The 144179-nt window shown below is 36.6% G+C and overlaps 1 protein-coding gene across 3 annotated transcripts; it reads right to left on the bottom strand.

Annotated features, from left to right (window-relative positions):
* Positions 1-44643: 44643 nt before the first annotated feature.
* LOC117332408 (cartilage matrix protein-like) lies at positions 44644-127950 on the bottom strand. Of its 3 annotated transcripts, XM_033891293.1 has the most exons (14): positions 127829-127950; positions 127480-127612; positions 103239-103254; positions 101111-101158; positions 99072-99677; positions 98325-98342; positions 91428-91451; positions 63164-63356; positions 60910-61154; positions 58569-58703; positions 50178-50225; positions 49382-49816; positions 47152-47334; positions 44644-46865 (listed from the first exon to the last, which is right to left on the bottom strand). In XM_033891293.1, the coding sequence occupies exons 2-13, from the start codon at positions 127516-127518 to the stop codon at positions 47153-47155; spliced, it is 1989 nt and encodes a 662-aa protein (XP_033747184.1). In that variant the 5' UTR covers positions 127519-127612; positions 127829-127950; the 3' UTR covers positions 44644-46865; position 47152. The 3 variants fall into 3 exon arrangements, with proteins under 3 accessions (XP_033747184.1, XP_033747183.1, XP_033747185.1); XM_033891292.1 differs by having other exon boundaries at positions 127480-127930; XM_033891294.1 differs by lacking the exon at positions 98325-98342 and having other exon boundaries at positions 127480-127929.
* Positions 127951-144179: the final 16229 nt, after the last annotated feature.

The following is a 144179-nucleotide window of genomic DNA, read 5'->3' as shown; positions in this document are numbered from 1 at the left end:
TGTTGTCCAGGTCAATACATTGGAGTATAGTATATATTTATCGTCCAGACTTTGAGATGTCACGTGTCTCTTTGTGTCTGTGTTTGTGTTAATTGATTGACATATTTAAGGAAGGAAAGTGACGTTAAACATTTGACAAACCATTGACAATGATCCACTGTCGCTTTTAACACCTCCGGAGCTCAAACAAAGAAAAATAATCTGTAAACAAAAAATATTAACTGGACTTTATTTTGTTGTTCACAGAACGTAATGTAATTTGTATTTCTTTTATTTGATTTCGGAAAACGTTATTTCAGAAAAGAAGGATTGAAATGTACATTTATAACACATCAATTCCTGACTCTACAGAAAGTAATTCAAAGAAATGGACGCCTCTACATGCTTTAATTAACTAGCACGAATCCTTATCAATCCAACGATATCTTTATCCAATTGTATATCTAACTAACATTACGACAATCGTGTGTGATTCACGCGACAACTCCACCTCGGCCAGATTGGATTATATGACGCGAGAGTTTCCGGACATGACAATATCCGAGACTCAAAATCCGCTTGATGAACTAATCATAGTAAACTTAAACTGCGTTTCTTTTTGTTTACTGTTTTAACATCGACCTTCAACGTTACTTTCTCGCCAATTTAATTCTATTTTATTTTCATTTGTTGTTTTGTGGGTCAGTTGTTGTCACGTGATCATGTCACTTAGAATTCACGTCGCTGAACTATTGTTAGGCTGTTACCCCGCTAATAAAAAAAATCGAATTTATGTTATGTTTGTAAGATTATCAATTTGTCGTTATTTGTGAATTTCTTTTACATGTTGTTGTATTTCTCATTCATTTTTAAATAAGATTCAATGCTTTAAAACCGTTTCATCAGATTTGAACTTCAATGTTTGTCCTCAAGCTAACCAGATGTAAATGCGCCTCTTTAGTAAATCAGCTTTATTTAGATGAAATCGACCGGGATATTTTCTATAATTCTTTGTTCTTTGTTCTTATTTGTTTTTATATGTTTTTAAATCGCTTGCAAACCCCGTAATGGAACGGTATACATCGATTTTGATAAAAACAGCATTGTTTGTTCTATTTTACAGGCCCGGGTGACTAGCTAGGGAGATATAAACGGATATGGCCGTAAACATTGGTAGGAATCAGCACAGTGGCCATAAACAGGTCCTCAACTCGGGGTGTTAAAGAGAAGAAAAAAAAACAATATTGTAAATATCCGGACGTTTGTGTCACATAGGTTACTGTTCCCTAGAAGCTTTTCTGGAATTTGCTTTTTACTTGAAATAAATAGAAGACTTGGTTAAATGTATTGTTTAGTAAAGTTTCATCTTCAAACCAAGGTCGATAGAAATCGATTTAAATCTTAATCGTATATTGGTATACCTTTCCAATGTGACTATGGTTGAGTCCATTGGAGTAAAGGGTGTCGGTATATTGGTATACTCCGTCCAATGTGACTATGGTTGAGTCCATTGGAGTATAGGATGTCGGTTTATTTAATTGGTTTGTGTTGATAACCTCGGTTAAAATAAACATCACATACGTCGTTGTTGTTTTTCCTCTCATATTTCTCCTATTTCAGGTGATTTAGGATTTTTTTAATCTTCTTTTACACACAAGCTCCCAAAGTGTGACCAATCAGCGACATATCCTATCTGGATATTACGCCCTATCAATTTACAATAGAATTACCGCGTGTAGCGAAAACAGTCATTTCCGGTCTCGAGGCATGTGCTAATTAAAATCCTCACACTAACGTTATCTCCTGATTGCGGCTCCATCGCCATTTTATACCTAACCTGTGGTTAGTAGTCATGTTGCTATTAAATTGCGATATCAAACGAAAATACAAATTACGGGTCAGACCCGCCTGTGAGATTATAATGATATCAGGATGTCGGAGGGGTGACTATAAAATCCGGAACCGAGGTAACATCCGGACGTTATATTCCGGCTTATCGAAAGGTTTCTTATCATGGACGTGACAGTAAATTAATTCTTATCGATGTTTTGACAGCCACAATTAAAAATCAATGTTAATTATTATGTCACATATAAGTGATGTGCTGTATTTGTGTAATAAACCACTTTTATTAGACTCCCGACTTGTGTGAGCTTGCTGTTATTAAAAACTGAAGAGATAACAGTACACAGTGATGTCGTCTTCCTCGATACAACAACACGACTTAATCAAAGAAATAAGTGTCACCACAAACATGTCCATAGAATATCGCAGGAGGTGAGGATATGAGAAGATGTTTCTCGGCCGAGTATTGATAAGTACTTCAAGACAATCTATGGCAGACAGATGGCGTCATGGCACACAAATGTCACATGATTTTCTTATCAAATAAAGTGTAAGTCACAACATAATTTTTGTCCACCATTTATTCGGAAAATTAGCTATTGAGCATTATTGACATGACTTTTATGATCTACACTAACTTTAAAAAATGGCCATACCTATTTATAAGTCATAATGCATCAATGGTGGAAGTATTCACATCAAAATGTATGTGTTCTCATATCCATCAACCTGCCTGGTTTGTGTGTAGTTAACTAGTTGTCTGGTCTCTATCCACTAACCTGACTGGTTTGTGTGTAGTTAACTAGTTGTCTGGTCTCTATCCACTTACCTGACTGGTATGTGTGTAGTTAACTAGTTGTCTGGTCTCTATCCATTTACCTGCCTGATTTGTGTGTAGTTAACTAGTTGTCGGGTCTCTATCCACTAACCTGCCTGGTTTGTGTGTAGTTAACTAGTTGTCTGGTCTCTATCCATTTACCTGCCTGATTTGTGTGTAGTTAACTAGTTGTCTGGTTTCTATCCACTAACCTGCCTGGTATGTGTGTAGTTAACTAGTTGTCTGGTCTCTATCCATTTACCTGCCTGATTTGTGAGTAGTTAACTAGTTGTCTGGTCTCTATTCACTAACCTGACTGGTATGTGTGTAGTTAACTAGTTGTCTGGTCTCTATCCATTTACCTGCCTGGTTTGTGTGTAGTTAACTAGTTGCCTGGTCTCTATCCACTAACCTGCTTGGTTTGTGTGTAGTTAACTAGTTGTCTGGTCTCTATCCACTAACCTGCCTGGTTTGTGTGTAGTTAACTAGTTGTCTGGTCTCTATCCACTAACCTGCCTGGTTTGTGTGTAGTTAACTAGTTGTCTGGTCTCTATCCACTAACCTGCTTGGTTTGTGTGTAGTTAACTAGTTGTCTGGTCTCTATCCACTAACCTGCCTGGTTTGTGTGTAGTTAACTAGTTGTCTGGTCTCTATCCACTAACCTGCCTGGTTTGTGTGTAGTTAACTAGTTGTCTGGTATCTATTCATTAACCTGCCTGGTTTTGGGAGGAGACTGTGATACATTTCTAACAAGATATCTATATATATATATATACGTAGAGTTTTGGGTTGCGCAGTCTCCAACAACTTAAAGTTCTATCTACATGTATTGGTAGAGTGTTCATTCCCTTCTATCCCGAGACGTCATAACTCTATTGTTATACGTCTGCTGGGTGATGTACAGTGCACTTTATTTCAAATGAAATAAACATGTTACAATAATAAATGTACGTACACAGTGTAGGATTAGTTTCCAATGACACAGACTCGGTTACAGTGTCTTGTGTTTGTCATGCAGCTTCAATTGAACACAGCTTTGTTGAACTACATTGCCTGTGGACGCATATATCATAGAAAGAGACGTGACCAGGATAGTACAGGTGTCAGATAGTACAGGTGTCAGATAGTACAGGTGTCGGATAGTGCATGTGTCAGATAGTACAGGTGTCAGATAGTACACGTGTTAGATAATACAGGTGTCAGATAGTACAGGTGTCAGATAGTACATGTGTCAGATAGTACAGGTGTCAGATAGTACAGGTGTCAGTACAGGTGTTAGATAGTACAGGTGTCAGAGTGTCAGATAGTACAGGTGTCAGATAGTTCAGGTGTCAGATAGTACAGGTGTCAGATAGTACAGGTGTCAGATAATACAGGTGTTAGATGGTACATCAGTCAACAGGACACCAAAGTTTTGATTTTCACGACAGAGAGTCAGGGTCGCAGGGCGAAAAAGTGAAGAAAGTTACCAGGTCACATACTGCAAACATAATTAACATCCCTGTAGGAGGATACACCAAACAACAAAATAACCACAGAGGGATCTGGGCATTCAAGGGTTCATCATATTCCAGTCCCTCTGGGTGATTCGGACATGTTGATAACTCTCTGACACTAACTGGTCGTGGCTTCCTCCCATAGTGTTTAAAACATTTCGTAACATATGACTGCATCGTTACTTATTGATTGGTCTGTACGTCCTCTGACTGCAGAGACCTAATCATGGTTAACAAGCATTCGGAAGACCTTTGATTTTTTAGCATCCTTTTCACGGAATAGGACCCTGATCCAATACAAGCCATGTTTCTGCGATGTTATAATAGTTCTGTATAAAATCTGTTATATGAATTGCGTTTTCATAACACGAGGTGACTATGGTGTAAACTATACCTAAAATATATAGTATATTAACAGTCAGGTGTTCTATAATCTAGACTTACTACACATATCAAATATATTGTGACGACATGGGGATGGGGGCCCTTTCGGCCGTTATTCGTTTAATAATACATGTACAACCAAAACAATGAGGAATGACATTATTTTTTTGTATTTTTTTTTTTTTTTTTTTGTATTTTTTTTTTATTGTTTTGTTTTGTTTGGTTTTTTGTTTGGTTTTATTTTACAAGTTGTTCAACGAAGTCCGATATAGTTATAATTAGACCTTAGTAAACAACAATTAATAACCATTTGGCTATGGACTAGCAAAATAGAGGCATTAGCTTATTGAAGGTTAATACATGTACATTGTTTTGCTGAACTTGGTGATGTGATGGATTCTCCTACTGTGTGTGACTGTAAAACATATATTTTGTAAAGTCATTTATAATAAATCTGAGTGTGTGTAGTTTCTGTAGTAAATCTGAGCGTATGTAGTCTGTAGTAAATCTGAGCGTGTGTAGTCTGTAGTAAATCTGAGTGTGTGTAGTCTCTGTAGTAAATCTGAGCGTGTGTAGACTGTAGTAAATCTAAGCGTGTGTAGTTTCTGTAGTAAATCTGAGCGTATGTAGTCTGTAGTAAATCTGAGCGTGTGTAGACTGTAGTAAATCTAAGCGTGTGTAGTTTCTGTAGTAAATCTGAGCGTGTGTAGTCTGTAGTAAATCTGAGCGAGTGTGGTCTGTAGTAAATCTGAGCGAGTGTAGTCTGTAGTAAATCTGAGCGTGTGTAGTCTGTAGTAAATCTGAGTGTGTGTAGTCTGTAGTAAATCTGAGTGTGTGTAGTCTGTAGTAAATCTGAGTGTGTGTAGTCTCTGTAGTAAATCTGAGTGTGTGTAGTCTCTGTAGTAAATCTGAGTGTGTGTAGTCTGTAGTAAATCTGAGCGAGTGTAGTCTGTAGTAAATCTGAGCGTGTGTAGTCTGTAGTAAATCTGAGCGAGTGTAGTCTGTAGTAAATCTGAGCGAGTGTAGTCTGTAGTAAATCTGAGCGAGTGTAGTCTGTAGTAAATCTGAGCGTGTGTAGTCTGTAGTAAATCTGAGCGAGTGTAGTCTGTAGTAAATCTGAGCGAGTGTAGTCTGTAGTAAATCTGAGCGAGTGTAGTCTCTGTAGTAAATCTGAGCGTGTGTAGTCTCTGTAGTAAATCTGAGCGAGTGTAATCTGTAGTAAATCTGAGCGAGTGTAGTCTGTAGTAAATCTGAGCGAGTGTAGTCTCTGTAGTAAATCTGAGTGTGTGTAGTCTCTGTAGTAAATCTGAGTGTGTGTAGTCTCTGTAGTAAATCTGAGCGTGTGTAGTCTGTAGTAAATCTGAGTGTGTGTAGTCTGTAGTAAATCTGAGCGTGTGTTGTCTGTAGTAAATCTGAGCGTGTGTAGTCTCTGTAGTAAATCTGAGCGTGTGTAGTCTGTAGTAAATCTGAGCGTGTGTAGTCTGTAGTAAATCTGAGCGTGTGTAGTCTCTGTAGTAAATCTGAGCGAGTGTAATCTGTAGTAAATCTGAGCGAGTGTAGTCTGTAGTAAATCTGAGCGTGTGTAGTCTCTGTAGTAAATCTGAGTGTGTGTAGTCTCTGTAGTAAATCTGAGTGTGTGTAGTCTCTGTAGTAAATCTGAGCGAGTGTAGTCTGTAGTAAATCTGAGTGTGTGAAGTCTCTGTAGTAAATCTGAGCGTGTGTAGTCTGTAGTAAATCTGAGCGTGTGTTGTCTGTAGTAAATCTGAGCGTGTGTAGTCTCTGTAGTAAATCTGAGCGAGTGTAATCTGTAGTAAATCTGAGCGAGTGTAGTCTGTAGTAAATCTGAGCGTGTGTAGTCTCTGTAGTAAATCTGAGCGTGTGTAGTCTCTGTAGTAAATCTGAGCGAGTGTAGTCTGTAGTAAATCTGAGTGTGTGTAGTCTCTGTAGTAAATCTGAGCGAGTGTAGTCTGTAGTAAATCTGAGCGAGTGTAGACTCTGTAGTAAATCTGAGCGAGTGTAGTCTCTGTAGTAAATCTGAGCGAGTGTAGTCTGTAGTAAATCTGAGCGAGTGTAGTCTGTAGTAAATCTGAGCGAGTGTAGTCTGTAGTAAATCTAAGCGAGTGTAGTCTGTAGTAAATCTGAGCGAGTGTGGTCTGTAGTAAATCTGAGCGAGTGTAGTCTGTAGTAAATCTGAGCGAGTGTAGACTCTGACGTTGGAAACCTGCAGAAGGTTCAGCCATCAGCAATGCTGTGTACTTGAGATGGTATCACAGTAGCGATCTGGGCTATCAGGCAATCATCAAACCTATCTAGGGTTGATCTGTACTCTGTCGTCAGATGATACTGAGAATGTTTGTATCACCCCAGTCCTGACAAAAAGGATTACGGCCTTTTCTGACCGGCAGTTATTAAGCTTCAGGTCCAGTTCGAGTAAGCGCTGTTAGGATTTAAAGGGAGCAGTATTTTTATCCAATTAATTGATATACTTTATTACATTTTTGTCAATGAAATATCGAAATTCATTCATTCTAGAAAAGTGATAATTAAAAAAAAAAAATCACATTTTTGTCCTAATTTGACCAATTAACACTCTGCTAAAAAAACGATAATGCGAAATTTGTTTAGCTGCCTTGTTAGAATTTGCTATAAAAATGTAATAAACAGAATATTCCCAATCACCTACTCTCTGAGCTATTAATTATGCTATATAAATGTGTAATTATAACAGATATTTATTCAAATAAAAAGTTTTTATACTCAATCTATCACTCTTTTTAATTCTAGTTAAAGTTTGTAAAGGTCAGTGAGTTTGGTAGGTAGGGGACACCTAAAGTATGTAGAGGCCAGTGAGTTTGGTAGGTAGGGGATTCCTAAAGTATGTAGAGGCCAGTGAGTTTGGTAGGTAGGGGATACCTAAAGTATGTAAAGGCTAGTGAGTTTGGTAGGTAGGGGATGCCTAAAGTATGTAGAGGCCAGTGAGTTTGGTAGGTAGGGGATACCTAAAGTATGTAGAGGCCAGTGAGTTTGGTAGGTAGGGGATAACTAAAGTATGTAGAGGTCAGTGAGTTTGGTAGGTAGGGGATACCTAAAGTATGTAGAGGCCAGTGAGTTTGGTAGGTAGGGGATACCTAAAGTATGTAGAGGCCAGTGAGTTTGGTAGGTAGGGGATACCTAAAGTATGTAGAGGCCAGTGAGTTTGGTAGGTAGGGGATACCTAAAGTATGTAGAGGCCAGTGAGTTTGGTAGGTAGGGGATTCCTAAAGTATGTAGAGGCCAGTGAACACTTACCCGACTTACCTTACATCAACACATACCCGACTTACCTTACATCAACACATACCCGACTTATCTTACATCAACACATACCTGACTTATCTTACATCAACACTTACCTTACATCAACACTTACCCGACTTACCTTACATCAACACTTACCTTACACCAACACTTATCCGACCTATCTTACATCAACACTTGCCCGACTTACCTTACATCAACACTTACCCGACTTACCTTAGATCAACACTTACCTTACATCAACACTTACCCGACTTATCTTACATCAACACTTACCCGACTTACCTTACATCAACACTTACCCGACTTACCTTACATCAACACTTACCCGACTTACCTTATATCAACACTTACCCGACTTATCTTACATCAACACTTGCCCGACTTAACTTACATCAACACTTACCCGACTTACCTTACATCAACACTTACCCGACTTATCTTACATCAACACTTACCTGACTTATCTTACATCAACACTTACCCGACTTATCTTACATCAACACTTACCCGACTTACCTTACATCAACACTTACCCGACTTACCTTACATCAACACTTACCTGACTTACCTTACATCAACACTTACCCGACTTACCTTACACCAACACTTACCCGACTTACCTTACATCAACACTTACCCGACTTATCTTACATCAACACTTACCCGACTTGCCTTACATCAACACTTACCCGACTTATATTACATCAACACTTGCCTTACATCAACACTTACCCGACTTACCTTACATCAATACTTACCTGACTTACCTTACATCAACAGTTACCAGACTTACCTTACATCAACACTTACCCGACTTACCTTACATCAACACTTGCCCGACTTACCTTACATCAACACTTGCCCGACTTATCTTACATCAACACTTACCTTACATCAACACTTACCCGACTTACCTTACACCAACACTTATCCGACTTACCTTAAATCAACACTTACCCGACTTACCTAACATCAACACTTACCGGACTTATCTTACATCAACACTTACCTTACATCAACACTTACCCACCTTACCTAACAGCAACACTTACCTGATTTATCTTACATCAACACTTACACGACTTACCTTACATCAACACTTACCCGACTTACCTTACATCAACACTTACCTGATTTATCTTACATCAACACTTACCCGACTTACCTTACATCAACACTTACCCGACTTACCTTACATCAACACTTACCTGATTTACCTTACATCAACACTTGCCCGACTTACCTTACATCAACACTTACCCGATTTATCTTACATCAACACTTACCTTACATCAACACTTACCCGACTTAACTTACATCAACAGTTACCAGACTTACCTTACATCAACACTTACCCGACTTATCTTACATCAACACTGACCCGACTTACCTTACATCAACACTTACCCGACTTACCTTACAGCAACACTTACCCGACATACCTTACATCAACACTTACCCGACTTACCTTACACCAACACATACCCGACATATTTTACATCAACACTTACCCGACTTACCTTACATCAACACTTACCCGACTTACCTTACATCAACACTTACCCGACATACCTTACATCAACACTTACCCGCCTTACCTAACAGCAACACTTACCTGATTTATCTTACATCAACACTTACACGACTTACATTACATCAACACTTACCCGACTTACCTTACATCAACACTTACCTGATTTATCTTACATCAACACTTACCCGACTTACCTTACATCAACACTTACCCGACTTATCTTACATCAACACTTACATTACATCAACACTTACCTGACTTACCTTACATCAACAGTTACCAGACTTACCTTACATCAACACTTACCCGACTTACCTTACATCAACACTTGCCCGACTTACCTTACATCAACACTTGCCCGACTTATCTTACATCAACACTTACCTTACATCAACACTTACCCGACTTACCTTACACCAACACTTACCCGACTTATCTTACATCAACACTTACCTTACATCAACACTTACCCGACTTACCTTACATCAACAGTTACCAGACTTACCTTACATCAACACTTACCTGACTTACCTTACATCAACACTTACCCGACATACCTTACATCAACACTTACCCGACTTACCTTACACCAACACTTACCCGACTTACCTTACGTCAACACATACCCGACATATTTTACATCAACATTTACCCGACTTACCTTACATCAACACTTACCTGACTTACCTTACATCAACACTTATCTTACATCAACACTAACCTGACTTACCTTACATCAACACTTACCTGACTTACCTTACATCAACACTTATCTTACATCAACACTTACTTGACTTACCTTGCATCAACACTTACCAGACTTACCTTACATCAACACTTACCCGACTTATCTTACATCAACACTTACCCGACTTATCTTACATCAACACTTACCCGACTTACCTTACATCAACACTTACCCGACTTACCTTACATCAACACTTACCTGACTTACCTTACATCAACACTTACCCGACTTACCTTACATCAACACTTACCCGACTTACCTTACATCAACACATACCCGACATATTTTACATCAACACTTACCCGACTTACCTTACATCAACACTTACCCGACATACCTTACATCAACACTTACCTGACTTACCTTACATCAACACTTACCTTACATCAACACTTACCCGACTTACCTTACATCAACACTTATCCGACTTATCTTACATCAACACTTACCCGACTTACCTTACATCAACACTTACCTTACATCAACACTTACACGACTTACCTTACATCAACACTTATCTGACTTACCTTACACCAACACTTACCCGACATACCTTACATCAACACTTACCTGACTTATCTTACATCAACACTTACCCGACTTATCTTACATCAACACTTACCCGACTTATCTTACATCAACACTTACCCGACTTATCTTACATCAACACTTACCCGACTTATCTTAAATCAACACTTACCCGACTTACCTTACATCAACACTTACCTTACATCAACACTTACCCGACTTATCTTACATCAACACTTACCTGACTTATCTTACATCAACACTTATCCGACTTATCTTACATCAACACTGACCCGACTTACCTTACATCAACACTTACCCGACTTACCTTACATCAACACTTACCTGACTTATCTTACATCAACACTTACCCGACTTACCCTACATCAACACTTACCCGACTTACCTTACATCAACACCTACCCGACTTATCTTACATCAACACTTACCCGACTTACCTTACATCAACACTTACCTGACTTACCTTACATCAACACTTATCTTACATCAACACTTACCTGACTTACCTTACATCAACACTTACCTGACTTACCTTACCTCAACACTTATCTTACATCAACACTTACCTGACTTACCTTGCATCAACACTTACCAGACTTACCTTGCATCAACACTTACCCGACTTACCTTACATCAACACTTACCCGACTTATCTTACATCAACACTTACATTACATCAACACTTACCTGACTTACCTTACATCAACAGTTACCAGACTTACCTTACATCAACACTTACCCGACTTACCTTACATCAACACTTGCCCGACTTACCTTACATCAACACTTGCCCGACTTATCTTACATCAACACTTACCTTACATCAACACTTACCCGACTTACCTTACACCAACACTTACCCGACTTATCTTACATCAACACTTACCTTACATCAACACTTACCCGACTTACCTTACATCAACAGTTACCAGACTTACCTTACATCAACACTTACCTGACTTACCTTACATCAACACTTACCCGACATACCTTACATCAACACTTACCCGACTTACCTTACACCAACACTTACCCGACTTACCTTACGTCAACACATACCCGACATATTTTACATCAACATTTACCCGACTTACCTTACATCAACACTTACCTGACTTACCTTACATCAACACTTATCTTACATCAACACTAACCTGACTTACCTTACATCAACACTTACCTGACTTACCTTACATCAACACTTATCTTACATCAACACTTACTTGACTTACCTTGCATCAACACTTACCAGACTTACCTTACATCAACACTTACCCGACTTATCTTACATCAACACTTACCCGACTTATCTTACATCAACACTTACCCGACTTACCTTACATCAACACTTACCCGACTTACCTTACATCAACACTTACCTGACTTACCTTACATCAACACTTACCCGACTTACCTTACATCAACACTTACCCGACTTACCTTACATCAACACATACCCGACATATTTTACATCAACACTTACCCGACTTACCTTACATCAACACTTACCCGACATACCTTACATCAACACTTACCTGACTTACCTTACATCAACACTTACCTTACATCAACACTTACCCGACTTACCTTACATCAACACTTATCCGACTTATCTTACATCAACACTTACCCGACTTACCTTACATCAACACTTACCTTACATCAACACTTACACGACTTACCTTACATCAACACTTATCTGACTTACCTTACACCAACACTTACCCGACATACCTTACATCAACACTTACCTGACTTATCTTACATCAACACTTACCCGACTTATCTTACACCAACACTTACCCGACTTATCTTACATCAACACTTACCCGACTTATCTTACATCAACACTTACCCGACTTATCTTAAATCAACACTTACCCGACTTACCTTACATCAACACTTACCTTACACCAACACTTACCCGACTTATCTTACATCAACACTTACCTGACTTATCTTACATCAACACTTATCCGACTTATCTTACATCAACACTGACCCGACTTACCTTACATCAACACTTACCCGACTTACCTTACATCAACACTTACCTGACTTATCTTACATCAACACTTACCCGACTTACCCTACATCAACACTTACCCGACTTACCTTACATCAACACCTACCCGACTTATCTTACATCAACACTTACCCGACTTACCTTACATCAACACTTACCTGACTTACCTTACATCAACACTTATCTTACATCAACACTTACCTGACTTACCTTACATCAACACTTACCTGACTTACCTTACCTCAACACTTATCTTACATCAACACTTACCTGACTTACCTTGCATCAACACTTACCAGACTTACCTTGCATCAACACTTACCCGACTTATCTTAAATCAACACTTACCCGACTTACCTTACATCAACACTTACCCGACTTACCGTACATCAACACTTACCCGACTTATCTTACATCAACACTTACCCGACTTATCTTACATCAACACTTACCCGACTTACCTTACATCAACACTTACCCGACTTACCTTACATCAACACTACCCGACTTACCTTACATCAACACTTACCCGACTTACCTTACATCAACACTTACCCGACTTACCTTACATCAACACTTACCTGACTTACCTTACATCAACACTTATCTTACATCAACACTTACCTGACTTACCTTGCATCAACACTTACCAGACTTACCTTGCATCAACACTTACCCGACTTACCTTGCATCAACACTTACCCGACTTACCTTAAATCAACACTTATCTTACATCAACACTTACCTGACTTACCTTGCATCAACACTTACCAGACTTACCTTGCATCAACACTTACCCGACTTACCTTAAATCAACACTTACCCGACTTACCTTACATCAACACTTACCCGACTTACCTTACATCAACACTTACTCGACTTATCTTACATCAACACTTACCCGACTTATCTTACATCAACACTTACCCGACTTACCTTACATCAACACTTACCCGACTTACCTTACATCAACACTTACCCGACTTACCTTACATCAACACTTACCCGACTTACCTTACATCAACACTTACCCGACTTACCTTACATCAACACTTAATCGACTTACCTTACATCAACACTTACCCGACTTACCTTACATCAACACTTACCCGACTTACCTTACATCAACACTTACCTGACTTACCTTACATCAACACTTACCCGACTTACCTTACATCAACACTTACCCGACTTATCTTACATCAACACTTACCCGACTGATCTTACACCAACACTTACCCGACTTACCTTACATCAACACTTACCTTACAGCAACACTTACCCGACTTACCTAACTTAAATATCTAACCGACTTATCGTATGTAAACCTACTGTACTAAAAAGATAAACCTTCTTATATTACAAATGTATATCAATATTATCAATAACATAATAACAGTTTTCATTTTTCTACCTTACGTATATAGTGAAATGGTGTCAAGTTGACTATACATTGATTCCTTTGGGAGCCACACGAATCTTTATGTCAAATAAAGTTTCTAATGAACGAGATGAGCCGCCATTTTGTTTGGCCTTTAGGACATGTAACACGCATCTATCCTGCTGACTGTCCAACTGACTGACCCAAAATGGCTTTTACGACCCGCTGACATTTATTTACGATGAGAAGAATCTGGATATATGCAAGGAAAATAGATTCATTAAGATTGGAAGCCCAAAATCATCATGTACTTAAAATAAACCAATCTATTTTTGTTCTTTTGACATCGCTTCTTGAAAATTAATTTAATTATCTCTGGTTGATGAATATTGTTTTTATTGAATATTGTGTAATACTAGAGTAAAGTCTCATCGCTCTGATTAACTGTTTAGATTACATCAGACGCGAATCGTTGATATTGAAGTCGGGAGTTCTAACGCAAATATCCAACATTTACAAGTAATATTCAAATTGAAATATATATACACACATATTATGTATAAGGTAGATATGGGGGATACATACTATATATCAGGTAGATATGGGGGATACATACTATATATAAGGTAGATATGGGGATACATACTATATATAAGGTAGATATGGGGATACATACTATATATAAGGTAGATATGGGGGATACATACTATATATAAGGTAGATATGGGGGATACATACTATATATAAGGTAGATATGGGGGATACATACTATATATCAGGTAGATATGGGGATACATACTATATATAAGGTAGATATGGGGGATACATACTATATATAAGGTAGATATGGGGGATACATACTATATATAAGGTAGATATGGTGATACATAATATATATAAGGTAGATATGGGGATACATACTATATATAAGGTAGATATGGGGATACATAATATATATAAGGTAGATATGGGGGATACATACTATATATAAGGTAGATATGGGGGATACATACTATATATAAGGTAGATATGGGGGATACATAATATATATAAGGTAGATATGGGGGATACATACTATATATAAGGTAGATATGGGGGATACATAATATATATAAGGTAGATATGGGGGATACATACTATATATAAGGTAGATATGGGGGATACATACTATATATAAGGTAGATATGGGGATACATACTATATATAAGGTAGATATGGGGATACATACTATATATAAGGTAGATATGGGGGATACATACTATATATAAGGTAGATATGGGGGATACATACTATATATCAGGTAGATATGGGGATACATACTATATATAAGGTAGATATGGGGATACATACTATATATAAGGTAGATATGGGGGATACATACTATATATCAGGTAGATATGGGGATACATACTATATATAAGGTAGATATGGGGATACATGCTATATATAAGGTAGATATGGGGATACATACTATATATAAGGTAGATATGGGGGATACATAATATATATAAGGTAGATATGGGGGATACATACTATATATAAGGTAGATATGGGGATACATACTATATATAAGGTAGATATGGGGATACATACTATATATAAGGTAGATATGGGGGATACATACTATATATAAGGTAGATATGGGGATACATAATATATATAAGGTAGATATGGGGGATACATACTATATATAAGGTAGATATGGGGATACATACTATATATAAGGTAGATATGGGGATACATACTATATATAAGGTAGATATGGGGGATACATACTATATATAAGGTAGATATGGGGGTTACATAATATATATAAGGTAGATATGGGGGATACATACTATATATAAGGTAGATATGGGGATACATACTATATATAAGGTAGATATGGGGATACATACTATATATAAGGTAGATATGGGGGATACATACTATATATAAGGTAGATATGGGGGATACATACTATATATAAGGTAGATATGGGGGTTACATACTATATATAAGGTAGATATGGGGGATACATAATATATATAAGGTAGATATGGGGATACATACTATATATAAGGTAGATATGGGGATACATACTATATATAAGGTAGATATGGGGATACATACTATATATAAGGTAGATATGGGGGATACATACTATATATAAGGTAGATATGGGGGATACATACTATATATAAGGTAGATATGGGGGATACATACTATATATAAGGTAGATATGGGGATACATACTATATATAAGGTAGATATGGGGATACATACTATATATAAGGTAGATATGGGGGATACATACTATATATCAGGTAGATATGGGGGATACATACTATATATAAGGTAGATATGGGGATACATACTATATATAAGGTAGATATGGGGATACATACTATATATAAGGTAGATATGGGGGATACATACTATATATAAGGTAGATATGGGGGTTACATACTATATATAAGGTAGATATGGGGATACATACTATATATAAGGTAGATATGGTGATACATACTATATATAAGGTAGATATGGGGATACATACTATATATAAGGTAGATATGGGGATACATAATATATATAAGGTAGATATGGGGATACATACTATATATAAGGTAGATATGGGGATACATGCTATATATAAGGTAGATATGGGGGATACATACTATATATAAGGTAGATATGGGGATACATACTATATATAAGGTAGATATGGGGGATACATACTATATATAAGGTAGATATGGGAATACAACTATATATAAGGTAGATATGGGGATACATACTATATATAAGGTAGATATGGGGGATACATAATATATATAAGGTAGATATGGGGGATACATACTATATATAAGGTAGATATGAGGATACATACTATATATAAGGTAGATATGGGGATACATACTATATATAAGGTAGATATGGGGATACATACTATATATAAGGTAGATATGGGGATACATAATATATATAAGGTAGATATGGGGGATACATACTATATATAAGGTAGATATGGGGGATACATAATATATATAAGGTAGATATGGGGGATACATACTATATATAAGGTAGATATGGGGATACATACTATATATCAGGTAGATATGGGGGATACATACTATATATAAGGTAGATATGGGGATACATACTATATATAAGGTAGATATGGGGATACATACTATATATAAGGTAGATATGGGGATACATAATATATATAAGGTAGATATGGGGGATACATACTATATATAAGGTAGATATGGGGGATACATAATATATATAAGGTAGATATGGGGATACATGCTATATATAAGGTAGATATGGGGATACATACTATATATAAGGTAGATATGGGGGATACATACTATATATAAGGTAGATATGGGGATACATACTATATATAAGGTAGATATGGGGATACATACTATATATAAGGTAGATATGGGGGATACATACTATATATAAGGTAGATATGGGGATACATAATATATATAAGGTAGATATGGGGATACATACTATATATAAGGTAGATATGGGGATACATACTATATATAAGGTAGATATGGGGATACATACTATATATAAGGTAGATATGGGGATACATACTATATATAAGGTAGATATGGGGATACATACTATATATCAGGTAGATATGGGGGATACATACTATATATAAGGTAGATATGGGGATTACATACTATATATAAGGTAGATATGGGGATACATACTATATATAAGGTAGATATGGGGGATACATACTATATATAAGGTAGATATGGGGATACATACTATATATAAGGTAGATATGGGGGATACATACTATATATAAGGTAGATATGGGGGATACATAATATATATAAGGTAGATATGGGGATACATACTATATATAAGGTAGATATGGGGATACATAATATATATAAGGTAGATATGGGGGATACATACTATATATAAGGTAGATATGGGGGATACATACTATATATAAGGTAGATATGGGGATACATACTATATATAAGGTAGATATGGGGATACATACTATATATAAGGTAGATATGGGGATACATACTATATATAAGGTAGATATGGGGATACATACTATATATAAGGTAGATATGGGGATACATACTATATATAAGGTAGATATGGGGATACATACTATATATAAGGTAGATATGGGGATACATACTATATATCAGGTAGATATGGGGATACATACTATATATAAGGTAGATATGGGGATACATACTATATATAAGGTAGATATGGGGGATACATACTATATATAAGGTAGATATGGGGGATACATACTATATATAAGGTAGATATGGGGGTTACATACTATATATAAGGTAGATATGGGGATACATACTATATATCAGGTAGATATGGGGATACATACTATATATAAGGTAGATATGGGGATACATACTATATATAAGGTAGATATGGGGGATACATAATATATATAAGGTAGATATGGGGATACATACTATATATAAGGTAGATATGGGGGATACATACTATATATAAGGTAGATATGGGGATACATACTATATATGAGGTAGATATGGGGATACATAATATATATAAGGTAGATATGGGGGTTACATAATATATATAAGGTAGATATGGGGGATACATACTATATATAAGGTAGATATGGGGGATACATACTATATATAAGGTAGATATGGGGATACATACTATATATAGGTAGATATGGGGATACATAATATATATAAGGTAGATATGGGGGATACATAATCTATATAAGGTAGATATGGGGGATACATACTATATATAAGGTAGATATGGGGGATACATACTGTATATAAGGTAGATATGGGGATACATACTATATATAAGGTAGATATGGGGGATACCTACTATATATAAGGTAGATATGGGGGATACATACTATATATAAGGTAGATATGGGAATACATACTATATATAAGGTAGATATGGGGATACATACTATATATAAGGTAGATATGGGGATACATACTATATATAAGGTAGATATGGTGATACGTAATACATATAAGGTAGATATGGGGGATACATACTATATATAAGGTAGATATGGGGGATACGAACATATAAATGTTTCATTAAAACAAAATTTCAAAACTATATATACAGGGACTAGTCCATGTATATTGTGTGTGTTCATGATGGTGTGTACATTTTACTTTTATTTCAGATATGTTTATTACATGTATATAAGTATAATACATGTCACGTATTGGTTAATAGAATATACACAAAAACTGACAAAATACAGGTATCATATTACATTAATTCCACCCATTAATTCCACCCATTACATCGATGCATTTACACTAAATTAAGATTAATTATAATTAAGGAAGCATGGAAAATACCAGTTTTGAAATTAAAATTAAATCGATCAACATCAAGCAATACTGATTCTGCCTTCATTGAAACATATATTGTACATGCAACATAAAAGTTATAGTTTGTATACCGTCAGGTATATAGTCTTTCCAGACCAGGTAAATCACACAAAATGTGATTATGACTATTACATGTATTTTGTTGAAAGGTGTGAAAACACAGCTGAGGAATCTGGCACAAGGAGTCCAGCTGTTCTGGGCATGGCCAAAGGGCATTGAGCTTAATTAAGGGTTTACCTGTACAGGTACTGTACTAGTCATGCATGGCTACCCCTCCCCTAAACACTCATGTAATTATATATAATCAGTCCCCAATCTAATTTTTATCGTTTGTACCTAATAAGTGTATAAATTAGTTTCCCCGTTAAAATTATTGATTATTATTGGGAAATAAAAATACTGGTTTGCAAGTTTATATAATTTTATAATAAGACTTTCGAGATACATGTAATATTATAAAGGTTTTTAAAATCCAAACAAAAACTTTTGAGTTTACCTGTCGTTTTGATAAGTGTCACCAAGCTGTGTGTATTAGAGTATGGGTCAAATCCAAGTGTCAAAAATTAAAGTTACAGTCATGCTAGACCGAATGTCTGCATCGACTAGATCTTAAAAATAATAGGTAAAACAAATATGTTTATAATTTGATTACTTTTTTCATTACTTATAACATTATTATATTTAAAAGATTATAAACAAATGGACTTTTTTTCAAATGTCTATAGGGAGGTTAATTACTTATCATTATTATTTTGCTGAAATGATTGATTACAAAATGTTGCATTTGACTGACCACTTTTACATGGAATTTACCTGGTGGTCACTCAGGTATGACCATACAAGACCAAGGTGTGGAAATTGATCTGTTGGTTAGACCTTACCTGTAATTATCCCCTATTGTTCTACTCTCACACCTGTAGTCTCACCTGACCAAGAAAATACTTTACCTGTATCGTAGTTCAGAATGTCTTACCTGGTAAACGCTGGGTGTCGTATATTGATCAATAAGAATGCAAATTTATTAATACTTACATTTAAAGTAGGATTATTCACTTTGACTTTCTTTTTTTAGTGGGGGAGATGGGCACAACAAGGTACAACCGAGAAGCCACAGGGAGATTAACTTGTTCCTCAGTTTGAACTGTTTTCATAATTATGTAACGCGACTCAACTTAATACAGTTCTGCCAACAGTATACAATAGTAAACAGTGCTTGGTCAATTGTTTCATATTTTGTATCTGCCGTAAACAAAATTGTTTTTGTTTTCACTGAATTTTCAGTTTCATTATTTAAATGACAATCAAAATGCAGTATTGCTAATTAGTATATGGATGAAATCTAAAATGATTTCTCATTTTATAACAAACATGGCTTTCAATGGAGATTACTTATATATATTTAATTAGGTACTCCTTAATTAATTAATAATTTATATTTCATGAATATAACTATAATTATAACATTGTATGTGAAGCTTTCAGGAAAATAAATAAATTTGTTTGTTTATCTAATATCGAACAAGTAATTAATGGCTTTCAATGGAGATTACTTAATATGTATACATAATTATAGGTATACTCCCTAAGCAATTAATCATTTATATATCATGAACATAACTATAATTATAACATTGTATGTAAAGCTTTCAGGAAAATATATAAATTTGTTTGCTTATTCAATATAAAACAAATAATTAACATAAGTTGAGGGGAAGCTACATACTTTTACACACAATGAATTATATAGTGCCACTAAATCCTAATAAAATCTTAACTGCAAGAGACTGATACAAGTCCAGTGCCCTTGGGGCCCCTAGACCACTGCCATTCATACTTGTTACATATTAATTACCCTGTGTGGTGTGGGTCACACCTGATCAGGCCGGTTTCCCCAATTAACTCCAAGGGGGTCCATTTATAGCAGGCATTATACCGATACCTTATCTAACTATAGGTATCCTCTCATAATATGTAAGTTTATAATTGACAAGATGAATGTACCTGCAGTCAGGTTTCATTAGTTCATCATTTACAAACATGAAATAAATATAAAATGAAACCACTAGAATGTCTGAAGATGGAACTTAAATATTTCATATTGTTTTAGCATAGTATTAAAAATACACATTTCCTGCATCTGGCATGGATTGAATTCCTCTGGCCTTTATACGTTAAGACTGACATTTTGACAGAATATATTATATTTAAGTCTAAATAAGAAATCTCTCTGTCAGCAAGTCTAAATTATTACGGAGTCAGCAGGTTTAATTGTGCTACATACACGAACATGGGTAGCTATACTTTCAAAATAGCTCATATAGCTCATAACAACATTTACCCAAGAACTGAAGTGCACATCATAGTGCACTTGGGTTAACATTGTAGTGCACTGGAGTTAACATCGTAGTGCACTGGAGTTAACATCGTAGTGAACTCAAGTGCACTACGATGTTTAGTCTAGTGCACTACGTTGTTCACTACGTGTGCACTACGAAGTGCACTTGGTACCAAGTTTAGTTTGCTCCCAACTGTATATATCAGGTAGATATGGTGATACATAATATATATAAGGTAGATATGGGGATACATACTATATATAAGGTAGATATGGGGATACATACTATATATCAGGTAGATATGGGGGATACATAATATATATAAGGTAGATATGGGGGATACATACTATATATAAGGTAGATATGGGGATACATGCTATATATCAGGTAGATATGGGGGATACATAATATATATAAGGTAGATATGGGGGATACATACTATATATAAGGTAGATATGGGGATACATACTATATATAAGGTAGATATGGGGATACATACTATATATCAGGTAGATATGGGGATACATACTATATATCAGGTAGATATGGGGAAACATACTATATATCAGGTAGATATGGGGGATACATAATATATATAAGGTAGATATGGGGATACATAATATATATAAGGTAGATATGGGGATACATACTATATATAAGGTAGATATGGGGATACATACTATATATAAGGTAGATATGGGGGATACATACTATATATAAGGTAGATATGGGGGATACATACTATATATAAGGTAGATATGGGGATACATACTATATATAAGGTAGATATGGGGATACATACTATATATAAGGTAGATATGGGGATACATACTATATATAAGGTAGATATGGGGGATACATACTATATATAAGGTAGATATGGGGGATACATACTATATATAAGGTAGATATGGGGATACATACTATATATAAGGTAGATATGGGGATACATACTATATATAAGGTAGATATGGGGATACATACTATATATAAGGTAGATATGGGGATACATACTATATATAAGGTAGATATGGGGATACATACTATATATAAGGTAGATATGGGGATACATACTATATATAAGGTAGATATGGGGATACATACTATATATAGGTAGATATGGGGGATACATACTATATATAAGGTAGATATGGGGATACATACTATATATAAGGTAGATATGGGGATACATACTATATATAAGGTAGATATGGGGATACATACTATATATAAGGTAGATATGGGGATACATACTATATATAAGGTAGATATGGGGATACATACTATATATAAGGTAGATATGGGGATACATACTATATATAAGGTAGATATGGGGGATACATACTATATATAAGGTAGATATGGGGATACATACTATATATAAGGTAGATATGGGGGATACATACTATATATAAGGTAGATATGGGGATACATACTATATATAAGGTAGATATGGGGATACATACTATATATAAGGTAGATATGGGGATACATACTATATATAAGGTAGATATGGGGGATACATACTATATATAAGGTAGATATGGGGGATACATAATATATATAAGGTAGATATGGGGATACATACTATATATAAGGTAGATATGGGGATACATACTATATATCAGGTAGATATGGGGATACATAATATATATAAGGTAGATATGGGGATACATACTATATGTAAGGTAGATATGGGGGATACATACTATATATAAGGTAGATATGGGGATACATACTATATATCAGGTAGATATGGGGATACATAATATATATAAGGTAGATATGGGGATACATACTATATGTAAGGTAGATATGGGGGATACATACTATATATAAGGTAGATATGGGGATACATACTATATATAAGGTAGATATGGGGATACATACTATATATAAGGTAGATATGGGGATACATACTATATATAAGGTAGATATGGGGGATACATACTATATATAAGGTAGATATGGGGATACATAATATATATAAGGTAGATATGGGGATACATACTATATATAAGGTAGATATGGGGGATACATACTATATATAAGGTAGATATGGGGATACATACTATATATAAGGTAGATATGGGGATACATACTATATATAAGGTAGATATGGGGGATACATAATATATATAAGGTAGATATGGGGGATACATACTATATATAAGGTAGATATGGGGGTTACATAATATATATAAGGTAGATATGGGGGATACATACTATATATAAGGTAGATATGGGGGATACATACTATATATAAGGTAGATATGGGGATACATACTATATATAAGGTAGATATGGGGGTTACATAATATATATAAGGTAGATATGGGGATACATACTATATATAAGGTAGATATGGTGATACATACTATATATAAGGTAGATATGGGGGATACATAATATATATAAGGTAGATATGGGGATACATACTATATATAAGGTAGATATGGGGGATACATAATATATATAAGGTAGATATGGGGATACATACTATATATAAGGTAGATATGGGGATACATACTATATATAAGGTAGATATGGGGGATACATACTATATATTATGTAGATATGGGGGTTACATACTATATATAAGGTAGATATGGGAATACAACTATATATAAGGTAGATATGAGGGATTTAAAAAAAAAACTTTACGCGGTTTACTTGATAAATAGCTTGATATTATTGCTTACATATATTCCCCACTGCTTGTAACCGATCTGCAGTAATTGAATCATCGCTTTCGGAATAGTTGAGGGTTTTGACGTCATTGACAAAAATAAAATGCTGGCAACAGAGATCATCCACAGATAAAATAAAGTGATGTTTACCAGTTTTAATACCTTATTATAAAATATATAAAAAGACCATTACTATATCTATTATCCAAGTGGTGCACTACCAGTTGATACTAGTTAAATACACCGCTTTACCTTCCAGTCGCTCTAATATGGATTGACTGTCTCTTATAAGGTGTGAATATAGCGGACAACAGATTCCCTATCTAAAGAAGAATCCCCGAGTCGTCTGCCACATTAAAGAGACACAAGCCTGATAGAAAGGATGACGGTCGAGCCCTGATAAGGCTTCCGTTAATTTGTTAATTAAGTTTGACGTCATTGCTAGACATTTGAGGTGTGTATCTATGGCTGGTGTAGCTGTATGGAGGCCTTAAAGGGCAAACAGAATATGACGTCACGATTCAAATGCAGATTTAAAAGAAAAGAAAAAAAAAACACTATTTACCAAGTGAGTTCTGTTTTTGTGACTCTGTGAATATGACAAATTTATAACACATTTCGACAGCTCTATTGCTAAAATCACACACTAAGGCAAGTTGTCCTTATTTATCCTATTTTGCTCCTCGCGTTCGAAATGGACTTCTTCGTCATCTGTTATAATTATCAACACCCGGACTTGACATACAGACAGACTCAGCGATGTAAGTAGTCAGGCGTATTACTGTTTAAAGGCCATCACATCCGTTTTGTCGCCGGAAAATCACATTTCAATCGGACTGAAATTTAATGTAAGAACTAGCGATATAAATCATATAGATTCTTGAATATTGACATTTATTTCTTAAAGAGGAAACAATAACATTCTGACGGCAGATAATACAACTAGACAAGATACAGAGAAAGGAGGATAGGTAAATAAAACATCCCCACACACAATCACACACACAATCACATAAAGGAAAGTAGCTAACGTAAAAAAAACAAAGGAAGGTAGATAACGTAAAAAAAAAACTAAGGAAGGTAGATAACGTAAAAAAACCCAAAGGAAGGTAGATAACGTACAGAACAAAGGAAGGTAGATAACGTACAGAACAAAGGAAGGTAGATAACGTACAGAACAAAGGAAGGTAGATAACGTAAAGAACAAAGGAAGGTAGATAACGTACAGAACAAAGGGAGGTAGATAACGTACAGAACAAAGGAAGGTAGATAACGTACAGAACAAAAGAAGGTAGATAACGTACAGAACAAAGGAAGGTAGATAACGTAAAGAACAAAGGAAGGTAGATAACGTACAGAACAAAGGGAGGTAGATAACGTACAGAACAAAGGAAGGTAGATAACGTACAGAACAAAGGAAGGTAGATAACGTACAGAACAAAGGAAGGTAGATAACGTAAAGAACAAAGGAAGAAAGATAACGTACAGAACAAAGGGAGGTAGATAACGTAAAGAACAAAGGAAGGTAGATAACGTACAGAACAAAGGAAGGTAGATAACGTACAGAACAAAGGAAGGTAGATAACGTAAAGAACAAAGGAAGGTAGATAACGTACAAAACAATGGAAGGTAGATAACGTACAAAACAATGGAAGGTAGATAACGTACAGAACAAAGGAAGGTAGATAACGTACAGAACAAAGGGAGGTAGATAACGTAAAGAACAAAGGAAGGTAGATAACGTACAGAACAAAGGAAGGTAGATAACGTACAGAACAAAGGAAGGTAGATAACGTAAAGAACAAAGGAAGGTAGATAACGTAAAGAACAAAGGAAGGTAGATAACGTACAGAACAAAGGATGGTAGATAACGTACAGAACAAAGAAAGGTATATAACGTACAGAACAAAGGAAGGTAGATAACGTACAGAACAAAGGAAGGTAGATAACGTACAAAAACAATGGAAGGTAGATAACGTACAAAACAATGGAAGGTAGATAACGTACAGAACAATGGAAGATAGATAACGTAAAGAACAAAGGAAGGTAGATAACGTACAGAACAAAGGAAGGTAGATAACGTACAGAACGAAGGAAGGTAGATAACGTAAAGAACAAAGGAAGGTAGATAACGTACAAAACAAAGGAAGGTAGATAACGTACAGAACAAAGGAAGGTAGATAACGTACAGAACAAAGGAAGGTAGATAACGTACAGAACAAAGGAAGGTAGATAACGTAAAGAACAAAGGATGTTAGATAACGTACAGAACAAAGGAAGGTAGATAACGTACAGAACAAAGGAAGGTAGATAACGTAGAGAACAAAGGAAGGTAGATAACGTAAAGAACAAAGGATGTTAGATAACGTACAGAACAAAGGAAGGTAGATAACGTACAGAACAAAGGAAGGTAGATAACGTACAGAACAAAGGAAGGTAGATAACGTAAAGAACAAAGGAAGGTAGATAACGTACAGAAGAAAGGAAGGTAGATAACGTACAGAACAAAGGAAGGTAGATAACGTACAGAACAAAGGAAGGTAGATAACGTACAGAACAAAGGAAGGTAGATAACGTACAGAACAAAGGAAGGTAGATAACGTACAGAACAAAGGGAGATAGATAACGTACAGAACAAAGGAAGGTAGATAACGTACAGAACAAAGGAAGGTAGATAACGTAAAAAAACAAAGGAAGGTAGATAACGTACAGAACAAAGGAAGGTAGATAACGTACAGAACAAAGGAAGGTAGATAACGTACAGAACGAAGGAAGGTAGATAACGTACAGAACAAAGGAAGGTAGATAACGTAAAGAACAAAGGAAGGTAGATAACGTACAGAAACAATGGAAGGTAGATAACGTACAAAACAATGGAAGGTAGATAACGTACAGAACAAAGGAAGGTAGATAACGTACAGAACAAAGGAAGGTAGATAACGTACAGAACAAAGGAAGGTAGATAACGTACAGAACAAAGGAAGGTAGATAACGTACAGAACAAAGGGAGGTAGATAACGTAAAGAACAAAGGAAGGTAGATAACGTACAGAACAAAGGGAGGTAGATAACGTACAGAACAAAGGAAGGTAGATAACGTACAGAACAAAGGAAGGTAGATAACGTACAGAACAAAGGAAGGTAGATAACGTAAAGAACAAAGGAAGGTAGATAACGTACAGAACAAAGGGAGGTAGATAACGTAAAGAACAAAGGAAGGTAGATAACGTACAGAACAAAGGAAGGTAGATAACGTACAGAACAAAGGAAGGTAGATAACGTAAAGAACAAAGGAAGGTAGATAACGTACAAAAACAATGGAAGGTAGATAACGTACAAAACAAAGGGAGGTAGATAACGTAAAGAACAAAGGAAGGTAGATAACGTACAGAACAAAGGAAGGTAGATAACGTACAGAACAAAGGAAGGTAGATAACGTAAAGAACAAAGGAAGGTAGATAACGTACAGAACAAAGGAAGGTATATAACGTACAGAACAAAGGAAGGTAGATAACGTAAAGAACAAAGGAAGGTAGATAACGTACAAAAACAATGGAAGGTAGATAACGTACAAAACAATGGAAGGTAGATAACGTACAGAACAATGGAAGATAGATAACGTAAAGAACAAAGGAAGGTAGATAACGTACAGAACAAAGGAAGGTAGATAACGTACAGAACAAAGGAAAGTAGATAACGTAAAGAACAAAGGAAGGTAGATAACGTAAAGAACAAAGGAAGGTAGATAACGTACAAAACAAAGGAAGATAGATAACGTACAGAACAAAGGAAGGTAGATAACGTACAGAACAAAGGAAAGTAGATAACGTACAGAACAAAGGAAGGTAGATAACGTACAGAACAAAGGAAGGTAGATAACGTAAAAAAACAAAGGAAGGTAGATAACGTACAGAACAAAGGAAGATAGATAACGTACAGAACAAAGGAAGGTAGATAACGTACAGAACAAGGGAAGGTAGAAAACGTACAAAACAAAGGATGGTAGATAACGTACAGAACAAAGAATGGTAGATAACGTACAGAACAAAGGAAGGTAGATAACGTACAGAACAAAGGAAGGTAGATAACGTACAGAACAAAGGAAGGTAGATAACGTACAGAACAAAGGAAGGTAGATAACGTAAAGAACGAAGGAAGGTAGATAACGTACAGAACAAAGGAAGGTAGATAACGTACAGAACAAAGGAAGGTAGATAACGTACAGAACAAAGGAAGGTAGATAACGTACAGAACAAAGGAAGGTAGATAACCTACAGAACAAAGGAAGGTAGATAACGTACAGAACAAAAAAAGGTAGATAACGTACAGAACAAAGGAAGGTAGATAACGTACAGAACAAAGGAAGGTAGATAACGTACAGAACAAAGGAAGGTAGATAACGTACAGAACAAAGGAAGGTAGATAACGTACAGAACAAAGGGTGGTAGATAACGTAAAGAACAAAGGGAGGTAGATAACGTACAGAACAAAGGAAAGTAGATAACGTACAGAACAAAGGAAGGTAGATAACGTACAGAACAAAGGGAGGTAGATAACGTACAGAACAAAGGAAGGTAGATAACGTAAAAAAAACAAAGGAAGGTAGATAACGTACAGAACAAAGGATGGTAGATAACGTACAGAACAAAGAATGGTAGATAACGTACAGAACAAAGGAAGGTAGATAACGTACAGAACGAAGGAAGGTAGATAACGTACAGAACAAAGGAAGGTAGATAACGTACAGAACAAAGGAAGGTAGATAACGTAAAACAACAAAGGAAGGTAGATAACGTAAAACAACAAAGGAAGGTAGATAACGTACAGAACAAAGAATGGTAGATAACGTACAGAACAAAGAATGGTAGATAACGTACAGAACAAAGGAAGGTAGATAACGTACAGAACAAAGGAAGGTAGATAACGTAAAAAAACAAAGGAAGGTAGATAACGTACAGAACAAAGGAAGGTAGATAACGTACAGAACAAAGGAAAGTAGATAACGTACAGAACGAAGGAAGGTAGATAACGTACAGAACAAAGGAAGGTAGATAACGTAAAACAACAAAGGAAGGTAGATAACGTACAGAACAAAGGAAGGTAGATAACGTACAGAACAAAGGAAGGTAGATAACGTACAGAACAAAGGAAGGTAGATAACGTACAGAACAAAGAATGGTAGATAACGTACAGAACAAAGGAAGGTAGATAACGTAAAACAACAAAGGAAGGTAGATAACGTAAAACAACAAAGGAAGGTAGATAACGTACAGAACAAAGAATGGTAGATAACGTACAGAACAAAGAATGGTAGATAACGTACAGAACAAAGGAAGGTAGATAACGTACAGAACAAAGGAAGGTAGATAACGTAAAAAACAAAGGAAGGTAGATAACGTACAGAACAAAGGAAGGTAGATAACGTACAGAACAAAGGAAAGTAGATAACGTACAGAACGAAGGAAGGTAGATAACGTACAGAACAAAGGAAGGTAGATAACGTACAGAACAAAGGAAGGTAGATAACGTACAGAACAAAGGAAGGTAGATAACGTACAGAACAAAGGAAGGTAGATAACGTACACACATTTAATATCAGACATGTAAATAAGGGAATATTGTGACAAAGTACTACTCTAAGCTGAGGAATAAGTTTCACAGATATTTAGAAAATCAAGCTGAGAAATAAGGTACACATATGTTAATATTCTGTTGTTGCAATACAAGCGACGACACTGCTGCGATCACGTTCCATATCTCATCTCGCGCAGCACGAGAGTTCGTGACATTAAACCTGACGATCGTAATGTGAGCAAAATATATCTCAAAATGCTGAACAGAGCGAGTTGTGTTGAGGTCTAGACCGATATTTTAACACACTGACACCTGATGAGATTCAGCCCCAGCATGCGGGAAATTACTTCCTTGATAATTTACAATGGTCGTTTCATCATTCTATTGGCAAGTGATGGTCTGATATCTGTGACATTTTTAATGCGCCGTACACCAATCGCTTATCATTAATCCTGTCAATAATACTGACAAAATGTCACAGGAAACTGGAATCTCGTCTGATGTAAAACGCTGGTATTTCAATAATGTTTTAATAGATGTAAACATCTTTAATGAACATGGACTTAATTTCATCAACCAAAATGCTAGAATAATTACGAATCCGAAAGAGATTGATAAAGATAGATGCTGGATGGAAATAAGATGAGACGGCTCGGAAATAATAAAGAGAATGGTGATGAATGGTAGCGCCGGATATGTCTACACACCTCTCACTTACGTCCTTAATCCAATGTAATAAAACAGTCGTTCTCCTGTTCATTAAATTCATTCAAGCAGCTGAATTACCCGTGACGTCAGATTAAACAGATCTTGGTTTGCTGTATGAGTATCGACATTTCTTTGGCGTCATCGATGTAGACGTGTACTATATATTATAAGTTTTCTCATTAAAAACGGATATACGATACGTAACACTGCTAAAGTTTCTAATAAATCTTTGTAGAGAACACGCTTTGAGCGTGCACTAGCAGTTCGTTCTAACAGGATAGCTCTAATTGTGTATTCTCAAGCATGACCAAACACGTGCTTGATCAGTGCAGCCGGTCCATCAGTTGAACACTATCACACATGCTTACATAACTATATCATATCGACAGTTCCATAATGGTAATCTTTATTGAGTGATAAAGTCCTCCAGCCCACAGTACACGTATAATTCCTATCAATTTGTTCCAAAATACACTGGATTTATCATGTATACACTGGATTTATCATGTATACACAAGTACAAAAGTTTGTCTTATACTGAAAGTTTAGTTTAAAATAGTTAACTTATATATCCAAGTACAGTTTCCATGTATATTAATTATATTAAATTTCCTGATAAATTATCTCGACAGTTTCCGGATTTATAACCTTGATAATTTCCGGATTATCTCAATAATTTCCGGATTTATCACCTCGATAAGTTCCGGATATATCACCTCGATAATTTCCGGATTTATAGCCTCGATAATTCCGGATTATCTCGATAGTTTCCGGATATATCACCTCGATAATTCCCTGATATTCTATCTCGATATGCGATCCCGATAACGTTACGTTGAAGGGGAAGTAACTCCAACTATAAAGTTAACTATTTCCAGATTTCCAGATGATTGGTTGTTGGTTTCCCGTAGTCATAGCCGTACTTATCGGATAAAGGTGTCAACAATTCACCTACTGTTCCATACCTAACTTTGTTATAATTACATACGCCAAGGCGAGATAACAATGATTCATTACTGTTATAGACACACAACATATTCCAACGAGGTACAGTTGTCAAAATATAAGTTTAGCTAAAATACATCGTAACTGATTCATTATAATTACAAATATGTCACCAGTACTGAAGTTAATGAAATCTATTCGACATGAATGGATAGTCCAATCAGTTACATGTAGCTGTCCAATAAGTTACCTGTAGCCGTCCAATAAGTTACCTGTAGCCGTCCAATAAGTTACCTGTAGTCGTCAAATAAGTTACCTTTAGCTGTCCAATAAGCTATATTTAGCTGTCCAATAAGTTACATTTAGCTGTCCAATAAGTTACATTTAGCTGTCCAATAAGTTACCTTTAGCTGTCCAATAAGCTATATTTAGCTGTCCAATAAGCTATATTTAGCTGTCCAATAAGTTACATTTAGCTGTCCAATAAGTTACATGTAGCCGTCCAATAAGTTACATTTAGTCGTCCAATAAGTTACCTTTAGCTGTCCAATAAGCTATATTTAGCTGTCCAATAAGTTACCTGTAGTCGTCCAATAAGTTACCTGTAGCCGTCCAATAAGTTACATGTAGTCGTCCAATAAGTTACCTGTAGTCGTCCAATAAGTTACCTGTAGCTGTCCAATTAGTTACCTGTAGTCGTCCAATAAGTTACATTTAGCTGTCCAATAAGTTACCTGTAGTCGTCCAATAAGTTACCTGTAGCTGTCCAATTAGTTACCTGTAGTCGTCCAATAAGTTACCTGTAGCTGTCCAATAAGTTACATGTAGCTGTCCAATAAGTTACATTTAGCTGTCCAATTAGTTACCTGTAGTCGTCCAATAAGCTATATTTAGCTGTCCAATAAGTTACATTTAGCTGTCCAATAAGTTACATGTAGCCGTCCAATAAGTTACATTTAGCTGTCCAATAAGTTACCTGTAGTCGTCCAATAAGCTATATTTAGCTGTCCAATAAGTTACATTTAGCTGTCCAATAAGTTACATGTAGCTGTCCAATAAGCTATATTTAGCTGTCCAATAAGTTACCTGTAGCCGTCCAATAAGTTACCTTTAGCCGTCCAATAAGTTACCTGTAGCCGTCCAATAAGTTACATGTAGATGTCCAATAAGTTACCTGTAGCTGTCCAATAACTTACATTTAGCTGTCCAATAAGTTACCTGTAGCTGTCCAATAAGTTATCTGTAGCTGTCCAATAAGTTACCTGTAGCCGTCCAATAAGTTACCTGTAGTCGTCCAATAAGTTACCTGTAGTCGTCCAATAAGTTACCTTTAGCTGTCCAATAAGTTACCTGTAGCTGTCCAATAACTTACATTTAGCTGTCCAATAAGTTTCCTGTAGCTGTCCAATAAGTTACCTGTAGCTGTCCAATAAGTTACCTGGAGCCGTCCAATAAGTTACCTGTAGCCGTCCAATAAGTTACCTGTAGCTGTCCAATAAGTTACATTTAGCTGTCCAATAAGTTACATGTAGCTGTCCAATAAGTTACATGTAGCCGTCCAATAAGTTACCTGTAGCTGTCCAATAAGTTACATGTAGCTGTCCAATAAGTTACCTGTAGCTGTCCAATAAGTTTCCTGTAGCCGTCCAATAAGCTACCTGTAGCCGTCCAAAAAGTTACCTGTAGCCGTCCAAAAAGTTACCTCTAGCCGTCCAAAAAGTTACCTGTAGCCGTCCAATAAGTTACCTGTAGCCGTCCAAAAAGTTACCTCTAGCTGTCCAATAAGTTACCTGTAGTCGTCCAAAAAGTTACCTGTAGCCGTCCAATAAGCTATATTTAGCTGTCCAATAAGTTACCTGTAGCCGTCCAATAAGTTACCTGTAGCCGTCCAATAAGTTACCTGTAGCCGTCCAAAAAGTTACCTCTAGCTGTCTAATAAGTTACCTGTAGCCGTCCAAAAAGTTACCTGTAGCCGTCCAAAAAGTTACCTCTAGCCGTCCAATAAGTTACCTCTAGCCGTCCAATAAGTTACCTGTAGCTGTCCAATAAGTTACCTGTAGCTGTCCAATAAGTTACCTGTAGCCGTCCAATAAGTTACCTTTAGCCGTCCAATAAGTTACCTGTAGCCGTCCAATAAGTTACCTGTAGCCGTCCAAAAAGTTACCTGTAGCTGTCCAATAAGTTACCTGTAGCCGTCCAATAAGTTACCTTTAGCCGTCCAATAAGTTACCTGTAGCCGTCCAAAAAGTTACCTCTAGCTGTCCAATAAGTTACCTGTAGCTGTCCAATAAGTTACCTGTAGCCGTCCAATAAGTTACCTTTAGCCGTCCAATAAGTTACCTGTAGCCGTCGAATAAGTTACCTTTAGCCGTCCAATAAGTTACCTGTAGCTGTCCAATAAGTTACCTTTAGCTGTCCAATAAGTTACATGTAGCTGTCCAATAAGTTACCTGTAGCTGTCCAATAAGTTACCTTTAGCTGTCCAATAAGTTACATGTAGCTGTCCAATAAGTTACCTCTAGCCGTCCAATAAGTTACCTGTAGCTGTCCAATAAGTTACCTGTAGCCGTCCAATAAGTTACCTTTAGCCGTCCAATAAGTTACCTGTAGCCGTCCAATAAGTTACCTGTAGCCGTCCAATAAGTTACCTGTAGCCGTCCAATAAGTTACCTGTAGCTGTCCAATAAGTTACCTGTAACTGTCCAATAAGTTACCTGTAGCCGTCCAATAAGTTACATTTAGCCGTCCAATAAGTTACCTGTAGCCGTCCAATAAGTTACCTGTAGCCGTCCAAAAAGTTACCTGTAGCCGTCCAATAAGCTATATTTAGCTGTCCAATAAGTTACCTGTAGCCGTCCAATAAGCTACCTGTAGCAGTCCAAAAAGTTACCTGTAGCCGTCCAATAAGTTACCTGTAGCCGTCCAAAAAGTTACATTTAGCCGTCCAATAAGTTACCTGTAGCCGTCCAAAAAGTTACCTCTAGCCGTCCAATAAGTTACCTGTAGCCGTCCAATAAGTTACCTGTAGCCGTCCAAAAAGTTACCTGTAGCTGTCCAATAAGTTACCTGTAGCCGTCCAATAAGTTACCTTTAGCCGTCCAATAAGTTACCTGTAGCCGTCCAAAAAGTTACCTCTAGCTGTCCAATAAGTTACCTGTAGCTGTCCAATAAGTTACCTGTAGCCGTCCAATAAGTTACCTTTAGCCGTCCAATAAGTTACCTGTAGCCGTCCAATAAGTTACCTTTAGCCGTCCAATAAGTTACCTGTAGCTGTCCAATAAGTTACCTTTAGCTGTCCAATAAGTTACATGTAGCTGTCCAATAAGTTACCTGTAGCTGTCCAATAAGTTACCTTTAGCTGTCCAATAAGTTACATGTAGCTGTCCAATAAGTTACCTCTAGCCGTCCAATAAGTTACCTGTAGCTGTCCAATAAGTTACCTGTAGCCGTCCAATAAGTTACCTGTAGCCGTCCAATAAGTTACCTGTAGCCGTCCAATAAGTTACCTGTAGCCGTCCAATAAGTTACCTGTAGCCGTCCAATAAGTTACCTGTAGCTGTCCAATAAGTTACCTGTAACTGTCCAATAAGTTACCTGTAGCCGTCCAATAAGTTACATTTAGCCGTCCAATAAGTTACCTGTAGCCGTCCAATAAGTTACCTGTAGCCGTCCAAAAAGTTACCTGTAGCCGTCCAATAAGCTATATTTAGCTGTCCAATAAGTTACCTGTAGCCGTCCAATAAGCTACCTGTAGCAGTCCAAAAAGTTACCTGTAGCCGTCCAATAAGTTACCTGTAGCCGTCCAAAAAGTTACATTTAGCCGTCCAATAAGTTACCTGTAGCCGTCCAAAAAGTTACATTTAGCCGTCCAATAAGTTACCTGTAGATGTCCAAAAAGTTACCTGGAGCCGTCCTATAACTTACATGTAGATGTCCAAAAAGTTACATTTAGCCGTCCAATAAGCTATATTTAGCTGTCCAATAAGTTACCTGTAGCCGTCCAATAAGCTATATTTAGCTGTCCAATAAGTTACATGTAGCCGTCCAATAAGCTATATTTAGCCGTTCAATAAGTTACCTGTAGCCGTCCAATAAGTTACATGTAGCCTTCCAATAAGTTACCTGTAGCCGTCCAATACGTTACCTCTAGTCGTCCAATAAGTTACCTGTAGCAGTCCAATACGTTACTTCTAGTCGTCCAATAAGTTACCTATAGCCGTCCAATACGTTACCTGTAGCCGTCCAATAAGTTACCTGTAACCGTCCAATAAGTTACATGTAGCCGTCCAATAAGTTACCTGTAACCGTCCAATAAGTTACATGTAGCTGTCCAATAAGTTACATGTAGCCGTCCAATAAGTTACATGTAGATGTCCAAAAAGTTACATTTAGCCGTCCAATAAGTTAGCTGTAGCCGTCCAATAAGTTACCTGTAGCTGTCCAATAAGTTACCTGTAGCCGTCCAATAAGTTACCTGTAGCCGTCCAATAAGTTACCTGTAGCCGTCCAATAAGTTACCTCTAGCTGTCCAATAAGTTACCTCTAGCTGTCCAATAAGTTACATGTAGTCGTCCAATAAGTTACCTCTAGCCGTCCAATAAGTTACCTGTAGCCGTCCAATAAGTTACCTCTAGCTGTCTAATAAGTTACCTCTAGCTGTCCAATAAGTTACCTGTAGCTGTCCAATAAGTTACCTGTAGCCGTCCAATAAGTTAGCTGTAGCCGTCCAATAAGTTACCTGTAGTCGTCCAATAAGTTACCTGTAGCTGTCCAATAAGTTACCTGTAGCCGTCCAATAAGTTACCTCTAGCTGTCCAATAAGTTACCTTTAGCCGTCCAATAAGTTACCTGTAGCCGTCCAATAAGTTACCTATAACTATCCAATAAGTTACCTGTAGCCGTCCAATAAGTTACCTTTAGCCGTCCAATAAGTTACCTGTAGCCGTCCAATAAGTTACCTATAACTATCCAATAAGTTACCTGTAGCCGTCCAATAAGTTACCTGTAGCCGTCCAATAAGTTACCTGTAGCCGTCCAATAAGTTACCTATAACTATCCAATAAGTTACCTGTAGCCGTCCAATAAGTTACCTTTAGCCGTCCAATAAGTTACCTGTAGCCGTCCAATAAGTTACCTATAACTATCCAATAAGTTACCTCTAGCTGTCCAATAAGTTACCTTTAGCCGTCCAATAAGTTACCTGTAGCCGTCCAATAAGTTACCTATAACTATCCAATAAGTTACCTGTAGCCGTCCAATAAGTTACCTGTAGCCGTCCAATAAGTTACCTGTAGATGTCCAATAAGTTACCTCTAGCTGTCCAAAAAGTTACCTGTAGCTGTCCAATAAGTTACCTGTAGCTGTCCAATAAGTTACCTGTAGCTGTCCAATAAGTTACCTGTAGCCGTCCAATAAGTTACCTCTAGCTGTCCAATAAGTTACCTCTAGCTGTCCAAAAAGTTACCTGTAGCTGTCCAATAAGTTACCTGTAGCCGTCCAATAAGTTACCTGTAGCCGTCCAATAAGTTACCTGTAGCTGTCCAATAAGTTACCTGTAGCCGTCCAATAAGTTACATGTAGCTGTCCAATAAGTTACCTGTAGTCGTCCAATAAGTTACATGTAGCCGTCCAATAAGTTACCTGTAGTCGTCCAATAAGTTACCTGTAGCCGTCCAATAAGTTACCTGTAGCCGTCCAATAAGTTACCTGTAGCTGTCCAATAAGTTACCTGTAGTCATCCAATACGTTACCTCTAGCCGTCCAATAAGTTACCTCTAGCTGTCCAATAAGTTACCTGTAGCCGTCCAATAAGTTACCTGTAGCTGTCCAATAAGTTACCTCTAGCTGTCCAATAAGTTACCTGTAGCCGTCCAATAAGTTACCTGTAGCTGTCCAATAAGTTACCTCTAGCTGTCCAATAAGTTACCTGTAGCCGTCCAATAAGTTACCTGTAGCTGTCCAATAAGTTACCTGTAGCAGTCCAATAAGTTACCTCTAGCTGTCCAATAAGTTACCTGTAGCCGTCCAATAAGTTACCTGTAGCTGTCCAATAAGTTACATGTAGCCGTCCAATACGTTACCTGTAGCCGTCCAATAAGTTACCTGTAACCGTCCAATAAGTTACCTGTAGCTGTCCAATAAGTTACCTGTAGCCGTCCAATAAGTTACCTGTAGCTGTCCAATAAGTTACCTCTAGCTGTCCAATAAGTTACCTGTAGCCGTCCAATAAGTTACCTGTAGCTGTCCAATAAGTTACCTGTAGCTGTCCAATAAGTTACCTGTAGCTGTCCAATAAGTTACCTGTAGCTGTCCAATAAGTTACCTGTAGCCGTCCAATAAGTTACCTGTAACTGTCCAATAAGTTACCTGTAGCCGTCCAATAAGTTACCTGTAGCTGTCCAATAAGTTACCTGTAGCCGTCCAATAAGTTACCTGTAGTCATCCAATAAGTTACCTCTAGCCGTCCAATAAGTTACCTCTAGCTGTCCAATAAGTTACCTGTAACCGTCCAATAAGTTACCTGTAGCCGTCCAATAAGTTACCTGTAACCGTCCAATAAGTTACCTCTAGCTGTCCAATAAGTTACCTGTGGCCGTCCAATAAGTTACCTGTAGCTGTCCAATAAGTTACATGTAGCCGTCCAATACGTTACCTGTAGCCGTCCAATAAGTTACCTGTAACCGTCCAATAAGTTACCTGTAGCTGTCCAATAAGTAACCTGTAGCCGTCCAATAAGTTACCTGTAGCTGTCCAATAAGTTACCTCTAGCTGTCCAATAAGTTACCTGTAGCCGTCCAATAAGTTACCTGTAGCTGTCCAATAAGTTACCTCTAGCTGTCCAAAAAGTTACCTGTAGCTGTCCAATAAGTTACCTGTAGCCGTCCAATAAGTTACCTGTAGCCGTCCAATAAGTTACCTGTAGCTGTCCAATAAGTTACCTGTAGCCGTCCAATAAGTTACCTGTAACCGTCCAATAAGTTACCTGTAGCCGTCCAATAAGTTACCTGTAGCCGTCCAATAAGTTACCTGTAGCCGTCCAATAAGTTAACTGTAACCGTCCAATAAGTTACCTCTAGCTGTCCAATAAGTTACCTGTAGCCGTCCAATAAGTTACCTCTAGCTGTCCAATAAGTTACCTGTAGCCGTCCAATAAGTTACCTGTAACCGTCCAATAAGTTACCTGTAGCTGTCCAATAAGTTACCTGTAGCCGTCCAATAAGTTACCTGTAGCTGTCCAATAAGTTACCTGTAGCTGTCCAATAAGTTACCTGTAGCCGTCCAATAAGTTACCTGTAGCCGTCCAATAAGTTACCTCTAGCTGTCCAATAAGTTACCTGTAGCCGTCCAATAAGTTACCTGTAGCCGTCCAATAAGTTACCTGTAGCCGTCCAATAAGTTACCTGTAGCCGTCCAATAAGTTACCTGTAACCGTCCAATAAGTTACCTGTAACCGTCCAATAAGTTACCTGTAGCTGTCCAATAAGTTACCTCTAGCTGTCCAATAAGTTACCTCTAGCTGTCCAATAAGTTACCTGTAGCCGTCCAATAAGTTACCTCTAGCTGTCCAATAAGTTACCTCTAGCTGTCCAATAAGTTACCTTTAGCTGTCCAATAAGTTACCTGTAGCCGTCCAATAAGTTACCTGTAGCCGTCCAATAAGTTACCTGTAGCCGTCAGATAAGTTACCTCTAGCTGTCCAATAAGTTACCTCTAGCCGTCCAATAAGTTACATGTAGCCGTCCAATAAGTTACCTGTAGCCGTCCAATAAGTTACCTGTAGCCGTCAGATAAGTTACCTCTAGCTGTCCAATAAGTTACCTCTAGCTGTCCAATAAGTTACATGTAGCCGTCCAATAAGTTACCTCTAGCTGTCCAATAAGTTACCTGTAGCTGTCCAATAAGTTACCTCTAGCTGTCCAATAAGTTACCTGTAGCCGTCCAATAAGTTACCTCTAGCTGTCCAATAAGTTACCTGTAGCTGTCCAATAAGTTACCTCTAGCTGTCCAATAAGTTACATGTAGCCGTCCAATAAGTTACCTCTAGCTGTCCAATAAGTTACCTGTAGCTGTCCAATAAGTTACCTCTAGCTGTCCAATAAGTTACCTCTAGCTGTCCAATAAGTTACCTGTAGCCGTCCAATAAGTTACCTCTAGCTGTCCAATAAGTTACCTGTAGCCGTCAGATAAGTTACCTCTAGCTGTCCAATAAGTTACCTCTAGCCGTCCAATAAGTTACATGTAGCCGTCCAATAAGTTACCTGTAGCTGTCCAATAAGTTACCTGTAGCCGTCCAATAAGTTACCTGTAGCTGTCCAATAAGTTACCTGTAGCCGTCCAATAAGTTACATGTAGCTGTCCAATAAGTTACCTGTAGCCGTCCAATAAGTTACCTGTAGCCGTCCAATAAGTTACCTCTAGCCGTCCAATAAGTTACATTTAGCTGTCCAATAAGCTATATTTAGCTGTCCAATAAGTTACCTGTAGCTGTCCAATAAGTTACCTGTAGCCGTCCAATAAGTTACCTGTAGCCGTCCAATAAGTTACCTGTGGTTGTCCAATAAGTTACCTGTAGCTGTCCAATAAGTTACCTGTAGCCGTCCAATAAGTTACCTGTGGTTGTCCAATAAGTTACCTGTAGCTGTCCAATAAGTTACCTGTAGCTGTCCAATAAGTTACCTGTAGCCGTCCAATAAGTTACCTGTAGCTGTCCAATAAGTTACCTGTAGCCGTCCGATAAGTTACCTGTAGCCGTCCAATAAGTTACCTGTAGTCGTCCAATAAGTTACCTTTAGCTGTCCAATAAGTTACCTCTAGCCTTCCAATAAGTTACCTGTAGCCGTCCAATAAGTTACCTCTAGCCTTCCAATAAGTTACCTGTAGTCGTCCAAAAAGTTACCTCTAGCCTTCCAATAAGTTACATGTAGTCGTCCAATAAGTTACCTGTAGCCGTCCAATAAGTTACCTGTAGTCGTCCAAAAAGTTACCTGTAGTCGTCCAATAAGTTACCTGTAGCCGTCCAATAAGTTACCTGTAGTCGTCCAATAAGTTACCTGTAGCCGTCCAATAAGTTACCTGTAGCCGTCCAATAAGTTACCTGTAGTCTTCCAATAAGTTACCTGTAGTCGTCCAATAAGTTACCTGTAGTCGTCCAATAAGTTTACTGTAGCCTTCCAAAAAGCTGTTTTGAAGTTATGTTGTAATACTTGTCTGTCTAGGACGATGTTTCATTTGTATTGTTCAGTTTATGGTGAAAGGGAGATAACTCTCATCAACTGAAATTAAGTTCAGAAGTTATCAAGGGATGTAGAACGAGAGAAATACACAGGAGTAATTTTGTTTAATATCTTCTACGCAGAATGATTCAATCATCATTTAAATATCATATCCGTAGATATTTCTACAAGCCAACTCGAGTATTAATCACAAGTCTGGTGAAATTTAAGGGAGGTAACAATTTGTTAGTTTGTAAAAGGCTATACCGGGCCCTTGGTTTTGTTAGTTTGTAACAAGGCTATACCGGGCCCTTGGTTTTGTTAGTTTGTAACAAGGCTATACCGGGCCCTTGGTTTTGTTAGTTTGTAAAAGGCTATACCGGGCCCTTGGTTTTGTTAGTTTGTAACAAGGCTATACCGGGCCCTTGGTTTTGTTAGTTTGTAACAAGGCTATACCGGGCCCTTGGTTTTGTTAGTTTGTAACAAGGCTATACCGGGCCCTTGGTTTTGTTAGTTTGTAACAAGGCTATACCGGGCCCTTGGTTTTGTTAGTTTGTAACAAGGCTATACCGGGCCCTTGGTTTTGTTAGTTTGTAAAAGGCTATACCGGGCCCTTGGTTTTGTTAGTTTGTAACAAGGCTATACCGGGCCCTTGGTTTTGTTAGTTTGTAACAAGGCTATACCGGGCCCTTGGTTTTGTTAGTTTGTAACAAGGCTATACCGGGCCCTTGGTTTTGTTAGTTTGTAACAAGGCTATACCGGGCCCTTGGTTTTGTTAGTTTGTAACAAGGCTATACCGGGCCCTTGGTTTTGTTAGTTTGTAACAAGGCTATACCGGGCCCTTGGTTTTGTTAGTTTGTAACAAGGCTATACCGGGCCCTTGGTTTTGTTAGTTTGTAACAAGGCTATACCGGGCCCTTGGTTTTGTTAGTTTGTAACAAGGCTATACCGGGCCCTTGGTTTTGTTAGTTTGTAACAAGGCTATACCGGGCCCTTGGTTTTGTTAGTTTGTAACAAGGCTATACCGGGCCCTTGGTTTTGTTAGTTTGTAACAAGGCTATACCGGGCCCTTGGTTTTGACATGTAGCCTGTTAAAATATTAAATTTAAAATAACATGCGAAAAAATGCATGTTTCAGGAGAACGCGATAAGCTCATGCGGATCACATATGTTGCACACGATAGTCATGTCGTTCTGCTCACAAGCGTCTACATCACACAATAGGATCATTAGGTTGACAGGATATGTTCCATAAAAGTGTACAAATCGATTCTGTTTTTACTTTGAAATGCAAATGGCGGTTTTGAATGAATTCACTTAAATTATTGAGAGACATTTCAATCATCAAGTATGCTAGGCACTATTAAGACTTTTGAACAGTGAAGTTTTGTTTTTGTTTTTTGTTATTTGTTTTTCTCACAAATCTGCATATTTTACCTCAGCTAAACAGTTTTTTTCCTCGGAGTGATATCTCAACTCTTAACTCGGGTTAGACGGTCAGGAAAATACCAGAATTCTCTGTCACTCAAGGTATGGCGGGATTCTATTAATAGCTTAATTTTGGCCATAACATCACAAACAGAAGATATTTCTTTTGACCAGAATGTTTAAATCAGGTATTTTTTTTATGTTTCACTAGTCACTACTTTGTTGTAAAAGTCGATTAGGGATTATAACGGGGGGTGTTCTGACAGGGTTAAGCTTAACGCTAACTATATGCTATGCCTATATGCTGTGTCTGTACTATGTGTACCTGTGTCACCTTGACCTTTGCTAGTCCTCTGTGCACGTGTGCTGTCTCTGGTCGATGTTTTTTTCGTGCATTGTTCGTAGTTGCTTGCTTTTTCGTCAGTGTCTGTCGTGCCTGTGTATCCTCTGTCGTGATTGGTCCTTATAGTTTTGTATTGTTAAAAAGTGGGATAAATTCAGGGTGGTGTATCGCATACTGGGCAGTCTGATGGATTAGTTTCGTGTGTGCTGCCACGTCTTCCTCGCCAGTACTAATGTAGCGTTAGGGTATGTAGGGTCTTGGTTGGGTAGTATTGGTCGGGATGTTGGGTTTAGTTTGGTCGTACAGGTATGGGGATTGGTTTTAGGTTAGGATGTTAGATATAGCTAGGCCTATGCTGTTGTTTGTTTATATGTAATTTCATGTTGTAAATGTTTATATCGTCATTAATAAATGGTTAATTGTAGTTCAAGACGTTTGTTTTCTCTCTATACGACAGATACAAGTTACCCATCGAACCTGGGTTGTTGGTCCACAAGGGCGAGTCGGGTGCGGTTTGACGTACGCAGACTGGGCCCGACACGCTCCAGTTACATAACGAATAGCGTGGTATGAACTATTACCAATACGATGTTTTCGTGTTAAAAGTCGGGAAGTAATATTTGTTGTACGACAAAAAAATCTATTTAAATTCGGGGTTGTTTGATAGAGTAAACCCGTGACCATGACCGATGATGGAGGAAGTCAGAGATTAGTTATATTGTAAACATGTTCGGGGAGGTCTTCGTCTTGTTAATACTATTGAAGTGTGTATGATTAGTTGTTACTGGTCTAAGACTTTCCGGTCAAAATAGCAAATGTATGTATATACTGTACAACATTTAACATGGTTTTAACAGTCCATGACTGACATATATTAATATAACCTGATGTAAGACTGTGAAAGGGTTCGTTGTGTTGACGATTTAGCTGTTCGGGTGACCTTGTTCATTTATAACCTTTTATTTCAACCTTGGTAACTCGATTGATAATGTTCAACCTCGTAACTCGATCGTTAATGTTCGACCTTGATAATTCGATCGTTAATGTTCGACCTTGATAGCTCGATCGTTACTGTCCGACCTTGGAAAATCGGTCATTTATGTTCGACGTCAGTAACTCGATCATTAATCTTAACCTAGGTAACTCGATCGGTGATGTTTGACCTTGGTAACTTGATCGGTGATGTTTGACCTTGGTAGCTTGATCGGCGATGTTTGACCTTGGTAACTTGATCGGTGATGTTTGACCTTGGTAACTTGATCGGCGATGTTTGACCTTGGTAACTTGATCGGCGATGTTTGACCTTGGTAATTCGATCGTTAATGTTCGACCTTGATAGCTCGATCGTTACTGTCCGACCTTGGAAAATCGGTCATTTATGTTCGACGTCAGTAACTCGATCATTAATTTTAACCTTGGTAACTTGATCGGTGATGTTTGACCTTGGTAACTTGATCGGTGATGTTTGACCTTGGTAACTTGATCGGCGATGTTTGACCTTGGTAACTTGATCGGCGATGTTTGACCTTGGTAACTTGATCGTAACTGTTTATTCGCATACATGATTTTGAACAGAATACATCTTACTTTTGAAACATTTCAGACGATATTAGTGGATTAAATGTTTCACGGTTACTTTGGTTTGGTACTTTACTATTGCGGAACTAAAGAAAGGAATGTTTGTCCACTAACAATTAACAACATCAGGTCACAGAGCCTTAACACTTCCTTTGCTACTCCTTCAACATCTGTCTGGTTATAGACGATACTTTAAATCTAACTAAACATCGAAAAACGGAGGATAAAGTACCTGCAACATTTATAAAGAAACTCCCGTTAAAGACCAGGAATTTCGGAATAGCCATGGTGTTCTGCTTCAATGACTACACACCTCATTGAACTCAGAAACAGATTCTATAAAATAAAACAAAATAGGTATGCTACAGAATGCTGCTGCATTTTATTAAATGACATTTACAAAATATAATGATACTCATTTAACGACATGTTAAGTAAACGATGAATTAATAAGTAATATATATAATACACATTGTTAGCAAATGTCTTTGATCACCAATCAGGCATTGTCCAAAAAAAATACTAATTTAAAACAATAGTCTATTTTTAGCCGTTCATGCTACATAAATAAAAAATACCTTTTCTTGAAATTGATATTAATTTTTATGATTTTTTATTATTTTGTTTTTAAATAATGTCCATTTTAACCAGATTTCTCAATGGAAACTTGAATATATTTTCTGACAATTGCTATTGAATCTAAATGCATGGTTGAAAAACAAAGACTTCATACAAACGATATATACATGTACAATTATACAATCATTTATAATGTATGGCTATATACTATACAATGATTGTATATCTATCAACGGGACTGTGTTTTCATCATACTGAACACAACTAACATATTGAAAGGCATTGTTGATCATTTACTTCTATCAATTTTATGGAATGTTTTCATTAAAATTATAAAAAATAACAATGTTTAATTTTTTGAGTCATTGAAAATATAAATCAGATACCATCTGAACCAGTAACCGGTTAGCACATCGTGGTTATGTGTTTCTACAGACCGTGTAAATACGGACAATAAGCGCTTGTTTACATTCTTGTGTTGACAATGAAAATTTATCACACAAAAGCAATAAGAGAAACAGTATTCTTTGTTATTACTTGTCAACTATACCGGATACTTATATTGAAAACAATTCCTTTTGTCATAACTAAGGATGTTATGTGGTACACTGGATTCAACGCCGAAATTAATGAATATTACATAAAATGTAAATCTTAAAGAAAATGCGTAAAGTTATGTATATATCAGTATCCTTAAAGACGTCAAATATCTCCGTGTCTTCCAGGCCACTTTAGCAGTAACGTATTATAAATAATGTACCTGCGAAACAAAGATAGGTTACAGTAATTTGTTCCCTTAACGTGTAGATATATCGGACCTACAGATTGTATATTGTGTCCATCATAAAGAGAAAGTATTAAATGTCGATATTTAAAAAAAAAAGGCTAGTTTTGTGGTAATCTGACGATGCAAACTATATCTAATAAGCTATTAACTTTCTTGAATTATATTTTTTTTCTTGGTCAAGTCTACATGCGAGTCGTTTATTAGAATATTACTGTATTTCGTTGTGGACACCCTGGACATCCTAACTTGATATTTCTCACACCAAAAATCCTATTCATTTTCCCCTTAAGAAATAACCTTGGCTGAAAGGTAAGTAAAATCGCTTTACAGTTTCCTTAGATAGGCCATATTTTGATATATTTAATCATTGTTTAGTACTGAGCAGTCAAACGTGATGTTGAACAAACACTTGATTTATTTTCGATCAAAAACTAATCTATTGCTTTATTTAAAATTTCGTTTGTGTCCCAACGATTGCCCTCTCACTATTGGTTAATTTAACAGGTTTCCATAGCTACTTTTGTAAAAACGCTAAATAACAAGCGAAATAGCATTCAATAAGAGGTAGAGTATTGGATCTGAGCTAGACTGATGTCATTTTTTGAAACACAAATTGTTTTGCTGATTACCCGACAGGAATACGTGTCAGCGGCAAACTGGATTCAGGAAACACAGATGTAACACAGACATCAAAAACATCCATACAACCAAAAAAAAAAAAAAAAAAAAAAACGTTAAATGACAATTTCTTACTGAGTCAAAGTGGTACAAAGCTAAGTCTAATATACAAACGATTTCTTACGCTTCATAAACATATGTTTATTAATATAGTCTATACTGGAATGTAACCGATGTGTGGAATGTACTATGCTGATACATAAGATAAATACAAAATAATACAATTTTAAAAACCTATATCTCTAGATATTATCCATCTCCATAGCTCAAATCATTTCCTAAGTATTTAATATTATACAGACGCCGAAATTTAAAAACAAAATGATTTTTTTTATCTAAACACTTCGCGTTAAGTCCATTTACATGTGTTTGTTACTCATTACAAAACATTTTTATGTTTTTTGTGCAAAATGGTTTATCAATCTGGCCATTAAATATGACTGCTTAAAATATTTGCATTGCTTTGGTTCATATATTTTACTAGTACAATCAGTTGTCCCGCCTACTTGCGCTGGTCAAACTGCTATCTGCCGTTTTACTGTGAAATGAAAAATGAATTCAAATTAGTTATTTTGATAATAGATAAAAACAATAATGACATAAGTGGTACATCAAACATCCAAGCAACCAATTTGTAATTTGGACGCATTCAGACGTCATCAAGTCTATGGATAAACACTTCAATCAATGCTTTATTTCATCATTAGCTGATAATGTCAAGCGTGTTAAAATGGAGAACAGGGAATTATATTTTGACGGAGGGAATCCCTGACTTTAATCCTATAACTACTGTTTTACAGACTACCTAGGTCATTACGTCATACCTTAGACTCGTGGCCCTAACCGGAAGCGGTCCAGAGGGATACTGTTTCGGTCGTTTCCACACACACGAGACGCCAGCTGTATGCGGATGTTCTGAAGTGCGTTGAGATCGTCCACCATGAACACGTTATCTGATTCGGACGCCATCATTCGTAATTCGGACTGATCAATAGCTTCACCGACACCTGCGAGGATTAATTAACACATTAATTAGTCACATGTCAATGTAATTAGTGTCAATAACGTAAGATATGATGTAGATAAGGATTACCGTAAATACCAATGTAGATTAGGATTACTATAGATACCAATGTAGATTAGGATTACCGTGAATACTAATGTAGATTAGGATTACCGTAAATACCAATGTAGATTAGGATTACCATCAATACCAACGTAGATTAGGATTACTATAGATACCAATGTAGATTAGGATTACCATAAATACCAATGTAGATTAGGATTACCATAAATACCAATGTAGATTAGGATTACCGTAAATACCAATGTAGATTAGGATTACCATCAATACCAACGTAGATTAGGATTACTATAGATACCAATGTAGATTAGGATTACCATAAATACCAATGTAGATTAGGATTACCATAAATACCAATGTAGATTAGGATTACCGTAAATACTAATGTAGATTAGGATTACCGTAAATACCAATGTAGATTAGGATTACCATCAATACCAACGTAGATAAGGATTACCGTAAATACCAATGTAGATTAGGATTACCGTGAATACCAATGTAGATTAGGATTACCGTAAATACCAATGTAGATTAGGATTACCGTAAATACCAATGTAGATAAGGATTACCATAAATACCAATGTAGATTAGGATTACCATAAATACCAATGTAGATTGGGATTATCATCAATACCAATGTAGATAAGGATTACCGTAAATACCAATGTAGATTAGGATTATCGTAAATACCAATGTAGATTAGGATTACCGTAAATACCAATGTAGATAAGGATTACCATAAATACCAATGTAGATTAGGATTACTATAAATACCAATGTAGATTGGGATTATCATCAATACCAATGTAGATAAGGATTACTATAGATACCAATGTAGATTAGGATTACCATAAATACCAATGTAGATTAGGATTACCATAAATACCAATGTAGATTAGGATTACCGTAAATACCAATGTAGATTAGGATTACCGTAAATACCAATGTAGATTAGGATTACCATCAATACCAACGTAGATTAGGATTACTATAGATACCAATGTAGATTAGGATTACCATAAATACCAATGTAGATTAGGATTACCATAAATACCAATGTAGATTAGGATTACCATAAATACCAATGTAGATTAGGATTACCGTAAATACCAATGTAGATTAGGATTACCGTAAATACCAATGTAGATTAGGATTACCATAGATACCAATGTAGATTAGGATTACCATAGATACCAATGTAGATTAGGATTACCATCAATACCAATGTAGATTAGGATTACTATAGATACCAATGTAGATTAGGATTACCGTAAATACCAATGTAGATTAGGATTACTATAGATACTTTAGCGTGATGATTCCAGTGCGAAAAGCGTTGAATTAAGATTGTCGCTAAAATATGTACATCTACAGTATTCAAGACGTCTGTGGCATAATAAATATAAGGCTTTGTGAACATCTGAAAAGTTAACGTTGTGTTCATAGTTTAACTGGGCATGTTTCATAAAACGATTCAATTCATCTAACAATAACTTCGTGTTACCTCTACACTGGCTCTCTGTCTCTAGAATATTAAAATATAAAACTGACCTTTATGTTTTGGTCACTTGGATATGTAAACTAGGTGTGTGTGTGTGTGTGTGTGTGTGGGGGGGGGGGGGGGGGGGGGGGGGGGGGGTAATGTAGTATTAAAATTTAGTGGAGCAGTTCTAACAAAAAAAACTTAGGGGCTGGTGGCCCAGTCTATGTTACCCCTAGCTATGACTTATGACTTACCTTCGCGACCTGACAAGTCGACATATTTGTAATAAGCATGTCTATAACATATACACGTGATAAAAAAGAACTGAGAAGATGGCAGTGAAATGATAGTGAGAAACAGATGGATCTGTCGTACTAACACTATAATCCCATTTCTATCCTACATCTGAGGGACGCAAAAGTCTGTACCTCCAACTCACACCTTATCAACATAACAATCAACTTCACGTAACATTTTCTAAGCTTACCAATGGCGAAGACAGTAGCAGACATCCTGTGTAGCCTAGCAGTCTGATCGGCGAGAGAATATGGATCAGTTGATTTACCATCCGTTACAATGATGACAACCTTCATGACCCCCGGGCGAGCCCCGCTCTGGATTCTTAGGACGTCGTCTACCAGAGTCTTGATGGCTCTGTCGGTGTACGTGTTACCATAGGTGTATTTAACACCGAGTAGACCCTGCTCGACACCAAATCTGGAATTGTACCGGTTAAGGGGGAACTCGACCTTCGGATCGTCACTAAATGTCATCACAGCAACTTGGGCGGAGCCGGAATCGATGTCAATTTCATCGAGGAAGTCGTTAACGAAAACCAGCTCCTTGTTGAAATTTGTTTGAGTTTGAAGACTGGTGGACTTGTCCAGGAGGAAGACCACGTCAAGGTCTCGGTATCGGCAATCTATAAACACCAACAATCAGACACGCTTTGTAAGGAAGATAAAAACTTACAGATTTATATCACCAGACAAAAACAAAAACAAAAACAAAAAACAAAAACAAAAACTTCTCCGTAACAAGATAATAAGATCTTTAGATGTCACTAAAATACATTTAACGATTGATTAGATAATTATTAAACATTTGATTCAAAATCACAGTTCTATAAACACTATTTTCTTATATCGCGTTTTAATATTTTTGTCCCAAAACCAAGAGCTTATTTGGCAGAGTTGTCCTTTCTTTTGATATCACCGTTACATTGTTTTGTAATATGATAATATGTGTATATATATATATATGTAGTAAACATTTAACTCTACCTTTGATTGGAGCTGGCGTAGGTCGCGGGGTTGGTCTAGGAGTGACGGCTGGAATGATAAAGGTAACGAATAAAAATATTATCAACTGCATTACTAAGTTTTATTACAGTTATAAACTAAATCAATATTGAATATTTAACATATACTCACATGTATCAACAAACAAATATGTTTATTGATCGCCTTAAAAAGCTGTTATATCAAAATGCGTGGCCTACCTTATCTTATCAAAATCATAGTAGATAGACTTCTATCTTAGCAATATGGTGACAGAACCTTTATTGACATTTCGGAATATTTTCGGATGGACGCGCGCAGTGGTTTTTATATGTGGGAGAAAATGGATGGAACCGACACAGACATCAATGTGACTCCTGATCATACCTGATCATACCTAATCATACCTAATCATACCTGATCATACCTAATCATACCTGATCGTACCTGATCATACCTGATCATACCTGCCTGGGTCATTGAAGAGCTAAATCTTCATTTTCAAATAAAGTCAGATTTATATGATGATAGAGTCAACATGCATTCAAGAAAATGTGATGTGTTGACATAACAAAAATGGAATCGAAATTAGAGGAAGAATTATTTTACCATTAGATACATATTGGTATGATCTCGCTCACAGTGGTAGACACATATTGGTATGTTCTCACTCACAGCGGTAGACACATATTAGTATGTTCTCACAGCGGTAGACACATATTGGTATGTTCTCACAGCGGTAGATACATATTGGTATGTTCTCACTCACAGCGGTAGATACATATTGGTATGTTCTCACTCACAGCGGTAGATACATATTGGTATGTTCTCACTCACAGTGGTAGACACATATTGGTATGTTCTCACAGCGGTAGACACATATTAGTATGTTCTCACAGTGGTAGATACATATTGGTATGTTCTCACAGCGGTAGACACATATTGGTATGTTCTCACTCACAGTGGTAGATACATATTGGTATGTTCTCACAGCGGTAGACACATATTGGTATGTTCTCACTCACAGTGGTAGATACATATTGGTATGTTCTCACAGCGGTAGATACATATTGGTATGTTCTCACAGCGGTAGACACATATTGGTATGTTCTCACAGAGGTAGATACATATTGGTATGTTCTCACAGCGGTAGATACATATTGGTATGTTCTCGCTCACAGCGGTAGACACATATTGGTATGTTCTCACTCACAGTGGTAGACACATATTGGTATGTTCTCACAGCGGTAGACACATATTGGTATGTTCTCACAGCGGTAGACACATATTGGTATGTTCTCACTCACAGTGGTAGACACATATTGGTATGTTCTCACAGTGGTAGATACATATTGGTATGTTCTCACAGCGGTAGACACATATTGGTATGATCTCGCTCACAGCGGTAGATACATATTGGTATGTTCTCACAGCGGTAGACACATATTGGTATGTTCTCACAGCGGTAGACACATATTGGTATGTTCTCACTCACAGTGGTAGACACATATTGGTATGTTCTCACAGAGGTAGATACATATTGGTATGATCTCGCTCACAGCGGTAGACACATATTGGTATCGCTCACAGCGGTAGATACATATTGGTATGTTCTCACAGCGGTAGATACATCTTGGTATGTTCTCACAGCGGTAGACACATATTGGTATGTTCTCGCTCACAGCGGTAGATACACATTGGTATGTTCTCACAGCGGTAGATACATATTGGTATGATCTCACAGCGGTAGATACATATTGGTATGTTCTCACAGCGGTAGATACATATTGGTATGTTCTCACAGCGGTAGACACATATTGGTATGTTCTCACTCACAGCGGTAGATACATATTGGTATGTTCTCACAGTGGTAGACACATATTGGTATGATCTCGCTCACAGCGGTAGATACATATTGGTATGTTCTCGCTCACAGTGGTAGATACATATTGGTATGTTCTCGCTCACAGTGGTAGACACATATTGGTATGATCTCGCTCACAGCGGTAGATACATATTGGTATGTTCTCACTCACAGCGGTAGATACATATTGGTATGTTCTCACAGTGGTAGACACATATTGGTATGTTCTCACAGCGGTAGATACATATTGGTATGTTCTCACAGCGGTAGATACATATTGGTATGTTCTCACAGCGGTAGATACATATTGGTATGTTCTCGCTCACAGCGGTAGATACATATTGGTATGTTCTCACAGTGGTAGATACATATTGGTATGTTCTCACAGTGGTAGATGCATATTGGTATGTTCTCGCTCACAGCGGTAGACACATATTGGTATGTTATCGCTCACAGTGGTAGATACATATTGGTATGATCTCACTCACAGCGGTAAACACATATTGGTATGTTCTCACAGTGGTAGACACATATTGGTATGTTCTCGCTCACAGCGGTAGATACATATTGGTATGATCTCACAGTGGTAGATACATATTGGTATGTTCTCACAGCGGTAGATACATATTGGTATGATCTCACAGCGGTAGATACATATTGGTATGTTCTCGCTCACAGTGGTAGATACATATTGGTATGATCTCACAGTGGTAGATACATATTGGTATGTTCTCACAGCGGTAGATACATATTAGTATGTTCTCACAGCGGTAGATACATATTGGTATGTTCTCACAGCGGTAGATACATATTGGTATGTTCTCACAGTGGTAGATACATATTGGTATGTTCTCACAGCGGTAGACACATATTGGTATGTTCTCACAGTGGTAGACACATATTGGTATGTTCTCACAGTGGTAGATACATATTGGTATGTTCTCACAGTGGTAGATACATATTGGTATGTTCTCACAGCGGTAGACACATATTGGTATGTTCTCACAGCGGTAGATACATATTGGTATGTTCTCACTCACAGCGGTAGATACATAATGGTATGTTCTGACAGTGGTAGATACATATTGGTATGTTCTCACTCATAGTGGTAGATACATATTGGTATGTTCTCACAGCGGTAGATACATATTGGTATGTTCTCACAGCGGTAGATACATATTGGTATGTTCTCACTCACAGCGGTAGACACATATTGGTATGTTCTCACAGCGGTAGATACATATTGGTATGTTCTCACAGCGGTAGATACATATTGGTATGTTCTCGCTCACAGTGGTAGATACATATTGGTATGTTCTCACAGTGGTAGACACATATTGGTATGATCTCACAGTGGTAGATACATATTGGTATGTTCTCACAGCGGTAGACACATATTGGTATGTTCTCGCTCACAGTGGTAGATACATATTGGTATGTTCTCACAGCGGTAGATACATATTGGTATGTTCTCACAGCGGTAGATACGTATTGGTATGTTCTCACAGCGGTAGACACATATTGGTATGTTCTCACAGCGGTAGACACATATTGGTATGTTCTCGCTCACAGCGGTAGATACATATTGGTATGTTCTCGCTCACAGCGGTAGATACATATTGGTATGTTCTCGCTCACAGCGGTAGATACATATTGGTATGTTCTCGCTCACAGCGGTAGATACATATTGGTATGTTCTCGCTCACAGCGGTAGATACATATTGGTATGTTCTCACAGTGGTAGATACATATTGGTATGTTCTCACAGTGGTAGATGCATATTGGTATGTTCTCGCTCACAGCGGTAGACACATATTGGTATGTTATCGCTCACAGTGGTAGATACATATTGGTATGATCTCACTCACAGCGGTAGACACATATTGGTATGTTCCACAGTGGTAGACACATATTGGTATGTTCTCGCTCACAGCGGTAGACACATATTGGTATGTTCTCACAGCGGTAGATACATATTGGTATGTTCTCGCTCACAGTGGTAGATACATATTGGTATGATCTCACAGTGGTAGATACATATTGGTATGTTCTCACAGCGGTAGATACATATTGGTATGATCTCACAGTGGTAGACACATATTGGTATGTTCTCACAGTGGTAGACACATATTGGTATGTTCTCACAGCGGTAGATACATATTGGTATGTTCTCACAGTGGTAGATACATATTGGTATGTTCTCACAGCGGTAGACACATATTGGTATGTTCTCACAGTGGTAGATACATATTGGTATGTTCTCACAGTGGTAGATACATATTGGTATGTTCTCACAGTGGTAGATACATATTGGTATGATCTCACAGCGGTAGATACATATTGGTATGTTCTCGCTCACAGCGGTTGATACATATTGGTATGTTCTCACAGCGGTAGATACATATTGGTATGTTCTCACAGCGGTAGATACATATTGGTATGATTTCACAGCGGTAGATACATATTGGTATGATCTCACAGCGGTAGACACATATTGGTATGTTCTCACTCACAGTGGTAGACACATATTGGTATGTTCTCACAGTGGTAGATACATATTGGTATGTTCTCACAGTGGTAGATACATATTGGTATGATCTCACTCACAGCGGTAGACACATATTGGTATGTTCTCACAGTGGTAGATACATATTGGTATGCCCTCTCTCACAGCGGTAGACACATATTGGTATCACTCACAGTGGTAGATACATATTGGTATGTTCTCACAGCGGTAGATACATATTGGTATGTTCTCACAGCGGTAGACACATATTGGTATGTTCTCACAGCGGTAGATACATATTGGTATGTTCTCGCTCATAGCGGTAGACACATATTGGTATCACTCACAGTGGTAGATACATATTGGTATGTTCTCACAGCGGTAGATACATATTGGTATGTTCTCACAGCGGTAGACACATATTGGTATCACTCACAGTGGTAGATACATATTGGTATGCCCTCTCTCACAGCGGTAGACACATATTGGTATGTTCTCACAGCGGTAGATACATATTGGTATGTTCTCGCTCATAGCGGTAGACACATATTGGTATCACTCACAGTGGTAGATACATATTGGTATGTTCTCACAGCGGTAGATACATATTGGTATGTTCTCACAGCGGTAGACACATATTGGTATGTTCTCACAGCGGTAGATACATATTGGTATGTTCTCGCTCATAGCGGTAGACACATATTGGTATCACTCACAGTGGTAGATACATATTGGTATGTTCTCACAGCGGTAGATACATATTGGTATGTTCTCGCTCATAGCGGTAGACACATATTGGTATCGCTCACAGTGGTAGACACATATTGGTATGTTCTCACAGTGGTAGATACATATTGGTATGATCTCACAGTGGTAGACACATATTGGTATGATCTCACAGCGGTAGATACATATTGGTATGTTCTCACAGCGGTAGATACATATTGGTATGATCTCACAGTGGTAGATACATATTGGTATGTTCTCACAGCGGTAGACACATATTGGTATGTTCTCACAGCGGTAGATACATATTGGTATGATCTCGCTCACAGTGGTAGATACATATTGGTATGTTCTCACAGCGGTAGATACATATTGGTATGATCTCACAGCGGTAGACACATATTGGTATGTTCTCACAGTGGTAGATACATATTGGTATGTTCTCGCTCACAGCGGTAGATACATATTGGTATGATCTCACAGCGGTAGACACAAATTGGTATGTTCTCGCTCACAGTGGTAGACACATATTGGTATGTTCTCACAGCGGTAGACACATATTGGTATGATTTCACAGCGGTAGATACATATTGGTATGATCTCACAGCGGTAGATACATAGTGGTATATTCTCGCTCACAGCGGTAGACACATATTGGTATGTTCTCACAGCGGTAGATACATATTGGTATGTTCTCACAGCGGTAGACACATATTGGTATCACTCACAGTGGTAGACACATATTGGTATGATCTCGCTCACAGTGGTAGATACTATAAGACTCTATCATATGTGGTCATGTAGGATAGGGATATTCCACCCGAGGGGTTACAAAATGTGGTAAATCCCGAGGCTCCGCCGAGGGTTTTACCACATTTTGTGACCCAGAGGGTGAAATATCCCTATCCTACATGAACCACATATGATTGAGTATTTTTCTCTCATTCCCCAACCTAAAATATGCAAAAATAGGCACTTTCTGTCGATAGCTTTCTCAGATAGACGCCATTTTTTCTCAATCCAAACTTTTTTTCTACTGCATATAATAAAATAATATCAAATAAAGCTTAAAGAAACCAGAATATTGTTCTTACGTCACATTACCTTTAAAAACAAACGGAAATGGAAACCAAATTCGGCAAAATCACCCACCTCTTAATTTTTACCAATCATTTCACTACTATGGCAAGTGGGAACCAACCTATTCGAAACTGTTACCATAATACACGTACTTACATACATGTACACAGCCTGCTACAGGAACAACGGACTTTCGCCAAATTACCAATTCTACCCAATCCAGATGCTATTTATAGCAATCTTAGAGACAGCCTATATGGTACAATTGTATGTCTAAAAGTCTAAACAATAAGAAGAAACGGATGAAAACAAAACGTCCCCAATGTCGTTTTGGAGAAAATATTCACTAACATTTCTTTCAGGTATTAACAGTGAAACCTGGTTTTACCGACGACTGACTTTACTGACCACTGACTTTACCGACGACTGACTTTACCGACCACTGACTCTACCGACCACTGATTTACCGACGACTGACTTTACCGGTCAGTGACGTTACCGAGCACTGACTTTACCGACCACTGACTCTACCGACCACTGACTCTACCGACCACTGACTTTACCGATCAGTCTTTACCGACCACTGACTTTACCGACCACTGACTTTACCGGTCACTGACTTTACCGAGCACTGACTTTATACCGAGCACTGACTTTACCGACCACTGACTTTACCGACCACTGACTTTACCGACCACTGACTTTACCGGTCACTGACTTTACCGACCACTGACTTTATACCGACCACTGACTCTACCGACCACTGACTTTACCGGTCACTGACTTTACCGGTCACTGACTTTACCGGTCACTGACTTTACCGTCCACTGACTTTACCGACCACTGACTTTATAGACCACTGACTTTACCGGTCACTGACTTTACCGGTCACTGACTTTACCGACCACTGACTTTATAGACCACTGACTCTACCCACCACTGACCTTACCGACCACTGACTCAACCGACCACTGACTTTACCGACCACTGACTTTACCGACCACTGACTTTATAGACCACTGACTCTACCGACCACTGACTTTACCGGTCACTGACTTTACCGGTCACTGACTTTACCGACCACTGACTTTACCGTCCACTGACTTTACCGACCACTAACTTTACTGACCACTTACTTTACCGACCACTGACTTTACCGACCACTAACTTTACTGACCTCTGACTTTACCGACCACTACTTTACTGACCTCTGACTTTACTGACCACTACTTTACCGACCACTGACGTTACTGACCACTGACTTTACCGTCCACTGACTTTACCGACCACTAACTTTACTGACCACTGACTTTACCGTCCACTGACTTTACCGACCACTAACTTTACTGACCTCTGACTTTACCGACCACTACTTTACTGACCTCTGACTTTACTGACCACTACTTTACCGACCACTGACGTTACTGACCACTGATTTTACCGACCACTGACTTTACCGACCACTGACTATACCGGTAACTGACTTTACCGACCACTGACTTTACCGGTCACTGACTTTACCGGTCACTGTCTTTATAGACCACTGACTTTATACCGACCACTGACTTTACCGACCACTGACTTTATACCGACCACTGACTTTACCGACCACTGACTTTAACGACCACTGACTTTACCGACCACTGACTTTACCGACCACTGACTTTACCGGTCACTGACTTTACCGGTCACTGTCTTTATCGACCACTGACTGTACCGACCACTGACTTTACCGGTCACTGAATTTACCGACCACTGACTTTACCGGTCACTGCCTTTACCGACCACTGACTTTACCGACCACTGACTTTACCGACCACTGACTTTACCGACCACTGACTTTACCGGTCACTGACTTTACCGGTCACTGTCTTTACCGACCACTGACTTTACCGAACACTGACTTTACCGAACACTGTCTTTACCGAACACTGTATTTACCGAACACTGTTATACCCGACACATTGAATTGGTCCCATAGAGTGTCGGTAAAGTCCGTTTTCGGTGCATATACATTAAATCCTGCATGTTATTGATATTAGGATGTTTTGAAATAAGATTGGACATAGGCATGTAACCATATATATGTAGATGTGTATCTGTGATATCGAATTGCTACGCTCACTCACTCATCATTTGTAAGTAATTAAAGTGGACAACGCAAAAATGTTTTACCAAATTACTAATCTGACGCAAAACATTTTACTGTGGTACTTACGTCGGCAGAAACGTCCCGTGAAGAGTCCGGTGATTGAAGAAAGAGCTTGGACATCTTTGACCTCAAACACGTGTTTGGACGCTGGTTCGGATGCAATCATAGCTAGCTCGTCCTTGTTGAACGCGTCCCCAACACCTGGTATTGATATAATGTCAAACTATGTAAAATAACATCATTTCACAGTATTGTTTTTTATAATAAACAGTAGATATATCTTTGTTTATAATAAACAGTAGATATATCTTTTTATAATAAATAGTAGATATATCTTTTTTTATAATAAACAGTAGATATATCTTTTTTATAATAAACAGTAGATATATCTTTTTATAATAAACAGTAGATATATCTTTGTTTATAATAAACAGTAGATATATCTTTTTTATAATAAACAGTAGATATATCTTTTTTTATAATAAACAGTAAATATATCTTTTTTATAATAAACAGTAGATATATCTTTTTTTATAATAAACAGTAGATATATCGTTTTTTTTATAATAAACAGTAGATATATCTTTTTTTATAATAAACAGTAGATATATCTTTTTTATATAAACAGTAGATATATCTTTTTTATAATAAACAGTAGATATATCTTTTTTTATAATAAACAGTAGATATATCTTTTTTTATAATAAACAGTAGATATATCGTTTTTTTTTATAATAAACAGTAGATATATCTTTTTTTATAATAAACAGTAGATATATCTTTTTTTATAATAAACAGTAGATATATCTTTTTTATAATAAACAGTAGATATATCTTTTTGTATAATAAACTTATAATAAACAGTAGATATATCTTTTTTTATAATAAACAGTAGATATATCTTTGTTTATAATAAACAGTAGATATATCTTTTTTATAATAAACAGTAGATATATCTTTTTTATAATAAACAGTAGATATATCTTTTTTTTATAATAAACAGTAGATATATCTTTTTTATATAAACAGTAGATATATCTTTTTTATAATAAACAGTAGATATCTCTTTTTTATAATAAACAGTAGATATATCTTTTTTTATAATAAAGGGTAGATATATCTTTTTTATAATAAACAGTAGATATATCTTTTTTATATAAACAGTAGATATATCTTTTTTATAATAAACAGTAGATATATCTTTTTTTATAATAAACAGTAGATATATCTTTTTTTATAATAAACAGTAGATATATCGTTTTTTTTATAATAAACAGTAGATATATCTTTTTTATAATAAACAGTAGATATATCTTTTTATAATAAACAGTAGATATATCTTTTTATAATAAATAGTAGATATATCTTTTTTTATAATAAACAGTAGATATATCTTTTTTATAATAAACAGTAGATATATCTTTTTTTTATAATAAACAGTAGATATATCTTTTTTATAATAAACAGTAGATATATCTTTTTTTATAATAAACAGTAGATATATCTTTTTTTATAATAAACAGTAGATATATCTTTTTTATATAATAAACAGTAGATATATCTTTTTTATAATAAACAGTAGATATATCTTTTTTTATGATAAACAGTAGATATATCTTTTTTATAATAAACAGTAGATATATCTTTTTTATAATAAACAGTAGATATATCTTTTTTATATAAACAGTAGATATATCTTTTTTATAATAAACAGTAGATATATCTTTTTTATAATAAACAGTAGATATATCTTTTTTATATAAACAGTAGATATATCTTTTTTATAATAAACAGTAGATATATCTTTTTTATATAAACAGTAGATATATCTTTTTTTATAATAAACAGTAGATATATCTTTTTTATAATAAATAGTAGATATATCTTTTTTATATAAACAGTAGATATATCTTTTTTATAATAAACAGTAGATATATCTTTTTTATAATAAACAGTAGGTATATCTTTTTTTCTAATAAACAGTAGATATATCTTTTTTTATAATAAACAGTAGATATATCTTTTTTTTATAATAAACAGTAGATATATCTTTTTTATATAAACAGTAGATATATCTTTTTTATAATAAACAGTAGATATATCTTTTTTATATAAACAGTAGATATATCTTTTTTTATAATAAACAGTAGATATATCTTTTTATAATAAATAGTAGATATATCTTTTTTATAATAAACAGTAGATATATCTTTTTTATAATAAACAGTAGATATATCTTTTTTATATAAACAGTAGATATATCTTTTTTATAATAAACAGTAGATATATCTTTTTTATAATAAACAGTAGATATATCTTTTTTATATAAACAGTAGATATATCTTTTTTATAATAAACAGTAGATATATCTTTTTTTGACAAAGAGATTAGCTGATCTATTACTGACCGATAGCGAACATGTTGATATTTCTGATTCTGTGGATCCTTTCGGCCATTTCCTCGGTCTTGTAAGGATTAGTCGAAGCGCCATCAGTGACGATGACACCAATCTTAGCCACTCCAGTCCTTGCACCACTTTTGGGGGCAAATGCAAGATCCAGCATATCTTTCAAGGCCAGGTTCGTGTAAGTATCGCCCTTACTCCATGGAAGCCGCATAACAGCTCGTTTCAAACTTTCCTTGTCCTGGTATCTGAAGTTAGAGGATTTCAGATTTATACGAAAAATTGATACGACGGTTCTTTAACATGCTATGGAAAATAAAATTGCCTTTTTAATGCTCAAAATGATTTCGTTTAATTTTTTAAACTCTTATTGCAAGGAAAAGAGTACAAGATATTAATACTTCACATAACCTGCAAATTGATGTTACTATTTGCATAGGTTCTATAAATGGAAAGGAGAGGCCCAGGAAACATCACTGGATATCGCAGTGACCACGGGAAGAGAGTCTCGTTGAAATTATTTCACAAAATGTTTCCTGTTTTCCCGTGCAATTAACTTAACGTTTTCCTTCAAATAAAATGTTGCTGTTTTTGTTCTACCAATTTTCCTGGGTGCTTCAGACCAAATCTGAGTAATATTCTATCATTACTACAGAGGAAGAAAAGAATTCGCTAAATTACCCCTATTTGGTCCCAGCCCTCGTGCACTAGAGGAAATGTCACTCTAATAGTGCAGTATATCTTCCACCAATAATGATCCATACTAAATTTGATCGAAACTCATCAAGTCGATAAGAATCTACATCGAGTGTTTTACAATTGTTTCCCCTATTTGGTCCCGCTTCTTTGGCCCTGCGGTAGATTTGATTTTTTTTATACAAATTGGTTGGCATTCCTTCTATTATGTTCCAGGCCAAATTTGGTCAAAATCCATTTTGATGTTAAAGCGCAGCAGCGACTTAAAGGAAATGTTGATGGAGGACGAAGGGCGGGGCGAGCCTGTGATCCCGAGGAAAGAGGAGGGAGATTGAATAATTTTCTGATATTCTATCCATAAGGGTCCTTACTATCATCTTTGCAAAGACGAGTCCCTTACATCGAAGAAAGCTCTAAATGTGTTTCAAAGCTAATTATCTGTCCCTATTGGGCCCAAACCCCCTGCCCCCGTGGGGATCAAACTCACCGTTTATTCGAAATCAAACTCTCTTCTTCCAAGAATTTGGACATAATCTTATCAGGTCTAAAGAAGGATTTTAAAGAATTTTCTAATAGACCCTGTCGTCTAGGCCTCGTGGGTAAACTTCGTCGTTTATACAAACTTTGTTACCTTTTCCCAAGGATGTTTCGAATAAATTTAGTCAAAATATGGTCAGTCATTCATGACTTGTAGCATTTTTTAGAAAAAAAGTTTATCAGACATTTGAGCTGAAATGACATCCTTATTAAACATCCTTTTTTGAGGTATTCCTCTCATTATTATAATTAAATCCCCTTGTGTGATGGCAATTAATCAATCAACTTGATTTAACAAAAACGTTACGTCAGCCTTGACATTAGAACGTAACTGAGACATTCTCTAAAACCGCATCTCTTACTTAGCTCATGAGTTGTGTCACTGATTTGAGAGAGGACGCAGATAGATAAACTATACGGGGGCAGATAGATAAACTATACGGGGCGGATAGATAAACTATACGGGAGCGGATAGATAAACTATACGGGGGCGGATAGATAAACTATACGGGGGCAGATAGATAACCTATACGGGGGCGGATAGATAACCTATACGGGGGCAGATAGATAAACTATACGAGGGCGGATAGATAAACTATACGGGGGCGGATTGATAAACTATACGGGGCGGATAGATAAACTATACGGGGGCAGATAGATAAACTATACGGGGGCGGATAGATAACCTATACGGGGTAGATAGATAAACTATACGGGGGCAGATAGATAAACTATACGGGGGCGGATAGATAAACTATAGGGGGCAGATAGATAAACTATACGGAGGCGGATAGATAAACTATACGGGGGCAGATAGATAAACTATACGGGGGTAGATAGATAAACTATACGGGGGCAGATAGATAAAATATAGGGTGCGGATAGATAACTATACGGGGGCGGATAGATAAACTATACGGGGGCAGATAGATAAACTATACGGGGGCAGATAGAAAAAATTATCGTCTTAACCTTAATATATATGTTTGATATTCAATTACAAACGACGTCTTCAGCTAGTTACCTTTTGAACGGAAACTCAAATTTGGATTCAGTGCTGAAGGTAATCACAGATACCTGGCTATGGTCAGGACCAATAGCGAGGTTGTCGATGACTCCTTTGACGAAATTGAGCTCTTCCATGTAGTTTGTCATGGTCCTGAGGCTGGTCGACTTGTCCAGAATAAACACAATATCGGTGGGACTGGCCTCGCATACTGAAAAATATCATCAGTTATATAAACCATTTATCAATAATTATAAAACACATTTTTGTAGGTCAAGGTCACCAAATATTAATGCGAATTACAACAAGTTCAAGACTCTACCTCTGAAACATCTCGATTTCCAGTTAATCATGATGTCTTCGCGGTTAACATAACGAGAGCTTTGTGACCTCTAAGTGATAATAATATGCCAACGTTTTTATTTGCATCAATACATATAAGCTTGTCCGCAAATCCATTGTCTGGGTATTGATTAACTTGATAATATATTGAATGACTCATATCACTTTTTTTCTTCATTTTAATATATTTCATTGCGCAAGATTTTAGCACAAAAAGAGAATTTGACAACAGGTTTAGCCTGTACCAGACTTTCTCTAATACCATCATATCAACAATCTGTGTTTAAACTTTTATCTTTACACCACTTTATAATATGACAACAAACGTGGGAAAAATTAATATAGTTCACCCATGTATTGGTATTTATCTATACAGAATATCTAACACTTTTAATTTATGTTTTACGAGAAACGTATGATTGATAGGTCATTAAATCGATATACCTCGCTAGACCATTAACCTTTATCCATACTAAATATTAAAAATGTACCACTGTGACGAGAATACTATCAAAGGGGATCACCTAGCCAACTAATTATAACACCATGACGTCATTATAGCACCATGACGTCTTTATAACCCAATGACGTCATTTTAACACTATGACGTCGTATTAAATGATAAACCTGTGTCCCATAATAATAAGTATGCTGCTTCAGCCAGAGACTGCTACAATAATATAATAAGGTAATATAATAAGGTAATATAATGAGGTAATATAATGAGGTAATATAATGAGGTAACATAATAAGGTAATATAATACATGTAATATAATAAGGTAATATAATGAGGTAATATAATGAGGTAATATAATACATGTAATATAATAAGGTAATATAATAAGGTAATATAATGAGGTAATATAATGAGGTAATATAATAAGGTAATATTATAAGGTAATATAATAAGGTAATATAATCACAAAACACAACACGAATGGGAACCTGATCTACAGTGGTGGTGGTTAGAGAGTATGTGTTAATATTGACTCATCGACCAGGGATTTTTGTGTTTCTTAAGCATTAGATAACGTGGTATTTATTATCATTATTAGACGAACAGGAAAGTAGAACATTTATAATAGACAAACCGGACATACAAAACACACTATAATAAACTAGAACTGTCGCCAGGAGGGCTGACTAATACCCCCCAATCTGCACGAGTCAGTGGTGAATTGGAACTGTTAAATAGAGGCTAACTAAGATAATCCAGTAATATAGTGATATAGTGACCAGTTGCCATAGCAACCATAATTTTGAGGGGAAAAAATGAGATGCACATCTACACATGGTCCTCTATATTTGTGTGAAGTTTCATTGAAATCGGCCCTTTTGGTTTAGGAGGAGTTGTCCGGACAAAATGCGTCTACAGTCAGACGGACGGACGGACAGACAACCTGATTCCAGTATACCCCCTAACTTCGTTGCGGGGGTATAACAAGCATGCTGAGTTTTTGCTAAAGCGATTCATGTCCCCTACCGGCCCCCTCTACAATAGTAACAGTAACTGTGACCCCGAAACCCTGAAACTCAGATCTGTATCTACTCATGCTGAAGTCACATACAAACTTTCACCAACATATCTTGACGTATTAGTCCCCAGTTTCCCCGGTAGGTGACTGATAAAATCATATCAGCAATACCCGGAGTCAAAATTGTACGATGTTTCGAAATAGTAATTGATATCAATTCGAAAAGAAGACAATGACCGATTGTGTCTAAGTGAATGATAATACAAGAAAGTGTCAAATCATGTAATTCTAGAGTAAGGTCGGCTAAGTCGGATGTACTTTTACAAACCCAATCACCTGCTGAGTTCGACTGACGGCTAAAGCATTGTCATTTTATTGTACATCTTTATAAACCATCTACACAAGGTACGCTGTTAAATTCACTCGGATAAACATTATACCGTATTGGTCCTAGCACAGCTGGACTATATCGCCTCTAACACCTACCTACCTATAGATGTATATATATATATATATATATTGATACGGACTATTCGGTTGTAGCCAATAGTGATCCGAGGTCTCGGTGAACGTTTTCAGACATCAGAGTCACTGCCACAGCGTGAAAAACAGTTTAAAGGCTATTTATGTGTCATTCGCTGGGCGGAAGACACACGTCCAAAGTATTTCAACATTACCCAGCATGACTGTCTATACATGTCAAACATCCAAAGGACAATCTTGGGAAATGGTATTAAAATTCTCCACGTAGAATATGTCAATCCCCAAACAGAAACATATTGGGGAATGGAATTAAGATTCTCTTCATAGAATATGACAAACACATTTTGGAAAATTCTGGGAAAGGTTACAAAGCTGAATTGAAATTCTCTACACAGAATATGTCAAACATCCACTAGAAGATGTTGGGAAATGGGATTAAGATTCTCCACATGGAATATATCAAACATCACCAGAAAAATGTTGGGAAGTGGTATTAAAATTCTCTACATAGAATTTGTAAAAAAAAAAATCACTGAAAATTGTTGGAAAATGGCATCAAAATTACCTACATAGAATATGTCAAACATCGACTGGGAAATGTTGGAAAATCAAGAGGATTTAAATTTAGATAAAATTTACGAAGGAACAAGGTGAAAATAAAACAAATGGTAAAATGGACTTTGTGGTGAACTCTCTATTTATTACTTTTTAGTACCATAGTCCCTTAAATATACTGAATATTCAGAAATTGAGAAGCACTAGTAGGAGTTTATGAACTACTTCTTGCAGCAGAATCTCTATAGTACATAGCCTATCTGATGGCGTCAGAGTTTAACGTAGGTACATCAATGATATGTCTAGCCGAGGGCAAAGAGGTGGGTTACACTTTTACTTATGACAGGTATACAAATGTGTCCCCTGAAACCAGACATCTACAATGGTACATCATAATGCCATCAGTTTATCATTACAATATCGTTATGATATATATCATAACACCATCAGTATGTTATAAATCATAACACCATTAGTATGTGTTATATCATAACACCATTGGTATGTGTTATATATCATAACAATATTGGTATGTGTTATATATCATAACACCATTAGTATGTGATATATCATAACGCCATTAGTATGATATATATCATAACACCATTAGTATGTGTTATATATCATAACACCATTAGTATGTGTTATATCTCATAACACCATTAGTATGTGATATATCATAACACCATTGGTATGTTATATATCATAACACCATCAGTATGTGTTATATATCATAACACCATCAGTATGTGTTATATATCATAACACCATCAGTATGTGTTATATCTCATAACACCATTAGTATGTGTTATATCATAACACCATTGGTATGTGTTATATATCATTACACCATCAGTATGTGTTATATCATAACACCATTAGTATGTGTTATATATCATTACACCATTAGTATGTGTTATATCATAACACCATCAGTATGTGTTATATCATAACACCATTAGTATGTGATATATCATAACACCATCAGTATGTGATATATCATAACACCATCAGTATGTGTTATATCATAACATCATCAGCATTTTATATATCATAACACCATTAGTATGTGTTATATCATAACACCATTGGTATGTGTTATATCATAACACCATTAGTATGTGTTATATCATAACACCATTAGTATGTTATATATCATAACACCATCAGTATGTTATATATCATAACACCATTAGTATGTTATATATCATAACACCATTAGTATGTGTTATATATCATTACACCATTAGTATGTGTTATATCATAACACCATCAGTATGTGTTATCTTTCATAACACCATTGGTATGTGATATATCATAACATCATCAGTATGTGATATATCATAACACCATTGGTATGTGTTATATATCATAACACCATCAGTATGTGTTATATATCATAACACCATCAGTATGTGATATATCATAACACCATTGGTATGTGTTATATATCATAACACCATCAGTATGTTATATATCATAACACCATCAGTATGTGTTATATATCATAACACCATCAGTATGTGTTATATATCATAACACCATCAGTATGTGATATATCATAACACCATCAGTATGTGTTATCTTTCATAACACACTAACATACACACACTGGGTTGATGACTTCGAGAAGATAATGATTATCTTTGCCCTACTGTATCATGTTCCTTTAAGATTACCACCAACACGCAGTTGACTGTTTTGATGAATTAGACAAAATTGTATTAGCCCTATTCCATTACGGTTCCATTAAATCCGCCATTAACATACACACTCCTTACTTAGTTGATGACTTAGAGAAGATAATGATTATCTTTGTCTTACTTAATTAAGATGAAATACTGTAACGGAATCCTCATTTATCAAAGCCTAGGAATAATCCATTATACAAGTACCGGCGTTTGATTGAAAACTCATACGACAACACAAGCATATATTATCACCATTAATTAATTAATAGCACCGTATAAATGTTTTTGACAAATGATTAATATCATCTGAAATCTATAGTAAGCACAGTGTTTTTAAACATCTTATCAAACTGAATTGATGAATTGTCCCCTCAGAATATGGTTTTGGATATATGATTTTGTATAGGGCAAACTTAATGCTTCCTGCGACCACTACACCCCTATTTCGCGTATGCCGGAATGCTGCACATATTTAAAGATGGTGTCACAAGTGGTACAAATCACCTCGGCTAGATCGAGGTATTCTGTAGTTTTACCGATATCTGATGTTTGATAAAAATGTTCCTATATATATATGTACAATCCATAGAGGAGGACAGGTTTCCGTCTATGGACGTACGTCATCTGTATTGCAATGGAACCTCTAACTGTGTGATACATAGCTATACTTAACAAAACATACGTTCGTTATTGTAATAGATTGTGTTAAATGCACGGAGGAAATTAACACCTTATGTTACTAATTGAGAGTAAGAAACAATAATGTCGAAATGAATTAAATCGCATCACTCGTCGGTCTGTGGTTCATTGCTGATGTTAAGACGACATGTAAATGACATACCGATGTGTTTATGGAGTAATGAACACACTATAAAATACGTCTTGTTATCGTTATGCAAGACGGGCTACAGAGCTCTGTTGGTAAGCACAGTCGAATTTATCAGTGGCCACCATCAATATTAAGGGGATATTTAACCGGTAACAATCTTTATTACATGTACTTAACTTTCTAATACTCTCTGCTCCTGTTGGAGAGGGTGTTAGTCAGGATAGAGGACGGAACAGGTAGACTATTAGACACCCACATGTCTGTATCTTAAACGTGGTTGACAAAACGTAAGATTGCAGTGAAATGATCAACGCCAATGACAAAACTTAAAGTTAATATATCGCCCCGGATTTAGTTTATCTATGAAATGAAGACAGTTTTATGATGTTCCTTATAACATAATTTATTTATTTCGACTATTTAAAAGCCAATCTTTTTTTTTAAATGCTTGTGTTACCAGTATTGGTATTGGTACTATATGCATATCATGGCGAATAATATTTTCCTCTTATAGTACATCAAATATTTCGTAATCAGTGAGCACAACAGATACTACATACAGGATGGTTACAATCCCTGCAAAGGTGACATGATAGTCATATGCATGTGTCGTGTATAGATATATACCTGGCAGTAATCTAGATTAAACTTAGGGCTACGCAGATACATTTACTAGTATGATAGAGGAATACATTGCTTCACTGTACACAGACCATGGCTTGTGTTCACGTCGGCTACCTAACACACTATATATAACAATAACGACTGACCATAATCCTGACCACCTGACAGGTAATCTGGAATTAAGGTCATCAGTAGTCCCCAGATGTGTAATTAGCTCTATATACTAAAACCATCTATTACATCCTGTGTACTTAGTCTAATGTACAAGATAGGATCTTTAACACTTAAATCGCTGTAAGCGTTATTTGTAGCCGTGAGAAATTGACGATAGAACTGGTCCTGTAACAAAGCGAAGAAGACTGCACTTATGAGTTGTTTTCGTGAATTTAATTTCCATTTGCGGATCAATACTGACAATTTCAGTGAAGACTTCACTTAAACCTGTCTAATTAGTCTGATAGTGAATGACAGATCAAGCTACATTACTTAATTTGTTATTAACCTTACAAAATAATTGATTTCTGTAGTTTATAAAATGTATATCACATTTTAATGTTTTGATTCATACAATGTGTATCACATTTTGATATGTTGATTTATTCAATGTATATTGCATTTCAATACGTTGATTTATACAATATATATCATATTTCAATGCTATGAATTATACACTGTATATCATATTTTAGTGATTTGATTGATACAATGTTTATCATATTTAAATATTTTGATTTATACAATGTATATCACATACTAATGTTTTGATTTATACAATGTATATCACATTCTAATGTGTTGATTTATACAATGTATATCACATATTAATGTTTTAATTGATACAATGTATATCACATATAAATGTTTTAATTGATACAATGTATATCACATATTAATGTTTTAATTGATACAATGTATATCACATATTAATGTTTTAATTGATACAATGTATATCACATATAAATGTTTTAATTGATACAATGTATATCACATATTAATGTTTTAATTGATACAATGTATATCACATATTAATGTTTTGATTTATATAATGTTGATGACATTTTAATGTTTTGATTTCTACAATGTTTATCATATTTAAATATTTTGATTTATACAATGTATATCACATATTAATGTGTTGAGTTATACAATGTTTATAAAATCATATCAATGTGTTGGTTTATTTGATTTGTTAAATAACGGAAAGCCGTAAACTACTGCTGCCAACAATGCTTCGTATTGTCTATTACAAGCTACCAACTCTAATAATTTTGTTATAAATTGCTGTCGACTTTCCGATGTAATCCTATCTGGACCCGATCGAGTTAAATGGTGACTGTCATTGTGTGTCAATCTTCACATTTGAACGATTGATTGGTTTACCGTTGTACGTAGACCACCTGTTAAGACGTAATATGATAGCGGATGCTATCTAAAGCTTTAAACATCTTAAAGGTTACAAATAAAATTACAACTACAATACATGTACAATGATGCTATCGTACATAAGGGCATTTTAAACTGGAAACCTGTTAAAATCTCTTTTTTCAAATTTCAACAAAAATGTTATTTCATAGCAGGAAACTGTAAACAGCGACAGCCTCGCGTGCTGCCTGATGAGATGTGTGATACCAATACTTTGACACGTCTTACAACATGTTAAATAGGTACACATAATTCTCTTTTTGATATCAATTTGTGACACTGTAAAACGGCTTTATTTGTGTCTGTTCTTCCATAAATAAAAGGTTAACATGGTCAGAACGTGGTGGGATTGATCAATAGTGATGATATTTTGATAGCACCGACATCTTGATTTATTCGACAGGCGCACAGCCTTGTTGCCTTGTTCCATTCACAGATACGCATTTGATAACGTCAATGGTGCACGCACATTAAGTTTAATAAACAAAAAAACAAATAGCTCGTGCCAAAGTCATCCACAAAACATAGCCACATAGCAATATCAACTTGTACCTTTTTTAGAAAAAAAAATCCTGAATTTAACCCCAACGTGACCTTTAACCTTGGGTAACTGGTATAGTTCGAACACACAGTTTTGAGGACTCAACTGCATGTGTAACATATTTGGTTACATTAAATTGTCCCCTAAAAACCGGGGGATCATGTGATCAAAAAGTGTATCATCGCCTAATCAGAGTAAATGCCGTGAAATAATTTGAATTTAAATTTGAAATTCACACCAGTAGTAAATATATAAACTACTGTTTTATGAGGGATAGAGTCATGTCACCAGAAAACGTTTGTTTTGTGTGACTTGGTTTATTACCGTATGTCATGTTTCTGTCTATCTATAGTACAGACTAGGAGCTATGTCATGTTTCTGTCTACCTATACGTACAGACTAGGGGCTATGTCATGTTTCTGTCTACCTACAGTACAGACTAGGGGCTATGTCATGTTTCTTTCTACCTATAGTACAGACTAGGGGCTATGTCATGTTTCTGTCTACCTATACGTACAGACTAGGGGTTATGTCATGTTTCTGTCTACCTATACGTACAGACTAGGGGTTATGTCATGTTTCTGTCTACCTATACGTACAGACTAGGGGCTATGTCATGTTTCTGTCTACCTATACGTACAGACTAGGGGTTATGTCATGTTTCTGTCTACCTATACGTACAGACTAGGGACTATGTCATGTTTCTGTCTACCTATAGTACAGACTAGGGGCTATGTCATGTTTCTGTCTACCTACAGTACAGACTAGGGGCTATGTCATGTTTCTGTCTACCTATAGTACAGACTAGGGGCTATGTCATGTTTCTATCTATCTATAGTACAGACTAGGGGCTATGTCATGTTTCTGTCTACCTAGGGTACAGACTAGGGGCTATGTCATGTTTCTGTCTACCTAGGGTACAGACTAGGGGCTATGTCATGTTTCTGTCTACCTATAGTACAGACAAGGGGCTATGTCATGTTTCTGTCTACCTATAATACAGACTAGGGGCTATGTCATGTTTCTGTCTACCTATAGTACAGACTAGGGGCTATGTCATGTTTCTGCCTACCTACATTACAGACTAGGGGCTATGTCATGTTTCTGTCTACCTATACGTACAGACTAGGGGCTATGCCATGTTTCTGTCTACCTATACGTACAGACTAGGGGCTATGTCATGTTTCTGTCTACCTATAGTACTGACTAGGGGCTATGTCATGTTTCTGTCTACCTATACGTACAGACTAGGGGCTATGTCATGTTTCTGTCTACCTATACTTACAGACTAGGGGCTATGTCATGTTTCTGTCTACCTAGAGTACAGACTAGGGGCTATGTCATGTTTCTGTCTACCTATACGTACAGACTAGGGGCTATGTCATGTTTCTGCCTACCTATAGTACGTGCAGACTAGGGGCTATGCCATGTTTCTGTCTATCTATAGTACAGACTAGGGGCTATGTCATGTTTCTGTCTACCTATACGTACAGACTAGGGGCTATGTCATGTTTCTGTCTACCTAGAGTACAGACTAGGGCTATGTCATGTTTCTGTCTACCTATAGTACAGACTAGGGGCTATGTCATGTTTCTGTCTACCTACAGTACAGACTAGTGGCTATGTCATGTTTCTGTCTACCTAGAGTACAGACTAGGGGCTATGTCATGTTTCTGTCTACCTACAGTACAGACTAGGGACTATGTCATGTTTCTGTCTACCTATACGTACAGACTAGGGGCTATGTCATGTTTCTGTCTACCTATACGTACAGACTAGGGGCTATGTCATGTTTCTGTCTACCTATACGTACAGACTAGGGGCTATGTCATGTTTCTGTCTACCTATAGTACAGACTAGGGGCTATGTCATGTTTCTGTCTACCTATAGTACAGACTAGGGGCTATGTCATGTTTCTGTCTACCTACAGTACAGACTAGGGGCTATGTCATGTTTCTGTCTACCTATAGTATAGACTAGGGGCTATGTCATGTTTCTGTCTACCTATAGTACAGACTAGGGGCTATGTCATGTTTCTGTCTACCTATAGTACAGACTAGGGGCTATGTCATGTTTCTGTCTACCTACAGTACAGACTAGGGGCTATGTCATGTTTCTGTCTACCTATAGTATAGACTAGGGGCTATGTCATGTTTCTGTCTACCTAGAGTACAGACTAGGGGCTATGTCATGTTTCTGTCTATCTATAGTACAGACTAGGGGCTATGTCATGTTTCTGTCTACCTATACTTACAGACTAGGGGCTATGTCATGTTTCTGTCTACCTATACTTACAGACTAGGGACTATGTCATGTTTCTGTCTACCTATAGTACAGACTAGGGGCTATGTCATGTTTCTGTCTACCTATAGTACAGACTAGGGGTTATGTCATGTTTCTGTCTACCTATACTTACAGACTAGGGGCTATGTCATGTTTCTGTCTACCTATACTTACAGACTAGGGGCTATGTCATGTTTCTGTCTACCTATAGTACAGACTAGGGGCTATGTCATGTTTCTGTCTACCTATAGTACAGACTAGGGGCTATGTCATGTTTCTGTCTACCTACAGTACAGACTAGGGGCTATGTCATGTTTCTGTCTACCTATAGTATAGACTAGGGGCTATGTCATGTTTCTGTCTACCTAGAGTACAGACTAGGGGCTATGTCATGTTTCTGTCTATCTATAGTACAGACTAGGGGCTATGTCATGTTTCTGTCTACCTATACTTACAGACTAGGGGCTATGTCATGTTTCTGTCTACCTATACTTACAGACTAGGGACTATGTCATGTTTCTGTCTACCTATACGTACAGACTAGGGGCTATGTCATGTTTCTGTCTACCTATACGTACAGACTAGGGACTATGTCATGTTTCTGTCTACCTATACTTACAGACTAGGGGCTATTCATGTTTCTGTCTACCTACAGTACAGACTAGGGGCTATGTCATGTTTCTGTCTATCTATAGTACAGACTAGGGGCTATGTCATGTTTCTGTCTACCTATAGTACAGACTAGGGGCTATGTCATGTTTCTGTCTACCTGTAGTACAGACTAGGGGCTATGTCATGTTTCTGTCTACCTATACGTACAGACTAGGGGCTATGTCATGTTTCTGTCTACCTACAGTACAGACTAGGGGCTATGTCATGTTTCTGTCTACCTATACGTACAGACTAGGGGCTATGTCATGTTTCTGTCTATCTATATTACAGACGAGGGGCTATGTCATGTTTCTGTCTGCCTACAGTACAGACTAGGGGCTATGTCATGTTTCTGTCTACCTATACGTACAGACTAGGGGCTATGTCATGTTTCTGTCTACCTATAGTACAGACTAGGGGCTATGTCATGTTTCTGTCTACCTATAGTACAGACTAGGGGCTATGTCATGTTTCTGTCTATCTATAGTACAGACTATGGGCTATGTCATGTTTCTGTCTACCTATAGTACAGACTAGGGCCTATGTCATGTTTCTGTCTACCTATACGTACAGACTAGGGGCTATGTCATGTTTCTGTCTACCTATACGTACAGACTAGGGGCTATGCCATGTTTCTGTCTACCTATACTTACAGACTAGGGGCTATGTCATGTTTCTGTCTACCTAGAGTACAGACTAGGGGCTATGTCATGTTTCTGTCTACCTATACGTACAGACTAGGGGCTATGTCATGTTTCTGCCTACCTATAGTACGTGCAGACTAGGGGCTATGCCATGTTTCTGTCTATCTATAGTACAGACTAGGGGCTATGTCATGTTTCTGTCTACCTATACGTACAGACTAGGGGCTATGTCATGTTTCTGTCTACCTAGAGTACAGACTAGTGCTATGTCATGTTTCTGTCTACCTATAGTACAGACTAGGGGCTATGTCATGTTTCTGTCTACCTACAGTACAGACTAGGGGCTATGTCATGTTTCTGTCTACCTAGAGTACAGACTAGGGGCTATGTCATGTTTCTGTCTACCTACAGTACAGACTAGGGACTATGTCATGTTTCTGTCTACCTATACGTACAGACTAGGGGCTATGTCATGTTTCTGTCTACCTATACGTACAGACTAGGGGCTATGTCATGTTTCTGTCTACCTATACGTACAGACTAGGGGCTATGTCATGTTTCTGTCTACCTATACGTACAGACTAGGGGCTATGTCATGTTTCTGTCTACCTATAGTACAGACTAGGGGCTATGTCATGTTTCTGTCTACCTACAGTACAGACTAGGGGCTATGTCATGTTTCTGTCTACCTATAGTATAGACTAGGGGCTATGTCATGTTTCTGTCTACCTAGAGTACAGACTAGGGGCTATGTCATGTTTCTGTCTATCTATAGTACAGACTAGGGGCTATGTCATGTTTCTGTCTACCTATACTTACAGACTAGGGGCTATGTCATGTTTCTGTCTACCTATACTTACAGACTAGGGGCTATTCATGTTTCTGTCTACCTACAGTACAGACTAGGGGCTATGTCATGTTTCTGTCTATCTATAGTACAGACTAGGGGCTATGTCATGTTTCTGTCTACCTATAGTACAGACTAGGGGCTATGTCATGTTTCTGTCTACCTGTAGTACAGACTAGGGGCTATGTCATGTTTCTGTCTATCTATACGTACAGACTAGGGGCTATGTCATGTTTCTGTCTACCTACAGTACAGACTAGGGGCTATGTCATGTTTCTGTCTACCTATACGTACAGACTAGGGGCTATGTCATGTTTCTGTCTATCTATATTACAGACGAGGGGCTATGTCATGTTTCTGTCTGCCTACAGTACAGACTAGGGGCTATGTCATGTTTCTGTCTACCTATACGTACAGACTAGGGGCTATGTCATGTTTCTGTCTACCTATAGTACAGACTAGGGGCTATGTCATGTTTCTGTCTACCTATAGTACAGACTAGGGGCTATGTCATGTTTCTGTCTATCTATAGTACAGACTATGGGCTATGTCATGTTTCTGTCTACCTATAGTACAGACTAGGGCCTATGTCATGTTTCTGTCTACCTATACGTACAGACTAGGGGCTATGTCATGTTTCTGTCTATCTATACGTACAGACTAGGGGCTATGTCATGTTTCTGTCTACCTATACTTACAGACTAGGGGCTATGTCATGTTTCTGTCTACCTATACGTACAGACTAGGGGCTATGTCATGTTTCTGTCTACCTACAGTACAGACTAGGGGCTATGTCATGTTTCTGTCTACCTACATTACAGACTAGGGGCTATGTCATGTTTCTGTCTACCTATACGTACAGACTAGGGGCTATGTCATGTTTCTGTCTACCTACATTACAGACTAGGGGCTTGTCATGTTTCTGTCTACCTATACGTACAGACTAGGGGCTATGTCATGTTTCTGTCTACCTATAGTACAGACTAGGAGCTATGTCATGTTTCTGTCTACCTATAGTACAGACTGGGGGCTATGTCATGTTTCTGTCTATCTATACGTACAGACTAGGGGCTATGTCATGTTTCTGTCTAACTATAGTACAGACTAGGGGCTATGTCATGTTTCTGTCTACCTACAGTACAGACTAGGGGCTATGTCATGTTTCTGTCTACCTATACGTACAGACTAGGGGCTATGTCATGTTTCTGTCTACCTACAGTACAGACTAGGGGCTATGTCATGTTTCTGTCTAACTATACGTACAGACTAGGGGCTATGTCATGTTTCTGTCTACCTATACGTACAGACTAGGGGCTATGTCATGTTTCTGTCTACCTACAGTACAGACTAGGGGCTATGTCATGTTTCTGTCTACCTACAGTACAGACTAGGGGCTATATCATGTTTCTGTCTACCTACAGTACAGACTAGGGGCTATGTCATGTTTCTGTCTATCTATAGTACAGACTAGGGGCTATGTCATGTTTCTGTCTACCTATAGTACAGACTAGGGGCTATGTCATGTTTCTGTCTACCTAGAGTACAGACTAGGGGCTATGTCATGTTTCTGTCTACCTATAGTACAGACTAGGGGCTTGTCATGTTTCTGTCTACCTATAGTACAGATTAGGGGCTATGTCATGTTTCTGTCTACCTATAGTACAGACTTGGGGCTATGTCATGTTTCTGTCTACCTACAGTACAGACTAGGGGTTATGTCATGTTTCTGTCTACCTATACGTACAGACTAGGGGCTATGTCATGTTTCTGTCTACCTAGGGTACAGACTAGGGGCTATGTCATGTTTCTGTCTACCTACAGTACAGACTAGGGGCTATGTCATGTTTCTGTCTACCTACAGTACAGACTAGGGGCTATGTCATGTTTCTGTCTACCTATACGTACAGACTAGGGGCTATGTCATGTTTCTGTCTACCTATACTTACAGACTAGGGGCTATGTCATGTTTCTGTCTATCTATAGTACAGACTAGGGGCTATGTCATGTTTCTGTCTACCTAGGGTACAGACTAGGGGCTATGTCATGTTTCTGTCTACCTATAGTACAGACTAGGGGCTATGTCATGTTTCTGTCTACCTATAGTACAGACTAGGGGCTATGTCATGTTTCTGTCTACCTATACGTACAGACTAGGGGCTATGTCATGTTTCTGTCTACATACAGTACACACTAGGGGCTATGTCATGTTTCTGTCTACCTATAGTACAGACTAGGGGTTATGTCATGTTTCTGTCTACCTATACTTACAGACTAGGGGCTATGTCATGTTTCTGTCTACCTATAGTACAGACTAGGGGCTATGTCATGTTTCTGTCTACCTATAGTACAGACTAGGGGCTATGTCATGTTTCTGTCTATCTATAGTACAGACTAGGGGCTATGTCATGTTTCTGCCTACCTATAGTACAGACTAGGGGCTATGTCATGTTTCTGTCTACCTATAGTACAGACTAGGGGCTATGTCATGTTTCTGTCTACCTACAGTACAGACTAGGGGCTATGTCATGTTTCTGTCTACCTATACGTACAGACTAGGGGCTATGTCATGTTTCTGTCTACCTATACTTACAGACTAGGGGCTATGTCATGTTTCTGTCTATCTATAGTACAGACTAGGGGCTATGTCATGTTTCTGTCTACCTAGGGTACAGACTAGGGGCTATGTCATGTTTCTGTCTACCTATAGTACAGACTAGGGGCTATGTCATGTTTCTGTCTACCTATAGTACAGACTAGGGGCTATGTCATGTTTCTGTCTACCTATACGTACAGACTAGGGGCTATGTCATGTTTCTGTCTACATACAGTACACACTAGGGGCTATGTCATGTTTCTGTCTACCTATAGTACAGACTAGGGGTTATGTCATGTTTCTGTCTACCTATACTTACAGACTAGGGGCTATGTCATGTTTCTGTCTACCTATAGTACAGACTAGGGGCTATGTCATGTTTCTGTCTACCTATAGTACAGACTAGGGGCTATGTCATGTTTCTGTCTATCTATAGTACAGACTAGGGGCTATGTCATGTTTCTGCCTACCTATAGTACAGACTAGGGGCTATGTCATGTTTCTGTCTACCTATAGTACAGACTAGGGGCTATGTCATGTTTCTGTCTACCTATACGTACAGACTAGGGGCTATGTCATGTTTCTGTCTATCTATAGTACAGACTAGGGGCTATGTCATGTTTCTGTCTACCTAGAGTACAGACTAGGGGCTATGTCATGTTTCTGTCTACCTATACGTACAGACTAGGGGTTATGTCATGTTTCTGTCTACATACAGTACAGACTAGGGGTTATGTCATGTTTCTGTCTACCTATACTAACAGACTATGGTTACAGCATATTAAACATGTAAACATTTGATTATTTTGTTCCAGTAAAATTAAGTTCCTCCGCTGGTGCTATGTGTGGATGTTTTTTGTAATATTTTAGTTATTTTCGTTTTAAATTTCCCGATCACTTCAGATCGCGTTAATTGTTTCAATATTTTATTTTATCTGCGTTTTTTGTGTTTGTGATGTAAGTGCTGTTATTTTTTGCTGCATTGATGTTCAAATTTCATTCTGAAATATTTAAACCAGTTCATTTTTTTCACAACTAAAACAAGAAAATGTTTGATGTTAGTATTACAAATTAGGTCATCATGATATTACATACATTAAACAGAGAACAGTGAATACCTAGGTCCTTTTTAGAGTTGGTCTGTCAATCACAGATCTCAAATACACCCTCACGGTTACTGAGAGCTAGACGTATTAAGAGTACAGTACCCCGTGATATCAGACAATACACCTTACCTACATATCTATGATCTGGTAGTAATTGATCCATATTGTCCAGTTGTTGAACTCTCGTCACCTCACCCATCCCATAAACCACTAATCCTAGTCCACTCCATCAGTCCGGGTATCTATCCCCTGTACCGTAATTCCATTGTATACTGAGCTTGCAAACAATGCTTAACTAATAATGACCACAGCAGAAATAATTTTTTAAAAAATCGTAAGCAATAATGGCAGAAATCCTACCAAAACACCTTAACATTACTTAACCCTAACCCTATCCCAGTACTTGAGACGCCATGTTTAGATAGAAGTTTGAAATGTCATATATGATATCTATATACCAGATGTCCTTTATTTACCAAAACGTGATACGATAATGCTTATAAGTTATACACAAGACAGTAGTACCTAGCTATAGACACACCTGTGTACGTTTGTTACCTATATATATTACAGTAGTACCTAGCTATAGACACACCTGTGTACGTTTGTTGTCTATATATAGTACAGTAGTAACTCGCTATAGACACACCTGTGTACGTTTGTTGTCTATATATAGTACAGTAGCACCTCGCTATAGACACACCTGTGTACGTTTGTTGTCTATATATAGTACAGTAGTACCTAGCTATAGACACACCTGTGTACATTTGTTACCTATATATAGTACAGTAGCACCTCGCTATAGACACACCTGTGTACGTTTGTTGTATCTATATATAGTACAGTAGTACCTAGCTATAGACACACCTGTGTACGTTTATTGTTACCTATATATAGTACAGTAGTACCTAGCTATAGACACACCTGTGTACGTTTGTTGTTACCTATATATAGTACAGTAGCACCTCGCTATAGACACACCTGTGAACGTTTGTTGTATCTATATATAGTACAGTAGTACCTAGCTATAGACACACCTGTGTACGTTTGTTGTCTATATATAGTACAGTAGTACCTCGCTATAGACACACCTGTGTACGTTTGTTATCTATATATAGTACAGTAGTACCTAGCTATAGACACACCTGTGTACGTTTGTTGTCTATATATAGTACAGTAGTACCTAGCTATAGACACACCTGTGTACGTTTGTTGTATCTATATATAGTACAGTAGTACCTAGCTATAGACACACCTGTGTACGTTTGTTACCTATATATATTACAGTAGTACCTAGCTATAGACACATCTGTGTACGTTTGTTATCTATATATAGTACAGTAGTACCTAGCTATAGACACACCTGTGTACGTTTGTTACCTATATATAGTACAGTAGTACCTAGCTATAGACACACCTGTGTACGTTTGTTGTCTATATATAGTACAGTAGTACCTCGCTATACACATCTGTGTACGTTTATTTTCTATATATAGTACAGTAGTACCTAGCTATAGACACACCTGTGTACGTTTGTTACCTATATATAGTACAGTAGTACCTAGCTATAGACACACCTGTGTACGTTTGTTACCTATATATAGTACAGTAGTACCTAGCTATAGACACACCTGTGTACGTTTGTTGTATCTATATATAGTACAGTAGTACCTAGCTATAGACACACCTGTGTACGTTTGTTACCTATATATAGTACAGTAGTACCTCGCTATAGACACACCTGTGTACGTTTGTTACCTATATATAGTACAGTAGTACCTAGCTATAGACACACCTGTGTACGTTTGTTGTATCTATATATAGTACAGTAGTACCTAGCTATAGACACACCTGTGTACGTTTGTTACCTATATATAGTACAGTAGTACCTCGCTATAGACACACCTGTGTACGTTTGTTACCTATATATAGTACAGTAGTACCTAGCTATAGACACACCTGTGTACGTTTGTAACCTATATATAGTACAGTAGTACCTAGCTATAGACACACCTGTGTACGTTTGTTATCTATATATAGTACAGTAGTACCTAGCTATAGACACATCTGTGTACGTTTGTTGTATCTATATATAGTACAGTAGTACCTAGCTATAGACACACCTGTGTACGTTTGTTACCTATATATATTACAGTAGTACCTAGCTATAGACACACCTGTGTACGTTTGTTGTATCTATATATAGTACAGTAGTACCTAGCTATAGACACACCTGTGTACGTTTGTTACCTATATATAGTACAGTAGTACCTAGCTATAGACACACCTGTGTACGTTTGTTACCTATATATATTACAGTAGTACCTAGCTATAGACATACCTGTGTACGTTTGTTACCTATATATAGTACAGTAGTACCTAGCTATAGACACACCTGTGTATGTTTGTTACCTATATATAGTACAGTAGTACCTAGCTATAGACACATCTGTGTACGTTTGTTGTCTATATATAGTACAGTAGTACCTAGCTATAGACACACCTGTGTAAGTTTGTTACCTATATATAGTACAGTAGTACCTAGCTATAGACACACCTGTGTACGTTTGTTACCTATATATAGGGGGTATATATAGGGGTACCTAGCTATAGACACACCTGTGTACGTTATATAGTACAGTAGTACCTAGCTATAGACACACCTGTGTACGTTTGTTACCTATATATACATGTAGTACAGTAGTACCTAGCTATAGACACACCTGTGTACGTTTGTTGTATATATATATAGTACAGTAGTACCTAGCTATAGACACACCTGTGTACGTTTGTTACCTATATATACATGTAGTACAGTAGTACCTAGCTATAGACACACCTGTGTACGTTTGTTGTATATATACATGTAGTACAGTAGTAACTAGCTATAGACACACCTGTGTAAGTTTGTTGTATATATATATAGTACAGTAGTACATAGCTATAGACACACCTGTGTACGTTTGTTATCTATATATAGTACAGTAGTACCTAGCTATAGACACACCTGTGTACGTTTGTTACCTATATATATTACAGTAGTACCTAGCTATAGACACACCTGTGTACGTTTGTTACCTATATATAGTACAGTAGTACCTAGCTATAGACACACCTGTGTACGTTTGTTATCTATATATAGTACAGTAGTACCTAGCTCTAGACACACCTGTGTACGTTTGTTGTATCTATATATAGTACAGTAGTACCTAGCTATAGACACACCTGTGTACGTTTGTTACCTATATATACATGTAGTACAGTAGTACCTAGCTATAGACACACCTGTGTACGTTTGTTGTATCTATATATAGTACAGTAGTACCTAGCTATAGACACACCTGTGTACGTTTGTTATCTATATATAGTACAGTAGTACCTAGCTATAGACACACCTGTGTACGTTTGTTATCTATATATAGTACAGTAGTACCTAGCTATAGACACACCTGTGTACATTTGTTACCTATATATAGTACAGTAGTACCTAGCTATAGATATCAGTTACTTAGCCACACCTGTGTACGTTTGGTGTTACCTATACTCTATATCTAGCCACGCCTCTATAATTCAACTTTGCTGCCTGGGGCATTAAAATGTATCTGACTATTCATCAAAACATTCTGACAGACAACACCTGAGCAATTATCTCCCTATTTACTCGTGATAATATCAATTAATTGAAATTGAAAAAGCCATACATTTCAGCGATCACATGACCGTTGAAATGAAATTGACCTAATAGATTCCGTTTGTTATAAATAAATAGGTTCCTTTTCGACTTTGTTCTCTGTCCCGTTTTATCAAAGATCAAATGACACTTATCCGGGATCAATCTTATTTTTATACCAGCAAAACCGGTCCCCAAACGTGACCTCATTCATAATGACCGTCTTAATAAGTTTATTTGGGGTTATTGCTCGAATGGTGATATTTCATCTTTTTAACCTGTCTGTTAACATAGACACTACAAGTAAAAGCGGCAAAGTGTGTGATTTAGAGGTCACCTTGACGTGACGTGGTTTGAAGAAGTTGTCTTATAGATTAAGTAAATTTATATTAAGTAGAATCAGGACAAAAACTTCAAAGAACCTACTTCATCGATATCATATCTAAACACAACATACCAAGTTTAAAGGGAGGATATAGAATTCAAAAACTAGAAAACGCCCTAGATTTTTTGAAAATCTGAATCCTTCAGCATATTTCCAAAATAACGTTCAGCTCAAGATTTTAGAAATAAAAAGACATTCTACGATGCTAAAACAACTGTTCTTTAAATCTGTATGTTTTCCTTACTTGTCAAATAGATTCCAGTTCCAAATCTATTGATTTATCAATATACATGTATATCGAATAAAAAGATTTCTTAAAATCGGGATTACCTGTGCATGCAGTAATTATATCATTGTCGCGTAGGTACATTACCTTCCCTCGTACATCACACACACACACACACACACACACACACACACGTACATCACCCTCCCTCGTGCATCACAACATACATTTCAATAAGACATCTTGAGCTGTAATTCTTATTTAAGGTTAAATATTTCATCCTAGTTTTTTCACACAGGTATTTGTCTTTACCTGGCCTACGGTAGTGTTTTAATCTTACGTAAACGTAGCGTGCTAGCAACACAAGTCACAGAAAGCCCTGTCTGCACAAACACCTTAAACAGGACAGGTGTCAGCCCTCGAGACTACCAAATTGAGTAAACGACAAGTTTGCTCGCCGATCTGTTTCATACTCAAGATATCTAACATGTATGTTATATGCAGTTTACTAAGTTATATCACAAATTTTATTGAGAGTTACATGATTAGTTTTACTATATCTAAAAGCTGTAGACTATGATCCATGCTTATCTCAAATTATCATATTAAGTTGACTAGGTAAGTACTACGGAAATAGCCTCTCTATTCCTGGTGACAGACGACCCCACAGATATTTCACCTGGATTTCATAAGGACGTTTGACCTGATTGTTATCTATGAATGTACAGCCATTACAACAACGTTTTATTTAACACCATATCTAAAGTCCACAGAAACAAACACAAACTTTGTTTATCTTTTCACTTTATACTTTACAATTAAATTATTATTTCTAAACTTCAAAATCAGATATCTAGAGAGAAATTCATCTAAAACCAATTTGCTGTTTGATATAACTTTCATTTCGTATAGAGGACGCCGAGACAGAGATCGTTCCGTATAGATAACTGTTTGATAAAAACGGTATGGTTTAATACTGACTATTTTCTTAAATCGTCAACAAGTTTAAAATAATTGTTAATTCATTCTCTTCATTCTTCGGCATGGATTATATCATCCTCCTCACATCAAATAATATCAGAAGTTAAGTAAGGGATAGCGCTAAAAAGATATTTCTATAGGACCAATTATAAGTCTAGCATCAAGAGGGAAGAACAAGAAAAACACTTATAACCATAAGTAATTCCAGGTCAAATCATGTTTGATGGCAAAGTGAAAGTTAGTAATTCTAGAAACTAGCATTCAAACACATATTTGATTTATCACGTATGACTACCACTACGTTAGTTTTAAACAACCATAAAACATATGTGCCCTACTGTACAATATCAAACCGCAAAACAAATATCGTTATCTTTACTGCCATGTCCTGAGTGAAAGCGATCCTACTTTTTTATAATATACACTATCATCGTAATCCCGACCTAAGCTGACATGTTTGGACTCAGCTAATGTTCTCTAAGAATTATTGACTCAAGAACTGAAAACTTAGCATATAAGGTTTCGGCGGATAAATATATCTCCTTTACAATATTTACCATCATGTATCACAGGTCTGGTCGGATTCGGGGTTAATGTCCACCAAAATCTATGTGGGGTGTTGAATACTGGAATGTTTATGTTTTATCTTTTAAATAAGAAATTTGATAAACGCCTTATGTGACCGACTGCTTGGCAAGCTTGCAAAATATCTTTAGATTTTTCAAGTAGTGATATTGATTGAACTACAGTACGTACACTTCAAAATATGCCGTTTTGATTTTAAGTGTACTTTTTTAATATAGTAGATCAACTTCACGTACACTTGTAATAAAACTTTTCAGGAGGTTAGTTTATGTTCTTTGAGCTGGTCAGTTCAACATAAAGGATATTTTGATAATTAAATATTATCCTTACAGATGTGATTTATTGAAGGACGTCATTATTTGTCCATAAACTGAGACCATCTCCACACTGGTTAAATCCTATAGAAATGTGAGATAGTGGGTTATACCTGAGGTAGTGATAAATGGCGGTAGAACCTGTTATGTTAATGTTCTTCCAAACATTTTGACACGTTGTTTGTTTGACGGATATAATCGTCCAGTGTTAAATAACACCAAAATAGATGTGTACACCCCACGTTCTGACTTATGTTAAGTTGATGACAATCAATATGATTAGATTTCAGAATAAAATCCTATTTTTTTCTTAAAGTATTATATCACCAAAGGTTACCGACCGCTTCATCATGTAACATTGATATATCCAGGCTAGCATTTCTTGTTTATTCACGCTTAAACTACAACGCGTAATATAACACGAACAGTGTGCCTTTTATTGTACAGAAAGTCTGATAGTGTTAAAATCCTACAAAAAGAAATACATATCGACACCGGCCTTCGTTATATAAACCATACTCTTTTTAAATGATTCAATAAAAAATAATAAAATGATTAAATCGCCTGGTGAATACAGGCCACTTCTTTTTGGAGACAACTTTTTGGTCCCCCCCCCCCCCCCCCCCCCCCCCCCCCCCCCCAAAAAAAACATATCAAGGGTCCTTCTTCAGACCAATACTTTCACATCCTATTTAGCTAACTTATCCCTCAAATTAAGGTTTCTGAATATCCGCATAAAAGTGCATTACAAAGAAACAATGTTTGGTCATTACAATGCTCTGTGTTAAACGGTAACTACTTCATACACATCAAATCCATCAAATTTAACAACTAAATACACATCAAATCCATCAAATTAAATTAGGCAGTCTTCTAAAACTATATTTTATTAGGTAACAATCTGCATTTTTAACACTTCTGACTCTTCCAAGACTCCTTTGTGGTTGAATATAAAAACAACATGTTGGTATTGGCAATACGTGGTTATCACACAGATATTGATCATGGAGGCAATTTAATTTTATCTTCTGAATACGATGAATCAACATTTCCAGAAAAAAATATACGTTAAATTTATTATTGTCATTATTATTAAACGTATTACGTCGCGACATGCAGGATATCAATATTGAACTAGTTAGGTGTTCGTTTCGAATCTGTCTTTTGATCTGTATTTACGTGTGCTATATTACGCTACATTAATCACGGACAAAAGATCAAAAGGAAAGGAATATCCCTTTAAATGACACAATTGATCACAAGATATAGATAGATTAATTCTACAATATTTTTATACTGATCACCAGATGTCCGGGAGCCCCAGGCTGTAATACTTAAAAAACAAGGAATATCACCGTTATCGAGGAGGGGCTTCCCACATAATCATTATTTTGTGATGTATGTGGTATTTATGGAACAGGTGAAAAGAATCGCGGAAATTACCCAACTCGTAAAGATTACATATCGAAATAAAATTTTAAAAAAAACCCGCAGAAACAACACAATCACAATATAGAAATAGAGTAACCCTAAACATTGATAGACGGTCGATAATTCTGTTTCTATACTTTGATAAGATCAAAGCAAGCGAACTGCTCATCAATTTTAGAGCAGTTTAGGTGACTAATTCCAAATAACTAGAATTCAAATTTATATCTTATATAATGCCTGCCGTGACCTTCGATTTCTGTTGTTATAATGATGAAATCGTTTCAAAGGCCACCAGAGAATTATTTAACTTTCGATAATCAAAATAAAGGACTGGGAACCGTCATCCAGATACCAAATATGTCTTTATGTTTGAATGAAAGACGCAATTCTTTGTAAAATGCCTCTGTCAGATTGAGTGGTGTATACAGTATATATATGTCTGAATTGTCTCTGTCAGATTGAGTGGGGTATACAGTATATATATGTCTGAATTGTCTCTGTCAGATTGAGTGGGGTATACAGTATATATATGTCTGAATTGTCTCTGTCAGATTGAGTGGGGTATACAGTATATATATGTCTGACTTGTCTCTGTCAGATTGAGTGGTGTATACAGTATATATATGTCTGACTTGTCTCTATCAGATTGAGTGGGGTATACAGTATATATGTCTGACTTGTCTCTGTCAGATTGAGTGGTGTATACAGTATATATGTCTGACCTGTCTCTGTCAGATTGAGTGGGGTATACAGTATATATATGTCTGACTTGTCTCTGTCAGATTGAGTGGGGTATACAGTATATATAAGTCTGACTTGTCTCTATCAGATTGAGTGGGGTATACAGTATATATATGTCTGAATTGTCTCTGTCAGATTGAGTGGGGTATACAGTATATATATGTCTGACTTGTCTCTGTCAGATTGAGTGGGGTATACAGTATATATATGTCTGAATTGTCTCTGTCAGATTGAGTGGGGTATACTGTATATATGTCTGACTTGTCTCTCTCAGATTGAGTGATGTATACAGTATATATATGTCTGACTTGTCTCTGTCAGATTGAGTGGGGTATACAGTATATGTGTCTGTCTTGTCTCTGTCAGATTGAGTGGGGTATACAGTATATATATGTCTGACTTGTCTCTGTCAGATTGAGTGGGGTATACAGTATATATATGTCTGACTTGTCTCTGTCAGATTGAGTGGTGTATACAGTATATGTGTCTGACTTGTCTCTGTCAGATTGAGTGGGGTATACAGTATATATATGTCTGACTTGTCTCTGTCAGATTGAGTGGGGTATACAGTATATATATGTCTGACTTGTCTTTGTCAGATTGAGTGGGGTATACAGTATAAATATGTCTGACTTGTCTCTGTCAGATTGAGTGGGGTATACAGTATATATGTCTGACTTGTCTCTGTCAGATTCAGTGGGGTATACAGTATATATATGTCTGACTTGTCTCTGTCAGATTGAGTGGGGTATACAGTATACATATGTCTGACTTGTCTCTGTCAGGTTGAGTGGGGTATACAGTATATGTGTCTGACTTGTCTCTGTCAGATTGAGTGGTGTATACAGTATATATATGTCTGACTTGTCTCTGTCAGATTGAGTGGGGTATACAGTATATATATGTCTGACTTGTCTCTGTCAGATTGAGTGGGGTATACAGTATATATATGTCTGACTTGTCTCTGTCAGATTGAGTGGGGTATACAGTATATATATGTCTGACTTGTCTCTGTCAGATTGAGTGGTGTATACAGTATATATATGTCTGAATTGTCTCTGTCAGATTGAGTGGGGTATACAGTACATATATGTCTGACTCGTCTCTCTCAGATTGAGTGGGGTATACAGTATATATATGTCTGACTTGTCTCTATCAGATTGAGTGGGGTATACAGTATATATATGTCTGACTTGTCTCTATCAGATTGAGTGGGGTATACAGTATATATATGTCTGACTTGTCTCTATCAGATTGAGTGGGGTATACAGTATATATATTTCTGACTTGTCTCTGTCAGATTGAGTGGGGTATACAGTATATATATGTCTGACTTGTCTCTATCAGATTGAGTGGGGTATACAGTATATATATGTCTGACTTGTCTCTATCAGATTGAGTGGGGTATACAGTATATATATGTCTGACTTGTCTCTATCAGATTGAGTGGGGGTATACAGTATATATATGTCTGACTTGTCTCTATCAGATTGAGTGGGGTATACAGTATATATATTTCTGACTTGTCTCTGTCAGATTGAGTGGGGTATACAGTATATATATGTCTGACTTGTCTCTCTCAGATTGAGTGGGGTATACAGTATATATATGTCTGACTTGTCTCTGTCAGATTGAGTGGGGTATACAGTATATATATGTCTGACTTGTCTCTGTCAGATTGAGTGGGGTATACAGTATATATATGTCTGACTTGTCTATCAGATTGAGTGGGGTATACAGTATATATATGTCTGACTTGTCTCTGTCAGATTGAGTGGTGTATACAGTATATATGTCTGACCTGTCTCTGTCAGATTGAGTGGGGTATACAGTATATATATGTCTGACTTGTCTCTGTCAGATTGAGTGGGGTATACAGTATATATATGTCTGGCTTGTCTATCAGATTGAGTGGGGTATACAGTATATATATGTCTGACTTGTCTCTGTCAGATTGAGTGGGGTATACAGTATATATATGTCTGGCTTGTCTATCAGATTGAGTGGGGTATACAGTATATATGTCTGACTTGTCTCTGTCAGATTGAGTGGGGTATACAGTATATATATGTCTGACTTGTCTCTGTGAGATTGAGTGGGGTATACAGTATATATATGTCTGGCTTGTCTCTGTCAGATTGAGTGGGGTATAGAGTATATATATGTCTGGCTTGTCTATCAGATTGAGTGGGGTATACAGTATATATATGTCTGACTTGTCTCTGTCAGATTGAGTGGGGTATACAGTATATATATGTCTGACTTGTCTCTGTCAGATTGAGTGGGGTATACAGTATATATATGTCTGACTTGTCTATCAGATTGAGTGGGGTATACAGTATATATATGTCTGACTTGTCTCTGTCAGATTGAGTGGGGTATACAGTATATATATGTCTGGCTTGTCTCTGTCAGATTGAGTGGGGTATACAGTATATATATGTCTTACTTGTCTCTGTCAGATTGAGTGGGGTATACAGTATATATATGTCTGACTTGTCTCTCTCAGATTGAGTGGGGTATACAGTACATATATGTCTGACTCGTCTCTCTCAGATTGAGTGGGGTATACAGTATATATATGTCTGACTTGTCTCTGTCAGATTGAGTGGGGTATACAGTATATATATGTCTGACTTGTCTCTGTCAGATTGAGTGGGGTATACAGTATATATATGTCTGACTTGTCTCTGTCAGATTGAGTGGTGTATACAGTATATATATGTGTCTGACTTGTCTCTATCAGATTGAGTGGGGTATACAGTATATATATGTCTGGCTTGTCTCTGTCAGATTGAGTGGTGTATACAGTATATATGTCTGACTTGTCTCTGTCAGATTGAGTGGGGTATACAGTATATATATGTCTGACTTGTCTCTCTCAGATTGAGTGGGGTATACAGTATATATAAGTCTGACTTGTCTCTATCAGATTGAGTGGGGTATACAGTATATATATGTCTGACTTGTTTCTGTCAGATTGAGTGGGGTATACAGTATATATATGTCTGGCTTGTCTATGTCAGATTGAGTGGGGTATACAGTATATATATGTCTGACTTGTCTCTGTCAGATTGAGTGGGGTATACAGTATATGTGTCTGACTTGTCTCTATCAGATTGAGTGGGGTATACAGTATATATATGTCTGACTTGTCTCTGTCAGATTGAGTGGGGTATACAGTATATATATGTCTGACTTGTCTCTGTCAGATTGAGTTGGGTATACAGTATATATATGTCTGACTTGTCTCTCTCAGATTGAGTGGTGTATACAGTATATATGTCTGACTTGTCTCTATCAGATTGAGTGGTGTATACAGTATATATATGTCTGACTTGTCTCTGTCAGATTGAGTGGGGTATACAGTATATATATGTCTGACTAGTCTCTGTCAGATTGAGTGGGGTATACAGTGTATATATGTCTGACTTGTCTCTGTCAGATTGAGTGGGGTATACAGTATATATATGTCTGACTTGTCTCTGTCAGATTGAGTGGGGTATACAGTATATATATGTCTGACTTGTCTCTGTCAGATTGAGTGGGGTATACAGTATATGTGTCTGACTTGTCTCTGTCAGATTGAGTGGGGTATACAGTAGATGAGCGGAGGTTTACGGTAGAAAGATATAACGACAATACTAGCTTCATCAACGTAGATTCATGGCAAGAACAGTGGACTATGATACATTACTAATATAAGTCCTGTCATTCTTCATGACTAAACACCTTACTATTTGTAATGGGGGAAAAAATGAGAAACAAATGTTGAATTAGATGCCGCTCAGATGGGTGATGGTTGTATCCTGATATACGTCATAAAATTGACTATAAATAACTACAGGTATTATGTACTTACATGGCTCAGGGGGCGGGTCTTGAACTGTAAAACAGAATATATTGATATATTTAATAAACATTTCAAATCATTGGGAATTACATAAACATAAATCCTATAATTGTATCCTTAAAACCTTGACATAAATTATTCTATGTTTGTAAAATATACAAGTAACATATGCAAATTGATAAACATAACAATCTATATACAGGTATACACAATTTGATGAGTGACAGATATATAATCAATCAGTACATAATGATGAGTATTCTAAATCAAGTCACATGCCTGAATGACGGTGTATCAATATCTGATACTAAATTTAATCAAAGTAGTAATAAGTAATTAATTAGGTATACCGTAAAAAGTCGATGTTTATCTTAATAAACGGAAAATGATATAAATCTTGAAAATATAACATATTTCTTGTATTCAGATGTCACAAACAAAAAACAAACGAAATTAAACCGTAGATATTTTTATATGGTCGCGATATACTCCATATACAGTATATTGATGGTTAATACAACCGTGTGCCGAATAAGACAGTAATTCCTTATACACAGTGTCAATAAAGGCAGGTTTCTCTCCTTAAATATTTATTTGTAGGACTGAAATGCACAACTTTTAAATTGTATGAAAGCTAGCAACTCCGATACAGCAATTCCGAAGGTGCCCGTAGCCATACACTGTTTTTGGAACGAACACGACGTTAGCAAAACAGAATATATATATAATGACAATAAAATTTTATATAGAGATATGTCAATTCTATTGTATAATGCCAGGATACTACACCTAACAAACTATATACTATGCGACGTAATGATGCACTAACTAAACAAATATACGATATACGTTTTTAAAAGCAAAATATATGTGACCGCGTACAAGATTAAATGACAAACCGTCAGATTCTTAATATATATATATATATATATTGCTAGATATAATATACTGTAACTGTTGCATGTATACATAGCATTGTTTAAATACAGGCTCAATTGGTGTTAAGTAGCAAAGGAAGTGAGCAATACCTGTACATATTCTTAATAAAAAGTCATATTGACCAACAGTGGTAAAAATGGTGAAAAAAATGAATTCCTGAATTGGACTTCGTCTCCCTAACATAGTCCAACATCCTACGTATACGATGATGCCTATAACTTGAAATGAAGTTACTGTATTTGTTAATTAATGTATTGGGTAAACTTTTTTTTTGATATATGATTATTATTTTGTTGAATTATGTTATCAAATATTAACAATATGTCAATAAAACCATATATCCATCGGATGTCTATAATTCTATCTTATATGGATTCTCTTTCCAGTTGCATTTTCCCCCGACAATCGATTTTAAACTTTACTTCCAACAAATAGAAACATCGTGTTGATACGTTTATCACGATGAAGTAATACACTTAAAATCAGCTAAACGTTTTTCATTGAGAACAAACTTCATGTCCTATGTTAAATAATTGAAAGTCCCTGCTGACTAAAGAAATATTTATGGAGTTGTGAGGTAAACAACCACTTCATAAAGCTTACGACTGCAAGTGTGTGTTTTTGTTCTTAATCAAGATCTGGACAAGTTTGATACTTCAAGCTTCGACAATGACCACCGTGTCTGTTTATAGGACCAAATGCAGGGCGTAGTTGTAAGGGTCATTGAAATGGCCGGAGTGTTTACCATCAGGATTTGTTTTCGTAGCAATGTATTTACGGAGAATTATTTTTACACTATACACGTATTTACTTTTCAGTAATAACGATAAACAAATATGGAATATTTTCTGTTTAACTCAATTTGTTTGTATTCCCTAATAAATCTACTTGAATCGTTTTATTTACCTTTGTACAATTGCCAAAAAAGTTAAATATCAGTATAAGTAAAGATAGTATATTAATATGTAAACGAACAATATGTTATCATATGGAATAAGTTTTGGTAAGATTAGATTTCGTAAAGGCCGATTCTGTCAAGCATATGAAGCTTAATGAAATATCAAATGTTTGATATTCATTAAGTGTACCATCTGAAAGTAATTACTAAATTTAGAAGCAAATGAGTACTTGTTACACGTTGTGGTAGTCTATGTGATTCAACTTCAATCTTCCTGTGTGATAGGTTAATATAGGTTGCGGCACCTGAATAGTTAGACATCTGATAACAAGCCAAGCGCCACGTGTCTCTCTGACATAATTTATTTTAAAGAAATAAGCATTATTGAAAAAGCGTAAACAGGTGAACGACAGGTCAGTAACAAGTTGAAAATACTTCAGTGATTAGCTGGACAATGGCAAAAGTACTTAGGTATTTAGATGACCTATACCGTCACACCTACCTACACCTGTATATAGCCAGCGGGGTTTATATACAACATAGATACATTCTGTGTCTCTTAAAGCTGTACAATTATCTACATCTTTTTTTTTCGGAAAGCGAATGCTTTGTTTTCACATTATGTTTTTTATAAAACGAGTATAATGAAATAAAGAATTGCATGTGTTTCACGAGATTTAGAAATCACACTTTAAAGTGTGTTTTTTCTACATAGCTAAATTGTTTCTCAATTCTTTTTGAAAGAACTCAAGACTAAAGAAAGAACTATTCCATTGACTTTTATGGAGATTAATTTAAACTTTAAAAATCAATCACAGGCTTTTAAAAAGAAAATCCCAATGGGCTCAGTCAATTTATTAGAAACATGACATCCTAATAGCGTTACCTTTTGTCCCAAACGAATATGTCAACAAATGTAGACTATAAATAATAATTAACATATCAAATCATTATCATAGTATTTTTAATGAAAAAATAATAAAACCATTAAGTACGAAGTGAATCAAAGTTTGAGTAAAACTGAGTGTGTCCAGAATTTAGGTATAAAATGTTTGGCAAATAATGATGACGCTGAAAAATTACCTGGTCAGTCTACATGTTGGTCATATCAACTTTCGCCATGGAATACTGGACCCGTCGTCACAACTCACTTATCCAGGGGGAAAATGTTATAGATCGAAATATTAAAAGAAAATCGCTATAGAATCTATTTTTAGACTTATCATTTCGAGATATCGAATTCGGGCGATATTATGTCGTCTCCCAATTAAACAAACATCAAGCCGACGACAGAATGTAATAAAATGAGTCTTTGCAATTTTATATGTCTTATACTAATGAGATCATTTATCAAATATACTCGTAATCGAATAACAAAAAAAATGACAAAATATTCACAGCTTTCCTCATGAAACACCTGCGATTGCTTTTTCCTCTTACATAACGCGTATAATTCACTTGAGAGTGGTGTGATCTCTTCATGTATTGATGACGCCTATACATTGTTTTATCTCTTGTATGTGTCAAACCACAACATGGATGGATTGCAGAACAAAACACACCATAAACGATATATATAATATTCACGATGTATAATTATGGAAAGCATTTAGTATAAAATACATGTATTGTGTTTTAATAATGACACAAATGTTCAAACGAATAATATCATAATTAAAGAAGATATGAACGAGTGATTAAAGATCTCGTAACATTCGTAAAGTCTATCAGAAATGTGGCGAACTCAGTATGGTCATGGTCTGGAAAACTGACAAATGTATAGTCAGTAAATTGTATACATTTCAACACGAGTGCGAGACGGACTTCTGTGGGCGACGGAGATCAAGGAATGTTTCAGTCAGGGATACACATGCCAGATATGTTTTGCCAGGTGCTTCCCTGAGGTTACACCATCCTTAGTGACAGCTTCTATTATGATTGAAAGGTGGAGTAGGTCATTAGGTGGTCTTTGATACAGACGTTGAGAGTACAGTCTCATTGAAATAGTTGAGATACCTAAAACACACCTGTGTAAAAACATTTGACAGGGTCAGGGACGTAGGCGAATTTTAGATTTGGACACTTTCCGTAATTGAGATCTAAACTGTGTCTAATTATGAACATCTCATCAAAATTGTCCATCTATTTACAAAAACAAAACAAACAGTACGAACACACACAAAACAAAACATAAATGAAGTAAAGATTAGATTGAAAACTTAAGGTAGTTACAAAGGTTTATTAAAATATACTATATCATGGTCTGCCAAACCTATTCATGCAGGTAAGCCTAGAGGGAAAAACATATTTATCTTCTTAATATCGTTATTTTCTTTAATTAATTTTTTTTTTTTTCATTTTCATTTGCAAGAAAATGGACAATTATACCCTGTGGATACAGGAATATGCAACTGGATCTGAGAGATGTTGAAATAGTAGGAAATAATAATGACAATGCCAGTCAAATGATAATCATAGTAGTCATGTGTGCATTTTAACTGATAATTTGTAATTATTCATATTCGTGCTATCCTTCCATACTGTTGATACTTTATCTAATTGGTGAATATTTAATGGGAGAAATGTTCTTATTCAGTTTTTTGATATTTCACCTTGTTGGTGAATATTTAATGGGAGAAATGTTCTTATTCAGTCGTTTGCTTTTTTTACCTTGGTGTTAAATGACATTCTTTCGTTCGGAAATCAGAAACATGCATTTTCTATTGATGAAATCTTTGTCCTAACGATGATTGCATGAGTGTTTGTGCCTTCATGTTATGAAATTTATGCCGAAATGTACAATTAAGAATTAAGTATTGTCAGGACTTAATACTCGAAGAATTCTGGGTTATCTTGAAAGTAAAACTGCCTTATAAATGTTAAGATTATAACTTTTGCTTCTTGGAAAAAAATACAAGTTTAATTTTGACGACCTAAACTTCATTCAAACGAATGAATGTCAATTTAAATATCTAATTACAGAAATGTTCTCATTCACTTTTTTTACCTTGGTGTTAAATATTTAATCAGAGAAATATTCTTATTCAGTTTTTGATATTTCCTTATTGATTAATATTTAATGGGAGAAATGTTCTTATTGCTAACAATTACTGTAGTATGCCCTAAGGTATTGACTTCTATTTTACTACCTTGATTCTCATTTTGAGAACATGGTATTTATCTATATTTGACCTAGATATACAAGATTATATACCCGGCTATCTGAAATACTAGGGATATCTCAATTTTATTTTGCTTTTTGTTGTTTTGTTGGTTTTTTTTTTTTTTGTGATTTTAATTATTCGAGAAGATGAAATTGAACTGTAAATTAATGCATTCGACACTATCATATTAAAAAATTCGTTGCTTTTATAGTCGTCACACAATAAATGAGAGTCACTATTTGTGGACGAAAATCGAATATAAGCAATACAAAACTGTTTAAGGGGGTTAAAGTAAAATCCAACTTACACCATGTCTCGTACACATGGAACATGATTGGAACACGTGTAATTGAAATACATGAAATTGAAACACATGAAATTTGAACACAAAAAATCAGAACACATAAAACTGGAACACATAAAACTTGAACACAAAAATTGGAACACATGAAATTGTAACACATGAAATTGGAACCTATAAAATTTGAGAACATAGAACAAACAAAAACGGAATATGTACCATCGGAGCAAATACAATTATTGAAACAAATACAATTTGAAAACCTACAATTGGAACACGTACATTCGAAACGTAAAATTGGCACATGTGAAACTGGAATACGTACAATTTGAACACATACAATTGGAAACATGCAATTTGAAGCGTCCATACTCATGAAAAAGATACCAGACTTTCTCGTACTCAACACGTCATACAGAGTAGGCATTACGTTATTGAGGGTAACAACCACCTGGTTGGCGGTAACTAATACGCACCTTCATTGATACAACAAATTAAAACCTTTGAGTATCTATACATTACTGTAAATCACTTATATTTCGCGTGGGATGTATTTTCGCGTTAATTCACGAGGAGAGTCAAACGCTAATTCAAATCCCTCGCGAATATTTATATAAGAATGACAAGAATAAGTGGCGTCCATTTTGAATCTACCGTAATCTTTATTTGGTGAACAGACATCGTCGTTAAAGTAATAATAGAATGATAAATTGTATACTGATATCAGATTGTAATTTTATATCACAAAACACTACATACACTGTATATATGAACGGGCGTGAAAGCTTCATTTACACTAAAACAACTCACTTCACTATCCACAGGGAAATATCGCCGACCTGTTAACGTCATTCGCGAATTTAAAGTCATCTTGAGATCAGAATTCGCGAAATTATGTATTCAGGTATAAGTCGAATGAGGCGAGTTCGCGAAATATAAGTGATTTACAGTATTCATATACAAGTACGCTAAATTATAATTTTCAATGATTCATCTCGAATACGTAATACAGTCTGTTAAACACAAGAATTTAACCAAAACGATCATCAATAGGTTGTTTGTTCGTCATGTAATATTTATTCAATGTATGTTAACCATGTTATCTAAACCTGGTTACCGATCATCGGTTGTTAGACAAACAATAGCTCACTATTCCGGTTTTTGTTGTCTAGGCAACTTTGACCTGGAAGCAGAGATTAAAGCCGCATTTGCACTTCGACCGCATATTACTTATCTAAATCGCCGGATACAAATGCGACGCACAGTGAAACAAAATCGATATCTATATTTGACAAAAAAAAAAAAAAGGCAAAAATTTAGAGAAAAATTAGCATTAACATATCAACGTGACTGAAGTTATACTGTCATAAAAAGTGTGTAACGCAAAAGTTTAAAATTGGTAATATTTATGTATATATATATATTTCAACCACTAAATCTCCCTCATCTTTCCTGTTTTGTCTTAAACATTATCCAATTGCCTTTGTAATTTATCATGAAGACATAAGTGACATCTTTTATAACAGTAATTCAGTCAGTTTGATCAGCAAACTATAATAATCATTGCGTCATACAAAAGCTGCTTTAACGAAGTGAACGCTTACGTTCATCCCGATTTGGAGCTGGAAAAATATCACAAATTACGTGTCTTTAAAATATAGGAAATATGCGTTTAATTTCATGGCATGTCAGTGTATCTATATTGATAATAATAAGATCGATAATGTCGGTAGATAAACATGAGGTACATTTATATCAAACAACACATATATACCAGATTGACATTGTAGCGGTATAGAATCTATATATGATCTTAATGACGTCATGCATCTACTTAGTATGCCATGTTTTCAGACAAAACATTTATTCTTTTTGACTATGATGTAAACAGATATTGATGGAATGCATTTCTTTAAATTGTATACTGTCCCATATTATTCCTACTACGAAAAGTATAGATTGTAGAAACTTATATGTAGACAATTGCAATACTTGGATGTTTCTCAACGTAGTTTTTTAGGTGTTCATTAGTTGCTCAAAAAATTAACATACCAGTAAGATTCATGAAAAACAATTCTGACAACTATATAGACTGTTATGGTTATGATAAAGATGTATTTTAAAATTGTTGTCAAATTATATAAGCATTTTCTCAAAAAATGAAGTAACAAGAAGTAACAAGAAAACCGGTGATTAAAACATGAATATCTTTTATCTTAAAATTATGACTTTTAAAATATCAATTCAAATCATTGTTTGTACCTAAAAAAGAAATAGCATGGTTAATTACACTGTTAATATACACTTTATGTATAAATATGTATAATTAGGATTAGTTGGTATAAACTCACCTTCGCAAGCCCTGTAAGCAACCATTTCAGTCAGAGCTCGAGTATTGAGTTTGTCGAAATTATCCACCTGAAGGTAGTACTTCTCTTCTGGTTTACTAGCAATACCCATAAGTTCACTTGGGTCAATATGGGGTCCTACCCCTATCGAGAATACATGACATCCCATAACTTTTAACTCATCTGCCTCCGCGAGTGTACGAGCTTTTCCCACATCTTTCGTGTATGGATCAACCCGCCCAGGGTTGGTACCACCGTCCGTCACTACAATGACAACATTCGGTACACCTGGGCGGTCCCCGACCCCCGGGGTGAATACTCCCCGCCTAGTCTGGTTTAAAGCTCTATAAGTCACTGTTGCTGGACCAGCGGCGTATATGATTCTTGAAACTGCATTTAAGATTTCGTCTTCGTTTGAAAATTGGTTAAAGTTGAATTCGGTGTTTACAACATTACTAAATGACACAATGGCCACCCGCGTTTTGTCGCGACCAAGTTCAAATTCTTGTAGTACTTCCCTCACAAAATCTAGTTCTCTCTTGAATTCGGTTTCCCCAATACTTCGCGAAGAGTCTATTACAAAAGCTAAGTCAGCTATCTTTCCACAAACTAAAAACAAAAGAAAAATGATTACCTCGTTATTTCTGTTTCTCGAAATTACGCGAATCGAGATCAACTACTAATCAGAATGGTGTGTTTCCACTGAAGGCAAATAATTCAATGTTTAAAAAAAATCATGAAAATATGCCAAACACCCATCCCAACTGTTCCAGCTGATTGTTTCCGTTGTTTGAAAAATATTTCATTCTTCATAATGTGAGTGTCAGATCTTCATATCCATATTTTCGGACATGAACATAATATGCCAAGGAGATATAATACCGTCAAACTTCGCTCTCGAACACTGGTAGAATAGACTCGGAATATCTCGAATTTGTATGACTCCCATTGACTTCGAGATATCGAGTTACGACTGTATTGTGATGACACATTTAATCTACCGTGTTTTATATTAGAACCTCGCTAGCTTCTATCCCGTTTCTAACGCATTGTTAGCTTAATGTCTTTTAATAGCAGATGTGAAATGTTGATAAGGTTTGATTCAAATTAATCAGCAGGTCCATTATATTACAAACGTTTCCTCTGATTTCCATTACTATCATTTTTCCAGAATTGTCAAATCTTATAACTTGAACAAATATATAGACAGGTGAATAGTCTCATACATGAGCACATATTAGGATATTTGATATATATCAGCTACGGAATCTTTCAGCTTGCGATGCTTTCAAATTAGTGCAATGTGTTGCAATACTTTAATAACAGAATTCGCCGAATGACACACGTCAGTTTGTTAAATTGGGAATAACGAACTTTTCCGAAATGAATTATCTTTATTCTATGAACAATTACAGCCTTTTTCTACTGTAAAGTCATGTTTTCATTAACATGGATGTTTCATTTAAGTTCATTGATGGTTTCATCCCGGAAACAGCGTGACAACAGAAGACAACGATATCGCATGTTCCATGAAAGCAAGATAATCATGTGAGATTCTATTGTTGCCGCACGTGAGATAACAATAGGACTATCACTCGTTACGAGCTACACGTTTAATCCAAGTATTCCATACTAACGAGGTTCCAATATATACATATATAAGTCAAGCAGACATTTTGGGGGTTTAGGCATGCAGATGCTGCATATGTGATTAGGTAAGCTTTGGTAGGGATCCGCTGGGAGCTATATTAGATCGGAGAAGAGTGTTAGGGGGTGAACAGGTTGGGATGGGTGTCTTAATGACATATTTGGCACTTTCTATTAACGTGTATCAAATAGTATTCAAATTTAACTTTACCAACATACATGTTACTTTGTCATATGACTTCCATGATTAATAATATAGAAATAACATAAACATATTCTTTACAAAAAAAATCGCCTGACGTTTTCTTTATCTTAAATATTAAAATTAACGATCTTCATTGTCTTTCATAAATTAGATACAAATTATGCGAAAAAAAAGTAGATAAAATACATACCACGTTTTCTCCCTAAGACGGAGTCCTGACGTTTGACTCGAGGTAATCCTACAAATAAAACCCGTACATTAATTGCAAATGTACCAAGACATCACGGAGGACAAGATTGGCCTGTAACGTCCAAATATTTGTAAAATGATTTTATATGACTGTATATATTCCTTATATCGTGATTAAGTTATAAGACTGTATACTATGTATTTATACCTGAGTTTTACATGTTTTCCAGAGATGACCATCTTTTTTTATGATGATTACAATCGGAAAGTAGACCACAGTTGGTAATTACAGTATAGCAGATTAAGATTGGAATTGACCAGGTGTATTAGAGATACATATGCTAATTTTTAAAGGTTATTATTGTGTTCAATTAATGCGCAGTAAATTAATTCCATGAATAACGACCAAATATGCGAGAATATACGATATCATCACAACCTATTATAAATACTCAACAACTACGTCTATAACCAGTACATAATGATGACATTAATACTGATCCAGGATGTTAATGACTTGTGTTGATCATTAAATTATTTTTACTATATCACAGCTGAGGTTAAATATAATCGACAAACCACATACCCTAAGACTGTAATAAATCTTGTTTGACATTCGTTTGGATTTCTCGTTCTCAATCGGCAACATATAGTAGTGAAAATAATAGCTCGAGTTTACTGCATGGCACGAAAGTAAAGTGTTAACTCTTTATTCTGTTTGAAAAAAAAACTCACTAAGCAGAAACTTCCTGGATATGACTAATTATGAAAGGTATGTTAATATATATGTATTTATATATAAAGTATATATAACACAACGTCCACGAAAATAATAAATGTATGATTCATGCAGATACTTTCATTGAACGACGTATGTTTGTAAATAGATCAAAAGGTTCAAGTTAGTTTTGTGAGAATATATGTTTGCCTATCCGTTTGAATTATTATCTTTCATCTACCACAGAATGGAGCCTCATTTTGGGGAATTATACATTCTTGTCAACAAAACTGGATGACTGCACCTACGTATGAAACTGCACTTGTAAATCGTGTCTGGACCAGTGATAACAATCTAAGTACCATCAACAGACGATTCAATTAGCATAGCTTGACATAACACTCTGTCTGACATCAAAATGAGAAAATTTTATTTCTTAAATGCTAAACGTGTACCGCGACTCTGTGTAGTCGATAAACAGTGACGATTAAACCGCTTATGAATGTCACGCAAATTCAGGATGATTATATCCGATGTCCATATTAACTGGGCTGAGTGCATAAAGGCGGTGGATTTAGTGTCGAGATTTATCGTGACATGCTGATTTTGATAGTAGCAAGTGTCCTAGGAAGAAAAGCTCAACATGCGTTTTAAAGCTACAAAACGATATTTAAGATCCATAGACAACTATTACGACAAATATTTAGGATATATTGGTTCTCGCAGCAAATGGTTACGGTACAACGAACCTACTCAAGAACGTAACACCATGATACATTCTGATTTCACTGTCATAATAAATATCGAGTCAGGAAAGAGACAAAACCATATAGATAAACAATATCGACAAGTTCCCGCACATGCTTATCAAAACAAACAATTCTGGAAATGCATACACGACGAACATAATATGGACAGTATTAGACTGACGGCTTACAGGGGCCATGATCTGATCAATAGGGATCATTGAAACTTAACCATAAAATGTTTTGTTCTATAAGGAGAGTGCGGTGTTACAGTGACTAACGTTTGCATTAAAGTTTGTTTTTTTCATTTTTATACTTGCATTCTTATTTATTGAGTAGAATATATTCATAACTGATAATTATGAATAAAAAAATCTAATTAAATGACACAATATTCAAGTAATGGTATTTTACAATTTAGAGAAGTACGCTACAGTAAGAGAAAAAATCGAGCGAATTAGGCGAGTTAAATGAACACAAGAATGATTATATTCAAACATCGTTCTCTCGAAATCTGACAATGACTTCGAGATAACGAGCTCTGGCTGTAGTAGGTAAACATAGATCTCTCTATTATAGAAACAGTCGAGATAACAGTTAACAGTTGTGATTAAAAAGCTTGCGATAGGATATAATCAATATTTGACAAAAAAATGTATACTTACCCAGACTGTTTCCTACCTGAAAAAACAAGTGTAAAACATGAGTATTTCATAGCATTTCATTACAAATAGAACCGTGTCACTCCGTAAGCTTATTGACAGTGGATTGATATACTGTATATATTAGTCTGAGTCAACGATAGAATCAATTTAAGCCAACAAATGTGTTTCTCTAACCTCGAAAATTAGAATCAGTCTTGTCCCAACTTTGTATGGGCCAATAGCCTCGGATATGCGGTCATCGGGACAACGCAGTTGTGGGGTTGTATACATTAGGGCACGGAGAGTGTCACAGATAGCTCAGAAAAAACTCTGATATACAGTAGGGCACAGAAGGTGTCACAGATAGCTCAGACAAAACCTCTGATATACAGTAGGGCACGGAGGGTGTCACAGATAGCTCAGAAAAAAACTCTGATATACAGTAGGGCACGGAGGGTGTCACAGATAGCTCAGAAAAAACACCCTCTAATATTTCATTTACTTACTCTCAGGACATAAAGCGATGTCGTTAAAAAACAAGAGTTGACTGAATTCCCCTATCACTAAATTATGATTTATTTTATGCTCGATGTTTTTATAGTCATTTTAAAGGATGGTAAATACTTTCTATCCATTTTACACGAAATAAAAATATTTCCGGATTTCATCTTTCCCTTTTCTACATTACCTTTACATTAGAGCCTAGTTTAAGACGTGTCAAAACACTTTTCTGATTGAATCAGAATTGTTCAGCTTTTTACAAATCATAAGCTGTATCATTTAAATAATGGAACTTCTAAACCGTTTTTCGAAGGGATAATTTAGCATCAGCATTTTTTAACTTGAAAAGGAATCAAAGATGGGTGTTAAAGGTCCCCTCGGGCCTTTTAAATCAGAATAATTTATCTTGGTATATGAATACAATTTTTGCTATGTTTATCGTATAATTACGCGTGTGAAGTAAACATTACTGTTTAATACCTTTGCTTCGCACCCTAAAATAGAAATGGAGAAACACCATCGCAACTTAAAATAGAAACGGAGAAACCCCTTCGCACCCTACAATAGAAATGGTGAAACCCGCTCCGCACCCTCAAATAGAAATGGAGAAACCCACTCCGCACGCTCAGATAGAAATGGAGAAACCCGCTGGGCGCCCTCAGATAGAAACGGAGAAACCCCTTCGCACCCTAAAATAGAAATGGAGAAACCCGCTTCGCACCCTAAAATAGAAATGGAGAAACACCATCGCAACCTAAAATAGCAATGGAGAAACCCCTTCGCACCCTCGAATAGAAATGGAGACACCCCTCCAGTTACTGTTATAGAAATGTATTACATATATTCACTGCTATTTCACTTATTGACTTTAGATATCGGTTAACACCAGAAGTTATCAACCCTAGAAGTTGACAATCATCTCAGCCGTTTGCCTTTGTGATAATCAGACTTGTAGGGTTGGGGAATCCTAATGTTACCCTCATCCAAAGTCAAATAATCTTTTAAATGTGTGTGATATATCATATAGCCCTTAAAATGTGTGTGATAGATCATATAGCTTTTAAAATGTGTGTAATATATCAAACTGATTTGAGGTAGCATATTTAGATAAAGTTCATTTTAAGTAAATAAAATGTTGTTTAATACACCATACTTACGTAATCTACCATATTACGCAATACGTTAAGGGAGATGGCTTTAATACCGCTGATAATATCAATGCTACCGGCATATCTACTTAATGACGGATAAATACCCCAAACTGGGCAAAGGAAAAACATGGGTGGCATTTCACGTCCAATCCATTGGTTATATAAATAATCAGCTCACTGACGTACCAGTGATAACCCTATCTACTGTACATATCACTCTATACATCATGTTAGAATATCAGGCTCCTCAAATTACACTACCTTGAAGTGGAATACGGCAACATGACACCAAGGTGAATCAGTAAAATTGACTGTCAAAGGAGGTGGTCAGGAATTATATTAGTGGATAACCCGAACCAAGGAAAGAATACGGCATTCACAGTATTTACTGGGATGATTAATTAACTTTGAAGCAATTGTGAACTTTCTAAGGACTCTAGTGATCAACATCAGTACGGACGAAGATTAACAACTAACAGGACACTCTTCTGTATCAAACCAGGGGGGGGGGGGGGGGGGGGGGCAACTATTATAATGTTTTATGTTAATGTAGGTAAAATCAGAGGCAGAATGTAGAATTCCAGAAGGAAATTCAGGAATACATTTTCTGGGATCTATTCCAATCCAAAACTATGATTGATTACACAATAGCGTACATATGAATATGTTTCATAGCATAAAGAGGAGTCTGATCAAACAAAGACCATCTACCTTATGACAAAGGGATGGGAGCAAACATAAGAAAATTGTTCACATGTGTATCAATTACACACTGTATTACGTTAGACATGTTGAGGTAAAGCCTTAAGGGATAAACCTGTCACATGACTAAATAACAAGGAAGATCGATAATCCAACAGAAATCACTATTATCGAACAGAGCACGTGAATCCTCCGAGTCACGCGTGATTAGTTTGAACGAATCCTAGAATAACAACAAACTCGGTAATATTTTGATACTAGTGAAAACTGAGAATAAAATGTCTTTGAATTAAGATTCAGAATCCTAAATATCGCAGACGATAAAGCAGCCATCAAATATCTTTTCCTAAAATGCTGAAAATAATTCAGCTGAAATAGTCCAGGATTGTATCGTCAAGCTGAGGGGCCCTCCCATCAGTGTGTTCTCAAAGTGCCGTACAGGAAATTGTGCAGACAATGTTGTTCTGAGCGTGAAGGTCAAAGTGAAGGGTATAGTCAACAATTGTGTACAAATGTCACTACAGAGTCTCCGCTATGTACTGTCCGTAACATGCGAGTCGGGGAAACGCTAGGCAATGTTCTCACGGTAAATAAACAATCAATTGACACTACTGAATGTCAGGTATAGTTTTAATTGAACCCGTGTCATGATGAAACCTGCTACCTGTTTCTGTCAACGTGCAATACTGGTTTGGCGCGAGTTAAATATTTTATTGTTAAATTATTCATTGATGAATTAGAGGAAATCGCTTTGTTGACTTCCATGGTGTAGGATGTATTTCAGTAATTTTAAGTGTTTTAGCTGCTTCATTTGTGATGATGTTTGATTAAAAGTGAAACCTTACACCATATACCACCATATAACACCATATAACACCATTTAACACTATATAACCTGCATCACTCAACTTAAGTAAACCACAGTACATCACTTCGGCACCAACAGACATATCAAACGAACTTTTCCCATTTCTTTAAAAAATCGGAAAACATCATAAGTTGATAAAATGATATTGTACTTTAAGGTCACGATACATTCCCGAACTATTTTCTCACCCATGTCAAGGAAAAACGAACGCTTTAGAAGGCCTTGTTTATTTAACACTGTCAGTTTTTATGCCCAGAGAATGGCAACAATGTGCACGGGGATATAAATCAGCCCTTTGACATATATACAAATTTATGTTTAAAAGATGACACCTTGTGTTGTCACCTGAAAATTGCCGTGACGGTATTAACATGAACTCGGATGATATTAGTTATACACGGCCTATTTAGGTTAAAGAGACCTGGTATTGCTTGCATAAGTGCCATGATGCACGAAATGATCAGATATGTCTAGTCACCTCACACATCCTTCACCTTACTCGCTATCAGTGACCACATCAGTAACATAACCAACTGACAAATCACAACTCCCATTTTCAAATATAATCTTACATTAACGAATGAAAAGGAGGATTTCGCAAAATAATAACTGATGAGTTTAATAAATTGCATCATCTTCAGAAATATTGTCCCGAGCCGAAAATATTACCGCTTATATAACTAGTAATAAAAATATTGTCCCGGACCGAGTATATAACCGGTACATGTTATATACACAAATGTTTGTCTTGACATATTATTTCCCTAGTAACTTGTAGATGCTGGCCGGTACTTAGAGGTGAGATTCAGCAGTCAAAACATAACCAAACCTGAAAATTAACCATGCGGTTAGGGTCGATTTTATCTGCATCAGACAGTAGGATTTGACTCTACCAAAGGCATAAACACTTATTTTATTTTTACCTTAAAATGCAAAGGGCGGTTGTGAATAGTATTACACAAAAATGGTATAAAGGAGGCATTTATTTTGCCCAAATCTAAATGCTCCTATCGGATAAATATATATTGAAAAAAATACCACTTGATCTGTCATTTAGATGACCCTAAAAGTCACTAGAGTTAGGTACATCAGAGAAAAAAGAATTCCATGAGATTTTTTCACGTGTTGCACCCTTACAAAATTACCCTACATATTACCTCTAATAAAGTCACAGCTCTGAAGGATAGGAAAACTTTTTTTTCTGTGATTTTTAGAGCTGTGAATACCATGGTAACAGCTTAAAAAATCCCAAAAAATGCAAAAATTTAAAATCCGGAATCAATTTACAATGTATTAATTTTTGTTTTAACAAACGTGAAGCCTGTATGTACTACTTCATACTGAATATACCAATTATAGTGTACATTTATTTTTTTCATTTTTATGCATATCATAATACAGGAGTTATTTGTTTAACAAAAAAATTGCCCATGGCCAGGCTGTCCTACTGTAGTGTGCTACCAGAGTTACCACTGATAACTAATGCAATTGGCCCTGTCACACTGTTGCGTATCGTACTACGTATGCCAGCGTATGAAAAGTTATCACCCATACGCTGGTATACGCTAACATACGCTAGGGGAACGTTAGGCATAGGTTGTATACGTTTCAAACACGCTGGCATACTCTAGCATACGCTGGCATACGCTGACATACGCTTTCAATACGCTTTCAATACGCTGGCCATACGCTACTCATATGTTCAATACGGTAAGTATACGCACAATTCTGTATTTTCAAGGGACTTTTGTGCGTATGAAAATTATATTATGAATTTTCATACGCAACTCATACGTTTCTCTCATACGCAACAGTGTGACAGGGCCTTAAAGGTATGTCGGTTCCTGTGTACGTGAAAATGGGTGACGACTGCATAATCTGTATTTGGGCGTGAACTCTCCTGCTAACTTTAGACAACATTACCATTCATATCCTTGTGACACCGGGATTCTTTTGTTATACATTTTTAATGTCATAAGTGTCTGGAGCTCTAATTTTTAATGTCATAAGCGGTACACTAAAATTATTCATACTTGCATTCCTTTCATTATCGCTGTCACAGCATGCAGGCTGTATCAGGCATCGTATTGGGCCAGAAAGGTATAGTATCATATTCTCGGGCTCTTCTCTTTCCCTTTTAGATCAGTTTCGACTTAGAAAATATTCTTTGCTCAATAAATATTGAAATATATAAACGTTCATATAGACTTCAGCTCGAATCAGAAATGTTAACGAAAACTGCTCCCCTGTAATTGTCAATATTTCGATGTAAAAGAAAAAAGAAAATCACAAATGAACAATGAGTCATTAATATGTGAAATTTGTTCTCGATTTGAGATGACAAAATAAGTAATTGATATACGAAATTTGTTTTTGATTTGAGATGATATAGTGAGTCATTAATATGTGAAATTTGTTTTTTATTTTAGTTGACATAATGAACCATTAATAAGTGAAATGTTCTCGTTCTAAGATGACATTATTTAAGCATTGATGTCATTTTTTTAGTTTCATCGGGGTATGAAACAAATTGTGTTTGCAAACTGTATGAATCCGCGTAGCGGATTCTTAACCCATTTTGTTTCATACCCCGATGAAACTAAAAATGATTGACATCAATGCTTATAATTAATTTTTGAAAATGATTTTCTAATTTAAAACATGTTTTATGTACAATTTTACTGGTTTTAAATGGGATTCTTTTTCTCAAATCAATACGCAACGTCAATTGTCGTATTGTGACGTCACATTTTTCGCGCCATTCTCGGAATTTCTTTCATAGAAGAATGAAAAGAATTTTTCGACCAATCACATTTGAGTATTTACCATGAAGACAAAGAAAAATTGAATTATTATTACTTATCTCCGACTTTCTAAGTTTTACCTTTAACGAGTGTTTACATGATTAACATTGACACAATGTACGGATCACTTTCATTTCTACTGAATCATGCTCAACTTTAGTATACATTGTAAGTTAATATCACATAGGACATACGACATACTCGCAAAAAGTAAAACATAGATGTATATATATATCAAACCGTAGAGAAAACACCGAACTACTTCAGTTAATGCTTGAATACCTCTCAATATCTTTGTTTTTTATCGTGTTTATAGACACTAAAATATGTCCTTATGTCTACATACAAGGTAGTAATACCAAAATATGGTTATCAAACATGTTCAGTAAACGTGCTTGTTTACATTCAAGGAGATAAATTTACAAATTTATGATTGATTGTGATAGCGTAACGAAGCGTACACAACCGTACATATATGTCTTAACACGTCTCAATTCTACATGTGTTCACATGACACAATTGTTCATATGTGTTCACATAACACAATTGTACATATGTGTTAACACGACACAATTGTACATATGTGTTAATACGACACAACTGAATATATGTGTTAACACGACACAACTGTACATATGTGTTAACACGACACAATTGTATATGTGTGTTAACACGGCTCAATATTATATACCGGTATCTTATGTATGTTAACATAAGACAATTCTACATATATGTTAAATAGCACAACTGTTACCAGGATACAACCCACCGCTAATCCATGAGCTATATTTAGTCACTGTTATGTAAGCATATTTCATTTCAAAATATTTTTCTTTGACCTTCAAAAATCTCTGAATGACGTTAGTGTCATACACTGTAAACTCATGCTAAATTACCTACTTTAGATCAGACTCATAAATTATTTGCACATAATACAATCGTTTTCAATGTCCAGTTTGTGACCAATCGGAGTCTATCCTACTGTTTTTCTTTAAATAGACCTGGTCTCGTAAGCGTAGATAATCTGGCCATATCAGCTAAGTTGTAAAAGACGTAAGCTTACTACATTGGCCTCACTCAATAGAGGGCAATTGGCTTTAAATATCCGTAACAGATTTCCCCTTAGGTGTCGACTTTGAAATAAAATGAATTAATATTGGCGGGAAACGAGACCTCTTATTGTTACGTACAGCATGACGGTGTGACATATGTGACGCAATAATCCCACGCATGCGTAACACCTGTTGGCAGTCACGGGGTCAATTAACAATACATACAATCATGACCAATCGAGATCCAATACGCGATAGTTACAAACAGCTTATCTTAAGTTTTCGTGTTGATTTTCGTTTTAATTTTGTGATTTTGGATTTAATGTTGTGATTTTCGTTTTAAATTAATTGCTAATACATACAGAATTACGCGAACTTCAACAATAAAGATACGGTTTTTATTTCTTGTATAACGTATTCGCCCTTAGCTTAAAACATCGAATCGGATATATCCAGCTATCAAAAGATTAAGGATATATTTCTTTTTGATGAATCTTTGTATTTTGTTGATACAGAGACTTAAATATACGAGATCATCACGTGACACCTCTAAATAGTGACCTTTCTCTTCATGTCGTTTTTATCATTATTTTTTATTTAAGAAGAAAATCTAAAATAAGATTTATATAAATCGAAGCGTCCACAGTTACGTTGTTGGAGCAGAGCTTTGATAGAAGATACAAGTTAGGTAATTAAAGCTGTGATACATCAGGCTTACTCGGATACCCTCACAGCTGTGAGGCTATGGTAGACTTTGGTCACACGTTAAGGTGATATAAAACTTGATCGTTACAGAGGAGCTAGACAAGTTGTTGATTTTCCTGTTTATGGCCTACACATCAGAGTGTCGTGTTATTCTGTTACAAGGGCGTGCGACAGGGAGCTGTATTTACACCTCATCAACTTACAATTGTACACGACAATTATCACAGGGATTTACCTTTACCATTGTACACTGTAGCAGTCAAAGATTGAATTAAAATATTCAAATTCAACTGTGAGAAATGAAGCACTCAATTTTGGGAAATTGTTTGAAAATCAAATTACGTACAAAATAGCCGAGTTCCTAGCTGTGAAGAGAACGTAGTCATGTAATAGATAATCTGTATCATGCTAATGGATATCTGCATCATTTTAATGGATATCTGTATTATGCAAATTGGTATATGTACATGTATTATGCAAATGAATACCCGTATTATGTCAATGAATGTCTATGTTATGTAAATAAACAGAAAACTGTGGTATTTCTGAATGCGATTGTATTTTAGTTTTGACAATGATTTTCTACAGATGAAGCAGGATAACCCTCAGATTTAAATGTCATTTTCATATTCCTTTTCTGATTTGCTGTAAAACAGTTGATTTATTTACAAAGAATGTCCGCTGAGACGTTAGAAATACAGACTTCAAATTGATGTCGAAAACAGTTGAGAGAAGTTACTTGATAATCTTCTTAACTTCAAACCACGCCTGATAGATCAACTGCTACCACGTAATAAAACTGACAATTCCTCCGAGTATATTAGATTACTAATTAAACAGGCGATGATATTGGATTATATACATAGCATCACCACATCATACCTGTCTATGTAAGGTTTTTCTATGATTTCTTATAAAACAGACGCCAGAGCCTCACGATCATAAATAAGGAAATGTATCCGTAATATAATATCCACTTCATACATTTATGCATGAAAGTTAAACAAAAAAATTAAAAGTAAGTTAATGCCATGCACCAGCTAGTATTATACCAACATATCATTTCAACCTGTCAAAACGGTCAGACGGACAGTTAAGTTTCCGGCAATGCCCTAAAACACGATTTAATTACATAAAATATAAACGAATGTGTGCCCGGATGATGAATACGTACCCCTGGTACAGAGATAGCATTACGTTTGTTTTATACATGCATTGGCAGTGTGTCAAAGATTGTTTTTAATCATACTGGACTATTGTCATCCTGGAAATTGGCGTTAAATCTTTCGCCATCGGTTAGAATATATTTTATGGAAGATAGATTTATTTGCAATGCATCTCTAATTTATGTATATGGGAGAGGTCACAAGGGAGATTATTTTGTAAGTGTGACAGGTGACCTGGGACTCTGTTTTGTAAGTGTGACAGGTGACTTGGGACTCTGTTTTGTAAGTGTGACAGGTGACTTGGGAGTCTGTTTTGTAAGTGTGACAGGTGACTTGGGAGTCTGTTTTGTAAGTGTGACAGGTGACTTGGGACTCTGTTTTGTAAGTGTGACAGGTGACTTGGGACTCTGTTTTGTAAGTGTGACAGGTGACCTGGGACTCTGTTTTGTAAGTGTGACAGGTGACTTGGGAGTCTGTTTTGTAAGTGTGACAGGTGACTTGGGACTCTGTTTTGTAAGTGTGACAGGTGACTTGGGAGTCTGTTTTGTAAGTGTGACAGGTGACTTGGGAGTCTGTTTTGTAAGTGTGACAGGTGACTTGGGACTCTGTTTTGTAAGTGTGACAGGTGACTTGGGACTCTGTTTTGTAAGTGTGACAGGTGACCTGGGACTCTGTTTTGTAAGTGTGACAGGTTACTTGGGACTCTGTTTTGTAAGTGTGACAGGTTACTTGGGACTCTGTTTTGTAAGTGTGACATGTGACTTGGGACTCTGTTTTGTAAGTGTGACAGGTGACTTGGGACTCTGTTTTGTAAGTGTGACAGGTGACTTGGGACTCTGTTTTGTAAGTGTGACATGTGACTTGGGACTCTGTTTTGTAAGTGTGACAGGTGACTTGGGACTCTGTTTTGTAAGTGTGACAGGTGACTTGGGACTCTGTTTTGTAAGTGTGACAGGTTACTTGGGACTCTGTTTTGTAAGTGTGACAGGTTACTTGGGACTCTGTTTTGTAAGTGTGACAGTGACAGGTTACTTGGGACTCTGTTTTGTAAGTGTGACAGGTTACTTGGGACTCTGTTTTTGTTCCTAGCTGACCATTCTGGTGATAATGATAAAAATTCCTAACATTTGCCTTTGTTCCTAGCGGAAAATTACAGTGAGCTCAAAGGTTAAATTAACCCTCATTCATCTTATAGTGACTTAACCATTTACCTCTATCAGAATGAAAATTATAAATTCGCATTAATTTTGCAGGTTTTAAAACAGTCCATATATCAATCAAGTTGACAGCTTGATTATCTAAAATGTCGGAAAATAATTAACATTCACTATTTACAAATGATAATTAATTTACATTCTCCATAACATAAATTATGGATTAAATGAGAATGCTGGCGATGGAAAGAATTCAACGTTGATATTATGATAATTGCGCCACTTTAATTCACCTTCGTCGTAGTAATTTAACCTTGTGAATTCCACAAGAACGTTGAATCAACCGAATCTGTCAGCATTGCGATTCTGAGATATAATTGGCGGTTGGTCAATCGGGATCTCATTAGTTATAATTACGGTGTGGGAAATAAAGATGGTAAATTAATAAACATATCGACAAGGTTCAAGATTTTTTTTATTCACTACATCGACAATTTCCACTCCGACGAATAATCAGAGAAGTGTGTACATTATATTTGGGTTAAACATTTCAGCTGTTGAGATAGTTATCGTCTATTTAAATCCGAGCTATTGCCGCGATTTAGGCAGCTGGTTTATATAATAATACTGGCTCTCCGTGAAAGAAAACCGTTTCTAAAGAAGAATAGTTTAGCTATTACGATGTAAGTCGAAAAATAAGCTGACCGCAGCGTTATGGTGACCAATGGCTTTTAATGGTCATTCCGGACAATCAGGAATCAGCACATACAGTTTAATGTGAGTTTGGCCACCCCTGGGGCGGTGTGAATGTCGCCCCTTACCTGTTTGTGTTAGCGAGACTACACAGTATGATCACACTACTGGTATAAGTATGTGCGCACGCATCCGTGACGTTTATGTGCTGTGTGCGCAAATATTGGTGACGTTTTAAGTATTCCGAGACGTGATCATATGTTTTACAGGTAAATTTATTTTACGATGATTATACAACGCTTTTACCGTGATTTTATTATGGTATTGTCCAGATTTGACCATGGTCAGTCCGTGATGACACTGACCAATGATGACCTCAGGCTGTACGGCAGCAATGGAGCTAACAACACCTGGGGGCGATTAATTAAAATAAATCGATCCGGGTCCTCAGCACCAATTATCACGTGGGCGATCTGTACGGATTTCCAGTTCATATAGTTTCTAAATCAAGATCATCATATGGAGTTCGACACCTGACTGGAAAGGGCCACATAGCCGCGCCCATGTCCGTCTCAGGGAGCAGTCACGTCACCCGAACATAACAATCTCCGTGAAATGGAGACGGAAATCATGTCAAACCGAACCAACCTAAGCAGAGTTCATCTAAGCGTTCTTCGACCTAAATTAATCCTCCATCTTGAAGGTCTCCGTTGAGTAACTTGACAAAGTTAAGAAAAGCGGCTTTAACGAGCATTTCTCCTTAATTAGGTTATGGTATGTACGTTGAACTTTGGCCAGATCAAGGGAAAATAAAATTCATTTGAGAGAGGTTTTCTATCATTGTATCTACTTTCACATGTAAGTTCCTAATGGTTTGAACGCATTTGAAAATGCACGACTTGTCAGCGTACGATGGGAGGTATCGAAACACCGAAATCCTCTGACTAACACACCTTGTTTAATCAGAGACGTGAATATAAATCTGATATACAAGTCTCTGGTTTAATGCTTGACACGAATCGGCATTATCGACAATTGTCACAGCCAATCGCTACTCGGCGATAGGGTTTTTTGAAATTCTTGAAGAAAACGTGTATGATCGTATCAACTGTAGTATTGGGGATGGATATTGTCAAAAACTATATTTTATATTTAATATGATTGTGAAACTCCATCAAACTGTTACATGTACACTGTAAAAGTATTTACATTTATGAAAACATTCATCAACATGACCGGCCCCTATATCACAGTTTAGCTTTTAAAACAAAACGTACGACAATTTGCCGATTGATTCATTATACAGCAGATGGCGTACATACCTGGCAACCGTCCAAAATCCAGGTCGCCGATCTCTAAAAGGATGTTACTACAGGTACAAGTGGGTTATACTGTATACACATGCGCAGTCAATTCGAAAATATGAACGGACATTTTAAAAAAAATCACGCGATGTGAGTTTATATTGAGACCACGGTCGTCTGTTTCCGGTTAGTATTAACAATTAGTCCCTACTCATGCTATATCAAAAAGGTGTAACACTCGATAAACCGGAAGTGTAGGATGATTAGGTAGTGAACAGTTTGATTTTATGTCGGACCTGTAAATCGAAGTCGGCACCTCCGGACCATACGAGCTCTCTAAAATCACCCTTCCTTTCCCAGAAACGTCATTCGATGACTCTCGGAGACGTAGTTTACTAACACTGACTTCCGAATGGGCCTGTATATTTTCCTACTAAGACGTTTATATTTCAAAAGTTATTCAGTTTTTTCCAGATCGAAAATCAGATAAAGTGCTCAGTACGTATCGCTTATTTATCGATTAAATATAGACTGTAGGGTCCACAAACGATATATGTCGGACAAATATAATGGTAATAATAATTGGCCGCCATCCCCAGTACGTCTGTCCACATACAAGCTGTGTATCTCAGGGGTAAACAAACCTACCGTGGTAATCTTAGAATGACACAAGTAATTAATTATCTGGTAAGATAACTACATCATTCTTAATCCGTAACTTCTTGAATTTTGATCCTCTTCTTACGTACTGCGCTAGGTTATGTACGGTTTCCTCTTACTACGTACGGTACATCCAGGACGTACGATAGGACGTACGATATGACGTACGATAGGACGTACGATACACCTAGAACGAACGATAGGACGTACTGTACACCTAGGACGTACGATACACATAGGACGTACGATATACCTAGGACGTACGATAGGACATACGATACACCTAGGACGTACGATAGGACGTACGATACACCTAGGACGTACGATACACCTAGGACGTACGATAATTTTAGGACGTATGTATAAAACTGTTCTAGTTTCCATTCGGGAATGTCTTGATGAGTGGACCCAAAGGATTTGTGATCTGAATACAAACTTGATTTTGTTTAAACACGCCTATGGGAAATATATCAAATGGAGGCGACAACCCACCACAGTTTAATGTACATCATGTCTTGACTTAGCAAATCATAGAAATATTCGAACAGGTGTTGATTTCTTATCAGAAAACAAATCAGAATGCACTGAAAGGTGACGAGCTCACATAAACACAGAAGCAAGTAAAAGTTTGTTTTCAATAAGCCAATCGTCAGCCACCGCAGCTTGGATCGAAAATCAAACGACAAATGAAATCTGAAATCATTGTATAAATCCCGTGATTTTTTACAGGAGGAAGGAATTCACAGCTACTGAATGTAAGGTTGTAGTCAAAGTATGCAATATAAAGTAGCATTATAATCGTCTCCTGAATCAATATTCAGATTAATTTGATATTTAATAAGTCGGTTTCTCAATATCTCCCTGTATATGTCTACTGCTATTGTAACAAATTAACACTGATTACTATGGTAACATATAAACACTGGTGTCTATGGTAACATATTAACACTGGTTACTATGGTAACAGATTAACACTGGTTTCTATGGTAACAGATTGACAGTGGTTTCTATGGTAACAGATCGACACTGGTTTCTATGGTAACAGATTAACACTGGTTTCTATGGTAACATATTAACACTGGTTTATATGGTAACAGATTAACACTGGTTTCTATGGTAACAGATTGACACTGGTTACTATGGTAACATATTGACACTGGTTTATATGGTAACAGATTAACACTGGTTTCTATGGTAACAGATTGACACTGGTTTCTATGGTAACATATTAACACTGATTTCTATGGTAACAGATTGACACTGGTTTCTATGGTAATAGATTGACACTGGTTTCTATGGTAACAGATTGACACTGGTTTCTATGGTAACTTATTAACACTGGTTTCTATGGTAATAGATTGACACTGGTTTCTATGGTAACAGATTGACACTGATTTCTATGGTAACATATTAACACTGGTTTCTATGGTAACATATTAACACTGATTACGTATTCACTTAGATTCATCGCAGCCCAAACTATAGATACCGTATTAATAAAACAACAATGTATATAGATCATCTTTCATGTTCGACAGATATTAATGTCTGTGGCCACCTGTTATAAAATATTCCACTAATAGGGACAGTATCGCGACATAGATGTTAATGCAAAACAAAGTGACAGTGATCTCACAGTCTGACACAGAGGGACAGTGATTTCACAGTGTAACACACAGGGACAGTGATTTCACAGTGTAACACACAGGGACAGTGATTTCACAGTCTGACACAGAGGGACAGTGATTTCACAGTCTGACACACAGGGACAGTGATTTCACAGTGTAACACACAGGGACAGTGATTTCACAGTCTGACAAACAGGGACAGTGATTTCACAGTCAGTCACACAGGGACAGTGATTTAACAGTCAGACACACAGGGACAGTGATTTCACAGTGTAACACACAGGTACAGTGATTTCACAGTGTAACACACAGGGACAGTGATTTCACCGTCAGACACACAGGGACAGTGATTTCACAGTCAGACACAGAGGGACAGTGATTTCACAGTCAGACACACAGGGACAATGATTTCACAGTCAGACACAGAGGGACAGTGATTTCACAGTCAGACACACAGGGACAGTGATTTCACAGTCAGACACAGAGGGACAGTGATTTCACAGTCAGACACACAGGGACAATGATTTCACAGTCAGACACAGAGGGACAGTGATTTCACAGTCAGACACACAGGGACAGTGATTTCACAGTCAGACACAGAGGGACAGTGATTTCACAGTCAGTCACACAGGGACAGTCATTTCACAGTCAGACACACAGGGACAGTGATTTCAGTCAGACACACAGAGACAGTGATTTCACAGTCAGACACACAGAGACAGTGATTTCACAGTCAGACACACAGGGACAGTGATTTCACAGTCAGACACACAGGGACAGTGATTTCACAGTAAGTCACAGAGGGACAGTGATTTAACAGTCTGACACACAGGTACAGTGATTTCACAGTGTAACACACAGGGACAGTGATTTCACAGTCAGACACAGAGGGACAGTGATTTCACAGTGTAACACAGAGGGACAGTGATTTCACAGTCAGACACACAGGTACAGTGATTTCAAAGTCAGACACACAGGGACAGTGATTTCACAGTCAGACACACAGGGACAGTGATTTCACAGTCAGACACAGAGGGACAGTGATTTCACAGTCAGACACACAGGGACAATGATTTCACAGTCAGACACAGAGGGACAGTGATTTCACAGTCAGACACACAGGGACAGTGATTCCACAGTCAGACACAGAGGGACAGTGATTTCACAGTCAGTCACACAGGGACAGTCATTTCACAGTCAGACACACAGGGACAGTGATTTCAGTCAGACACACAGAGACAGTGATTTCACAGTCAGACACACAGAGACAGTGATTTCACAGTCAGACACACAGGGACAGTGATTTCACAGTCAGACACACAGGGACAGTGATTTCACAGTAAGTCACAGAGGGACAGTGATTTAACAGTCTGACACACAGGTACAGTGATTTCACAGTGTAACACACAGGGACAGTGATTTCACAGTCAGACACAGAGGGACAGTGATTTCACAGTGTAACACAGAGGGACAGTGATTTCACAGTCAGACACACAGGGACAGTGATTTCAAAGTCAGACACACAGGGACAGTGATTTCACAGTCAGACACACAGGGACAGTGATTTCACAGTCAGACACACAGGGACAGTGATTTCAAAGTCAGTCACACAGGGACAGTGATTTCACAGTCAGACACAGAGGGACAGTGATTTCACAGTCAGACACACAGGGACAGTGATTTCACAGTCAGACAAACAGGGACAGTGATTTCACAGTCAGACACACAGGGACAGTGATTTCACAGTCAGACACACAGGGACAGTGATTTCACAGTCAGACACACAGGGACAGTGATTTCACCGTGTATAATATATATGTCGTTTGGAATGTTTCCTAATAAAAATATTGGAGTTCTTTATGACGAAGCACTAGTCGTCTGCACACTGTCAATATTTGATTTGCTATTGAATTAAATCTAAAAAACTGTTTACACGATGACACCGAACATAGATAGCCTGCACAATGTTATACCACTAGAATCAAGGATGTATAAACCAGATCGTTCGAGTGGGGTCGTTTCGTGAGCGGAGCGGCCGGTGTAACGATGAAAAGGGACCCCGGTTCCATTACCAACGGTTGTTAATTTTCCAGACCGGCATCGAAAACTTGAACAGGAGATTATCATTCAAAAGACAAACTAGAGTGTGCTGTGTTTTATTTGACAGTATTTAATGAAATTTTTATAGTGTCGTTCAGACACGGGAGGATCACGTGTCTACGCTGACATTCATGGCTATTTAGCCTTACGTTAATATTTAAAATATAGTTTGTTTTGAAATGTATCGTTCGCCTCTTATATGACCTGCATTCAAGGTTACAAGTTGACATGTTCTATTTGACAGTATATCTGGACATTACTGTAATGAATTACATATTGTATGACGTGTGTTATCTATCCTTAACAATACAATTGTTGACTACAAATCAAGTCATTAATACTTACCACGGTATTTTTAAGTTCTCTATACAAATACTGACTTAGATTTGAAAAAGAAACGAAGCTTTATAAAGTTTACCGTATGTACATGTATTAACGATTGAAGTCTGAAAAATAATCAAATTTAACGTTCTATTTCAGATATCCAGTTATATCAAATTAAACGATAGTATTATATACCAAATCATTGTCACCCTTGATGCTCTTCTCAAAAAAATGATATTGTGTTGCTGTAAAACTGTATCTATATTTGATGTTTTTTATATGTATTCCATGTACTTATAATATGCAAAAAAACGAATAAAGATATTTAAAACTGCAACTTTAATATATTGTGAGTGTAAATGTATATGTGGGTTAGAGGAAGGCGAGGGAAAATTGTTGTTAATGATAGTTTTTAAAGAAAAAAAACAATTTAAATTTTAGTTTTGGACTGACACCAGTTCGGGTGTATACCATGTCGTCACGTATGGTTCCTTTGATTGATTAGTGTAAATATTGGACGTATTGCCCCATACAACTCACGAGCATCGGTTAGTATCCAACTATACCTCTATCTAATTTTACAGCTGGGCGTATTAGAGTAGCTAATGTACAAGCAGTGACAAGTTCTACCCTAAAAAGGTCGACACTAGGAGAGCTACCTGTTCGACAGGCATATTTGCTTTTTTGGAGAAAAGTTTAAGATTACTTTTCAAATAAAGATATATGAAGTTTATCTACAGGTCAAACCAACCACACTCTGACACACATATATAGATAATGTTATAGATATAAATTCTTATCGTCGCACGCCGGAATTTACCTATAAAATCCGATAGCATATAATTTGACAATGTCAATCGAAACTGTATGTAATTCTATTTAATTTTGGAATACGTGCTATGCCATCACTTTCATCGTTCACACGACGTACCCTTGGTATTGTTTGCGATATATACAACACTTGGCATGTATCTATTAATTATTGTTAATTGACGATTCTTTGTCTCGACAAATTATGCGTACTTTTTGTGAACGGAAAACGCATTGCCTGGATATCTTCAAAAAATCTAAAAAAAATATTCTAATATCTGATCTCAAAACAGGACTAAAATGAACAAGAGGCACAATGGGCCTGTATCACTAACACGATTTTTACCTCATTGGACCTTCTCTATCGATCCAATCAATCAATGGCAAATATCTAGATTCTATGTCTTTTGGTTCATAAGACGTTGTTGTTTGGTTGTATCAACCAATTTGACCCCTGTGACCTTGAATATAGCTCAATGGTATGACTCCAGAAACGTAACATCCAGGTACAGTCATCGTAGGCCTCTTTGTTAAATCAGAAGAAAATGTTCGAGTGTTTTCATACAGCCCAACATTTGTAACTTTGATTATTTATCAAATTCATTTGCAATATAGGTAGAACGCTTTTATGTTTGTGATTTGTGTGTTCGAGATAGCTAGTGTCACATCAAATAGGTGTTACAGTCAACCATAATTAACTCGAACTCTGATTACTCGAAGACTCTGCTTAATTGGAACAATATCTCGGTCCCGACATTAAAAGTTCCACGTGCAATATATTCGGTTATATCTCAAATGCCCGTTTTTTTCATAACCCGCTAACTTCGAGATAAGGAGGTTAGACAGTAAATATACATATAATTGATAAGACACCGTTTACCCGTTTACATATCTATAACCCTACTGTCAGTTAGGGGGCGCGGGGGGGGGGGGGGGGGGGGGGGGGGGGGGGGGGCCTGATCCGGGGTACAAATTGACGATTCGAGATAAATTTATGATGTTAATTACAAGGCCAGTATGACAGGTAATTCATACCTTATAAATAACAGAAAAGCAGAACTTCAAAGGTCTCTAAAATACTGTCCATCACTTTTACCGGTCAAATACGTATGTATACGTACATCAATATTTCACTGTGATCAACTGGTCGTGTTATCGACACGATGTCAATCAAATCAAGTCATCCCTGAATTATCCTATCTCATGTCCGAACGTCGCTACGGACAAATCTACAAATCTATTATTACGTGTAAGCCCGGGGGTGGGGCAGTGTTATCATTAATTATCTCATGCCATTCCGAAATAGCTGTGGGTTACAGCTTACGTCACGATTGACCACAGACACCGTCAGCTAACCTAGTGACACACTCCACGGTATTAAACGGACGTGTGCAGGTCCCACACAAACGGAGTCAATTCGTGATGTATCGGTTATTTTTTCTATAAACACCGATTAAACCTAGATTGAAGTTCAATGTTACACCAGTCACGTGTTCACTTTTGTATTTAAGGTGAACATTTTACTACAGATCCCGTATCGGACAGAAAAGTGCACATTGTTCTATAGATCTCGTATCAGACAAAAAAAGAACATTTTTCTATAGATCTCGTATCGGACAGAAAATTGAACATTTTTCTATAGATCTCGTATCAGACAGAAAATTGAACATTTTTTTTCTATAGATCTCGTATCGGACAGAAAAGTGAACATTTTTCTATAGATCTCGTATCAGACAAAAATTGAACATTTTTTTTCTATAGATCTCGTATCAGACAGAAAAGTAAATATTTTTCTATAGATCTCGTATTGGACAGAAAATTGAACATTTTTCTATAGATCCCGTATCGGACAGAAAATTGAACATTTGTCTATAGATCTCGTATCAGACAGAAAATTGAAAATTTTTCTATAGATCCCGTATCGGACAGAAAATTGAACATTTTTCTATAGATCTCGTATCAGACAGATCACTGTGATGTTCACTGTTTTACGAACTCTCTGTCGTGTAGTTGTTATGGAATTATCTGTCAGACCACAGGACCCTCAAAGCCACTATCTATAAGTACAAGCTGGGCGAACACTGCTAAACGTTTATGAAGATCACTCCGTAACGTAAACAATAAAATTGTTTTGCTTCGTTTTTGTAAGCGTGATAGGTTGTGGCTTTTCTCCGGGTACTCCGGCTTTCCTCCGACTCCTAAACCTGGTACGTCCTTAAATGACACTGGCTGTTAATAGGACGTTAAACAAAAACAAACAAAGCCAAACTGGTCTACGGTCAGTACCTGGCAACTGCCCCACGTAGGTTTCGAATTCGCAACTCAGAGGTGGAGGGCTAGTGATAAAGTGTCGTGACACCTTAATCACTCGGGCACCGCGGCCCCTGTGTTAGAGTGATGGTCCCAAAATTCCGGATAGATAGACATCACAGGCCCCTGTGTTAGAGGCAGTGCTGGTCCCACCATTCCGGGTCTATAGACAACACAGGCCCCTGTGTTAGAGGCAGTGCTTGTCCCACCATTCCGGGTCGATAGACAACACAGGCCCCTGTGTTAGAGGCAGTGCTGGTCCCACCATTCCGGGTCTATAGACAACACAGGCCCCTGTGTTAGAGGCAGTGCTGGCCCTACCTGTTTACATAGCTCCCCGTGTAGTACTGGTAAATGTGACGGGAACTTCATTAGTTCATTCAAACAGGAAATCAATCCACATAGGATGTTAGTACAGAGTACAAACTGGTCAGTGCCGATCCATTTAAATAAAACTATTCTTACTAGAAATAGTTCCACTGCCGTTCAACATCCGTGATACGCAAACAGCGATGTTTACTTTTCACTTAAATATTTAAATTTCTCACGGTAGTACTAAAAGTCAACATTTCGTTTAAATATTGTTCTAATTGCTCAAACTATTTATTCTAATTTATAAAGAAAGCTCTGATTTCAATGGACGCTTTCATACTATTTCATAGCGTTTTAATTATTTGAAATATTGATATTTTAAAATCGGCTACTCGGTTGGGATTTACTTAATCAACGAAAGCGACAACAATTTAGAGGAACTGACAATGATTCAAAAAGGCATGAAGAATTGAAATAAAAGACAAAGAAATACAGTAATATGGACAATGAATTGAAAAATTATACCATCATATATATCTACCCATATACACAGCTAACATTACAATAACCGTATATATGTACCCATATACACAGCTAACATTACAATAACCGTATATATCTACCCACATACACAGCTAACATTACAATAACCGTATATATCTACCCATATACACAGCTAACATTACAATAACCGTATTTATCTACCCATATACACAACTAACATTACAATAACCGTATGTATCTACCCATATACACAGCTAACATTACAATAACCGTATATATCTACCCATATGCACAGCTAACATTACAATGACCGTATACTCGTATCTACCCATATACACAGCTAACATTACAATAACCGTATTTATCTACTCATATACACAGCTAACATTACAATAACCGTATTTATCTACTCATATACACAGCTAACATTACAATAACCGTATTTATCTACTCATATACACAGCTAACATTACAATAACCGTATTTATCTACCCATATACACAGCTAACGTTACAATAACCGTATTTATCTACTCATATACAGAGCTAACATTACAATAACCGCATTTATCGAAGCATTTAAAGCTGACATTACAATAACCGTATCTATCTTACCATATATGAGCAGATGACATTGCCATAACCATGTTTAGCGAACCTTGAAAACATGACATTGCAATTACCGTACCTACATATTACTGAGGGTACGATGTCGTGATATCTGATAAACACAGGTTTTCTTATAATGCACTCTTCTATTCAGACCTACAATTGCATTACCTTATCCAAAATAAGTATACCTGTCTACAGCAAACACATGTAATTACTTTACTTTATCTGAAATAAACATACCTATCTATACCGAACATCTGTAGTTACTTTACTTTATCTGAAATTAACATACATGTCTATACCGAACATCTGTAGTTAATTTAATTTATCTGAAATTAACATACCTGTCTATACCGAACACCTGTAATTACTTTACTTTATCTGAAATTAAACATACCTGTCTATACCGAGCATCTGTAGTTAATTTAATTGATCTGAAATTAACATACCTGTCTATACCGAACACCTTGATATATTTTACTTTATCTGGAATTAACATACCTGTCTATACCGAACACCTTGATATATTTTACTTTATCTAAAATTGACATACCTGTCTATACCGAACACCTTGAAATATTTTACTTTATCTGGAATTAACATACCTGTCTATACCGAACACCTATAGTTACTTTACTTTATCTGAAACATACACCTGTCTATATCACAGCTGATGACTCCTAAACCTGCGCTATTTTGACGACCACGTGACATGGTTTAGACTGCGATCACAGTAGCTACCTATAGCGTGCCAATTCCGTGACATACATATCGAGTCCTCCCGTGTTCTACATCAATGTGTCATTCGATGTGAAATTTGGTCGGACTTCCATAGCTCTCTAAACACAAAACACAATTCCGGTTTTACATGTTTCCGGATTAAAGAGGATTCCAAATAAAAATGTAACAGATTTACATGTCGTTAAGTGCTCAATTTAATGGTTAAACGTTCACTTATCAAAGATTTCTGGGCGGAAGGTTTGGTAAAGACAGTTTAAATATAAAGATGATAATACTATTCAGTAAAGTCATATTTAAGGTAAAGTTAATGATTTCTTTCGAAGTATTCCGAAAAGACAGATTTTAGGTAAAGTTGATAATTCTATCGAGGTATTCGGTATAGTCAGATTTAAGGTAAAATTGATGGTTTTATCGAAGTATTCGGTTTAGTCAGGTTTAAGGTAAAGTTGATGGTTCTATCGAATTATTCCGTAAAGACAGATTTAAGGTAAAGTTGATAATTTTATTGAAATATTTGGTATAGACAGCTTTTAAAAATGTGAATTTAACTGCTGTTTTACAGGCGATGTTCAGGGTGCTGTACCGGTAAGATACACAGATTACGACATTCTATAATATCCTAACATTACGACATTCTATAATATCCCAACATTACGACATTCTATAATATCCCAACATTACGACATTCTGTAATATCCCAACATTACGACATTCTATAATATCCCAACATTACGACATTCTGTAATATCCCAACATTACGACATTCTATAATATCCCAACATTACGACATTCTGTAATATCCCAACATTACGACATTCTATAATATCCCAACATTACGACATTCTGTAATATCCCAACATTACGACATTCTATAATATCCCAACATTACGACATTCTATAATATCCCAACATAACGACACTCTATAATATCCCAACATTACGACACTTTATAATGTCCCAACATTACGACACTCTATAATATCCCAACATTACGACACTCTATAATATCCCAACATTACGACATTCTATAATATCCCAACATTACGACACTCTATAATATCCCAACATTACGACATTCTATAATATCCCAACATTACGACACTCTATAATATCCCAACATTACGACATTCTATAAAATCCCAACATTACGACATTCTATAATATCCCAACATAACGACACTCTATAATATCCCAACATAACGACATTCTATAATGTCCCAACATTACGACACTTTGTAATGTCCCAACATTACGACATTCTATAATATCCCAACATTACGACACTCTATAATATCCCAACATTACGACATTCTATAATATCCCAACATTACGACATTCTATAATATCCCAACATTACCAAAGCATATCTTATAAACATCTACAATAAACAGGCAACAATGGGTAAACACTCATTTATCTTAATTTACAGGAAATATTTCAAATTAAAGAAATGGATTACTTAATTTGATCACTGTGTTTTTACAATAATTTTATCAGGATATACAGACACACGTTTTATCTAAATACGACAGTGAACACAGGTGTTACTGGCTGACGACTCGCGCCTGGGCTCAGAGTTCACACAGAAGCTTTATCGTATAAAACAAATTTAAATGAGATAAAGTCTAGGTTAGAGTCAGGCACACGTACATATTAAATAAGTACAATCCACATCAATTAAACATTGGCTCGTTTAATGACGTTTCACAGTAAGCAGACATATCAAATACGTCTAAATCAATTTAAACTCCCGGCCACAAACCGCCTCAATGGTGGTTGGGTCGGCAGTTTAAATTGATTCAAACATATACGATATGTATTTTAAATGAGTTTATGCACATGTATAAATTATCCGCACTCAGAGAAAAAAAAATATACGGATAGAAATATTGTATGGAATCGTACGCTGTATTCATATGTAAATGAAAATGTAATTTAAAAGCCATATATATAGAAAACGGACCGAAATAAACTATTGAAATCTATCGATAGACATGTAGTTCTTTGAAAGAGAAAAGTAAAAATACAGATCAACCCCATATCATCGTTGGTGAGTAGCGTATCAGGTGTCGACGGCTGATATTAGAGAGTGTAGGAAAAAACACGAAAAGATTTTTTTTGTTTTTTTCTAGAAATATTAAGTAAAAAAAAAATACACTTACCACAAGGAATAGAATGCATATATAGAGAGACGGCGTCATGGCTGCCCGGGGGTTGTCAACTACTAATCTTAATAACGTCTCCAGGAAACAGGTGTAACTCTCTTCACAAGCGGTGTCCTGTTTTTACTGGCCTCTGGAATAGAAACCTTCTATCAGAAATCCCTCGGTGATGGTCCTATGTCATCTCATAAAGACAACAACACACTTTCACTTTCAGATCGATATGAATAGATAATATCTATGTCAACTATTTTTCAACAGTAGAGATATATATCCCACTCAATTCCAAAGTAAGGGAATCCTAACAAGATTACAGTGTAAATGTGTACGTTGTGTTAAATGTCCTCACTGGATAAATAAAGTGTCCATTTCACAAATGTTTGTCTCCCTCAGTCATAACGACGTTCATCCCAACCGCGACACTCGCTCACTGCCTGTCAAACCCCATACACCGCGTGTTTATAATGTTAGCCCAACACAGTGGCGCTCTGTATGACACTGCGCTCTCCCTACTGACCGACAACGGGCTTTCTCGCTCCACTTTAACAAAATCGGACATTTATATCAAAATTGACGGAACCTTGTATTTTATAATAAGGTTTAGTATACTGACCAGCGCAGCATCCTAACCAGTCGTTTATATATAATATTCCCAGAACTTTGCTGTGCATTACTTGTTTCAAAATATTAAAACACAGATATGTTGTTTACGTTTTTATCAAATATATAATATGATATAATAATTAGGAGTTCAAAAACATAATGTGCTGTAGATAATGTAGAGTAATGTATTGAGATGTAGTATGATGTAGAGTCATGTTAAGTGAGGTAGAGTGATGTAGTGTGATGTAGTGTGATATATTGTGATGTAGTGTGATGTAGTGTAATGTAGTGTGATGTTGTGTGATGTTGTGTGATGTAGTGTGATGTAGAGTGATGTTGTGTGATGTCTTATAATGTAGAGTGATGTAGAGTGATGTAGTGTGATGTAGTGTGATGTAGTGTAATGTAGTTTGATGTAGTGTGATGTTGTGTGATGTAGTGTGATGTTGTGTGATGTAGTGTAATGTAGTGTAATGTAGTGTGATGTAGTGTGATGTAGTTTGATGTAGTGTGATGTAGTGTGATGTTGTGTGATGTAGTGTGATGTATTGTGATGTATTGTGATGTAGTGTGATGTAGTTTGATGTAGTGTGATGTCATGTGATGTAGTGTGATGTAGTGTGATGTAGTGTTATGTCATGTGATGTAGTGTGATGTTGTGTGATGTAGTGTGATGTAGTGTGATGTTGTGTGATGTAGTGTGATGTAGTGTGATGTCATGTGATGTAGTGTGATGTAGTGTGATGTAGTGTGATGTCATGTGATGTAGTGTGATGTAGGGTGATGTAGTGTGATGTAGTATGATGTCATGTGATGTAGTGTGATGTAGTGTGATGTAGTGTGATGTTGTGTGATGTTGTGTAATGTAGTGTGATGTAGAGTGATGTCATGTGATGTAGTGTGATGTAGTGTGATGTCATGTGATGTTGTGTGATGTAGTGTGATGTAGTGTGATGTCATGTGATGTTGTGTGATGTAGTGTGATGTAGTGTGATGTCATGTGATGTAGTGTGATGTCATGTGATGTATTGTGATGTCATGTGATGTATTGTGATGTATTGTGATGTAGTGTGATGTCATGTGATGTAGTGTGATGTAGTGTGATGTCATTGTGATGTAGTGTGATGTAGTGTGATATAGTGTGATGTTGTGTGATGTTGTGTGATGTATTGTGATGTAGTGTGATGTAGTGTGATGTAGTGTAATATAGTGTGATGTAGTGTAATGTAGTGTGATGTATTGTGATGTGTGATGTAGTGTGATGTAGTGTAATGTAGTGTGATGTATTGTGATGTATTGTGATGTAGAGTAATGTAGAGTGATGTTGTGTGATGTCTTATGATGTAGAGTTATGTAGAGTGATGTATTGTGATATAGTGTGATGTAGTGTGATGTAGTGTGATGTAGTGTGATGTAGTGTGATGTCATGTGATGTCATGTGATGTCATGTGATGTAGTGTGATGTATTGTGGTGTATTGTGATGTAGTTTGATGTATTGTGATGTAGTGTGATGTAGTGTGATGTTGTGTGATGTAGTGTGATGTAGTGTGATGTAGTGTGATGTAGTGGTGTGATGTATTGTGATGTATTGTGATGTAGTGTGATGTAGTGTGATGTATTGTGATGTAGTGTGATGTTGTGTGATGTATTGTGATGTATTGTGATGTAGTTTGATGTCATGTGATGTTGTGTGATGTTGTGTGATGTTTTGTGATGTAGTGTGATGTAGTGTGATGTAGTGTGATGTAGTGTGATGTCATGTGATGTAGTGTGATGTCATGTGATGTATTGTGATGTAGTGTGATGTAGTGTGATGTAGTGTGATGTAGTGTGATGTAGTTATATTGTGATGTTGTGTGATGTTGTGTTATGTAGTGTGATGTAGTGTGATGTAGTGTGATGTAGTGTGATGTAGTATGATGTCGTGTGATGTAGTTTGATGTTGTGTGATGTTGTGTGATGTAATGTGATGTAGTGTGATGTAGTGTGATGTAGTGTGATGTCGTGTGATGTAGTTTGATGTTGTGTGATGTTGTGTGATGTAATGTGATGTAGTGTGATGTAGTGTGATGTTCTGTGATGTAATGTGATATAGTGTGATGTAGTGTGATGTAGTTTGATGTTGTGTGATGTAGTGTGATGTAGTGTGATGTCATGTGATGTAGTGTGATGTTGTGTGATGTATTGTGATGTCTTGTGATGTAGTGTGATGTCATGTGATGTATTGTGATGTAGTTTGATGTAGTGTGATGTAGTGTGATGTAGAGTGATGTGTGATGTTGTGTGATGTAGTGTGATGTCATGTGATGTAGTGTGATGTAGTGTGATGTCATGTGATGTAGTGTGTCGTTGTGTGATGTAGTGTGATGTAGTGTGATGTTGTGTGATGTAGTGTGATGTAGTGTGATGTCATCTGATGTAGTATGATGTAGTGTGATGTAGTGTGATGTCATGTGATGTAGTGTGATGTAGAGTGATGTCATGTGATGTAGTGTGATGTAGTGTGATGTCATGTGATGTAGTGTGATGTATTGTGATGTAGTGTGATGTAGTGTGATGTAGTGTGATGTTGTGTGATGTATTGTGATGTAGTGTGATGTCATGTGATGTAGTGTGATGTATTGTGATGTAGTTTGATGTAGTTTGATGTTTTGTGATGCAGAGTGATGTATTGTGATGTATTGTGATGTAGTTTGATGTATTGTGATGTAGTGTGATGTAGTGTGATGTTGTGTGATGTAGTGTGATGTAGTGTGATGTTGTGTGATGTAGTGTGATGTAGTGTGATGTATTGTGATGTAGTGTGATGTCATGTGATGTAGTGTGATGTAGTGTGATGTCATGTGATGTAGTTTGATGTAGTGTGATGTAGTTTGATGTAGTGTGATGTAGTTTGATGTTGTGTTATGCATTGTGATGTAGTGTGATGTAGTGTGATGTAGTGTGATGTATTGTGATGTAGTTTGATGTAGTTTGATGTTTTGTGATGCAGAGTGATGTATTGTGATGTATTGTGATGTAGAGTGATGTTGTGTGATGGCATGTGATGTCATGTGATGTCATGTGATGTATTGTGATGTTGTGTTATGTAGTGTGATGTATTGTGATGTAGTTTGATGTAGTTTGATGTTTTGTGATGCAGAGTGATGTATTGTGATGTATTGTGATGTAGAGTGATGTTGTGTTATGTAGTGTGAGGTAGTGTGATTTCACCTTGGTATTTTACATGGATGTAAGTAGTACGATAGTATATAGCCATTGTATACATAGTAATATGAATGCATCAAATTGATGTATATCTGTATTCATCATTATGATTTAATGGGTTTATTCAATTGAATACACATATTTACACATGTTAGATTTGAAAGTGAATTTGTACATGTGTGTGAATATCGGACATATACAATATTACATTTGTACCTTTTATACAATTTCGTATGTGTTGTACATGTACATATTAACAATTACTCAATACAGAATACGTCTGCTGCCTTCCCCATCAAGTTCTAATTATAGACGGAAAACGATGAAATCAATCGTGCGGAAACTGTTTACTTTGCTCATGTCTAGTAAATATGCACCAATAAACAAAATGCTTGTTTAAAAACCATCCATGCGGAAACATAGTTTTATAAAATAACAAAAATCCAAACAAGTATCAAACGCATCTCCAAACTAGTCCAACACATGACACCGGTGAAATATCCCTCCCATCAGTAAGTAATTGTTTCGCCGATTTCCGAGGTTAAGAATGATGAACATGACTGTTTGGTGCTTGGGGATATAAGTAAAACAATTCCGGACCCGCCCCTGTTTTATATATTAGTCCGGGACATCTCGTGTCATATCAGGGGTGACAACTCATGTGTATGAGAATAGTTCACGGTAATCAGCTAATTTGCTGAAGAATATAGAACTAAACTTTTTCACAAACAATAATAAAAAAAACTCTACATGTTTTATGACTTGTATTTGGATACCGTGTATACCACATCCGTACAGAAATATATTGTATATTGTAGAGTATAGTATATTGTAGAGTATAGAATATTGTAGAGTATAGTATATTGTACAGTGTGGTATATTGTACAGTGTGGTATTGTGTACGGTGTGGTATATTGTACAGTGTGGTATATTGTACAGTGTGGTATATTGTACAGTGTGGTATATTGTACTGTGTGGTATATTGTACAGTGTGGTATATTGTACGGTTTGGTATATTGTACTGTGTGGTATATTGTACGTGTGATATATTGTACAGTGTGGTATAATGTACGTTGTGGTATAGTGTACAGTGTGGTATATTGTACATTATGGTATATTGTACAGTGTAGTATAGTGTACGGTGTGGTATATTGTACATAATGGTATATTGTACAGTATGGTATATTGTACGGTGTTGTATGTTGTACAGTGTGGTATATTGTACAGTGTGGTATATTGTACGATTTGGTATATTATACTGTGTCGTATATTGTACAGTATGGTATATTGTACTGTGTGGTATATTGTACTGTGTGGTATATTGTACTGTGTGGTATATGGTACAGTATGGTATATTGTACACAATGGTATATTGTACAGTGCGGTATATTGTACAGTGTGGTATATTGTACAATATGGTATATTATACAGTATGGTATATTGTACTGTGTGGTATATTGTACAGTGTGGTATATTGTACACTATGGTATATTATACAGTGCGGTATATTGTATAGTGTGGTATATTGTACATTATGGTATATTGTACGGTGTGGTACATTGTACATTATAGTATATTGTACGTGTGATATATTGTTTAGTGTGGTGTATTGTACGTGTGGTATAATGTACGTTGTGGTATAGTGTACAGTGTGGTATATTGTACGGTGATGTTGTGTTGTACAGTTTGGTATATGGTACAGTTTGGTATATTGTATGATGTGGTATATTGTACGATGTTGTATATTGTACACTGTGGTATATTGTACACGCACGATATGCGATGTGCGCACGCACGATGTGCGATATGTGCGATACGGATCGTGCAGGAAAATGTACGCACGATGGGCGATTGGAACGGTACATGTGCGATATGTATCATGGTCGATATAATTTGAGGAACGCGTCATCTAATTATTTAAACGTGTGGAACGATTGTAAAAGATATACAACGATTAACATTTTACGAGGCAGCTAATTACCATATTTTTGGTGAAATATATGCCAATAATTATTAGGAATGAAACTAAATACCGATGCATAGTTAAATAAGTTATCTACATGTAAATGATTATTAAAGAACTTTATATAATTTGCTCGGACGTCGTCGAAGACACCACTATGCCTTGGCGAGTCGAAGAAATGTGTATTCAGCGAGATTATATACAGGCTATTTAATACATATGTAGAACTAAACAACATATAAAACGACTTGCTTTGAATAGAAACATTTCTGTTGTGTTTAAAAATACATAATATATATGTAATTGATGTATTAAGTAAGATAAATAATCGTAGTGATGTCCGTCTACCATTCTGGTACATGTACATGTAGATGTATCACCAGGCCGTCGAAAACATCACGGATACTTGCGAGACAAAATGACGGTACTTAAATGGCAAAATTAACAGGTCATACATGTTCCATTAATGGAAACAATTGTTATGCAACACGTATATATAAAAGCGACCATCTTATATCATAATTTTATTTTTTTGTATATCTTTTCGTATAACTAGTTATTTCGTAATATTTATAACCCTATCTTTAGCTGTGCGGTTTACATCGTACAGTTGTTCGGTTTGTATCGTACATCGCACATTTGTGCGCACGATGTCTGCACGGTGTGCGCACGATGTTTTTGGAATGTTGTGCGATCACACAACTGTATATTGTACAGTTTTGTAAATTGTACATTATGGTATATTGTACAGTGTGGTATATTGAACAGTGTGGTATATTGTACAGTGTGGTACATTGTACAATATGGTACAATATGGTATATTGTACAGTGTGGTATATTGTACAGTGTGGTACAGTGGTAGGCGCTTCTAACATACACTTCCAAACGTCGGGTGAACACGGGTAGGGACAGTCGAAACACAAACCGACAGGGGTAGGGAGAGTCGAAACACAAACCGACAGGGGTAGGGAGAGTCGAAACACAAACCGACACGGGTAGGGAGAGTCGAAACACAAACCGACACGGGTAGGGAAAGTCGAAACACAAATTGACACGGGTAGGGAAAGTCGAACCGCACACCTCGGGTCTTCACCTGAGGTTACTTAATCGGCATTCTAACCGACTGAGCTGTCCCGGCCCCGTCAATCAAAACACACAGGACATTCCTAGATTAACGATACACGGATGTCTTTAAATTTCTCTATAAAGGATTTTCTTACATGTTTTGTTGAAATAGCAGGACTTTATTTTCACCGTTCACTTAAGTTTCCCTGTTTTTCCAACATATTCACATTTCCAGTGCGTCAATTACATCAAATTATAGAATATTAGCTAGTGGGGGTCGAAGTCATTTTGTACGAACTTCCGAGTAATGAATGGGCCAATTTATAACTAATAGAGGAGTCAATTTATACTAAATAATTAAGGAACCGTTCGAATACAATCTCTATATAAAGAAATTCCGGAAATACAAAGTCCACAACAATTTTAACAAGTTTTAATGATTGTTCCCATAGTAATAGCCAATGTCAAAACTACGAAAATTAAGTTTTCATTTGAATTTCCGCTGTCCAGTCTTGTCAAGACATGGCCTAGAATGTCGGCCTTTCGATGTGTGTGGTGATTATAGATGTAGGTGAAGCATCCAGGTCATGTTAATGTTTGTAAGGCATCCGATCGACGCTTAAATCATGTTTGTCAGGCATCAGTGTGACGCTTAAATTTAGTGTCTCGTGGTGTTCAACTTTTACCCACAGAGAATCACCACATTGAGGAAGTGAGAATAGATAAGGGGTCCTTAATGGGGTTTTCAAGACCCTTTCTGCATAATGAATATGTACTTTCATTATATAGAGAAAAATGTTTTACATCAAACCCAACACATCACAGATGGACATGACTAGTGTCCTGAACAGTAGGCTGATATAACCCGAGTCCTCAAAATATTATGGTGTTCCGTAAGGGCCAAATTTCCAATATCGCCCCTTCGCTCTAAACGCTCAGAAGGAGCGAAGAAGCGAAGGAGCGAAGAGGCGAAGGGGCGAAAACACGATGGCGAAGGAGCGAAACACGTTTTCGAAAGAGCAATAGAGATTCGCTCTTTAATCACGTTTAGAAGCGAAGGAGCGAAGAGGCGAAGGAGCGAAAACACGTTGGCGAAGGAGCGATTTACGAAATTTGGCCCTAACGGAACACCATACAATATACTGTTGTTTACATTGATATTAATTACATACAAGTCGCCATGTCACAACAATAACGTGACGTAATATAGCGGCCTTATGTACGTGATCATATACTCTTAAGAATTATTGTAAGGCAATTCACCATACGTGGGTGTGACAGAAAACATTTCACCATACGTGGGTGTGACAGAAAACATTTCACCATACGTGGGTGTGACAGAAAACATTTCATCATACGTGGATGTGACAGAAAACATTTCACCATACGTGGGTGTGACAGAAAACATTTCATCATACGTGGGTGTGACAGAAAACATTTCACCATACGTGGGTGTGACAGAAAACATTTCATCATACATGGGTGTGACAGAAAACATTTCACCATACGTGGGTGTGACAAAAAAAATTTCATCATACATGGGTGTGACAGAAAACATTTCACCATACGTGGATGTGACAGAAAACATTTCACCATACGTGGGTGTGACAGAAAACATTTCACCATACGTGGGTGTGACAGAAAACATTTCACCATACGTGGGTGTGAGAGAAACATTTCACCATACGTGGGTGTGACAGAAAACATTTCACCATACGTGGGTGTGACAGAAAACATTTCACCATACGTGGGGGTGACAGAAAACATTTCATCATACGTGGGTGTGACAGAAAACATTTCATCATACGTGGGTGTGACAGAAAACATTTCACCATACGTGGGTGTGAGAGAAAACATTTCACCATACGTGGGTGTGACAGAAAACATTTCACCATACGTGGGTGTGACAGAAAACATTTCACCATACGTGGGTGTGAGAGAAACATTTCACCATACATGTGTGTGACAGAAAGCATTTCACCATACGTGGATGTGACAGAAAACAATTCACCATACGTGGGTGTGACAGAAAACATTTCATCATACGTGGGTGTGACAGAAAACAATTCACCATACGTGGGTGTGACAGAAAACATTTCATCATACGTGGGTGTGACAGAAAACATTTCACCATACGTGGGTGTGACAGAAAACATTTCACCATACATGGGTGTGACAGAAAACATTTCACCATACGTGGGTGTGAGAGAAACATTTCACCATACGTGGGTGTGACAGAAAACATTTCATCATACGTGGGTGTGACAGAAATCATTTCACCATACATGGGTGTGACAGAAAATATTTCACCATACGTGGGTGTGACAGAAAACATTTCACCATACGTGGGTGTGACAGAAAACATTTCACCATACATGGGTTTGACAGAAATCATTTCACCATACGTGGGTGTGACAGAAAATATTTCACCATACGTGGGTGTGACAGAAAACATTTCACCATACGTGGGTGTGAGAGGAACATTTCACCATACATGGGTTTGACAGAAAACATTTCACCATACGTGGGTGTGAGAGAAACATTTCACCATACGTGGGTGTGACAGAAAACATTTTAGGGAGAGTCGAAATATAAAACGACACGGGTAGGGAGAATCGTAACACAAACCGACACAGGTAGGGAGAGTCGAAACACACACCGACAGGGGTAGGGAGAGTCGAAACACAAACCGACACGGGTAGGGAGAGTCGAAACACAAACCGACACGGGTAGGGAGAGTCGAAACACAAACCGACATTGGTAGGGAGAGTCGAAACACAAACCGACATCGGTAGGGAAAGTCGAAACACAAATTGACACGGGTAGGGAGAGTCGAAACACAAACCGACACGGGTAGGGAGAGTCGAAACACACACCGACACGGGTAGGGAGAGTCGAAACACACACCGACACGGGTAGGGAGAGTCGAAACACAAACCGACACGGGTAGGGAGAGTCGAAGCACAAACCGACATTGGTAGGGAGAGTCGAAACACAAACTGACACGGGTAGGGAGAGTCGAAACACACACCGACATGGGTAGGGAGAATCGAAACAAAAACCGACATGGGTAGGGAGAGTCGAAACACAAACTGACACGGTAGGGAGAGTCGAAACACAAACCGACACGGGTAGGGAGAATCGAAACACACACCGACACGGGTAGGGAGAGTCGAAACACACACCGACACGGTAGGGAGAATCGAAACACACACCGACACGGGTAGGGAGAGTCGAAACACAAACCGACATTGGTAGGGAAAGTCGAACCGCATACCTCGGGTCTTCACCTGAGGTTACTTAATCGGCATTCTAACCGACTGAGCTGTCCCGGCCCCGTCAACAGGACATTCCTAGATTAACGATACACGGATGTCTTTAAATTTCTCTATAAAGGATTTTCTTACATGTTTTGTTGAAATAGCAGGACTTTGTTTTCACCGTTCACTTAAGTTTCCCTGTTATTCCAACATATTCACATTTCCAGTGCGTCAATTACATCAAATTATAGAATATTAGCTAGTGGGGGTCGAAGTCATTTTGTACGAACTTCCGAGTAATGAATGGGCCAATTTATAACTAATAGAGGAGTCAATTTATACTAAATAGTTAAGGAACCGTTCGAATACAATCTCTATATAAAGAAATTCCGGAAATACAAAGTCCACAACAATTTTAACAAGTTTTAATGATTGTTCCCATAGTAATAGCCAATGTCAAAACTACGAAAATTAAGTTTTCATGTGAATTTCCGCTGTCCAGTCTTGTCAAGACATGGCCTAGAATGTCGGCCTTTCGATGTGTTTGGTGATTATAGATGTAGGTGAAGCATCCAGGTCATGTTAATGTTTGTAAGGCATCCGATCGACGCTTAAATCATGTTTGTCAGGCATCAGTGTGACGCTTAAATTTAGTGTCTCGTGGTGTTCAACTTTTACCCACAGAGAATCACCACATTGAGGAAGTGAGAATAGATAAGGGGTCCTTAATGGGGTTTTCAAGACCCTTTCTGCATAATGAATATGTACTTTCATTATATAGAGAAAAATGTTTTCCAATATCGCCCCTTCGCTCTAAACGCTCAGAAGGAGCGAATAAGCGAAGGAGCGAAGAGGCGAAGGGGCGAAAACACGATGGTGAAGGAGCGAAACACGTTTTCGAAGGAGCAATAGAGATTCGCTCTTTAATCACGTTTAGAAGCGAAGGAGCGAAGAGGCGAAGGAGCGAAAACACGTTGGCGAAGGAGCGATTTACGAAATTTGGCCCTAACGGAACACCATACAATATACTGTTGTTTACATTGATATTATTTACATATAAGTCGCCATGTCACAACAATAACGTGACGTAATATAGCGGCCTTATGTACGTGATCATACTCTCAAGAATTATTGTAAGGCAATTCACCATACGTGGGTGTGACAGAAAACATTTCACCATACGTGGGTGTGACAGAAAACATTTCACCATACATGGGTGTGACAGAAAACATTTCACCATACGTGGGTGTGACAGAAAACATTTCATCATACGTGGGTGTGACAGAAAACATTTCATCATACGTGGGTGTGACAGAAAACATTTCACCATACATGGGTGTGACAGAAAACATTTCATCATACGTGGATGTGACAGAAAACATTTCACCATACATGGGTGTGACAGAAAACATTTCACCATACATGGGTGTGACAGAAACATTTCACCATACGTGGGTGTGACAGAAAACATTTCATCATACGTGGGTGTGACAGAAAACATTTCACCATACGTGGATGTGACAGAAAACATTTCACCATACGTGTGTGTGACAGAAATCATTTCACCATACATGGGTGTGACAGAAAACATTTCACCATACGTGGGTGTTACAGAAAACATTTCACCATACGTGGATGTGACAGAAAACATTTCACCATACGTGGGTGTGACAGAAAACATTTCACCATACGTGGGTGTTACAGAAAACATTTCACCATACGTGGGTGTTACAGAAAACATTTCACCATACGTGGATGTGACAGAAAACAATTCACCATACGTGGGTGTGAGAGAAACATTTCACCATACGTGGGTGTTACAGAAAACATTTCACCATACGTGGGTGTTACAGAAAACATTTCACCATACGTGGATGTGACAGAAAACATTTCACCGTTTTCCGGAATTAGTCGTGCCTAGCGAAAAGACCCCAAAAATATCAGAATATTGATCAACCATGAGACATTCTAGAAACAATAGAAGTTCTAAGGCGTTATTACAATTCTGAGATATCATTTTAAGGTGACCTTCAATTCACATTCTCTGATAACCTTTGACCTTATCAATAAGCAGCTCCTTGACCTGTCGGGCAGACATACTTCTAAACCTTTTGATGCTTCAATTATCGCGCGCCAGGTATCTCGAGGGATTATGTTTGTGGACATAGTGGATACTGACGAACTTTAACCCCGACAAACGATGTTGACCTTGACCCTATCATACAATGTCTGTTTCAACTATATCGTTATCATGCCGTCTACAGGCAGAGCTTGTAGGTTAAACAATTAGTTTTGAATTGTAATATATCGTACACTGTTTGTCGTATCTATAATCAATAACTTCCATTGTTCAAATACACATATATACATCGAGTGTGTATATTTGCATTATTCTATTTTTGTACGTAACAGATTGATACCCAATTTCATATCGTAATACATCTTTTGTCAAAGGCAGGGTTAAAATAATAAAGTATTTATATAGCAAAATACATAACACAAAACATTTCTCCAAATCTAAAACGAAGACGTAAATAGCTGAACTATAATTTAGCTGTTCCACAAACAGGCCGCTACCTAGCAACAACATACACTGTAGCACAGGATACATTATCAAACACATAGAGATATCATACCACACACATAGAGATATCATACCACACACATAGAGATATCATACCACACATAGAGATATCATACCACACATAGATATATCATACCACACATAGAGATATCATACCACACACATAGAGATATCATACCACACACATAGAGACATCATACCACACATAGAGATATCATACCACACATAGAGATATCATACCACACACATAGAGATATCATACCACACATAGAGTTATCATACCACACATAGAGATATCATACACACACATACAGATATCATACCACACATACAGATATCATACCACACATAGAGATATCATACCACACATAGAGATATCATACCACACATAGAGATATCATACCACACATAGAGATATCATACCACACATAGAGATATCATACCACACACATAGAGATATCATTTTTCCCTAAAACCCAAAAATTTCCAATAATCGGCCCCTTTCCCCCTTTTTCCTAAAAACCCCGCCCCCCCCAAAAAAGGGGGGGCAAAGAAGGAAGGAGGAAGAGGCGAAAAGGGGGGCAAAAAACCCACGATGGTGAAGAAAACTTTTCAAGGAAAAGAAAAATTGCCCTTTTAAACTTTAAACAAGGGCGAAAACATTCGGGAGCGAAAAATTTCCCTACGGAACAATAAATTACTGGTTTACGAAAATTTTTTTAAACATAAAATGTGTACAAAAACACGTAATAAGGGGTTTGAGGACAATCTCAAATTTGGGAAGCATTCACCATACGGGGTTTTACAGAAAACATTTCCCCCATACTGGGTGTGACAGAAAAAATTTTCCCCATAGGGGGGTGTGACGAAAAATTTCACCAAAACGGGGTGTGCAAAAAACTTTCACTACTGGGTTGACAAAAACTTTTTCACCATACGTGGGTTTGAAAAAAACTTTTTCCCATACGGGGGTGTGCAGAAAACATTTCCCCATAGTGGGTTGAAAAAAAAACTTCACCATCTGGGTGTGACGAAAAATTATATACGGGGGTTTTGAAAAAAAACTTTAAACCATAGTGGGTGTGAAAAAAAACCATTTCATCATACGTGGGGGGTGACGAAAACATTTCACCGGGTTTCCAAAAATTTTCCCCGGGGGGGGGAAAAAACCCCAAAATACGTATTGACAAAAACATTTAACATAGGGGGTTTAAAAACTTTTTACTTCAAAAAAACATTTAAAAAAGGGGGTTTCAAAAACTTTTCTCATACTTTTGAAAAAACCCTCTTTGGGGGCAAAAAACTTAAACCCTTTTAAAAAAACTTTCAACTCGGGGTTACGAAAATTTATTTTGGGGTGGACGGGGAAATACTAACTTTAAAAACCCCAAACAGGGGTTTGGGACAAAAAACTTCACATCGTTTTTAAAAAATTTTAAAATCGTTTAAAAAAAATTTTCAAAAGGGGGTTTGAGGAAAAAAACATTAAAGGGGTTTTAGAAAAATTTTACCCTACTTTTTTGAAAAAACTTTTCCTTTTGGGGGTTCAAAAACATTTCATAAGGGGGTGTAAGCATTATTTAATTTTTGTCCTTAACAAAAAAGACCCAAAAATATCAATATTGTAAACCAGAGTTTAAAAAAATAATTTAAGTTTATTACAATTCAAACTTTTTAAAAAATTCCCTCCAAATCCAAAAAGACCTTATTTGGGGGAACAAATTAAAACTTTTCCAAACCGGGGCCCCGTTTCCGGGGGAAAATTTTGGGACAAAGGATCCCTTAACCCCACAAAAGATTTACCCCCTATATACTTTCCAACTAAGTTATCATCCCACACAAGTTATTAAAAAATTTTTTTAAAATTTAATATACAACATTTTTGGGATTTTTAAAAATAACCCCAAAAAAATAAATTATACAAAATTTTAGATTATCTTTTTTTTACTAAAATTCCCCTTTTCAACAAAAGGGAAAGGTATTAAAAAAATTTTAAAATATTTGGGGTTACCAAATAAAAAAACCTTTTTTCCCAAAACCAAAACCAAACTCTAAATTTAGTTTTTCCCCCCCCCCACCAAACCCTTCCCTTCCCCTTCTCCCTTTGTCCCCCCCTAAATTCTCCACAACATAGAAATCATACAACACATAGAGAATATCCACACATAAAATATCATCCCCACACAAGAATTCATCCACACACATAAGATATCATACCACACATAGAATACCAACCCACAAAGAGATATATACCACCAAAAAATACAAACCACCATAGAGTTATCATCCCAAACACATAGAATATCATACACACATAGAGATAAAACCCACACTAGAATATCATACCAACATAGAGATATCATACCACACACATAGAGATATCATACCACACATAGAGATATCATACCACACATAGAGATATCATACCACACATAGAGATATCATACCACACATAGAGATATCATACCACACATAGAGATATCATACCACAAATAGAGATATCATACCACACATAGAGATATCATACCACACACATAGAGATATCATACCACACATAGAGATATCATACCACACATAGAGATATCATACCACACATAGAGATATCATACCACACATAGAGATATCATACCACACATAGAGATATCATACCAACACATAGAGATATCATACCACACATAGAGATATCATACCACACATAGAGATATCATACCACACATAGAGATATCATACCACACATAGAGATATCATACCACACATAGAGATATCATACCACACATAGAGATATCATACCACACACATAGAGATATCATACCCACACATAGAGATATCATACACACACATATTATCATACCAGACATAGCGATATCATACCACACATAAATATATCATACCACACACATAGAGATATCATACCACACATAGTGATATCATACCACACATAGAGATATCATACCACAACCATAGAGATAGCATACCACACACATAGAGTTATCATACCACACATAGAGATATCATACCACAAATAGAGATATCATACCACACACATAGAGTTATCATACCACACATAGAGATTACATACCACACATAGAGATATCATAACACACACATAGAAGGATATCATCACCACATATAGAAGATATCATACACATACCACACATAGAGGATATTATACCACACACATAGAGATATCATACCACACATAGAGAATACATACAACACATAGAGATATCATACCACACACATAGAGATATCATACCACACATAGAGATATCATACCACACACATAGAGATATACCACACACATAGAGATATCATACCACACATAGAGATATCATACCACACATAGAGATATCATACCACACATAGAGATATCATACCACACATAGAGATATCATACCACACATAGAGATATCATACCACACATAGAGATATCATACCACACATAGAGATATCATACCACACATAGAGATATCATACCACACATAGAGATATCATACCACACATAGAGATATCATACCACACATAGAGATATCATACCACACATAGAGATATCATACCACACATAGAGATATCATACCACACATAGAGATATCATACCACACATAGAGATATCATACCACACATAGAGATATCATACCACACATAGAGATATCATACCACACATAGAGATATCATACCACACATAGAGATATCATACCACACATAGAGATATCATACCACACATAGAGATATCATACCACACATAGAGATATCATACCACACATAGAGATATCATACCACACACATAGAGATATCATACCACACATAGAGATATCATACCACACATAGAGATATCATACCACACATAGAGATATCATACCACACATAGAGATATCATACCACACATAGAGATATCATACCACACATAGAGATATCATACCACACATAGAGATATCATACCACACATAGAGATATCATACCACACATAGAGATATCATACCACACATAGAGATATCATACCACACATAGAGATATCAT

The sequence above is a fragment of the Pecten maximus genome, chromosome 8 (assembly GCF_902652985.1).
Source record: "Pecten maximus chromosome 8, xPecMax1.1, whole genome shotgun sequence".
In the NCBI taxonomy this organism is placed as follows: domain Eukaryota; kingdom Metazoa; phylum Mollusca; class Bivalvia; order Pectinida; family Pectinidae; genus Pecten; species Pecten maximus.
Note: the sequence above shows the minus strand (reverse complement) of the source record. Positions and strands in the feature narration are given on the sequence as shown.

Bases quoted from the DNA above. Each gene is read 5' to 3' on its own strand.
- LOC117332408 (XM_033891293.1), bottom strand. From the start codon at position 127,518: ATGACGCCGTCTCTCTATATATGCATTCTATTCCTTGTG. The intron at 50,226-58,568 runs GTAAGTACCACA...TTATCATTCCAG, and splicing joins CACGGGACGTTTCTGCCGAC to CCGTCACTCCTAGACCAACC. The intron at 49,817-50,177 runs GTAGAGTTAAAT...TGGTGTTTATAG, and splicing joins TACGCCAGCTCCAATCAAAG to ATTGCCGATACCGAGACCTT.